Source organism: Rhineura floridana, chromosome 11 (assembly GCF_030035675.1).
Source record: "Rhineura floridana isolate rRhiFlo1 chromosome 11, rRhiFlo1.hap2, whole genome shotgun sequence".
Classification (NCBI taxonomy): domain Eukaryota; kingdom Metazoa; phylum Chordata; class Lepidosauria; order Squamata; family Rhineuridae; genus Rhineura; species Rhineura floridana.
The window spans coordinates 18,647,279-18,783,664 of NC_084490.1; the positions used below are offsets into that span (position 1 = coordinate 18,647,279).

Sequence of the window (136,386 nt, forward strand, 5' to 3'; positions counted from 1 at the left end):
CAGATTAATTGTACTGGATCCAAGTTTTACACAGAACAGAACTCTTGGAAAATTGAAGTTGTGGTGTGCATGTTTTTTCTCTTTCTGGGTTGTTGTCAACTACTTCCTACTCAAAGTAGACCCATTGAAATTCTGTTAACTTCAGTGGGTCTATTCTGAATAGTACTAACATTGAATACCACCCTCTGTCTCTTGCCGGGTGACTGATCCATGGGCCTAAAAAGGGTGGCAACACCTGTATAATGTTATTTTAACCGTTTTTTATCTGGTTATTAATAGGTGATCTTGATTTGTACATCACTGAGATTCTTTGGCATATAAAGCAATTAAGAAACGTGCTAAATAAATGAATAAACTTCCCACCTGGCTTAATTGTGCCTCTCTCACTCTCCTTCCCAAGCAACTATTTAAATTTCTAATTTTTTTACAAAATGCTTCAACTTAAGAGTCTTCATGGTAAAGCAGTTCTGCTAGTGGGGCATGGATGGTATTAAAATTGCATTCGAGATCTTGATGGGATATGGTGTAAGAGCGGAAGGGCTGTAATAGTTCAGAGGTTTTGCATTTAGAAGGTCCCCTTTTCAATCGTCATGTAGAGATTGGAATGTCCCATATGAAACCCAAGAGAGCTGCTGACAGTGTAGACAATACCAGTCTGAGTCTGACTCAGTACAGCTTCCTCTGTTCCTAGCTCTTCTCTAAATTCTGTTGGGCCTAAACTATTTAGCATCTTGAATTGTGGCTAGAGGCTAGTAAGGAACCACTACAGAATTTGAAAACTGGTGCATTCCATTTCTGGTGACTTACTCCTGTTAGCTAAACAGGAGTACTTATACACTGTGCTTGTTTTATCTTTTATGTACACCACCCAGAGAGCCTTCGGGCTTAGGGCGGTATATAAATTAAATAAAATAAAATAAATAAAATAAATAAACAGTCTTCAAAGGTAGGGCCACATCATTTATAACCACATCACACAGAAATGAATAATGGCTGCCGGTTCTGTATGTGATAATCTCATCAGAAAAATACTTCCTGGTGACTGAATCCAGGAGCTGAACTCCATTGTTGTATTCTCTCACTAAATTCTCAAAACCAGAGGCAACCATACTTGTGCTACACAAAATGACACTTTTTAACTTGGGGCTAATTGATCCAGGATGCCCTTTGGTTCTATACTTCCACTCAGAGAATTAAAACTCCATTTCTCCTGTAAGCACACAAGTAGGAGACATTCCTCCCTTCCTTAATGTATCCAGTCAGTATTTGATTATGTAGTCTGCTTTAAAACTTTGCTTATTTTTAGCTGCCATTGGTTGTGTATTTTTTTTTTAAGTTGCATTTTTGTTTCGTACTGTTGATTTTGAGTAGGCCACCTTGTGTACTTTGTTAAAAACAAAAAGTGGAGTATGAATTCATAAATAGTAGCAATAATAAAACTGAAAAATAATGGTGGCTGTGTTAAGTGATTATTCCATATTAATATTGAGAATGAGCCTAAAAGAGAGGGTGCTTGCTATTTTACAGCAGAATGTCCCATTTGGTCCAATTTGTTTTAATTCTCTTGAATTGATATTCTCACCGGAACAAAAGGAGCCAGTTTTGCTACGGAATTGACTTCTAATCTGGAACCATTTCACAAAGAATTATGTAAACGCAATCTTGTTAACAGTTTGGGATGCTAACCCTAGATTACTTCCGAGTATTGCAGGCTAGATGAACATACACGATGCACCAATTCAGACTATAGGTGAAAAATGACACCCACAGAAAACAAGACATAAGGCAGATGGTTTGACCTCTCTCCCTGATGTGTTCCGTTTTCTAGTTGCAGGGCGTTTTATGAGACAGGAGTATTCCAAAATGGCATCTCCTACCTATGATCTAAAGTGGTATAGTCCTCATTCTGTTGTATGTTTTGACCAGGCTGAATATAACATGTTACAGATGGTTATCAATGCAAAAGCAATTGCTCATACACCATTTGTAATCCCATCCTAAATAGCTTGTGATGCAAATACATTTTATAGTTTCCTAAGCTAAACAAACTTGTAATGGAAAGTTGTGGGATTGTTTTATTTTGAAAATGGACTGCCTTCAAGTCTATCCCGAGTTATGGTGACCCTATGAATAGGGTTTTCATGGTAAGCTGTATTCAGAGGTGGTTTACCATTGCCTTCCTCTGAGGCTGAGAGGCAGTGACTGGCCCAAGGTCACTCAGTGAGCTTCATGGCTGTGTGGGGATTTGAACCCTGGTCTCCCAGGTCGTAGTCTAACACTCAAACCCCTATCCCACACTGGCTCTCTGTTTTATTTTAGTATCTGTGAAAAGGCTGCACAGGAAGGCCGGGAGGAACCACAGAGGCCACGTATCACTGTGGGTTTGGTCTGGTCGGGGCAGACACCAGGGTTAGCATCATTAGGCACCTGCCGGGGCCCACTGTGACCTTTTGCTTCTTATTCCACTTGCCCAGAGCTCTGCTTCTGGAAAGTAGATTGGGCCCAGGAAAAAAAAAGAGGGTAAGCACATGGTTAGCAGTGACAGTAGCAAAGGGGGGGGAATCATTTAAGGGCATCTTTTCCAACCACTCCCCCCTCCCCCAAAAAACCCTATAGCCAGCACTGGGCCTGGTTCAGTATTATTAGTGACAGAGAGGCGAGACTCCAAGTGTGTACATACAACTGCACAAAATAAGACTTTTACTTTTTTCCTGTGGAATCCTGAAAATCAGACCTATAGTTCCTATTTTTAAAAAACAGGGTATGTCTAAAGGCTGGACTAAACTTTCCCTTAAATACATCTTTGCATTAATAGCAGCTTTTTTAAAAATGCAAATAGCATGAGTGGGGGAGCTTAATCCTTTCCTGACCCACTGTGATCCTGAGGAAATTCCCTCCTCTGAAGATGCCGTTTTGCACTATGAAGAAATTCCCCATTGCCACAATCAAGTGTGCCAAATAATTCTAAAGAAATTGGTGAATGGTACTACAGGACTTCTGGAGTGCAGAGGCCTAGATGCCACATTTGGAAATGCATCCCTGAGACGGAAGGGATTAACTTTGATGAGCCAATTTGCAGCCCTGAATTGTCTCATTCATTGGCCAAATACACTTTGAGATGAAAGCCCCAGCTCATAATTAACCCCTCTTAGACATTGCAGCAGTGTCATAAACTATAGGACTGGCAATGGATTAATCACATCTGCATAAATTCTCTTATAACTTAAGTAAGAATTTTGAAGGGGGGAAGGCACGATTTTAGATAGAGCAGGCACCATCTCTGAAGATCACTAGCCAAGGCTTTGCCTTGGGGAGGGTTGGGCTGTAAACCTAGAATTAAGAAAACTAGGTCTGTAAAGGAAACCAGGCAGATGTTTGCAAGGCAGAAATACTACAGCAGTCATGGGACAAGTAGCAGTTTAGGTCAGAGTTCAGTTTTGTAGAAGATAGAAACTGCTCTTGTTGGAATTCTGACTCCTGCAGCCCCTTGACATGCCAAACTACATCTGCCCACATCCTCCCTTCTAAACAACTATTAGAAGGACAGGAGCCATGTTCTTAATAGTCCTTCTCACCCAAACCATGAAGGAGTGGGATTGCAAACTGAGACCAAAGATGAGGTGGGATTAAGGGACAACATTAAGTTCTGATAAAGAGGGCAGCTGAGAAGAGCACTTAGTTGTGGGGCTGAGGTTTGGGGAAAGCAAATTGCTGAAATGTATGGCCAAGCTGGAAGAACCATACACAGGCATTAAGTTAAGATGGAAGTGTGGCCATATTCAGGGAGCCACTGTCTGCCTTTAATAAAAAAAATTCCATTTCCTTTTAGCTCGGAAATGGAACCTGCGGCCCTCCAAATGACATTGGACTCCAACTCCCATCAGCCCCAGCCAGCATGGCCAATGGTTAGGGATGATGGAGGTTGTAGTCCAACTACATTGGAGGGTCACAGGTTCCCCAATCCTGCCACAGGTTGCACTCCATAAACATGTAACCACCTTCTTTATTTCTTAATACAACAACTTTATTAACACTAAATATCAGAAGACAGGTAACAAAGCAACTAAAGAACCCCTGTTCAGAAATGGTTATCTAATTCAGCTTTCACAGATAGAACAAGATTGGGGGTGGTGGCGGTGGCTAGGATTGGTTGTAAGCAACAGCATCAATTTTCCAAACGGGGCCCCTTTCCATTTTAAAATGCTTGATCCCAAAAGTTTTAGCTACAAATATTGCTATATTTACATATAAAAGTTGTCTACCCAGGGCTTTAAACAAAAACCCTTAGCTCTCTTATTCCAGGCCAATCCACCTCTTCACTGTGTTGAGGATGTCCCCAGCTAACAGCAGCACATCCTGTTCCTTACATGCAAGGAAAGCCTCATTGGGAATGGTGGGCAAATTGTGATAGCAGGGATACTGTGTTGTCTTGTCATCCATGCCATGCTGCCGGAGCTCATCAATCTGATCAGGAAGTTTTTCCAATTCCTGTCCATAGGCTGCTACCTTAGCAGCCAGCATTGCAACAGTCAGGTTCTTGTCAAAGCGTCCTCCTTGGTAGTATTCAGCTGCTATCAGAGCTTTCTCGACTGCCCGGTAAGTCTTGTAAAGTAGCCATTCAGTGCTGCCAGTCCCTGCATTACTGGCTGCAGCTTTCAGATCACACTTGGCTTGCCTTAGCCAGCGGCTGGCCTCCTCTAAGAAGTGACGGTTTGACTGATACCTTGAATAGTTTGATCCACTCTTATGGAATGACCAGAAGTTGTAGTTGCAGTGCCCTCCTCCACCTCCTCCTCCTCGGCTGCTGAATTCTTTACGCCTCTGTTGATGCTGACGAGCTTGCTGATCCCATTCATCCCAAAACGGAGAGAAGTTCCTGTGATAGGAACTTCTGCTTTTAGGTCTCCCTCTATAGTCACTGAGCTTTCCATTGTTCTCCATCTCCTTGATCTTCTCTTTAAGATATTTGAAGATTTCATTGGCAGAATCCTCTTGACCTAGGTTTTTATCTGGGTGGTAGCACAAATAGAGTCTTCTTAGAGCCTTCCTCCTCTCTTCCCCTGACAGGGTCCAAATTTCAGGTAGGCAGGCATCCACTTCCTTCTTCGCTTCACTCAGTGGCTTGTGGTACCAATCTGTGCGTGCAGTGTTGCTAGCACCTGGAGAACTTTCTGCCAGGACCACAGCTTTACTCAGATCAGACAGCAAGTTGTTCCTCCGGAAGTGGTAAAGGTCATGGGCACTGACTTCTGCATGCCGCCCTCCTCCCAGGTTAACAAGATATGCCTGTACTTGGCCAGCACCACTCTGCTGTGGCCTAAGTGCTTCCAGGACTATGGCGTAGAGGTAACGCTCTCCGGGCTGGGAAGAGTCCAGGTAACCCACATAATCTCCTGGCCGAAATGTATGGAGGATGCTCATGTCCAGGCTGTCATACCATTCCTCAGGGACTTCCTCTCCAGGAGGAGGCAGGGCATAAGCGTTTAGGTTTGTGGGCTGGTGCAGGGGCACATCATTCTTCTTTAGCACTTCAGCAATTTTCTGAGGCCCTTGGCAAACCAAAATCTGCATAAAAACCATCATGGCAGGCTGATTAAGTTTTTCTTCAGAAAGCTTATTAACTTCTGTGGCTAAGATGCCAGAGAACTGCACAGCCTGTTGTAGATCCATGCTGTCCTGATGTTCAAGGTAAATCTGCCACTTGCCATCTGGCGTTGTTGCAACATACACTATCTTGACATGTTGAGTTCCCTCCAAGCTCTCTGAGTTGTGCATCCTAACTGTACAGACTTTTTCACAACAAACCACTTCTAGCCGCTCTGGTGAGAAGAGTCCTTCGAACAAGCGTTCCATTTCTTCTGCCTTTGTTCTGCCCTGCTGTTTAAGCAGTGCAACCAGGGCATACTGGAATTCGGAAGACACGAGAAGCTCTTTTACCCTGTTCTGGGACTCACAGTGTTCCCCATAGGCACAGAATTTCAGGGAGGACTTTTCCAGATGTTCTGCAGTGATGTCTGAGAAATTCTTGGGGCGCAAGGCTTCAGGCAGCAGACACAGAAGCCGAAGCGTCTCGTTTGGGGGCAAGGAGCATAATGACAGATCTATCAGAAACCGAAATTTGCTCTGCAAGGCTTGGGGTTCTTGGCCAGATGTGTACATACTGAAGACTAGGGTGTTTGATGGATATAGTTTGCCATCAATGCCAGGCAGGTACAGTTCTTTCAGCTCTGAGAAATCCACTGGCTCCTGTGCTTTATCGAGGAGCTGGAAGAGGAACTGAGTGGCCTTGAACACTGCTCTGGTGAGGTTGGGATGCAGTTTGACCCGCCCTGTAGTGTCCCCATGTATCCTGGCCAGAACGCTGGCATAGTGATGGATGCTTGGTTCATCTTCTACTCCCAATTTCTCCAGGACATCCATATAGACAGCTAGCTTTGGGAGCAGCTTGTAAAGGTATGGCCGGAAGTCATTTGGGCATTTTAAGGAGACCACCACATTTTGGGCCTCTGCTATCTCATCATCATCCACTAGTACCACAGGGAGTCCCTTTAAGCAGCCAGTCTCTAACTTTTCCTGTTTTGACAAGTAGTCATAAATCGACTTTAGGACTCGCCCCCGAGTTTTCCTGGCTTCATGAGTTTTGCATGGTGCCTGGCATACATTGCTTAGATTCTTCAAGACCAAGTGGGCTGGCAAGGCGCACAGCACTCCCAGTTGGGTTAGGATGGCTTTTTCCTGTTCTCCAACATGTGTAATGTAAGGAAGAATAACTGCTGAAGTCCATGACAGTTCTACTTTACGAGTTAACAAAGAACCTTGGAGTGCCACAGGAACATTGCACGGGACATATGGCAACTGAAGACAACATAGATCCTTGGGGATCTTCTGTGGCAATAGGAAATGGATTTTGGACACTTTTTCCAGGAAGGCATTCGAGAGGGTTTCACTTGACTTGGAAAGCAGGTATCCCAAGAGTGCTCTCCTTCTTTTACAGAGATCACTTGCATCATCCTTCGATGCGCCATCCCTTGATGTCTCTTTCGCAATTTCAGCAGCATACACCAGAAAATCTTCATCTGAGATCTCCTGTTGCAGGCCCACATCACATAAGAATGATTTCACCTCCCCTTTATTCTCTGACCACACCGAGTCATAGAATTTGCCTGGCACAAACTGAGAATCCAACCTCAACTCCTGAAAAAACGGCCTATGTTCATCATAGAAGTAGGACACACGACGCAGGACACCTTGCTTGTCCCGGATGAAGGCAAAAGACTGGAATGTGGACACCACCATCTCTTTCACAGCCTCATACTCGGTAAGATAATGCGCCTTGATGGTGAGGAGTAATTTCAAAGCCTCCAGTACACGAGCCTCGGGGAGACAGGGCAGCAGAGGCAAAAGGTGCTGTATGAACTGTTGCAAATCATTCATTACACCAATGTTCAAGCTCTTACTGAGATTCTGGTTCAGGTGTCTGTCCCTCAGCAGGACAGTCCTCTCATCAGTCTCATAAAGCTCCTTGAAGTTCTCAGACTCCTTTGGAAACTTGCACTTCAGGAGGTAGACATTCTTGTACGAAGTCAGTGCCACATGCTTCCCTTGGTGCGTTTCAAACACAGGCAAGGCTTTCAGCTTGCGTAGTAACCCACTGTCCCTCTTCAGCTCCTCCACATGGCTGGTTAGGAACCTGAAGAGTGTGATAATCTGCCACTTATTAAGCTTGTCCCAACACAGGCTCCGATGGGCAGCCAGTTGTTCCAGCACTACAGCAGGCTTCTCCACCTGCAACAAACGTGGCTGGATGCAATATGTTGCGAGCCTTGGAGGCAAAAGAGAGGAGTCTAGCTTGGCAAAGCCCAGCTTGCAGAGAATTTCAGTCACTGGGCCTGATGAACCTGGCATAATTGTGTTGAGGGATTGCAGGGGGGCCAAAGAATTAGGGCAGCCGCACACAGGAAGGATAGCAGAGTCTTTGAAGAGTGAAACTAGCTCTGCAAACATCTTGTCCATCGTGTCCTTATCCTTAGTCTTGCAGATCTGGTTCTCAAAGAACACCCATACTTCACTGAGCCACTTCTTGCGTTCATCACTACTGACCCAGTCGTCCAAAGACAGCATCTCCTGGATGTAGGCCACAGAATCATAGAGTGTAAAATCCTTTAGAAACCCCATCTTTACTAACAGCTGCCTCACCTCTGCATAAATTAGGCAGGCAGAGAAACAGTCCTGATGGTATGGGAAAAGATGATGAGCATCGCTGTGGTATGCAGGCTGTTGCCGAGTGAAGCACCTCAGCATGTCATCCCTGGTCACCAGTAAAGGGAGACCTTCTAGGCAGCTTGGGTCCTCAGAAAGAAGCCCACCGAGGCAGAAGTTCAGGAGCGCAGAGCAACTACAACGATCCTTCACAGGTGTCTGATGAAGCGGGTATGGCAAGCAGAAGTCGGGCAGGTCCCCGAGGAAGCAGCAGAGGGATGGAGAATCTAGGATTAGGACATCTACCCCTGCCTTAACAAAATGATTGTGGAGCTCCTGCAGATGTTGGAAAGCAGGGACTAAGTTCATGCCCAGATTCTGGAGAGTAAGCTCAAGGACCCCAGTTATCTCTGACTGCAGAAAATAGGGATCACTGGTTGTGTGGCCCAGTTTGGGTGCACTCCAGCACACACTCACTGTTTCCATCCTATGTGTATGCAAGTAATTAATCTGCTTCCGGTACACAGGCACCAAGGGAAGCTGCTTGGTGTACGCCAGTTCATACACACAGGTCACCAGCCATTGCCATAGTTGGGGGACATCCTCGGTCACTAATGGGAAATACTGCAAATAGTTTGAATCTAGCTGTGTCTGGCATGTCCTCAATGTGCAGAACTGCAGTGGTGCGTCCCCCAGTGCCCGGCGCAGCTCATCAAGCAGATGACAATACAATGGGGCCACGACAAACCGCAGCAGCAAGCTATTCCATGACATACTGGCGCTGCCTTTGCCACCATCCTTCCTCAAGCCATGGCGAGCCGAGTCCACAGCGAAGTTCCCATTGATGTGGATGGGCAGGCCTGTTTCTTCCGGAAGTGGCAGCGTGCAGAATCCCCTGCCACATGGTCGCCCATCAAGACAAGCAGCCACACCACCATAGGGCAACTGCATGCTTTGCATGGTATCTGTGCTCTCCACCCCAATCTGCCTGCCGACTAGCCAGTTGCTGGGAGCCTTGGAGGTGCTACTGTTCACCTTCATTCGGTAGAAGATTCTTACTGGCCTCCCCACTTCTATGCCACAGGCTGTAGCTGCCTGTTGAAGAGACTTCTGGTATTCCAGCCTTTCACGCTCACCACCTTCAGTCACTATTCGTAGCACTTCCCTTGGTGCCCCTCCCTTCTCACTTATGATTGAGAAGACCAGACAGCGAACATGATTGAGGAACATCACAAGGCAGTCAGCTTCTTCCTTCAGAGCCAACACGATTTTTTCCATGTCTTCCTCAGACACAGACCTCTGGCAGATACGGGACGAGGCTGCACCAGCAGGAGTACGTAGGGGTAACCGGAAAAGCGTGCCTGTTTCCAAGTTAAACACATCAGGTAAAAAAGCATTATAAACATCCCTGATGGTGTCTTTGACATCTTTAGCGAGACTGTACATTCCACCAGGTGAGATCTCATCAGAATCAGGGAGATAGCACAACATGGGATCGAAGATACACAGAGCACTGTCCCCCGTCACAAAGGCAGGGCAGTCAGTCAAGTGATAAACTGTACTGAAACCTAGCCCATATTTGCCAATAGCATCCCTCCTTCCACCTTTGCCACCAGAGCCTAAGGTCTGGATCCCTTTAATGTCACACATCTGGAAGGTCTGGTCATTATAGATGCAAAGTGCTGGGCCTTGAAGTTCATTCCACTCTTTGCTGAAGGTGCGATCGGTCGGGTGTTGACGCTGATCCCAGACAAAGTGGACAACATTTGCACCAGCATCGTCTGCATTCTGCAGCAACTCCTTTAGCACATCCTGTGAAGAGGAATAGTCACGGAGGATGTTGGCCAGACGGGTGCAGAGTTCCTCTTTGGGTCCAAAATCTGTGGCCCAGAAAGACAGACCCTGAATCCGCTGGCGTGACAAGACACGGTTCTTTGTGGTGGGGATGCCACAGCGTATCGCAATTTCCCGTGGGATCCTGTCATGGCAGAGCAGCATCCCATTCTCATGTGGCAGCCATGGTGTGTCATCAAAGAGGAGCTTGGGCAGTGGACGTAGGACATTATCTTTGTCTGGGAAAAAGATGCTCTGGGCTTCATAAGAACCCAGCTGTTGATCGTCTGGCAGGGCCTCGGTTAGCCCTACAGTGATCAGCCTTAAGACTAGATCCAGATGTTTTTTGGAAAGAGACTGTCCAGCTGCATTCTTGGCCAAAGTTTGCAACACGGTGGCATAATCCTGCACTTTAAAAGTCTCAGGCAACCCAATGCACTCCCATAACTTCTTTTGCTGCTGGTACTCTTCAGGCAGCTGGAAGAGGTATGGAGCAGCATTAAAGGCCAGGTGATGGGCCACCCTGCATGCTGACACAAAGCCTGTACCCACGAAGACAAAGGGGAATGTCCGTGCTTTTTGGGACACCTCATTCATACATGGAGGGTTCTTCTGCACCATTTTATCCAGGAAGTCATAGCAGCTTTGTGCCATGTTTGCCAGCTCCGTTCTGGACAAGGCGTTGGAGCTGCGCGATGCTTCCTCCAGTTGCCTTAGCACAGTAGAAAATGGTGGCTGGCGATTCAGTCCCAAGAACTCTTTTAGCTCCTTGGAGAGCTTCACGCCTTTACCAAGGGCTGCCTTGTCCAGGACAGGTTCAGACAAGCCCACCAGGAGGTGCAACTTATAGAAGTAAATCTCCCTGGGGCAGCAGAGTTTGCGTTGGTTAGCAGGAAGTACTGCCGGCAAAAAGGGAACATCTCTGAAAATGACCTGGGTAGTGTTACTGGGGTGTTCCTGGAAGGAGACATTCAGCAGATTTAAAACACAGCGGGCACGTTGGCTGGCCTCAAGTGGGTCATGATGCCATAAGGCTGCCACAGTTCTGGCTCGGGCTATCAGTTCCTCCATTTCCACCCAATCTTTGGTCATACCAAGACGCTCCAAGCACAGCAGCCTCTCTGGCTGTAGAAAATCTGCACCCATGGGGAAGCGGCCATCTTCAGGGGTGTAGAGAGGTGCAACACAGCCCCTTGGGTGGACAAGTTCTTTAATATTTTTCAGCAGTTTATTGGGAGTGGTGGGAATGCAAGGAAGAGATGTCAGGATCCTATTCACACCAGCATCATTCATGTCCAGGGCATGAAGAATCAGGACATCACGATCAGGCACTGCCAGCTGAGCAAGATTGGGCAAAACAAGCTCTCGGAGGAATCGGGCCCAATTGTAGGTATTTGGCAACAGGACATCCCCTTGGAGGCATGCCTTGAAATTCATCTTCACCCACGATGGAACAGACACTGCAATCTTCGGTTCTGGCAAAAGTAAAGAGAAGACCCTGGAAGCTATAGGTCTCAGCTGCTCCTCAGAGATAATGTCAGAATTCAGAATGCAGGCATGCTGGGCTGGGCACCATCGCTGTCCATCAGAGAATAAAACTGGCTGCTCCCCATCAATGCCATTGACTAAGGCTTGGTAGAAGGCCTTGACTGTTTCACTGAATGGATACTTGGCACTGTGCACATCAGGCCAGAAAGCATGGTACTCATAGTCCTCCAGCAATCCTTTTCTGTACATGTCCTGGAGATGAAACAGTGCTCCAAGCCAAGCACCCAGCACTGAATCCCGTAGGAGTGCTTTGTTCCACTCACCCTTCTCCGTGGCATCCCAGAGTCCTTTGCGATTACTCTCCACTGCAAAGGCTGCCGTAAGATGCAATGGGAGGCCAGATTCAATAGGGAGAGGTAGAAAGCAGAAGATGCGGCCCTTAAAACCATCTAAATCTGGGACCCATCGTCCAGCAGTGGTAGCAGGGTGGAGGGGCAAGGCCACACTAGCAACAGGAGATGAGAAGTGGACACCCTTTTCTTTTCCCCATTTGAACAACTTCAGAGCTTCTCCCTGAGCTGAGCATGAGTGCAGCAGGTAATGGCTGGTGACCACACGCGAGTTCCATGTTGCTGTCAATTGCACAATACTGGAAGCACCCATCCCGACAAGTGCTTGCCTGCTCACTGTGGCTAGCGGCTGGGTGGCTTCTGGGGAACTGGAACCAACAGGGAGGTGGGTCAGTGACACCTCCTGCACGCTGCACAGGAAGATCAGCAGGTATTGGTACATCTCCTGGAAACCAGTTTGCAATGCTTTGATTCGACTGGGTCCAAATGAATCACAACAGATCTGAGAGTCTTTTGCCTCTTGCTTAGTGCGGAAGGGCAGGCGGAGGAGTGTGCCTTGGTAATTCTCCCCAGCTTGATATCCAAAGATGCCCTTGAATAGTCGGAATTGCTCGGGGAATGAAGTGGTAACTGTTCGGGTCAAATTCAAACGGATGCCTGGTCGGGCTGGGTCACGGATATGCTTCTGGAGGTGGGTGATGTTTGGGTCAAATATGAGCAGAGTGTGTCCACTGAGAAGAGACGGCACATCAGTCATGTGGTAGACAGTGCAGAAACCCAGCCCAAAGCGGCCAATCTTGCCTTCTTGGTGTTCCTTGGTTGCTGCGCCTAGTCGGATGATGTTGGAAAAATCCGTCTCACTGAAGAGTGCATCATTCTGGGCCCAAAGTGCTGGGCCCTGGCAGACAGCCATGCCAGGGTCCAAGAGTCCTTCAACAGCAGCATTATGCTCACGGAGATCTACTAGAAAGCGGCAACTTTGGGCACCAGCATCCTCTGCGTTCTGCAGCAGTTCTAGGAACACATCTGCATCCTGGCTGTACTCACGAAGGTTGTTACGGATTCGGAGGGTGATTGGCTCCGAAGGGCCCCAAGCCTGAGCCTCAAACTGTTCCAAGCCTGACAGCCGTGTGCTCAGCATCTCCACACCAAGGAAGGCAGCAGTGGCAGAGGAAACAGATTCATGCACCAACTTAGGTGGGTCTCCATCCAGCTTAGCAAGACAGGCCCGGTCCATGTCGCAATACAACACCGAACTGGTAGGGCGTAAAGCAAAACCAGCCAATCCCTGAATCTGCACAGGCACTGACATTTCCCTTTCTCCATGGTGACCACGAGCATGCAGCCAATCCAGAGCAGCTATCACAAGGAATAGTTCAGCATGCGTCCCACCTTGCGGTCGGGCATTGATTTCATCTGCCAACTTGTGAAGGGCCTGGCACAATTCCTCCTCTTTTGGCAGCTTACGGACTCCCCATGCTGCAAAGAGCTGGCTGTAATGTTGGAAGTCCAGGGGCACTCGTGGTATCAGGGCGGTAAGGTCCAAGCCATCAGGGTAGGCCAGCACCACATCTGCAGGCAACAAGAAGCCAGTCCCATTCCACACCACAGGGCCCGCAGGTGGCTTCCGGAAGCTGCTCAGGTACTGTTGCATGTGCTGATAGATGCTATGCAACTTGGCAATTAACACTGGGGTCTTTTCAGGGCAATAGCCCCGTGCCATCCTAGCAAGATTCTCCATCACCTTCTCTGGTGGAGGCAAGCGCTGCAGACCCAGTTTTTCTGCAGCTTCTGGGCAAAAAGCGTTCGTCAGTCCCATGACCAACCCTACAAGGGCAGCATACTTCTCCGAACAAAGTGATTCAGGTGCCAAGAAGTGTTCTGCTGCCACAAGTGTGGAAGTGTTGGTGGCAGGCACCCAAGGCAGGGAGCGCAGCTGCTTCAGGTCCTGTGAAGAGAAGCGTGAGAGTAGAGGGGTCTTATTGCAGACCTGGATGAGTGCCTGTGATTTGGCATTAGCAACTGCAGCCTCCTGCAGTTGACTCACTTCAGTTGCAGCCATTAATGCATCAGTTGGACAGACAGCACTGAGATCAGATTTCAGTCCCAGAGCACGAAGGGTTCGTAATGCTGCTGGCTCCCGAAAGGGCCCTGTGGGGAAGTGGCAAGGTCTTAGTAAGTCCCGCAAAGTGTCATTCTCTGGGTCATAGAGATCACAGGGCCTGCTCAACTTTCCTGATCCACAATCCAGAAATGGCAGGTCACAGCACAAAGTTTGAAGTTCTCGGCTCTGGCTGAAGAGGGAGTCCCCATTGTGCAGCACCCACAGCATGAACCGCTTGGCTTCCTCTGCCCGGTTGGCATATGCCCCCTTCTTGATTGCTCTGACACACAACAGGCACAGATCCGGCGTCCCCAAGAGTCTCTCCCGGATTTGCAAGAGCAGACGGCGTTCAGCTTCATTAAGACATAACACCACGGGCTCTGGAGTCAGCAGATCTGAAGGCACTGGCGGGACCAGGTTCTTATCTAAAGCCAAGTGGCGCTGGGCTGGCACCAAGCCAGACATGAAGGGTGGAAGGAGAGAGGGCAACTTGAAGAACAGCGGCAACTCAGTTAGGACTTTAGCTTCTTTGGGGGAAAGCGATGCAACAGCAGAGAGAAAAGCACTCAGGCTCTCAACCTGACTGGTGGACAGAGATGCAATGTGGCCAGCCACGGATGCCACCCCCAAATGGGCAAAAGCCTGCAGGACACTCTGAGGTGTGGGTTCGAGGATGTATTCTCTTAGCTGGCGGTGGCACCAGTCTGGTTCCCAGTTCCGGATCACAGTACACCCTAGCCTCTCCAGAATGCCAGCTACTTCACCTGGTAAGCAATGCCCATCCCAGCTCTGGAACAGAAGAGCAGACTGAGGCAACAGCCGTGCCAGTTGGATGCTGTTGTGGGAATTGTGCAGAGGAGTCAGTGGTATCAGTGGGCACCCCTTGAAAGGTGCCAGGGAGGGAGCATGATGACTCAGGAAACTCCAGAAAGCAGAAAGCCACTCAAGGGGTGGCTGTTTGGGGTAGTTTTTAGGGCACCAAGATATGAGAGCCGTGTTGCTGCTGATCCAGTCCTTAGGGAGAGATCCAGAAAGGTTCTGCTCAATGACATTTCGATCCAAGGAGACCAAGTTCCTGAATAACCCTGAAGATGAGAAAAAATCAGCAACCAACATTTGCTGTTATTTATATGCTAATTCTATGCTCAGTGTGAGGCGTCCTTCCCTGGCTCTCCCTGTCAGGTTCCTACCTGCTCGTGGTTACTGCCTGTCTCTAGGCACCACCAAGGACTCCACCAGTCCGGACCGCTCTCTCTTATGATTTCTCTCCCCGCTCTAGCACAGATCTCAACAGATCCCCCTGCTAGGCAACCACCAGTAACGTCCCAATACTAGTATTCCCAGAGACTCTGAATACTGGTATTGTTATTCTCTTCACCGCTGCCACCATTTGTTACAGTTCCCCTTCAGCCTTGGTCATTACCTTACCCTCCCTTCTGGTCTGTGAAACCCCAGCCAAGGATCAGGCCTTTAGTAAACCAAATTAAGTATTTATTACAGATAACAAAGCTAACAAGATTAACAAGATTTCTTCTTAAGGCACATAAGCATATGATTTTACTCTATACTAATCCGAACTCCACCTCCCTCCTGGTAAACAACTCTCTAAACCCCACCAAGCAATCCACTCTTTCTCTTCTCCCCCCTGATTCCACAATTCACCACCTCACATTCACCCAGATTTACCTGTCATCCTTTCATTTATACTGTCAGCCATTTTAAACATTCAGCCAATCATCAAGCATTCTATTGCCCATTCACTCCCCCTCCTCTTTCACTACTTACCATGTATACTCTAAACAACCAGCACTTACCATATATACACTAATATATAGGAACATCACACTCAGCACCAATGACTACTTCACACACCACTAAGGGTCTTTCCCATGGGAGCATTACTTCGTATTAAAGACGCTGTTTTTACATTTTCTGTTTGCACTTCCACAGTAAGGGCTCAATGCAAGCTGCAAACACAGTGTTTTCTATTCACACTGAGGGGAAGGATCCCTCACACAGTTTCCTAATGACCACACCCTCTAACATTTCCACTCTCTCTGGTTGCTTGGCAACCAAGCATGGTCAGTTTTGTTGTAGCAGCTGTGGTAGGTTCCATTTAAAAAAATAACCAGAAGTGCAATTGTTTGTCTTTTCACTGGTAAAATACAGCTGAAATACAAATCTTTGAGCAGTATTATGCTTTTGCGCACAAGTTAGAGAGAAAAGAAAAATAATGGCACCATTTGCAGCAACATAAAAAAGGCTAGCAGAATGGAGAACCGGAAGTTGCTTGTCAGCCCATAGGAAACAAAATGAAAGGAAGGGAGAGGAGATAGTGGTCGTGGAGAGGGGAACAATTGACACACCCACCTAAAAGCATTGGCACAAAGTGTCTGCAAGCACTAGAGATACGGACTGAAGATTTCTTTCTTCCCTTTTCTTATTATCAGTGGATTGGGTTAGTTTGGATTTACAGGGGGAAAACTGTGTGATAGCTTCTGTTTGCCAGTAACATCATGTGAACCATGCAAATTAAAAGGAGATGTGAGTAGCACCAAACACACAGGAAACCACTGTGTACACGAGCCCCAAACTCCAATATGTATGGATCTGTGAATGGTTTGGAATCATGTGATGCTGCAACACTGCTGAAGTGATGCAAGTCTGGTGCTGATCTGTACACCAAGAACCAGTCTGGTACAGTGGTTAGACTAAGGCAAGGGAGGGCAACCTGCGGCCCTCTGCCTAATTTCATGCAGGTGGAGGAAGGGAACTCTGTAGGGAATAATGGAAAGAGGAGGGGAGGAACACCTCTGCAAGCGATCAGATCAGACCTCTGGCAAGAGCGATCTGTCTCTCTCCTTACAGCCCAGTGGGCAAGAAAAAGGAGAGAAAAGGGGGTGGTCCATCTACTTTTGGCTTTGGCCCTGCCCAGTGCCAGCTTGTAGCCCCTGATTGATCACCCTGGAGGAATTACAGCCCTCAATAGAAAAAAGGTTCCTCATCCCTGTACTAAGGGTTTAAATTCCCACTTAGCTATGAAGTTTACTTGTTGACTTTGAGTCAGTCACTGCCACTATTTTGTGCCTTTCTATCTGTCTCACAAGGTTGCTGGGAGGAGAAAAATTGTGTGTGTTTGTGTGGGTACAGGGAGAAACATGTATACCGGGGAAGCCAACATGGTGCCCTCCAGATATTGTGGATTACAACTCCCATCCTTGCTGACCATTGGCCATGGTATTTGAGGTTGATAGGAGTTGGAATCCAACAATGTCTGGAGGGTCCCATGTTAACTACCTCTGATGACACCATCCTGAGCTCTATGGCAGATGGACTAAGAATGCAATAAGTAAAAGAATGGACAAAATACAGGAAGCCCCATGGAAGCTGCTTGATCCTACTTTTATTTAGAAAGCCCAAAAATAATAAATACATATGGGGAAAAAACAAGTAGAAGTGTAGCATGTTGGGAACTACACGTGTTTAACTTGACACATGTTGGATCATTGCATCATATTATGACTTACACACAAAGGATTCACAAGGAAGAGACTTGGAATAATTTAGCCTTGTGTTGTGTGGCCTTGAGCTTCTGAGTTGGAACACACAGGTGTTTTATGTAGTAATATCTCAGAGGATGTAAGAACAAACGTAATCTGGGCTGCAGCATCCTCTTGGCTGCCTTCACCCCTTTCTTGGGGAAGTCTCTCTGTACTCCTCATAACTCTTAGCTCTTTTCTCCACCCTTTCTTTCCTGTTACCCCGTTTCATCCCTGGGCCAGCACAAACAACCCTTTTGCTTGTCTCAGTCCAATAATCTACATGAACCTTCCCCAACCGAGCGGCTTCCAGATGTTGTTGGGCTCCCAACTCCCATTATTCTCAGCCAGCATCGCCATTGTGGCCAGGGATGATGGGAGTTGTAGTGCAACAGCATCTGGAGGCCACTAGGTTGGGAAAGGATGCCCTACCCACAACTGATTGCGGCCCATCCAGGAAACTGAATGACTCACTCTTTTCTGCAATTGTTTGCAGATGCTTCAGCAGCTCAGGCTTTAGATCCTTGGGCAGGAACTGGTGAGCCAGGCCAGTCAAGAGGATCCTGCAGAACCAAGAGGAAGAAAGCACAAGTCAGTTAGGAAGGACAAGGAGGCAAGGCAACTAGGAAACAGGATGTGCTCCTTGTAAAGGCCACTGGCTCATTTATGGGGTTAACTATTTTAGGAAGGGAAAGGAATATGACAAGAGCCCCTTTAGCCTCTAGGGAAGTATCTCAAAGTGGGTCTCAAAGAAACTTAGGCTGATGTCAGGGGAGACATTGAGCCAAGCTACACATACGAAAAAAGTGTAAGAATGTGTCTCTGTCTCTCTAGCTTTCATTGCACCCATACATGGTGATTTTTGGGGGGGGGGAGAAAAACGGGAAGAGAAAGAGATCTGGGTCACGGTGCAAGGGAGAGGAATTAATGCTTATGCTATTTTCATGATGACAAATACACCTTTGCCATTATGTGAAAGACATTTAAAGAACCAGTTGTATTTATTTATACGTTACCTTCATAATGTGTAGTGTGGGTAGTGTGGCCCAATGGAGAACAGCAGAGCCTCTGACTTTAATTGTTTCATGAGCTGTGCCTAGCTATTGAAGGTGCTCAAGAAATAATGGTACATTCATTCACAGATCTCCTAATTCAGCCTTTGTCAACCTGGTGCCCTCCAGATGTTTTGTACTACAACTCCCCTTAGCCCCAGCCAGTATGGCTGATGGGAGTTGTAGTCCAAAAGATCTGGAAAGAGCACCTGGTTGGCTAAGACTATCCTAATTAACTACCTCTTTATGCATCTCTTTGAACTCACAGTCCAGACCTAGTCTACACCTGTAGCAGAATGGCATAGGGAAGTCCTGATATGGTAGAATGGGACCGTATCACTTCAGGCCTCATGTGAGAGGAACAACAGAAGTGCCTTCTGGATCAGGCTATCCAATCCAGCATCCTGCCTTCACAACAGACAACCAGATGCCTGTGGGAAGTTCACAAGCAGAACCTGAGTGCAAGAGCATTCTCCGTCTCTGCAGTTTTCAGCAACTGGTATTCAGAAGCATGCTGCCTCCGAACGCATTTTTGAATGCTTTCATATATTAAAAAGACTCAGTTTAGGTAGAAATGTAGGACAGCAGGGAGCAGACTAGGCCAGAATTTTTCTCCCTGCTATTATATAGGGTCATGTTGGTTTAAAAAGATATCCAGAGATTTTATGGAGGAAAGCACTCAAAAATGTGACCCACACACACACACCCTTCAGTTTGAAGTGGTACAGTCCATTTTACCTCAGGTTCAGCAGGCCTCACGATAGCTGAAGAGTAACAGAAGGATGGATGATTTCTCTTCTTTCACTGTGTACATATGGATGGATTGTAGGGGTCCTAGTGGCCTTGATTACACAACTACCGGGTGACAGAAGTTCTAAAGTAATTAGCATTACAAAGGTGCAGTGTAACACCAGGTACACATGCCCACTCAGCACTGTTCTACAAGCAATGGACTTGCTTGCCACATTGGGAGGCAGTGACCTTCCTGCTGCCCAAGAGCCCCCTCCAAGGTATCTTAAAGGGCATTGTAGGGCAGAATGAGCTGGCATAGGACTGGCCACAAAGTGGGGAACCAAATGTGGTCTCCAGGCCTCTCTAGGCCACTGCTCCAAACCTTCCTCAAGTGTTTGCATGTGGCCAGAATGTGTCTTTGGACTGTGATAATTAATCTTGCTTGTTGGAGAGATGTGCATACATGCAGAAACCGCTGCCTTTTGCATGGGTGGAATGAAGCCTACTGTGCATAAGTAAGAGTCACATCCATTGCTCCACCCATTTTTGCTTGCATTCCCTTATTCTCATACCCACATCTCCATCCAGGCAAGCAAGAGCCATTATTATTACAGTTAAAGGACACATTCCCGCCAGAGAAAAGTATTCAAGGGCACAGAGCAAGACCAGCGAGAGGCTTGGCCTGGGGAGAATCTTCAAAGCTGAGTGGAAAAGCTGGGAGGGGTGCAGTTAGCCCCCAGGCTTGAAGCTTCCCACCCCTGCTGTACAACCTGCCATAAATGTCTCACTTAGGATGGAAGGTTCCAACATAGGACTGCACATCTGCTCACAAATCATGGTTTGCAAGGGACTACCAGCTCAAGATACAAGATATCAAACTATGGATTTGACACTAGTATGAACACTACATGTTCACATCACACATAGAACACACAAACTGGTTGGTGTCCAAGTGATCAACGGGCAGCAGGGCCACACATGCTCACACACGCACCAGAGATCACATGCTTTCCCCCAGCCCCACATTAGGCGTGGCTATATGCAAGAGAATTTTTTTCCAACAACCTTTCCAGGAAAAAAAAAACTTCCTGGAAAACCCATGTAATTGATTTAACACAAAACCATGGTTTGGTGTGATGTCTGAAATAAGCCACAGTGAAAGCATTTTGTGAACCACTGCCTTGTTCTCTCTCTCCCTGTGTGTGTGGTGTGTGTGTGTTCACCATGATGCAAATCCATTATTTGGAACATCTAATAGGGAGGGACATTTCGCTTTGGTAGGAGAAAGAAAGTGACAATAGTGGCTCATGCTGGGGAGATTGCTCACCTGGGGAAGTTATGGTTCTCAACAAACACGGTCTCTCCAGAACCTCCAAAGCAGGTAAAGTACCCATTGGCTGTTGGCAGCAGTGACAGATCCTTCAGCTCCTGGTAACACCCATCTCCAACCAAGTACTCCAACAGCAACTGTTTCTCCAACAAGGATATCCCATGCCAGACATTGGCAGCCTGTCGCAGGGTCTCTCTAACAAACTTTGTGGTGGCTTCCTGCACCGCTGCCTTGTCTTTGGCACCCAACACCAAGGCTCGGCGCACATGAAGAGGGGCATCTGCCAATAGCGACCCTGCCAAAGTGAGAGCCTTCTGCAGTGCCAGGCCTACTGGTTTATCTATCACCTTCTCTGGTAAAATGACGGCTTCATGGGGATGGAGCATGCGAGGTTTCCCATCTCTGATCCACACCAAAAGTTTCATGTCTATCAGTCTTTGGCATATCTGAGCTACTAATGGCTTGTATCGGAGTTGTTGGCTTTGGTCTGGATCTGGCCATGCCCCATATGGGTCACCAGGACAGGCAGATGCCAGCAGTATCATTTGGCAGTAAGCAACAGGTAGCATCTCCTCCATAAGCAAGTGGTTCCAACAGCCATCGGCTCCCCGTGCCTGGGATCCCTCTTCAGACCACTGCACGTGTCTTCGGTCATCTGTCAGTTGGAAAGGGGCACTGATGTGCAGTGGCAATCCTGTGGTGTTTTCCTCTGTGGCAGGAAGTGGCAGGACGCAGCTGAGGCGCCCGGTGCACTTGTCTTGCAAACAGTAAGCCAAGGATAGCGCTGGCTTAGAGCTGACCTTAACTGCAAGATCCCAGAGTTCCGGGAAGGCATCCTTTTTAGCTTCAGCAGACAACACCAGCCAGTCGCAACTGTTGGCGTGTCCAATCCCAGTGCCACCTAAGGCAAGAGTTTTGATGACGGCAGCCATGTCTAGTTTGGTGCTTGTGACATCATCAAGAAAGTCTGACCCACAGAGAAGGAGGTTTCCATTTCCACTACCAGCCAGATGGCATTCTGCAACCTCTGGGGAACCTTGGCTTGTGCCCAACCCATTATATGGGTGAGTGGTGACCTCAGCCTTCAGCAGCTCATTGATGGCACCATCAAATCCAACAAGACCCAACGTCAGTCTCTTGATGTTCCTGAGGAACAACAGACTAATGGGGGCATCATTCAAGAATGTGAGCAGCAGCTGCCGCACTCGTTCTGGACTGTAGAGATTTTCCGAGATCTTTGAGGGACTCTGTCGTAGAGGGAAGCGAAACAGGGTTCCAGGGAAGTGGCCCTCAGCTGTTGGGCAAGGCTGGCCGAGTGACTTCAGTGCTGCCCAGAATGGTTGGAATTGGTCAGGTGCCTCTTCCCAGTCGCTCACATCCCAAAGCTGACCCCCTTCATCTAATGCAGTCTGCTGTGTGTCCAGCACCCCCAAACAAGTATCAGAAAGTATAGATGGGAAATCTAGATAGAGACAAGGGAAGGAATTTGGTCATAAAAATGTGAGCGCCTCAGTCTTGATTTCTTTTCCTCTTGATGTTCCTATTTCAGTTTTTCTTTCTCTCTCAGTTTCCCTCACCATGTGTACACAAACCAATGGGTTGGATCCATATCAAGTTAGCTGAACGTTGACCTCATTGAAATAAATGAGACAAGTTAGTTATAACTTATGTTGTCCAACTGATTTCAATGAAAACCAAGGGCAACAAACAACCTGGATTCATATCTAACTACCAGAAGATTGGGGAGGAGAGAGAGGCACACAGTAAACGTAGTTCTCATTTTAAAATCAAGATCTACCCCACAGAGACATTTTTATTTATTATTTGCTTTCCACAAGGGCCACTGATAACAACTGCAGGTCCAGGTAGGTTCACATGGGTAGATGTGGTCCTGAGGTGTTGGGTCCTGAATCGCATTTAGGCCTTATTTTCTATAATCACATCCCTTTCCCCAAAAAATATGTGCCCCCTGGTTTTGAAGTCTTACCATCTCCCAAAATGAGCCATATAGAACTTCTCACCTGTGATATGGTACACTGAATTGAAGCCCAAGCCGAATCGTCCAACTGCAGAGGGGTCATCCTCCTTGTGACTGATGCCTGGACTCTGAATCCCCTCCCAGTCAGCCTCAGAGAATAGACTATTATTGTAGGCAAGAAGCGCAGGGCCTAAAAGAAAGGAACATGGTCATGAGATTTTTATTCAGGTGCCCTAACAATGGCTCAGTTCAAACATTTCCAAACCAATTGTTGGACTACAACTCCTGCCACCCCTCACCATTGGCCATGCTGGCTGTGGCTAATGCGAGTTGAGAATCCAACAGTATCTGAAAGGCCACAGGTCTCCCATCTCGTTGCTAGATTATGGTTAGTCCCAACTATGACGTGCAGCAATACTGGAAATGAGCCAATATATTAAACTTACTGGAGGTACTCTCTCAGGTTGCATCCGCATCACATATTTAAAGCTTATGCATACCACTTAATAGTCATGGCTTCCCCCAAAGAATCCTGGGAATTGTAGTTTACCTCTCATAGAGCTACAATTTGCAGCACCCTTAGCAAACTACAGTTCCCAGGATTCTTTGGGGGCAAGCCATGACTGTTAAAGCGGTATTAAGTGCTTTAAATGTATGGTGTGGATATCACCCCAGTTCCTAGTACCTTCACATTCATCTACCATTCTGAAGAGTCAGCAGACATTGATGAGCAGCTCTGTAAGAGCACATACGACCATTGCTTTCTAAAATGGATATTGTAGCATAGAACTGAGAATGTGGGAAGCTACTATACAGGACAGCGGGGGCAGCCATGTTTTCCCCCCACCATGCACCGGTGGGATGAAATGACCCATGAGCAGAAGAAGATCACTGTTGCTGCCCCACAGAAACAAAAGCTGGCTTTAAAAAAAAAATATCCAACCAGCGAAAAAAATAAAGAGAATTTAGAGAAGCTTCTGCTAAGACAACTAAAAAGTAAGCACTAAGCCTGTGAAACAATGCCCCCAAAATTATTATGAATTTCTTCAGCCAGTGGAGAGCCACTTTCTGTGCTGCATCAGAATGTACCTCAAACAGGATCAGAAGAACAGTTCTTTAACATACCACAACAATGAATGTTCCCACTTTAAAACACCCAACTCTCCTTCTGCCAATTATAAGTTGCTTGGGGGCATGAGCTGAAGGATTTTGCATCACAAACCAGACCACAGAATCAGTAGCACCCTCCCTGAGTGTGTGTTAAGTGACTTCAAGTCTATTATAATTTATGGTGACCTGGTGAATCAACTACCTCCAATAGCATCTGTCATGAACCAACCACCCTGTTCAGACCTTGTAAGTTCAGGTCTGTGGCTTCCTTTATGGAATCAATCCATCTCTTGTTTGGCCTTCCTCTTTTTCTTTTTATTATTATTTAACTTTTTTTTTTGTAATACAGGATTACACATTAATTACAGCCTCCAAACACGAGTGTTGCTTGACATAAAAAGAAAAATTATATAACCAGAACAAACCTGAAACTCCCCCCTCCCATTTGCTGCAGAATATTGAATTTAAAGCCCATATATGAGATTTGAAAATTCTTAAGATAAAGTTAAAAAATACATACATATATCAATATGAGTTTTTAAAGCACCTTCTATTGTCTATCAACTTATAAATACTGAAACAAAAAAGACAAAATTAACTCACATACAATGTTAGGCATTCCAGATTCGAATGTAATGTGGTGGAGGTTCTCTACCACGTTCTTTTTGATTTACATAGACTATAAATGGATACAAAGTTTCATAGAAATTGTCTTTCTTGGTGATACCTTGGGATACCCTCAATTTGATCGTTAATTTTTCCATGAAAGCAAGATACCATGTTTTCCTATACCAATAATCTACTGTAACTCCTTGTAATGTTTTCCAATGCGTAGCTATAGTAATTCTGGTGGCCATCAGTAAATGGCCTAATAAGAGTTTTGTAGATTATACCTTTGTTTGCTCCTTCAAATAGATTCAGCACTGCCAATTGTGGTGCTCTGTCTATTTGTTTGGAGATGATTATTTCAATTTCATTAAAGATTAAAGTCCAAAATATTTGCACTGAGACACACTCCCACCACATGTGGTGGTAAGTTCCAGCCATTATACATCCTCTCCAACATCTGAGGGAGTGTATCCGGTTAATTTGAGATAGATGTATTGGTGTCAAATACCATCTGTGAGCTATTTTTAACATGGTTTCTCTTATTTGGTTGGAAAAGGTTTTCACAAGAGGTTTATTCCAAAACTTTTTCCATTCTTCCTCCTCAACTTCTACTCACCAATCACCATCCCATACTTTCTTTAATCCAGATAAGTACTCTCCTTCTAGGCCTTCCTCTTTTTCTACTCCCTTCTGTTTTTCCCAGCATTATTGACATGATTCACTAGAAAAGACTTCTCATTGTATGTCCAAAGTATGATAACCTCAGCACCCTCCCTATCTGAGACATATTAGGATTTCTCCGTTGGGACCCCACAGTTTCCATCTATCGGAGGAGTCTGATCCATACCTTGGGCACTCTCCAACCCCTCTGAGAAAAGTCTCCCAGTTTCAAAACTCCGTTCATCATAGAACAAGATCACCTCTTCGGCCCCCGCATCGTCTGCATTCTGGATCAGCTCCTTCAGGAAGAAGCAGGGAATTGGGTTGTGGTTGAGAGTAGGAATAGAATCCAAGAGTCAGCACTAACACACTTCATGGAAATAGTTCCATGGACGCCAGTCCCAGCTTCTAGACATTCGCAGGGGCCCTAGATACTACCCCTTTCAAACTTTTAACTGCTTAGGCCTCCATCCATAGATCGCAGGGACCCCACTAACCACTGCTTTCATAGAAATCCACGTGAGCACTTATGTCTGAGGTGGGGAGCCTTTTTCAGCCTGACGGCCACATTCCCTTCTGGGGGCCACAAGCCAGTGGTGGGTAGGGCAAGAGGCAGAAGTGGACAGAGCAATAAAAATGTGATTTTTGAAAAATGGCAATGGACTGCCTTCAAGTCGATCCCAACTTATGGCTACCCTATGAATAGGGATTTCATGGTAAGGGTCCGCAACTGCCAGCTGGGGGGAAACTGGGCTCCTTGGGACTATGCAGCTTGCCCACGGCTGCACAGGTGGCAGGGCACGTAACCCCTGAGACTGTGGGGGTAATCTTTAGCTGGCCCTTGACACCCAGGAGTCATGAGCAGGGATTTGAACTCACAGACTCTGGCCTCCCAGCCAGGCTCTCCTCCCCACTGTGCTATACCAGCTGTACCTTTGTACAAATAGGCTAGTTTCTACACACGCACACACTTCTTTAGCCTTCATCCAAGCATGAAAGAGGCACGATCAGAGTTCAAGGGCACATTGCAGCCAGGCAAAAACACTCCAGGAGAGTGTGGCTCAAGAGAGTACGTTGTTCGGAGAGAGTCCCAGTGTCCAGACAGAGGCCCAGGGGCCACAGTTGGCCCCCAGGCCTGAGATTTCCCACCCCCGTCCTCTATGATCAATTCTAACACCAGGAGTGTAGCCACAAGTCACTAGCCTCATTTAATAAGGAAGAAAGCACACGCAGCATTCTACACAAGTGCCCTCCTTCCAGTGTTCTGCCCAATGAATGTAAAGGCAGTAGGAAGATTGACAAACACTGGGGCACTTCGTTTTGAAAGTCGTTAAAATGTAATTTAAAGACTTTTAAAATTGACATGACTGTTTAAATTTAGGGTTGGGCTCTTTTGCACTAACTTATGATGACCCCCCCCCAAAATGTTTCCTTTGTTTCTTCCCTCCACACTTAATGGAAAGAAGTGTGGGGGAGGTCCAAGGCAACTCAAGAGCCTCAACACCCTGCTCTAACTTTGTCGCCTTACTTCCCTTCCTGAAAATCTAGGAGTTTGGCTGCCCCTTCCTCTGTGTACACTTGCGCTGCAGTCCTGCTTAAAATCCAACTTACCTACTTCTCTCTCAGAAACCTCAAATATAAAAAGCCCAGTGCCCAACAGTTACAAACTCACCTTTAAGATCTGACCCCCATCTGGGTATTTGCGGAGGATCCCCTGCAAGTATTTGAGGACAGGAGGTGATTTCTGCCGAAGGCCCTTCCTGAAAGAAAGAGATGGGCGGCAGGTACAGCAATTTAGAGTATGTGAATGGGAACAAGGAGATGTAGATCTAAACAGGAGCAGCTGATGGGAGGGGGCTTGATCTCACAGACACCATGCCGTGCCCTTGCACTGGCCAGGTAAGCTGCAGCAAGAGGCACTGTTCACAACACCTCCCTACCGCACCAGCCGTTCCTGGATTTCACTCAGGTGTAGGAAACTTTCTGCAGCCTGAGAGCCACATTTCCTCAGGAACCACATGCTGATAGTGTGTGCAGCCACACACGCACACAGCATGTATCCACTCATACACACAGAGAAAGAGAGCAACTGGGCTTGAAAAAAGCATGTTAGTTTTGATCGAGCCTAACTGTGTGCATGGGAGTTTTTGATCCTCCTGGAGACTGCATCTAGGCAGAGAAGGGCCATAGGTGGGGGAGAGGGCACCCCCTCCAAACATTTTCTGCCTCCCCCAGAAAGTTTACAAAAAATAAATTTATTACACACATTTGCTTTCTTCCCCCTCCCCTTTTTGGTGCCTCCCCGAACTTTTAGGCTAGCTATGGGTCTGCTCCCTAGCTGCAGTTTCCCAGAAGATTGCCCCTCCTAAGGAACAATTACATTTCATAGAATCATAGAAGAGTAGAGTTGGAAGGGGCCTATAAGACCATCAAGTCCAACCCCCTGCTCAATGCAGGAATCCAAATCAAAGCATTCCCGACAGGTGACTGTCCAGCTGCCTCTTGAAGGCCTCCAGTGTCGGAGAGCCCACTACCTCTCTAGGTAATTGGTTCCATTGTCGTATGGCTCTAACAGCTAGCACATTTTTCCTGATGTTCAGTCAAAATCTGGCTTCCTGCAACTTGAGGTCATTATTCCGTGTCCTGCACTCCGAGATGATCGAGAAGAGATCCCGGCCCTCCTCTGTGTGACAACCTTTCATGTACTTGAATGTATTTCATGTATTTATAGAAATAGAAGGCTTCTTTAAAGCAACTTTGGGGGGAGGGTACAACTGGGGAGGGAAGGATTGACTCTTCTGTTTTCATCCCTCCCCCAAAAAATCCACCTCCACAGTGCAATTTGACTTGAAAAAAGCTTTCTACTGGCTACAATAATTCTAGCCTAATTCTAGCAGGACAGGGGACACACTATGGGCTGGATAGGGAGGCATCAGGAGTGGCATCTAGCCAGGTTCCTCAGACCTGCTTTAAAGCTTTGCTCAGGTATTGGGTCTGTGCGCAGCTTCCCTTGTGTGGGCTCAGCTACCTAACAGCATTGTTGCAGCATCTGTCCAGGCAGTTTAGTATCCTTTGGCCTGGGCTGCCCCTGCTCATCCAGGATCCTCTTGGACAGGAACAACTGTAAACAAGCTTCCTGTTCCAGACAAGCCTTGCTCAAGCAACCAGGTGTTCCTAAGCTCTCTGGTGCATTCCGGTATCATTTTGTTTGTTCTGGCTTGCTTCTCGATCCTGCCTCCACATTTATCTTTTGGTTCTTCCTCTTCGGTTCTCATTACAGACTCATCCATAGCTCCTGCTTCACCACAGACCGCTATTCTCCCAATTCTCACAGCCACAGAGCACTCTGGGCGACCCCCGGGCCAGTTTCACACTCTCTCAGTTTTAACTCTGAGCTACTTGAAAGAAGAGTCCGCTCAAAATATAAGAAGGTGCCATCCCATCCCATATACTTTTGATCAGCCCATCTAGCACAGTCGCCCTGGTATTTTCTGTCATCCTTGTGGAATTTCATAGGCTCATATAGGACTCTCCCTCTCTCCCCCCCCCCCTCTCTCTCCCCCTCCCCCTCCCCCTCCCACACTCACAATATTCCTCACCTCTTCTTCTGCCCCTGAGACATTTGGAAACCTGCAAAAGTGGGAAGAAAAATACAGAGAATTTAAAGAAAAACTATATAATCTCACCAGTTTGCACACTGGCCCCCACTGAATAAAAAAAAGAGCTAAAAATGCTGTTACATCTAAGCCTGGAAACAGGCAGTTTTTAACAGAACAAAGTAGTTTGAGAGAAGGCATCATTTATTTTGTGCCACCAGTCATCTCTCATCAAAGGAGTTTTGAAACAATAGAAAACACTGCCAGACTATGGTTTGTTAAGGGTGTTGGGAATTGTAGTTCAGGGGGTGGGGACTACAGCTCCCAGGAGTCATTATGGGAAATCATGAGCTCTACATGTTCTTTAAATGTATGGTGTGGGTGTAACTTGTTACTAAAGGTAACCAAGACCAAACCTGCCACAAGCAGTGTGCCATCTTTCACTATCATCTGCTTCCCAGGGCACATAAGATAATAGGGCACTAATAAGTCCCTTAAAACGGGAGGAGGGGAGGGTCACTTCTGAGTCTCCACTTTTATAACTGATCTGGCATGTGCTTTCGTATGCAAAAGACTGGGCTCCATCAACTGCATGAAGCAGACAGAAAGATTAATTGGATAAAGATATTAACAAAAGGAAAAATGACAAAGACAAAAATAAACACTCCTCCAGGCAAAATTACAAAGGGACACATACATTCACACTGCTGCTCTCCTCCAAGTTGGATTTTAAAGAAGTTGACTGCATGACAATGATTGCAAAAATAAATAAAATAAAACCATTCTGCTGGGAAAATTACATAGAAACACATAAACAGCAGGATTCTATTTATGTTTATTCAGAAGCAAGTTTGAGTTCAGTGGGACAACTCCTAGGAATAGGTTGCATGGCTAAAAGCCTATGCCAACTCTCCCAAGAGTAAGCCCATGAAACTCAGTGGGTTTTACTTCTGAGTAGACATACATAGGTTTACCCTTACTAAACATGCATTATACAAAGTTACAATAGTTTCATGATACACACCCCTTCACTTCCCTGAACCATGAGATGTTCCTGGGAAGATGCTATTGGGCTTATAGCGCAAACCTCAGCATGTTTATTAGGAAGTCTAATCCACCGAGTTCAATGGGACTCACTCCCAGGTGTGTGTGTGTGCTGGATTGTAGCTTTCATTTCTTAAATTACTAAACAGCACTGTAGGCTTATGGTGTTTTTGTAATATGTGACTTATTGGATAGCATATTGCCAGCGTGGTGTAGTGGTTAGAGTGTTGGACTACGACCTGGGAGACCAGGGTTCGAATCCCCACACAGTCATGAAGCTCACTGGGTGACCTTGGGCCAGTCACTGCCTCTCAGCCTCAGAGGAAGGCAATGGTAAACCCCCTCTGAATACCGCTTACCATGAAAACCCTATCCATAGGGTCACCATAAGTCAGGATCGACTTGAAGGCAGTCAATTTCCATTGGAAACAAATACACACTCTTTTAGTAAACAACAAATCCACTAACTGCAACAGATGCTCAGAGAAAGACCTTGTACCCCACGTTGCTTCAATTCCAGCCAACTCCCAGTTCTTGTCCTGTGTCATTTCACGCTGTATCTCCAGCTGCAAACTTTTTATCCTCTGCTAACTCTTAAGGGGCTAACTCTTCACTTTCTGAAGGATGGGTTTCAAGCAAACGAGGGGTGGGGTGGGCAGAAAGACATCCCTTTGTCATTACAGGCCACTAAGGTTATTTTGCTAAAGTTCATTCATTTGAAGATAGGCAAACTCACAACAATATATTTGTAGAGGAGAATATAACAAAAGCACATAATCTGTACAACTATTACATAATCATTATTTCAAGAGGAAATTATGAGTTTCCAACCAAGGCGTGATAAATAGAGGATGTGGTGCGATAGCAAGGAGCTCTTTTTTCAGCCCAAGGACCACATAGCCTCACAGGCATAATTCCAGGTGTCAGATGCCAGTGGTGGGCATGGCTAAAAGCATAGAATGGATGGAGCAACAAATGTGACTGTTACCTTTGTAAAGCAGATTCCATAATGATTAGAGCAAATTAAGTCTGAGGTTTCTACACATGCATACATTTCTCCATCCATGCAAACAAGAGGGATTATCAAAGTTACATTCCAGCCAGCCAAAAGCAATTGAGGAGTGTGCAGAGCATGGCTGGTGTCAAAGTGTGACCTGGGGAAACTCTTGAAGGCCGGAGATTCCCTACCCCTGTTTCATAGGAATAGCTTTGGTAGCAGAATGAATGTTGGTCTGCTCCTTTGCCAGCTAATATTCTTCAGCCTTTCCTTTACTGCTGTGTGCCAGCAAACAAAAATAATTCAACTGATTAAGCCTTCCTCATCAGTGCATCCCTATGGCAGGGGAAGCTTCACCATTTGAATGCCTACCTACCAAGCCTATAACTGTTAAAAGACACGGGAGTCAGCAGAATGGAAAATGGGAGGAATTTCATACAGAACAATTAAGCAGAAACAAATTTGGACTCCCACTGCACAGGTCAAATCCCAAACCTAGTCTGCATAGCAGAATGAAGTATAGGAATCCTGGACTATACCATTTTAGTCTACAAGGCAGGGAACACTTTTTAATCCTCCCCCAACATTTAAAAAAGAAAGCTTCCCTGCAAGTAGAAACTAGGGCAATGGACACAAAGCTGAGCCATGCTTTTTCTCCCCCAAAGTGCTAGCTTTTTACTTGTACAGTGTTTCTTATGTGGCAAAAACATTTAAAAAGATGACTTATGGACAGCAACAGGAGCACTTAGTCCACATTAACTTTACAAACTTAACCTACTTCACACAGCTGTTTTGAGGATAAAACTGGGAAGGAGCCACCCAGTAATGTAGTGGCAAATTCCCTTCATGTTAATCACAGCCATGTTCCCACCCACCCCCTTTTTTTTTTGCTGCAGGATTGAGAATGAGATCCTTGTTAATACCTTCTCCCACAATGGACATCCCTAGGAGCCAATAATCATAAAAGATAGTGTTACCTACTGAGAAGAGTCATCTCACTGATTCACCTCCTTTCACTCCGATTTGCTCCAATCAACAGTAAATGACAAGTAAGCATGTTAGAAGACTCTGCTCAGAAGCTAACACACTCCCATTTCATGCTGATTGGCTTATAGGATGTTGGAGACAGAGGGAGACCCTCTGCCAAAAAAAGGAGTCTAAGACACACACCCTCCAACCCCAAACAACTACACCCCTCCAGACACCTTTAGTTCCTTTCAGGAAATGCCAGATATGCTATAAATGAATGAATGAATGAATAAATGCTTTTAGAATCGGAGCATCTCGCTCTCTTTGCAGAGAACATGACCCCCTTGAATCCCTCTCAAAGAACCCCGAAGTCCTAGCAATCGGTGCCGATCAGCTGTTTATTACTCACAGTCTTTCTGGGAAGATGCAAGTGTTACGATCCCAGCGCAGCTTCCTTGCTAATGACGGCTTGATTTTAAAACAAGTGCCCGCCCTAACCCTCCTCAAGGCAAGTAGCAGGGAGACTGTGTCAGGCTCTGCTTTTAAAGACCCCGGGCGGTTTCGATTCTTGGATGTCGGAGAAGCGGAAACTGAAAGCGATTTAGCTTCTTCTGGGAAGTGATGGTGAATGGCCCGGAGTCAGGCTAGGGAGGGGCGATGAGGGCTGGCGGGGGGAGAGAGCGCTTTTCGACGGTGATCTGGGACACAGAAGGTTTCGTTCAGTCCCAAAGGCAGGTGAAGATGTGCAAAGAGATTAAATTGAGACTGGAGTGAGCCAGTCAGGGCTGGCTGTAGGCATTTTGCTGTCTGAGGCGGATTTGAAAGTGCCCCCTGCCCCAAATAAAGGTGCATATGCCTGCAATCCTAACCATATCTACTCTGTCCCATTGGATCCAATATGGCTTACTCCCAGGTAAATGCGGTTAGGACTGCAGCTGAAGTCTAGTTATTTTGGCACCTGAGAGAAACAATCGGGCTAGCAGCCTCACTCTTCTGTGGTAGTGAAAATACAAAACAAAGGAAAGGATGACACAAGGCATGCAGATGCCTGCACTGAGTAGTGGGTTAGACTAGTTGACCTCAAAGATCCCTTCTGCATAAACATCATAGATTTAAAGTACTTCCCCCACCCGCCTCAAAGAATCCTGGGAACTGTAGTTTAAGGATGCTGGGAATTGTCGCTCTGTGAGGGGTAACCTACGCTTCACAAGATTCTTTGGGGAGTGAAAATATGCTTTAAATGTATGGTATGTATGTGTGACAACCTTTCAAGTTATTGAAAGAGAAAGAACAGTGGAGTTGTTACCAAGGTATACTCTGAAGCAAAGCAAACTTCCCATCCTGCCTACCCATCCTCAGGGCTTCACGCCACAAACAAAAGTTAGGACACCTCTTGGAAGAGTTTATTCAGGTGGGTACAGGAGAAAGCAAAGCCAGCTCAATCATGAGGAAAGGCTAAAGGCGTCATCCACAGCACCAAATTTTAAGATATAAAGTGAATATCCTAAATATGGATTACAAATATAGTACATTATAAGTGAAGAGTGACCAATTTTGGACACATTTTGCCTGCCTATAATGTCACTTAACCCCTTATCCAGCAGTGGAGATGAGGAACACCCCATTGTGGCTAGTGGGGCAGAAAGCATGAGGCCCAAACAATAGGTGGAGCCAGAGCCAAGGACAGGAAGAATCAACTAATTCTACTTTTGGCCCCCTTTTCCCCTCCCCTGCTGCATTCTACAAGGTCAATGCTGAGAGAGTGGGGAAGAGGAAGCTCACAGGCAGTGCCACCTCCTAAACTGGTGCTAAGAAAGAAGGCGGGCAGGTGGGGGCTGGCTGAGGGCAATCTGAGGTTGGTGGAGCAGTGCCCCGTTTGTCCTAATGGGATGGCCTCCACTGGGTACAAGGCATCTTGGGAGAGAGGGCTAGAGACACTGCTTGTCCAAGATGGTACTTTTCTAAGAAGAAAATGACTAGAATGGATGCGCTTGCACACAACACCCCTCCCCCCGCAATGTGCTTCCATGGCGTGGCCACTGCTAAGAGATTGGAGAGTAGGAGAAGGCTGACCAATTGCCTGGAGTGTGTGCAAGTGCCTGCACTTCCCCATTTTTTCCTCTTCTGTGTTTTGTTTTGCAACAGGCAGCAAAAAGGCCAACAGAGTGGTGGCTTGGTGTGGGGGTCACTTCACCATACAAGCCTCAAAGCAAGATAAAGTGCTTGTGGGGGTGGCTGTAAAGACGTTGCTGGTTGAGGCCGATTATCTGGATCAGAGATGGGTCATCTTTTGGGGGGGCTCCAAGAGCTGTATGTCAAACTGGGAGCGACTGAAAAGTGGGCATGGTGTTTTTTCTTTTTTTGACATGACATGGTTTGGGGGATTCTTGGGAAGTGCAAAAACTTTTTGGCCTATCAAAGTCATATCAAGGGGCCCACAGGAGTGGTCAGTAATATAAAAAACTTTTTTTAAAAATGGACAAATTCAGGGGAGGGGGACTTGAGGGCCACGATAAATCTTTTGGCATCACTTTATCAGGAGCACCTAGGGCAGCAGTCCATGGGCGGGGGCGGGGATGTTTAAAACAATAAAATAAAAATGTTGGGAGAGGCTTGAGCGCCCACAAAAAAACTTTTGGCATTGCAGTATCAAAGCAAGGAACCTATGAGAGATAGCGACAATAATTTAAATAAAATAAAATTGGGGAGCACAAAAAACTTTAGGAATCATGGCATCAAAAGAGGGGACCCATAGAAGCAGTTTTAAAAAGTGGCAAATTGGGAGACCCTCTTGAGGGGCTGTATGCAGGCTGTGTGATGCTACCCCTTATCTAGATCCTTTACAGTCTGGGTCCCACTCTAGGTTCCATGCTGAAAACACCTTGGTCACCCTGTTGAATGAGCAGCATCACACCTGAAGAAGGACAGACAAGTGTGATCTTGTCCATTTTCCTAGGCTTCTCTGCAGCTTTCAGGTTCACTAATAACCACAATAGCCTTCTCTAGATTGGCTGTTCAGGATGGGAACTGGAGCAACTTTGCAACAGTAGTTCTGTTCCTACCTAGGAGATGACTGTTTTCAGAAGGTGGTGCTGGAGGACTTCTATGTGTGCATTCTATGGGGTTCTGTAAGGGTGTTTCTTGTTCCCCACATTGTTTCAACATCTACATGAATCAACTGATTGAAGTCAACCAGGTGCTATCAGTTTGCAGATGACCCCCAGCTATATTGTCCATTCCATCAAATTCAGGTGAGGTGACAGATGTGCTGAAAAGGTGTCTGAATTCAACACTGACATGTACTGTATGAGATCCAATAAACTGAAGCTCAGTCACGATAAGATGGAGGTTCTGTAGGTAGGTAGTTAATCTGACCGGGGAGGTAGTATTCAAGATGCACAGGGTCATATTCTCCCTGAAGCATCAGTAGGCAACCTGCAGCCCCATCCTCATTGTATGCAGCCATCGACATCTGAAATTGCTGTTTACATCCATATCATCAAAGTTCCTTCCTTCCATTAGTTTTCTCCTTATTTTCTCTGGCTTGTGAAAGTGTTTTCCCTGTTTTCTATGTACTTTCAGAATAATTGGAAGGGGCAATTTTTTATTTGATAATTTAAAAATTATTATTTAATTTCAACAGGAGTACAAAAAACACAAGTACAAATACAAGCACCAAAAACAATAACCAATAAACAAAATCTCCATATGTAGTGTGAAAGGGTGGGTGACACTTGGGACATCAGGATATACAAGCTGTACAGTATAATCAGCAGGAAGAATGTGACACAAAATGCAAAGAAGCCTCCAATTATTAAAAATCAGTGTCTACAGAGATAGTCAGACCAAAATGGTAACTGAGCGTCTGGAGGTCATCTGGTGCAGCCAGCCCAATTAAGGAAAATCAAGAAAGGCCACCAGGTGTCTGCAAACTTATCCAACTTTATCAAGCCCCTGCAGAGTATATTCTGTTGAGTTATGTGTTCTAACAACAGCAAGTTCCATACTTTACTTCACCAACTTTTCAGAGGGAAAGAAAAAATTGATTAAAAAAAATTCCCCCCTCGTTATATGGCTTGGAGAAAATACATTTTTTTAAGGTGTTTGAAAACAAATAGGTAGGCTTTTGGCATATGTGTGAGTGCCTGTATAGCACAAGGATGGGGAACCTTTTGGATCTCTAGATGTTGCTGAACTACAACTTCCATCAGCCCCATCAAGCATGGCCAATGGCTAGGGATTGTGAGAATTCATCAACATCTAGAGGGGTGAACATTCCCCATACCTGGTACAGCACAATAAAGTCAGAAAGAAATTACTTCCCCTTGTTTTCCAAAACAGTACCTGTATTTAATGGTCTGTTGTACTTAAAAAAATATCTGTATACTTTATATGAGAGAAACCCCATCAAACCCATTAGTACCAGCATGCGGTCCCTGACAGATTATCCGTAAGGAAATGTGGCCTTCAATATAAAAAGGTTGCCTAAGGAATTACTCTGGCAACTTGGAGGTACTGTTAGATCCAGCCCTGACTCTTAGTGCCCAAGTGACATGTATAGCACAAAGCATCTTATAGCAGTTGAGGCTGATACATCAGCTGTACCACCACCACTCCTGGACAAGAGAGAGCCTGATCATTGTTATCCATTCTCTGGCAATATCCAGACTGGACTACTGCAATGTGTCCTATGCAGTGCTGTCTCTGAAGAGAAGACTACCTGAAAATATCAATTGGTACAAAATACAGCTGCTAGATTACTAGCCAGGATTGATCAGGAAGACCATATCTTTCCAGTGTTAAAACAAGTTCACTAGCTTCCTCTCCATTCTGGGTACAATTCAAAATCCTTGTTTTAACCTTTTAAAGAGAGATGGGGAAGCCATGGCCCTCCAGATGTTGTCAGACTAGATTATAACTTCCGTCAGCCCCAGACAGCACGGCCAATAGTCAGAGATGATGGGAGTTGTAGTCCAACAACATTTAGAAAGTTCTCCATTCCTGCTTCAAAGCTCTAAACAGTGTTGGACCCTGGTATCTAAAGAACTACATTGTTCCACCTGAGCCTGCCTGTTCTCTAAAATCGCTTTTTGTGCGCCCCTACCATCTAAAGATAGGTGGGGAGGGGCTAAGAAAGACAGACCTTTTTATGGCAACACCCCAGCTCTGTTCTCCCTCTCTTCAGGGAGACTTTCTTAGTGCCTACCTTGATGAGCATTAGGCATCACACCAGGCAATGCAATTGTATAGTTCAATCACAGAATCTCAAGAGCTGGAGGAGGTCTTGTAAGCAATCTCATCCAGCCCCCTCTCCTGTACAGTGCAAACATTTCTGAGCCAGAGCATCCCCAACAGATGGCTGTCCAGCCTCTGCTTGAAGATCTCTAGCAGTTATCCTCTAGGCGATTGGTTCCATTGTTGAACTGCTCTTACCATGAAGAATTCCTCCCCAATGTTCAACCATACTCACCCTTTAAACACATTAGATCTAGTTCTGACATCTGGCAGCAGCAACAAATAAGTATTTGTCCTCTTATATTCGACAGCCCTTCAAGTACTTGAAGAGAAATATCATCCTCCCCCTCTGTCTTCTCCAGCATAGGGATGGTGGAGAAATTCAATTTAAAGGCAAATCTATCTAATTTGCACTTCCCAAAACAATCAGAGAGCCCCAACATGGTCATCCTTCAAAACTCACATGTCTCCTCCAAGTTTTGCAGTGCAGTCATCCAGCCAAGTAATGTTCATGAAAGTGCACATATTGGGGTAAAGTGTCCATAAAAAAACATATATTTGTGAAAATGATATACAAAATGCATTATATTAGGGAAAATTGCTTTCCAAAAATGTTTCTATTAGGGAAAATTGCATGCAAATATGTGCATTAGGAGAAATTTGCGCTAGAGGACTTTCAAAAATAATTGCGAAATGATGTGGTAATGTGGAGGGCTGAATTTAAGACTGAGAAAAAGAGGAAGTGAGAGAAAATGAAATTGACAGATTTGTCCATCCCTGTCAATGTATAATCTAATACTGCTATGCAGGGATGTTTAGAGGGTGGCCCTGGGGGTCCAAGCCCCAGGTGTTCTGCATTCAGACACTGCTCCTTCCCCCACTCTCCTCTTTAAAAAACATTTTCTAAAACTTTGCTTGCAAGGCAATCAGGCATGCCATAAGGGTGGGGTGAAGCAATGAGCGGAGTGATCTTTGACTTTTTTTTAATGTCTTGAATTAGGAGGTGCAGGGAATGCTTATCAAATCTGAAGAGGATACAAAATTGGGCAGAATAGCTAATACCTTGGAAGACAGAAACAAAATTCAAAGTCATCTTGACAGGCTGATGTATTGAGCTGAAAACAACAGAATGAAATTTAACAGGGATAAGAGCAAAGTTCTACACCTTGGAAAAAGAAACCAAATACACAGCTTTAAGATGGGGACTATTTGGCTGAGCAAACTACATGCAAGAAGGATCTTGGAATTGTTGATGATCGCAAGCTGAATATGAGCCAACAGTGAGATAATTAAGCTAGGATATAAAGACTTAGGTGGTCCTTAAGATATCCTGGATCTAAGTTGTTCAGGCTTTGTATATTAATCAAAACACCTTGAACCTGGCCTGGTAGCATAAGGGCAGCGAGTGCAGATATTTTAGCAGAAGTGGCACATGCTATTGGCTGCCTGATCCCATCAGCAGTCTAGCCACTGCATTCTGCACTAGCTGTAGCTTTCAAACTAGGCCCAATTACAGCCTCGCATAGGGACATAGTAATACCTATGTTGGCGATTTAGAAAAATATCACTTAATGATTGATTGATCCAGTAAAATGGAATATCTGATCATCAAGTGTCAAAGGTTGGAATCCTATGCACACTTACATGGGGGCCAGTTGCCCCCTAGCTGGCAGTTGATGACAAGGAAAGGGCTGGCATGTACAACTGTGGCAAGCTGAGCAGGCCCTAGCCAGCTGGGGAGGCCTAGCCTCAGAGGGAGGCAACGGTAAACCCCCTCTGAATACCGCTTACCATGGAAACCCTATTCATAAGGTAGCCGTAAGTCGGGATCGACTTGAAGGCAGTCCATTTCCATTTCAACCTTCTGAGGGCCACATGCCGGTGTGGTGGGGCCAGAGGCAAAAGTGGGTGGAGCAACAAATTCAAATTTTACTTTTGTAGAGCAGGCTAGTTTCTACCCACACTCTCCCACCTCTCTGTACCTTCCTTCCAGGCAAGCACGAGGCATTATTAGAGTTCAAGAACACATTCTACCCAGGGAAAAACATTTGGGGGACAAAGCAGAGCCAGTCAAGGATATAGCCTGGAAAGGGTTCTGAGGGCCAGACGGAGAGGCCTGGAGGGCCATATTTGGCCCCTAGCTCTGAGGCTTCCCACCCTTGTTGCAAACAATAAGCCTAAAAAGTTACCACTTTCTAAATTTTTTTACAGATGTGTCTTGTTCCTGTAACAATTGCCCAGAAGACAGACATTAAGAATGTAGGAAGAGCTCTGCTGGATCAGACCAAAGGGCCTTCTAATCCAGCATCCTGTTCTCACAGTGGCCAACCACATGCCTATAGAACATGTGCACAACAGCCAGTCTCCCCACTTGTGCTCCCCAGCAACTGATATTCTGAGAAGCATACTAATCTAAGAAGAGCTTTGCTTATGCATCAGGCTAAAGACACATCTAAGTCCAGCATCCTGCGCTCACAGCGGACAACCAGGTATCTGTGGGAAGCCCACAAGGAGAACATAACCATCAAGGCTAGTAGCCTTTGGTAGCCATATTCTCCATGAATTTGTCTAGCCCTCTTTTAAAGCCACCCAAGTTGGTGGCCATCACTGCTTCTCGTGAGAGTGAGTTCCATAGTTTAAGTATGCCCTGCATGAAGAAGTACATTCTTTTGTCGGTCCTGAATCTTCCAACGTTCAGCTTCATTGGATGTCTCCGAGTTCTAGTGTTATGAGAGAGAAAAACTTATCTCTATCGTTTCATCACATCATGCATATGTTTATATACACATCTATCATGCCCCCCATACTTGTTTATTTTCTAAATTAAAAAGCCCCAAATGTTGTAACATTTCCTCATAGGGGAATCGCTGCAGTCCCTTGATCATTTTGGTTGCCCCTTTTTGAACCTTCTCCGACTCTGCAATATCCTTTTTGAGCTGTGGAGACCAGAACTGTTCACACAGCATTCCAAGTGTGGCCTTATCATAGCAGCGTCATTCAATAGGTGAAGCCTTTCCCAGCAACACCGATGAGGAGAAAGTTGTGAATTTCCACAGAATCCTGTGATACCAAAACGACTAACAGATTTATTGTGGCATAACTTTCATGAACTGAAGAGCCCACAAGTCATCAGATGCAGCCATTCCGGTTTAGCTTCAAGCAGGGAAAGTGGGTCCTGTTACAAAAGAGGGAAAAGAACTGATTTCTCTCTACTGTTCCAATGATTGATAAAATGGGAATTTGCATACAGTCCCTGTAACTTTGAATGGAAATGAACTGCCTTCAAGCGAGTTGCATAAAAGAGAACAGCCCGTCAGGTGCTGTTTCTCCCACCACTGCAGGGGCTGAGATGGGAAAAGCCACGTCGGGCGAAAATTTCCGTCCTACGCAACTCTTAAAGGTACAGGATGACGAAGATGACGACGCCCCTCAGAGCGCATAGCAGGCAACCCTGGTTTGGGCGACCCTGCGTCTTTTGCAGCTTTCCCGGGTGGGTTTCTTTGTGTGTGTTCGTCGGCGCTGGGACCCAGGAGCCGCTTCTGAATGGATGGATCGTCTTCTCCGCTGGGTCCGGCAGCTGCTGGGTCCGTGCGCCTCCCGGATGCCCGGCTCAGACCAGCTAGGCTCTTTTGTTCTGCAGCGGCCGGGAGGCGAGAGGTTTCCCACCGGACGCTCATCTCCCCACCCACCGCCGGCCCATTGAAACCTTCAGTTGCCGCAGATCACAATGCAAAACAGGTAATAGTTGTTGCCTATGTCTCATGGATTGGGTGGGTAGTTTTCTCTCCCCCCCCTCCACATACTGGATCAGAAATGTGGCTGGCAGGGAAGGCTTAAAGCTTTGGGCGCTTATCTGCAGGCTGGGGGCGCAGGGAGGAAGGGAGCAGTAGCCCTCGATATGAGATGGTTGCATTGCTACGGATCCGCTCCCTTTAGCAAGTCTGTTTGCGTTTAAGGGATAAGGATATTATTTTTAACACAAATTTTCTAACGCATTTCGCTCCTTTTAAAAGGTGCTAGGAATCCAGCTTGCCTAGAAGCCCATTATTTTCTTATTATTTGCTTTATTTTTTTAATTGCTTAAACCCTTCTGTTTTGGCTTCTAGTGGTAAATGCCTTTGGGCTGGCTTGTGATGATGCAAGTAGAGTGGGAAGAGGCACTCAGCACATGCTCAGAGGTGCTGTCTCTTCCCTGTGGTAGAGCAAAATCAGTTCCAATCTAAAAACAAAAGAGGGATACTCAGGATCGTTCTAGAATCTGTCACCAGATTCTGGAAGATTCATTGGCCCAAGGCTGCCAAAGTCTCTGTTCAGATTAAGCAGCGAAGCTGGTTCTTCTGTTACAGCTGTGACAAGGACTTGGTCACATGAATTTAGGTGGGAGGTTGTGCGTGACTCCCTTTTGCAGTGTTAAAAATTTGTAGGATTGATAGATTGTGGAATTGAAATGAAGTTGGTGCTGCTGCTGGGGATTCTCTTTTCCTAATTAAACTTGCCAGCGGCATTTTGAATTTATACTTTCCTCATTCATTTTCCCCCCTTAACATTTCCAGTAGTGGATGCTGTTGGACTTGGTGTGTTTTTGTTTGTTTGCTTGTTTAGAAAAGTGCAAAGACCTGGATTTGGCAACTTGATGCATAGCATGATAGCTTTAAAATGCATTAATCAGGTTTATGTTTGGTTTTTTTTAAAAGTGTTTCTCAAAGTTAAATTTCAAAAGTAAGATTAGAAAAGGTTCAGAATTCAAATGTAATCGTCTGAAACACTGGCAAGTTTCACATCTATGCAAAATGTAATTGCCATTCTAGTTGGTTCTATTTTGTATTTCAACATATTTCTGTAAAACTGGAATAGCAGCATCTAGAGACGGTGCTTGCAGAGGCGGGGAGACTGTCCTTTATCAAGAGATAACAGTTAAAATGCATTAACATTCTGCTTAGGCTGTTTTTTAGGGCTATCTGAAAATGGTTTCCAGAGCAGAACAGACTCAAATTTGAGCCCTACATTTTAGCCCTTGGTTGCTGCACCAAGAAGTGCCTGCTATGTTTGTCTCCTGGTAATGCAGATCTACATTTAAGTAATGATGAGAGGTAATTCCCAGCAGATAAGCAAGTGAGTTTTTGCAGCTGACATCTGCTGTATCTTGGGAATAGATGGCAACCCCCAAAGAGCTCTGGGAATGACAGTTTTGCGAGAACTATGTTTAGGGTACATATTCACATGTCCTAATTATTCCTCCTTAACATTTGCAACCCGTTCTGCTCTACTTGCAAAACTGTGATAAATGTTGCAGAATTGCGACATACATACTTGGTGTAAAGGGCACAAGGCAGGGTCACACATACACAGTTGGTATCTCTTTTCTTCTACCCTCACCTTAGAGTCAGTGCTCCATCTTCCATGCATGATCTAACTGATACTTCCTGTAAATTAATCTGGAATAACAACCAAATCTGCATCGTTATGCACAATTGCTAACGCAGTTTAGAACCCTCATGGCACTTGTAAGTGCATATTCAAAGCTGGAGGAAAACTGCCCTTTTGATCTATCCTGGTTTTGAGTATGGCAAGATGGTTAAAATTATCTAATAAGTATTAGCTAATTTTCAGTAGTTGTAATGTAGGCACAAACCTTCTTGTGGATATAGTGCATGTTCATTAACAGAGTTACGTGCAAATGTCATGAGTACATTGCACTCACAGTTGTTCCCAGACACGATAGGCATGTTTTCATATATATTTCTGCTCACAAATACCTTGCAGACATATGCATGTCTGCATTTCCGTCCACTAGGGAATATATTATTTGCAAGAATCTTTAAGACCAATTTAGACTGTGCATGTGCACACACACAAACACTGTGCAAAATAATAGCCACACTTCAATGCATAGTTACGCAGACTATTCCAGTGTATATCTTAAAATAACTGCACACACAATGAGAGATCCAGGTAAGTGTATGTTTGTGCACATATACGCTTAGGTATTTTAAAAAATTGTTTTAGATTTTAACCCGCTTTGGAGCAAGTATTAACTGGTGAAGAGGCTGAGGAACTGGAATCTCTTCCACAGTTCATATAAAGCGGCATTTATAGCCCCAACCCATGCATGTTAACTTGAAGGTTAACCCTACTGAATTCAACAGGAAATGCTGCTGTAAATGTGCTCTTGGTCTCTAGGGTGCCACAGTGCTTTTGGCTACTATAATATAAGGCTCCTAGGGTGATATCTAAGTTATACTCGCAGTAGATGGATTGAAATCAATGGACTTAAAAGTCAATTTATTTGAGCAGGTCTACTCCGAGTAGGATTTAGTTGGCTAATTTACCTAGTCTTCCGGAATGAATAATGTTTTCTCAGGTTTTGAAATGCAAAGATCATAGTGCTTCATGCTTTTAAAAGAAGGCCGAGTGCATTGCTGGGGTGGGGGGGCTTCCTGGTGGACTTCTCTGTGGTTCTCACTGTTCTCCCGTCTCCGCAGCGATGTCCCTGTAGCTGAACGTGCTTTTGTTCCTGGTGCCCAATGGAGCCATCTCACAGGTGGCATGTCGACAGGGGTGATGGGCATCCAGCGGAGCTGCAGGCAAAGGCTCGGGTGCTGGTGCCAGGCGGGAGTAGTTGGTCAAGAGCGGAAAACCATGGCAGCATCGGGCTTGAAAACCAGGTGATAGAAACCTGCCCCCCAGTTCCTTGGGCCCACTATATGCAGACCCCACTCAACAATGACAGCCCCCAGAACCATATGGATATAGAGGACAGGCCTTCCCACCCTGAGATCTACAGCATTGCCCTATGGGGGCCAAAACTGCATTCAGCACTGACCAGACACAGAGGGGGGCGGTCAAATGCACAGGCCACACCTCCTACCTCCAAACATCTGGGTCAGCCAGGAGAGGGAGACACAACAGAGGAAGGGTCCATGGTGTTGATTGATGCCGAAGGAGTGCCCCACACAGTATCACGGCAAGAGGTGGAGCTGGCTGGGCAGATGCAATCCTCGGAGCCTGAGTTGCTGGCGTCAGCCCCACCGCCACGGCAGCTGTACTTCTGCCCCATTTGCCTACGGACGTTCCTGTACCAGTCAGACCTGGAGCGCCATAGCATCACCCACTCGGAGAGCAAGCCGTATGTGTGCCGTGAGTGTGGCAAAGCTTTCAAACGTTCCTCGCACCTTCAGCGGCACAAGCACATCCACACCGGCGAACGGCCCTTCAGCTGCCCGGTCTGCCGCAAGGGATTCCGGGAATCCGGAGAGCTTTTGCGCCACCAGCGCGTCCACACGGGGGAGAAGCCCTACCAGTGCCAGATCTGCCGGTTGCGCTTCACGGAGCGCAACACCCTCCGCCGGCACGCCAAGCGCAAGCATGCCCGCGAAACCTACTATCAGCGCCCTGTCGAGGAGGGCGGTGGCAGTTGGACTACGGCGGGGGACTGGGAATCAGAAGTGGTGGCGGGCAGTGGCGACTGGGGGACAGAGGAACTTGGGAGTGGCTGGACCAATGAATCTGTGGAGGACTGGGTCGGGGATGGGAGCCACTGGGGAGAAGCTGCAGAAGGTGGGACAGGAAGCACTCCTGTAGCTGTGCCACGAATACCAGAGATGGAACTCATCAAGGACAAAGACAAACCTGGGATCCAACCCCCATAAATATGTAAAAACTGGGGGAGGGGCACCAGGGACTATGAAATGAACTCTGCTCTGCAGCTATCTATACAGACTTAAACTTCTGTAAGTGCATTGAGACTTTTCTTTTTCTCAAGCAAGGGCATTGAGACTGATAGGACTGCCTTCTAGAATTGCTCTAGAAAGTTATGGGCTTTGAAATATCAATGGGTGGGCATCGCCAAAGACTGGAGAATGCTATTGGTGTGGACAGGGAATCATGACTGTCCCCTTCTTCAAACAACTATATCACGATATCCAGAGCTGTTGAGGGATTGGAGTAACAGCATCATGTGTTACACTCTGTAACGGAGCAGAGCAAATGAAACTGGGAAATTCGCTTTGTCTTTGTGGTTTCCCAGAGGAATAGGTGCTGGGAGATGTCTTTTCCTCTCTTAGTCGCTCCAAACAAAATGATGATACATGGTGGTCCTCTGTAAGATTATTTGCCTCTTTCTGAGTTGCTTTCTTTGCTCCTCCATGCATTGGAGATTTTCAGTTTGCAAACATTTCAGTGAAATAACATATGCAAAAGACCAGTTGTCTCTTCCCCACCCCCTTCCTTTTCCCCTTCCTTCCTAGGAAGGGTGAGCTAAGATCTGGAGATACCCCGCCCCAGTCTATAATGCTTGTGCTTGTGTCTAGAGTTTGAGGGAATGGAAAAATTGTGTATCTTTTGTGCCTGTGGATGCTTCTTAAAAGGTGGGAGGCAAAATCCTAATGAGTAGGCAGAGATTCAATTTGGATACATGTCTGGGGGGAAGTGAAGGACTGAAAGGAAATAGAAGCTGAAGGACAGCCTGCTTCTTGCCATCCTTTCTTTGCTGTACAGACTTCTGTTTCTCCTTCTCAACAGCCAGGAACTGAGGTGAACTTAACACCTTAGTCCCAAGTACACAGACTTACAAGTAAATTCCATTTAAATCAGTCAGAATTACTTTTAAATAAATGTGCTTAGGGCTGAGGTGTTAGGCCATCATCTGATCCAGAGTGCCACGTGAGACAAGATCATGGCAAAGAACGAGCATGGCAGATGTGCCAACACTACAGCTGCCACACCAGATGTTCTGTCATGGTTTCTCCCAAGAAAATCTGGACACATACTGTTTTGGGAAAATTCTGTAAATTCTGTTAGCCTAATCCATTCACAGAACTACATTTCCCAGTATTCCTTGCAGTTTAGATGGGAACCATGTCAGTTAATCTCATTTATGTCTGCAGTGAAAGGCTGTCATTAGCTGAAGGGTTCTCTGAATTTGTAACAGTGAGCCTTCTCAAGCCGAGCAAGTAATGGTGCATTCCTCAGAGCCGCAGAAGTGGGAGGCAGAAGATTTACGTGGTCTCAGAGCGGTCTCCTTGGGAAAGAACATTGCTGTTTTGAATGGCTGCTGCAGATGCACAGTGATTGTTGCTCTGATTCCTGTCCTAATTTGGGCTGGCCCTACTATTAGACAGAGTGAAACAGCTGCCTCAGATGGCAGATGCTGAAGGACAGTGAGGTGTTGGTGGACAGAGCTGTGTGTGCCATACAACCTGCCCTGCACCCTCTAAGCTAGCTTGCTGACTTCAGGTAGGGTGGAGGATACTGTCCCATCAACTGCCAGTCCAGTTAGCTTCTATAGATGAAATGGGAGCAGGCATCATCTTGTCCTTTACCTGAAGCAGCAAAATGTCATGGGCTGGCCCTGGTCCCAATCAAAATATATTGGGAGGGAAGTGAAGGAGGGACTTGAGCTTTGCCAGCGCCTGTTTAAAGAGGTATGTTTCACCTTCTGAAGGCTACTTCCCTAACCAAACACAAGACACCCCTTACAACGCAGGGCCCATGAGAGGTAGAGTGCTTGTGTGGATGCTCTGGATGGAGAGAAATCAGCATTGTAATTCTCCATCTCTTTTCCAAAAAAATGTTTATGCTTTTGATACAAGAAATGGTTTGTCCAAAAAGGGCAATTTCTGCAGAATTGAGACCATACTTGAATATATTGTGACAAGAGTTCTATAATTAGTTTGCATACACCTGACATAATGAATATGATCTATGTGTGGGTTGGATGTGTTCTCCTGCTCTCTTTCTGCTGTTGCACTTGATAGGAACTTCTCCCAGGTACATGATTGCACAACAAACATCCAATGACCTGTTTACAAGGTCACACCCTTGTACTCCATGTTAGTCAGTGCAAAAATGGCTAATGTTCCCTTTCTTCCTTTCTCACAATCCTCATTGCATGATCTCAGTTTCATCTATGATCATGTTTTGAATATGCTCCTTAGTTGCAGTTTCTTTCCTAACCAAAGTTCTTGTCACATAAAGAACAAGCAATGTAGAAGCATCTTGGAAACTGAAACTGTTTGTTGGCTACTCACTGTTGCAACCCACTAATGCCCAGTGGCAGCCCACATGGCTCTGCCACTATCAAGTGGCTTTCTTCCGCAAAAAACTACTATCCATGGCTTACAACAGCTTAGAGACAAAACAAGAGCGATGGTCCAATCTGCTCACCACTAATGACATGGAACCAACTGCCTTATGGATTCACTTTCAAGTGGTTTGTCTGAAATGGCATCAGCCCAAGCTGACGCTAACGGAGAGCCTTATGAACGTTTTCATGGCAAGCAGGGTTGATTGCACTCATTCTGTGCTCCTGAAAATGATGTGGACCCCCACCCTTCTCAATGGCAGACTGACTCATTTAGGCTGCATGGGATAAGGAGGTATGAAAGCATTCAAAACCTCATTTTTGTAGGAACTGCTGCTTGCACTTCCAAAGTTGCTCTTGGAGTCTGTTTCTTGTATCAAAAGCCTAACAGGAAGTAGAGAAGGCTTGAATGCAAGGTTGCCTTGTGTGTGTGTGTGTGTGTGTGTGTGTGTGTGTGTGTGTGTGTGTGTGTGTGTGTGTGTGAGTGAGAGAAGAAACAAGTGAAAAAGGGTGTGAAAGTGAGAGAGTGCCTTTGTTTAGTAGACTGAAACTAAACTCAGCAATGTGATATCTACACACACACAAAGTCTCCCACCCCTAATATGTTAGTCATAAGAGCTTGAATCATGCCTTTTTGAGTTTTAAAAGGGAAGCCAAGATTTTAAGAGATCTGCTTATGTTAGCTATCCTGTTATCAAGGCCATTTCTATTCTTCTAGGTAGACAGCAGTAGAGATGAGGAAGAATGTGCAAACACCCCCTCTGGAAAAATTCACTCCCTTCCTCCCTTCCACTGATGGGAGTACTGTAGCTGACACTGGCAGGCAGCTCAAATTGCAGCTGGTGAATAAGCAAACAAACATTTTCCCCTTCAACAGCTGCTAGCACCTACAAGGCAGAGCATGCCCACTTCAAGCCCTCTCCCCAGCTGATTTTCTCCCCCTAGAGCCACCAGAGATGAAGACAGTGTGTTCCACTTCTGAAGCCTGACTAGCATTGTAAAATATGGTGCCTTGCTGTCCATCCAACGATATTGCCTCTCTTTCCATCAAAGGCCCAAGGCCCTCCGTCCCTCCCTCTCTGCACAAACTACATGTGAGTGGGAGGAATGGAGCCAGGCTTTTGCCTTGAACTACCTCCAGGGCTGTCTTGTATGCCCAGGCCTCCAAGTTATCTTTGTTGCCATGGAGACCACCTTGAGCGCACAGTTGGGTTGTTATAAGCAGAATCTTTGTTAAGAAGGGCCTCAAGGCCTTGGCTGTTGTCGTGAAGGCGGCAGAAGGATTAAATGAAAACACACTATCACATCACTGTTTTTATTTTTAGCCAAAGGGATATGAACCTCTAAAAATAAGGGAAACAAAATTATGGGAATTGTGTTCTGGAATTGTTTAATACTCCATTTAAGTGTGTGTGTGTTTTTTAGCAAGCTGCGTTTCCCCCCACCCCCCCCATGTGAGATGGCCCAACACATTTGTTAAACAACTGGTCCAGTCTACCCCACATTCTGAGTTATGGCTGCTAGACTGGGTTCTTTTGGGTTTTGTTTCAGGGGAGTGAATGCCACATTTAAAGATAGACAAATGTCCCTGTGGTGCTCCTGCAAGGTTGGAACTGACACCACAAAGGCTTTTTCACTTGAAGCAGCAGGCTGGGATGCTTACTGGAACAGCAGGCTGAAAGAGTAGTCTGCAGGAGGTTTGCTCACAAAGGAAATACCCCAGCGTATTATATGTTTCTTAATGGCATTGTGTTTGAGGCGAAGTGATATGAAAGTTCTGTCTCTGGTTCATTCCCACATGCACAGTGGTTGCTGCAGTCATCAAATGATAAATTTGCATGTATCAAGCAAACCTTCAAGAAACTGACTGAGCTGGAGGTGAGGTTATCTACCTTTAGTCCTATCTAACCCCCCCTTCTCCACTCACCCATACGTACGCACAACAAAACCCAAAGAGAAATAATCAGTTTAGATCTATTTAAAGCCTAACAGTTCTGGTCTGTCCCTTTATTATACATTTATTGTATTTATAACTGTATTTTTATTTATGAAGTTATGTAATCTGCCTTGAGGGCCCAATTTGGGGGACTGACTGGTGGTTAAACAAATAACTCAAAAATAAACTAAATAAAATCCCTCTCAGGTTTCCTGTGTTTCTGGATATGGAAGACTGAGTGCCAATAATATGCATAATTCATGTCTAAAAGAGAGAGAGGACAGCATGTCATGTCTGAAGGTCCCTTTGATTTACATTCAAGCAACCAGAATTTCATTGGGCCAGAATTACATCTTTGTGGTTAATTGCCATTAGAGCATGATGTAAAACTAGAATCTTCTGTTTTGTTTCCCTACTTTCTCTTTTTAGAAAGATATGTTTCAGAGAAGGGACAGTTGTCCTCACAAGCTCCAAAGCATTTTTTTCCTAAAGGAAGCTCCTATCAGTTTCCACATGCTCAAAGGCACCCTATCAGTGATACCAGAATTTTTTACCAGAAAAATTGGCATCGCACCTAATCCAAGGTACTGGTAACAATTCAAAGAGCAGTTCTGAGGTGTGTGTGTGTGTGTGTGTCTGTGTGTGTGAAAGAGTGCGAGATTACCTAGCTTGAAATGGGTAAGGTGGCCTATGTGAACATGCAGCACACTGTATCACACAAAAAGTGTGGCGTATAAGGCTCTAGAACTTACCAAGCCTTTAGAGTCTACAATGCAGGCCATGGCATATTCTATTTAATCACTTCCAGGCCAGGATGGCAGTAGGTTTTGTACAGTATAGCAAAGTGCATACCCCAGTAGCAGCCCTTCTCCTGTGCTAGCGCACAGTGGCAATTGTTAAGGTAAGGTGAGAGTAACGTAGAATTAAATTTGCTGTTATATGTGACTAAAGTTTGCTTTTTTGAGGAAGGGGAAACAGTTTGCCCCTTCTTAGTTCTGTGTTGTTCTTTGCATATTTGCAGTTCACACTTGGTAGTACATAGTGGGCATCAGGAATTGGTGCTTGGAGAATTAATGCTCATTGAACTGAGGTGGAGTTGGTATTTCAGAATGAAAAATCCCTACCCATCTATTGGGTGAAGAAATTAGCACTCCAGTTCACTTGTTTGAATGCTGATCAGTCATTGAGGGGCATGAGATCATTTTTAGAAGTAACTGAATATTACATTCCTGATATACATGTATTTTGCTGCATTGTGAGACATCCTGCATCTTTACTAGACACCATTAAGCACTATGTATCACACTGATTCATTGTGTCTGTTGTGTAATATTTCTCTTAGTTTATTGAAGCAAAAACTCTTTAAGGTGCAACAAGACTGTTGTTTTCAGAAGTGAGTCATATTGAATTCAACAGGATTTACCGCCAGGTAAATGGGTTGGGATTACAGCTTTAATAAGACTATGAAAGTGGCACTGTTAAGAAAGAAACATGACAGACAGGTACATGTATAGGCTGTCATTTACTTTAGAGCCATTGTATTCATTTATTTAAAATGTTCATTAACTTGTCATCAGAAGATTCCAGGATTGTGTACAGCTGCGTGAATAAAAAAAGAGTTCACATACCCCATATAAATACAACCCAACAAATAAAATTCGACTAGACAAAAACAAGTCAAAACCCTAACTCCCATATCTTTCCTTACTATCGCTCACCCCAGTTCTTGCGTCCTGAACAGTTGCCTGGCAGGCAGATATTCGGCAAATATATCGTTTCTCATCGCTTAATCTCCCTTTGAAAAGCTTTACCTGCTGAAGTTTTGCCTGTCAAGCAACCTGTTAAAGCCCTGCCAGAAAATACACACACACACACGTTGGCAATCCTATGTGAGCTGCAGTGCTTTGTGCTCCGCAAGCGTGGTCATGCCTTGCATGGCACTATTTTTGCATGGCATTGAATTGCAACAGGAAAGGGAGAGAACCGGAGAGGCGGCAGAGAAGGAGGAAGAATACCAGGCTCCCGGAACGAAGGGGGGAGGGCAAGCGAGCACGCGCAAAGGACTCTGGGACGCGAAGTGTGGGAGGGGGAGCTGAATGCGTAGAGGCTTGTGGGTACGAGGGGAGGGCAGGAAACGGCCTTCTTACTTGGGGAGGGAGGTTTCCGGTTCCGGCCGGGCCTGTGTGAGTTGCAGCCTGGCAGTACCCCCTCTATCCCCCACCCCACTGGGACCAGAAACGACCCCCGCATACGCTGGGGGTAAGGCAAAGGCCAGGGGGCTTTCCCCCGCACCAATCCTGCTACCAAAGGACCAGCCCCTGCCTGGGGCGCGGAGGAGGCTGGGGCAGCGCCACACACAGGTGAGTGCCATCCTAGAGCCAAACCTGGCCCATAAATTGCCCCCAACACCTTCTTGCGTGTCCAAGCCCCCCACCGCATCTTTTATTAACTTTCTTCCCGTCCCTTGAATAGCCCCACCCCGGCCACTCTGCGAACTCGGTTCACCGCCCCTCCACTCGCCAGCATGATTCACGTCTTCGGTCTCCTCCCTCTTCTCTACCCAGTATCCTAACAGGTGATCCCAGCCAGAAACCTGGATTATGTCATTTTCCTTCCTTCGCCTCCCCCCCCCAATTTCATATCTTCAATCCACCTTAAGCTTGAATTATCACCCCTATATTGACTTCCTTTATATTTAACCTTATATCCTAGCACACATCACTGTTGCCCCCAAATCGTTAGTCTGTGTATCCAGTGCCTCTCCCATAGTCCAACTGATCTTCCTCCCCCACAATTACACTCTTGTAGTCAAGACTACATCATTTTACTAAGCTAGATCAATCCCAGTCCAATCTATTTTTTACCCTCAAGCTAAGCTGTTATATTTCTCCACAAACTTGCAACCCTGCTGCCTGCTGCAAATTCCTTCCCCCTCCCTCCTGATTCTCCCTCATACAATTTTTTTAATGGCTAGGAACCTCAGAAGCTGCCTTATACCATTTCAGACTCTTGGTCTATCTAGGTCAGTACTGACTTGAAGCAACTGTCTGTCCGGGGATCCAGGCAGGTCTTGCCAAGCCCTCCCTGGAGAAGCTGTGGATTGAACCTGGGACATTTTGCACACAAAGCATGTTCTGTGCTACTGAGCTATGGTTCCTCTACACCCTTCTCTTCAAATGTTAATAACCTGCACCAAGAAAGCGTTACTCAAATCTGACTGATATCCACCTCTGCTACCAGATTTTGTTCTGGCTGTTCCTACAGATGCAGGGGTACATGCCTCACAGCCAGCCCATAAGATACTCTCTTGGAGCCAAATATCTGTTCATGGCCTTCATCACTCCTCTATCCTTACCAGTCACGGACTGTAGATGTATAACTCTCCCACCCTACAACAGGTTCCATCTGTGTCTTGTATCCCTCCTCATCAGTGTGAGGCATGTCCATGCGTCCACATTGGATCTGCTGCCTTGTCCCTCTGCTAATTCACCCTCAATTAGTCCCTTTCTCATGCATTCCATTGTTGCCCCACTCAGATTTCAGTTAAAGTCTATCCTCCCACTTTAAGCCCAGGGATTTGTACAGCTGCCTTATTCTCAGATCATTGGTTCATGTAGCTCAGTGTTCTTCCACCTTGGGTCCCCAGATGTTGACGGACTACAACTCTGACCATCCCTGATCACTGACCCTGCTGTCTGGGGATGATGGGAGTTGTAGTCCAACAACATCTGGGGACCCAAGGTGGAAGAACACTGATTCTAGCTCATTGTAAGCTGGCAGAAGCTCTCCAGGGTGAGAGGCAGAGGTCATTCTCAGGTCTGCTATGTGAGATGATGTAATTGAAATACCCACCCACCCTAACAGTAAAAAAAGAAAGAAATATCTTGCCCCACAAAGAGTTACATCTTGGATCCTGCAGGAATTAAGCAAAATTTCTTAAGCATGCATGTCCTATGGCTTATTCTGTTCTACCAGTGATGAGGTGGGATAACAATCTAAACAGTGCACCATAGAATTTATTATTGAAAAGTTTGCTTGGTCTCCCTCTTTGTCTCTAGCTGCTTCAGTGAGCATTACCCAAACATTGTCTTAGCTACATCAGTCCTCCCTGATTTGTATGTGTTTCATGCAGGGTGTAGTTTTCACCTGGGAATGTTGCCAGTTGGATTATTCTTCTACACACACCCGTTCCCTGCAAAACTTTCAGATGGTTCTATCCCTGCAACACAACTGTATTGCTTTGGTTATGCATGTTTGAATTGATCCTTTATGGAGAATTAGCAGGCAATTCCTGACTTGGAAAGTGTGCATTGAAGGGTGGGGGAATAAAAATGGGGAGTGTCTCTTGGCATTATGGTATTTCTTTAAAAAGCTGTCTGTGTGGGGGTTTAAATGGAAAAGCCTCCCCATGACAGAAAGAGAGATAGGTCCCTAACTTTTCCAGACATATGGGGAGGAACCAACAATGACAACTGGCTAAAAAGTATCTTAGCATGCTTGGGGATAGAACCCAGGAGTTCAGCCTCCTTGCGCTGTCTGTTCAAATTAATGCAGTAGACCCAATTTCCTGTCTCAAGAACGGAGGAGCCAGTTCACAGCCCTTCCACCCTCAATACTCTTTCATTCTCTCTGCTATTCGATTGTTCCCTGAATTTATCTTCATTGGCCCATTTTAATCAGGCAGGTACTGTACTGTTCCTAATATCTGTTTTTTATATGTATATAACTTCAGTGATAGGTATTGGGTCATGTCTGTAGTTGGAAGAGCTTCTGCACATGGCTGGCATTAAATAAAGGGGGCTGTAGTAGAGATGTGAAGGCCCAGGAAAAAAATGGGGGGACTCCCCCCAATTTTTTTCCCATTTTTTTTCTCGACCTTCACATCTCTAGGCTGTGGAAGAAGACACTGCACTCTTTCGCCTGGGACTAAGTTAGTTGAACTTATTTTCTGTTGAAAGCAATTTGGCTTGTCATGACTAATTTATCCCATTGATTTCAACTTTATACTCTACCATTCCTCCAAGGAGCTCAAGCTGGCATACAAACATGGTTCTCCCCTTCCCAATTTTATCCTCACAACAACTCTGTGAGGTGGGTTAGTCTGAGAGACTGACTGGTCCAAGTTCACCCAGTGAGCTTCATGGATGAGTGGAGATTTGAACCCTGATCTCTCAGGTCCCAGTTTGACACACTGGACCTAAGTTCAGTTAATTTAGTGTGGCTCCAACCCCTGATTCTGAAATCCTCCATCTGCTGCTTTGCAACACTGCAAATTGCCATTTGCTGAATTACGCCAATTTTCTTTTAAAGCTAAGGTAGTTTGTTTGTGGTGGGAGTTGGGGTGGAAGTGGGTGGTGATAGCAATGTTTTGTAGTACACAGCTTCTTATCTTTGTCTTGCATGGAATGTGGGGTGGGGGGAGATGATGATTTGAGAGTCTTATCTAAGCATTTCCTGGTACTTTAAAACATTCAGAATGAATGAAATTCTTTGTGTGTATGTGTAAATATATGTGCACATAGTTGGTGTACAAGAGGTGTTGAAAATAACTACAACAAATGAGGCAAACTGAAGAACTCACAAGAAGGGTTTTATTTTTGATTCCCTATCTTCACCAGGCTTGTCCTACTCAGCTGGCTGACTCCCTACCCCACTCCTTTTTCTTGCAGTGGTCTTCAGGCTACTTCACACATTAAGTTGTTCCTGTGTGGAAAGTGCTTATTTGTAAGAGAAACCATGAAACCCACATGCGGACAGTCACATGTGGCGATCTCGCATAACATGTTCATTGTTGGGTGTACACACCTTCAAAGGCCATAGTTTCTTTTTTTTTCTTGTTAAGCTGCTTTGATTGCTGTCCTGGGCTCCTTCAGGAGGAAGGGCAGGATATAAGTTCAATTCGTCATCATCAAATGCAGCATCCTGGTGTGTGTACATGGAACAATGTATGTGATCATTATACTGGAGGCTTTGCTTTCCCGGTGTGTGTACACAAAACAAAACACATGTGATTATCGCGTGTAATGATGATTTACATCAGGTTTCCCTGTTTCTTCCTAAACAGAAGCTTTCTAACTTAATGCATAAGGTAGCCCCAACACCCGTTCCAGAAGAAGAAAGTCAGCCAGTGCAGATGGGACCACTATAAAGCCCTACATGGCTTGGTCCCTACATCCTTCAGAGACGACATGCTTCTCCATATCCCATTGTGCTCCCCAGCATTGATAGAGGGTGGGCACATCCACACTATATTTAAAGCACTTTTAACACATTTAAAGCACATTTCTCTTCTAAAAGAATCCTGGGAACTGTAGTTTAAGGGTGCTGGTAATTCTGTGGGGGATAAAGTACAATTCCCTTGATACTTTGGGGGAAGCTATGTGTTTTAATTGTATGGTATGGATGTGACCAATGATGACAAAAATTTACCAAATGGTAACTTAACACAGTGGGATGGAGTTCATCTTTAGTGTCCACCCACATGTTGAGGAGAATCTTATAACACATTTATGTTGGATAAGAAATTTAAGGGAAGTGGTAAAATGCTCTTCTGTACGTGGATAGATGCTGCAGAAGAGCAATTGCCCATGTGTACCCCCCACACTATAGTAAGTAAAATGGTGACCTGTGTTCCCCAAAAGTGTGCTCACTTGAAGGTCATTTCTGTGCATCATCAAGCTGTACTTCTATGGAACTCCTTTTCCTTGGATTGTTGCCAGAGCCCTAACTGAGGCATATATTGAAAACTGTGCAAGGCTTTGGTTTATTTATTTATAGCATTTGTATCCTGCTTTTCAGCCGAAAAGGCTCCTAGAGTGGCTTATGTACAATCAATTAAAACAAAACAGTCTGTTTGGGGAGAGACGTGATGGCTGGAGTTAGGCAAATACGATGTTTTGTAGAGTTACTCAGACTGACTTTTTAATTACATTTTTCAATAAATGCTGTTACTGTCACAAAAGTCTAGTGTTTGGTAGGGAATATAAGGAGGCTATGTTTTGAAGACACACCATGCAGCAACTTTGCTGAAACTAAGAAGGTCTGTTCAGTGCTTGAATGGGAGACCACCATGAGCACCAAAAATTCTCTCATTTATTCCTTCATTAGGTTCTGTTGTAGCCTTTCATATTAAGAAGCCAGACAAATATAGTCATAAGACTTTGAGGACACAGCCAAATTCATATGTTGTTGGTACTTCTTAAATGTCCACTGCTGCCTACAGAAGGCTGAGGAGTCAACAAAGGAAAGCTGTTGAGCAGCAGAGCAACAATAAAGATGATGGGGACTGATTACAATTCTCAGTACATCCTTGGCTAGAAATCTAATCAGGACCTATAACTTCACTCTCTTCTGCCCTCTTTTCCTCTGTGCTTTTCCCATATGTTTCCAGCTGCCTTCACCAACATTGAAACTTCAGTTGGGGGTTTGATGTCTCCAAATTTGGTAACCTTGGGAAATGTTTGAAAAGGTGTGAACAGTGAGCCATTGGCTTACTGGAACAGACCAGAGTTCCATTTAGTCCAACACTCTCCCTCAGACTGTAGCCAACCTTGAAAGCAAGGCATGATGGGAGATGGCCAGCCTCTGTTGTTTCACTCCATTGTGTGTGAGTTGGAGGTATACCACCTCTGCGTACAGAGGTCCCATTTTTTTAGCTACCGTGGCTAGTAGCTATATAGAGATTAATCCTCTACTACTACAACAAGCAGGGCACCTTCACATGTTACAAGAAAGCAAGTGGGAGAAAGGTTGCAATCAGTTGCACTTCCTTTTGTTCTTGCACTCTAGTGTATGAAAAGGAACTGCATGGAGTTTTTTTTAATGCAGCAGGGCACTTCCTAGGAAGTATGGAAAGAACGAGCATAACACATGTAAGTGACCCAAAGGCAGTATGGATTGGAGAAATCTGTATGAATTCCAGTGAGTGGAGGCGCTTCAAGACTCTGCATAGGCCTTCCCCTTCCACCTGTCTAACAGAAAGATTTCAGTTATGAAAAATAAAATGTAAACAACTGGATGAATTTACATAAGTCATACAACTGGTTGCAGAATTCAGCATTTATGGGTGCAGAATTCTGGAGTATCTTGAATGCAGAATAGTTTGTATTTTATTGAAGCACATGTGATTCTAGCTAAGGTTGACAAGTAGGAAATCATGCAACCGAAAGGGATGAGAAGCACATTTCCTCAGGGTAAAATCTTTGATGACCAACCCTTCACACATTATTAGTCACATTTGTATCCTGCCCTCTTTGTTACCTGCAGCCGATCACTTTCCCTCAGCCTAACCTATTTTCCAGAGTTACTATAAAACAGGAGTGGGGAAGCTTCTCCAGCCAGTCACATTGCCTTTTGGGCAACCTTCCAGGGGGGTCATGCCAGGGGTAGGGCCTGAGGCAAAAGTGCAATTGGTGTCATTCTTACTTTTGTACAGTAGGTCATATGCCAGCCACACAAAAGCCAGTGGTTTTTCTGCACACCCCGACACATCTCTCCATTTAGGCAAGCAAGAGACATCAATTTCCAGAACACATTCCAGCCGAGCAAAAGCACTTGAGGAGGGTGCAGATAAGGGCTGGGGGCATGGCTTGAGCAGAGTTCCAAGGTTTGGACAGAGAGGACCAAAGAGCTGTACTTGGTCCCTGTGCCTGAGGTTCCCCATGCCTGTTATACAGAGGTGCATATATGGGGCTATGTAATAAGCCTCTGTAAGGTAGGTTAGACTGAAGGAGAGTGACTGCTTTCAGGCAACATGAGAAGCTTCATGGCTGAGCAGGAAGAGGAACCAGAGTTCTGCCTGTTCAAACCCAGCACCCCACTGGGTAACCTATATTGCATTGCCCACCTTGTGCCACAAGGAGTGCCACTTTGCAGACCAGATTATAGGAACAAAACCCAAGCTACAGGGGTGGGCATGGGCTGCTGAACTCCCCAGAATAAGCGGGGCCTTGAATGGTTTATACCCAAGACTTATAGTTCATAACTCATGTTTTTAACTTCTGTGTTATACCAGTTCCTACAACTCCATACATCTTCATACAACTAATGTTTTGGATATATCAGGGCCCAGCAAGTACTGAATGGATATGAACTTTCCTTTTAACACTAAAACAGGGAGATAGCAAGCATCCTTTTCAAGGAGAGTGAGTCACACACATTGAGAGGAGGGACTGTGGCTTAGAGGCAGAGCAGATGCTTTGGATCTATTTATTTATTTATTTATTATCATTATTTTTCCCCGCCCTTTTTCCAAAACTGGAACTCACGGCAGCTTCCAGATAAAAACACACATATAATTAAAAACATACAAAAGTCTAGATTAAAATCAAATTAAACTATTTACAGTATTAAAACCATTCATACATACAATTAAAATAATTCAAACTCAGTTTAAAATAATACAGTTAGACAATAGCAATGCAGCACCCTTCAAGTCCTGTCCTTAACAGCTTTCAGTTCCAAAGGCTTGTTGAAATAAAAAAGTCTTTGCTTGCCAATGGAAGGACTGCAAGGAGGAGGCCATTCTTGCTTCCCTAGGATGTAGGCTCCCAGGCTCAACCCGGGGATCTCTGATTTATTTAAAGTATATTGCAGAATTGGAAAAGGTGCAGAAAATGTCAACCAAAAGGTTCATGAGGTTGGAGAAACAGCTCTGTGAGAAAAGGTTACAGTGTTTGGGGCTATCTAGTTTGGGGGGGGGGAAGGCAATTAAGGACATAATAGAGGTATACAGTTATGCCTAGCATGGAGAAGGTGGATGGAGAGAAGGTTTTCTCTGTTTCTCATAATGTAACCCAGGCTCATCCAATAAAGCTGATTCAGGACAAGCGAAAGGACATATTTCTTCACACACCACGTAGCTTTAACCATGGAATTCACTTCTGCAAGATGTGGTGTTGGCTGTCAACTTGGGTGTCTTTAAATGGGGATTAGACAAATTCATACAAGTTGAGGCTATCAATGGGAAGTAGTCATGGTGGCTATATGCTACCTCCAGGATCAGTGATAACATTCCTCTGAATACTAGTCGTTCATGGACAACAGCAGGAGAGGGTTATTGCCATAATGTTCTGACTGTGGGCTTTCCATAGGCATCTAAACAGCCACTGTGAGGCCCATATGCTGAGCTACATAGGCCTTTGATCTGATCCAGCAGTGTGCTTGTTCTTATGCCAGAGACCCTCAAGAGCCACAGCCAGTCAAAAGCAGACACTACTGGGCTAGGTGAATGAGTAGTCTGACCCTAATATAAAGCAGCTTCATATGCTTAAGTCAAATCCTAGAGCTCTAAACTTGAGACATTTTGTGTACAGTTAATAGCAACAATTGACATCTTTTTCTTGTTCTTTTAGTTAGCCAATTTTTTCATCCATCCCATTTTATATATATGAGGCATAGTAGATTCTGCGGGTTCTTAAAAAACATGGGGCTTCCCGCAGCAGTTAGTGCTGATGCTCTTGATATGTGTGGTGTGTATACATTGCTATCCTGTTTCTCTCCTTTGTGTAGGCAGTGCCCCCTCCCGGGCGGAGATGGAAGCCAATGCAGCAAGCGACGAGGGTGTGCACTTCCAGAGCTACCCCTTCGACTTCTTGGAGTTTCTGAACCACCAACGCTTTGAACCTATGGAGGCCTACAACCACGAGCACACCAAAGCGGTCGCTGCCCTTCCCTGCCCACAGCCACAGTACGACTACGCCCAACCGCCCGCCGCTGCCCCGCCTGCCCACTTTGACCGTGTCCCTGCCACTGTTGGCACCTCTAAGCCCAAAGCTGAAGGCCCATCCTCCTCTTCTTCCTCATCTGCCTCTTCTGCTAACGTTCAAGTCAAGAAAGGTGAGCCGGGGGGCCCTGCACCACCCCCTCAGCAACAGCAACCACCCTACAGTGCTCCAGCAGTGGTACCAGCAGCAGGCCAGCCTCTGTTTGATAGTACAGCTGCTGCTGCTGCTGCAGCCGCCGCCTACAACACTCCTCAGTGGGGCATTGTGGACCTTTCTGGCCACCAGCACCTCTTCAGCAGCCTGAAACGTGGGCAGGCGCCACCACCGGCTGCTGCCACTGTAGCTGCTGACAGCCAGGCCGGCAAGGACGACAAGAACTACTTTAGGCGCTTGAAATATTTCATTGATCGGCGTTTCCCGTGTGGGGTGTGCCAGAAGTCATTCAAGCAGTCATCTCACCTCGTGCAACACATGTTGGTGCATACGGGCGAGCGGCCATACGAATGCACCACCTGTGGCCGCACCTACAACCACATTTCCAGCCTCATCCGGCACCGCCGCTGTCACAAAGACACCGAGGATGCCACAGCAGCTGCCAATGCAGCCGCTGCTAATGTGGCGGTGGCGGCGGCGGCAGCGGCAGCTGCTTCTGTTGCTACCAACACAGCCGCTGCTTCTGCTGCTGAGGGAGCAGCTCAGCCTCCTACTCAAAGTGGCAACCCTCAGGTGGTACCAGCATCAGCTGGGGCGACAGCTGCGTCTGCCCTCAGTGCTGCCATAGCTCAAGCTGAAGGCCCTTTCACCTGCTCTCTCTGCTGGAAGGTGTTCAAAAAGCCAAGCCACCTGCACCAGCATCAGATCATCCATACTGGTGAAAAGCCATTCTCATGCTCTGTCTGCCAGAAAAGCTTCAACCGCCGTGAGAGCCTGAAACGACATGTGCGGACCCACTCAGACCTGTTGCGAGTGCAGTGCGGGGTTTGTGGCAAGGAATTCCGGGATGCTTCCTACCTGCTTAAGCACCAGGCAACCCATGCGCCTCCTGGAACCTTACCACCACGCCCTGAGTACAAGTGTGACATCTGTGGCAAGGGCTACGTGGCTCCCCAGAACCTCCTGCGCCATCGGCAACTGCAACATGAAGGAGCCCAGCTACCCAAGGATGGGACCAGTGCCCTGTCCTACCTGCCACCAGGGGCTTATCTCCTCCCACAAGACGCACAGTCTACCAGTTCTGATGGAGACACCAAGCCAACATCATACGGGCTTTTGGGCCACCCACTGCTGGTGGGAACGGCAACGGGCAAGAACTTCTGTTGTGGGATCTGTGGCCGTGGCTTTGGGCGGCGGGAGACACTAAAACGTCATGAACGGATCCACACAGGGGAGAAGCCACACCAGTGTGCAGTTTGTGGGAAGCGCTTCCGCGAATCTTTCCACCTCAGCAAGCATCATGTGGTGCACACACGGGAGAGGCCCTACAAGTGTGAGATATGTGGAAAGGTTTTTGGTTACCCCCAGAGCTTAACCCGCCACAAACAGATCCACCGGCTTCAACTGCCTTGCTCCTTGCCACCCATGGGGCCCTCGCTGACGCCCATGGGGCCTTCTCTGCCACCGCCTCCCGAGGGGCTAACCTATGGGTGTTCTGACTGTGGAGAGCGCTTCCCTGATCTCTTTCACGTCATGAGCCACAAGGAGGTCCACGTGGCTGAGAAACCATACCCTTGTGATGTCTGTGGCAAGTGCTTTGGCTTCATTGAGAACCTTATGTGGCACAAACTAGTCCACCAGGCTGCTCCCGAGCGGCTCCTCCCACCAGATGAAACAGCAGCTGCAGTGGCACCTCTGGAGAATGGGCTGGCTAGTGGCGACAACATGACATCTTACGAAGATCACCACCCCACTCTGCCAAGTGGGGAACGTTTCTCCTGCTCCATCTGTGGCCAGACCTTCAAGCATTTCCTGGGGCTTGTGACCCACAAGTATGTACACCTGGTGCGTCGCACATTGGCCTGCTCGGTCTGTGGGCAGAGTTTTGCAGGGGCCTATGACCTGCTGCTCCATCGCCGCACCCATCTGCAGAAGCGGCATTTCTCTTGCCCAGTCTGTGGCAAGCGGTTCTGGGAAGCTGCCCTCCTGATGCGCCACCAGCGTTGCCATACAGAGGAGCGCCCTTACCGCTGTGCAGTGTGTGGGCGTGGCTTCCTGCGCTCATGGTATCTGCGTCAACACAAAGTGGTGCACACTGGCGAGCGCGCCTACAAATGCGCTCTCTGCAACAAGCGCTTTGCTCAATCATCCAGCCTGGCTGAACATCAGCGCCTTCACGTAGTCGCTCGTCCCCAGCGCTGCCCTACTTGTGGCAAGACCTTCCGCTACCGCAGCAACCTTCTGGAACACCAGCGGGTGCACCTTGGCGAGAAAGTCTACCGCTGTGACCGCTGCTCCAAGAGCTTCTTCTATCTGTCGTCCATTCTGCGTCACCAGCGCTCCCATGATGCTAAACGTGAGTTGCGATGTGGGGCCTGCCTCAAGCTCTTCAAAGACCCCAAGTATTTCAGCAAACACCTCCAGGCCCACCAGGGTGGGCGACCCTTCAAATGCAGCACCTGCGGAGAAGCCTTCTCTAACACCTACGGCCTCAAGAAGCACCGCCACATCCATAAGATGGAGCGCTTTGCTGCCATGGGGGGCCACAAGGAGCAACCCTAGTGTTGGGGTAGCAGAAGAAAACATTGGAGGTCCTTTATCCTGGTACTTTAGGGTGAGAAATGAGGCTAGTTCCTGTCTGATGTGACCCAAAAGGGCAGGAGTTTCCCTATAGTAAGTAACATGTGGCAGTAAAATGCTACACTTGGGGAAGGATTTGAGAGAATCCTCAAGTCACAAGTGCACGGGTGGGGCAATCCATGTAGAACCAGGGATGTAATGCAGGACAGGTTTAAGTAGATAGCTTCCTGGACCTTTCCTCCAAAAAACCAGTTTGTATTGTCCTGTCCATCCTAGATACCCTAGTCTAAATGTGATGGGAGAGGACAGCTGTCGTAGGTTACCCTTTCCTGCCAAGCATGGATGGACATTTCTTACCTTTTCCAAGAAGCGGGAACAGAACAATGGACTTGTTCTGGGAGAATGATAGTGTTTTTTAGAGCCTACCTGTTGAAAGAGAGCAAATGCCAACCTAGGGTCCCATTTGCAGGAAGAGCTGGTGCTTGTACTCCTCTTTAGTGTTAGAGCCAACTCATGTGTTTGGGAAGAGGGCAGGACATGGTACAGTCATCCAGGAGTTCTTGCCAAACTTTTCTGTGAACCCAGCTGCCTGATCTATGTTTTGTAGGTCTTGCTTCCTTTCTGGAGGAAAGACAGTGATTTGTGAGCTTTCTTCACATCTGTTAAGGCAGTAAGCTTGTGCTCTTTTAAAGACCTTGGTAACTTATATGACCTAGCTGCTGGCACAAGATACTTTAACCCGTGACTTGCATTGAAAATTAGAGGAGCCTACTTGTACTGTGAACATGCATATGGTACAGTATGGTTTAGATGCCACTGTGCCATAAACCTTCCTGCGTCCAGGAGAGTACCACTTCATGATGCAACTGAAGGATCACAAACATGAATGTGCCCTCACGTAAAAAACCCCTCCCTGCTCATAGAACACAAGCAAGTCTGGAAGAGGGGTTCTAGCCTAGCCTTCTTCCTCACATCTAGCTTTCCACATACGGGGAGTGTTGTATATGAAATAGCATTCAGATATGGCATTCCTCCTTGTGTGTCTTGAAGTGGTACAATCCCAGGAAGACCGTACCATGTGCTTCTTTTGAAAATTTGAATTGGCCCTCTGAAGAAAGACAGGAAGTAGAAAAGCTTGTTGACTGTCCCCCATTAAAACTATGGCATGGACCCTCCCCTCTTGGGTCAGTACACCATTGCATCTCATGTAGATGAGCCTCCATCATTAATGTGTAATACCTTCCTTGATCTAAGAGTGGAGCTGATCTGGGATGGGAGCTGTGATCACTCATAAGCAGGCCAGTTCCACTTGTTTGTGTTGCCTTCCTTCCCCTTCATCCTCATTGGGTTGGGTATGAAGCTGAGAGAGAGGAAAGCAAAACTTCTGGTGGCTCTGCATACCAGGGCATGGTTGTATGTTGCTTTGTTGCCCAGTACATCCAGCGCTTCACCCACGGTTCTCCCACTTCCTGGTCTGAGCCACAACCCCACCCTCTTCTTGACAACATGCTTTGCACCCCTCCATCCAACAAAGTGCAGGCTGAATAGTTTGGGGCTGCAATACCCTGTGGTAACCTTTTCATCCTCAGTCTTAATCATGGGCCCTATCCCCCACCAAAACAGGAATATTGATAAGGTATGGTCAAAAAGATTCTCCCAAATTCTCAAACTTCCTGATTGCCTCCCCAACTCCCTCTCTCAGTGCGCATCACCCTATGGCTCTGAACAGGCAGAAGGGGAAGCTGACTTATTATATGCAACCAAAGAGTTCTAAAAGCATGCCCCCCCTTGTGGATGGTGGACACCAGGTGATTCGCATCTCCTCTTCCTTTGTGATCCAAGCTCACCTTCCACATATAATAGACAGTTGTGATGGGGAGACATGACTGCTTTTCCATTCTGGAAAGTTCAGAGCATGCCAACTTTTTTCAGGTGGCAATACCATAGGTGCCTCCTTGCTGTTTCTGGTCTACATCCCTGTCTTCACATCCATGGTTCCTACTTTGGTGAGATTGACAGTCCAAGGATATGAGGACCGAAAGATGCATTATTATTCCAGTGTGGTTGTCTGGTGCCTGGAAGAAGAGACAAAGGGGGATGTTGCCAAAGTTGCAGGCTTCCTTGGGGATAGATAATTGTGATAGAAATGGACTCTGCTGGGTGACTCGGTGGGGACATTTCTTAAAGGAAACCTCACGTCATTTGGTGGTCCAATGTACAATTTGATGAAGAATGTGAAGAACAGAAAGGAGAAGGGAAGAGGGTTCAACATGTTTTCCAGCCTTGTTTCCACTACATTTCCCAAGTTGGGTCAACTCAAGGGGACCTCTTTTTGTCCATGATGAGTCAGGCACAGTTCGATTAATGCCTCTGATAGACTGAAATACTACTGACTAGTGTCCTGCCTCCAAAAGTGGTTGATATTGGATGTTCTTTTTCTTGTTTTATCTTTATACTAAAGTTTTAATGCCTGAACTCGTAGCTGAAATTCAGTGGATTCTCCCTATGGTGGTGGCTATATCTCTTCCTGCCTTACATGGAAACTTTTTCCATATAGAATTTTCCCTTCCTGACTTCGTAATTTGCCAATAGAGCTGAGTTTAATATTAGATTCCCCCCCATTATGAATACAGCGCAACTTGTTTATACAATACCTGCTTCGTAGGATCAGCTGCTTCTACATTTAGTTGAGCATTGTTTCCATGGAGATCCCACTGAAAGAAGTGGTAACCTCAAAACTGGTAACCTATTGTTACACTAAAGGCTGTTGTTTTGTACCATCCACTTTTTTTAACCAGGAAAACAATGCGTTCACAACAACTAATCCAGTAGATGATGTGTCTATTGAGTTGCTTAATTGTAGATTCCCAAATGGACAATGGAATACAGAGGGGAGAAGTAAGTTTTATGCTTTCCCAAATGACCTAAGACAAAAAATACCATGTTCGAAAACCACAACATGTCCACCATTGGCCAAACGTAACAGGATTTCCAAAGCATTCCCCCACCCCCAATAATTTACAGGCCTAAAATGTGAGAGACAAATTTCGTGATTGGTTACAACTGTGAAATTCCTGTTTCAGCCATGACATTTATCCTTATATATACAGCCAGGCCTGGCTTATCTAGCCAGAATGGTGACCTGTTTCCTACAGATGAGAAAATTTAGTCTGACTTTCATCCTAAATTTTTAAAGTTTTCTACAAAAAAAAAGTTTTTAAAGTTTTCTGACTTCACAAGAGCAAAAGCAATTACTTAACCTTAACACCCTTTAATCACCCTTCTGTACTTGCAATCTCTCCCTGCCTGTTTAGAAAGTGGCAGGTGGGGACACACAGACACACACACTTTCAGTGCATATTTACAGATGAAGAGCGGGAATTGAGAAAAATGGCTGCCTTTTCCTTTCTAGCCAAAATTCTAACAGCAGAGAGCCAGCACTCTGCTGGTTTGTTTGCTGACACTTTCAAGTTCAAAGCTGCTTGTACCCATTCTTCATTCAAAGAGTAGTTTGATTTTTTTCAAGTGTATTTTTCTGTTCTCTGTTGTGGTCTGGTCTTGATAGCTGGTGCAACGTGAAATTACATGAACACCCCATAAAACACGTCACTCACATGAAATATACTAAAAAAAACCCCAATAGGACCCCTAGTTTTTCTCTGGAAGAGTTGAGGGGTCTAGTAGATTGGAGAGTAAGGGGCCCAGGAGGCAGCATTCTTTGGCTTGAATTCTGTGGGAAAGGTCTGTAGGGATGGGCAATCTGGGTTTTAATTCTGATTGGGAAGTGGCAAACTGGATGAATTCTCAGCCCTGTTGCTGGCTGTCCTGCAGATTCTCATCAACCCTAACGCCTTGTCTGCTGTGTACTGGAATTGTGAAGCAGGCCACAGGAAAGATACTTCCATCTTTTCTTAGCATCAGACCTGACTTTTTAAGGCACCACGAGACACATAATCATCTGAACAACTTCAGTCCTCCTGGATTCTGTGGTTCTGACTGTGGGTGATGTTTTACCATGCTCCCCTGTTCATCCCAAACTGGGAGAAGGACATTTTTGAGACAGGACTTAAATATCCCCAGACCAGTGACTGTTGCAAACTCTGAAATAAGAGTCTGGCCATTGATAGGATCCAACCCATTGTGATCATGTTAGCAGATGGCTTTTTATATTAATACAGATATAGAAATACATACATTTATATATAAATACTTCTTTTTCTAATTACCCTTTTCTCCCATTGGCCACAGGAAGTGCAGTACTTTTGGTGCCAAGATTCAAGTCCCTTATGAGAACGTGTACTAAAGTATGATATGTATAGGATCCCTTCATTGTCCATGCAGCTGATGGGCCTGGACCTGTCCCCTCCTCCTTCGTTGTGCCCCTTGGGAATTGTACAGCGTGTGTTTTTCTCAGTCGGGGTTAGGGGAATGGGAGCGTGTGTTTGTGTTTTAAACCAAGCTATTGTTTTAAAAGCATCTGATTTACGATGTACAGACTAAACAAACATTAAAAAAAAAGAATTGGAAAATCTATGTCCTATGCATTGAAAGGGGTCCAGGTTTGCTGGTTTTGTTAAGTATTGATGTGAACGGAGCTTCCCTTTAAGAGTCCAAGCGGCTAGACCAATGGAGGGGGCTTCCTCGGGTGTTGGGACCGTGTACAGTATATTGTTAGGGCTGCAGCTGGGCATAAGAACATGAAGGTTTGTAGTTCCACAACAACTGAAGCAATAAAAGATGATGAAATAGCCACAGTGGGTAGTAAGGGGTTATCTGAGATGAAGCTTTGGGCAAGCTGGACTATGTAAATGGCAGGATCCTCCAACGCCCAGCCAGGAAGGACGGGGAGGTGGGTCTACCAGCAATCTTGAACAGCTTAGAGAGGCTTTTATTTCCCTCCTGAGGTCCTGCCTTCCCCTCCTCAGCCAATCGGTATAATGGGTAGGGCTGTCTGCTCCTAAATGAAACACCTGGAATATCTGGGCCTTTGTTGCCCAGTTCAGAAGTTTCTGGTGTGCATGGGCCCAGCTCCCTGACAAGTAGGTATGAAGAAGCAGAGGCACATTGGAATCTCATTACCACTTTTTAAACAAAAATGTTGAAGTCAGCCTTAGAAATGAAACATTCTGAAGGTGAACTGCAAGTCCCAGCAGTTCACCTTCTCTGCTAATTTGATCTCAACTATTGGAGCTAGAGGAGAAGCCTCAGACAATCAGTGGAAGCAAACTTTTACAGACATTAAAAATGCAGCAAAATTTAATTTTGTGGACATTCAAATGTTGCTGTTGAAACTAAAATTTGAAGTTTTTTAAAAAAGTTTTACCCTTAAAGCAATAACAAGCCGAGAATCTATTTATTTATATTAGATTTATATCCTCCCTTCCTCCTAATAGGAGCCCAGGGTGGCATTACCAAGTGGAATACTTTTTTTTTGCCCCTCAGGAAAAATACACTTAATCCAATAGTATATTAAGTGGGGTGAATTTAATGTAATTTAAATCAGAATATTAAATCTTTGCAAGCAAATGAGCTAAGATTTGTTTTTGAGAAATCTTTTCTCCTTAAGCTCAAAAAAGTTAACTAAAACCAGATCAGAGTATTTGTCCAGGTAGCCCATTTTGTCTTCTCTGATTGGCAGTAGTTCTCCCAAATCTCTGCTTAACAAAAAAAGAAGACTGCGTCTTTCCCACCACTTGATATCTCATCCCTTTAAATGAAAATGTCAGTAGCTGAACTTGGGACCTTCTTCCTTCAAAGTATATGCTCTACCACTGGAGCTAGGTTCATTTTGGCTCATACCTAGGAGGATGAGCAGTTAGAGAAGCTGGATGGCATCCTGCTCAGAAGAATATTGCATTTGGCTCGTTTGTTCATGTATGGGAGGCTTGGATTAACATCTGGCATATTTACATGATATGGTGAGAGAGTTCCCTTACAGCTCTCACACATCTCACTTGTTTAACCCTCATCCCACAGAAACTCATGAAAACCCTATTCATAGTGTCGCCATAAGTCGGAATCGACTTGAAGGCAGTACATTTACATTTTACCAGATGAAAACTTAAAAGTACTCAGAAAAATGTCAAAAACTGTAACTGGAGATACTGAGTAATGTTTTCATCTGGAACTGTTTTCACTTGTGAGACTGGTACAATACGCCCAGCTCTACCAATAAATTTGTGCTGCATATGGAAAATGGCCATGAGAGTCCACCCTTGGATAGACCACAGCAATGTTAAAAGGTTTACATTGTAAAATGCACAATGAGAAATGCAGAACTAAGAATGCTTAGTCTAAAAAAAATAGCAATTCACTACAGTTTTATTTATTATTTAATTTATATCCCACCCTTCCTCCCAGCAGGAGCCCAGTTGATGTAAAGGTACAAGACTAAGAGGTCTAAATGGGTAAAAAGATTGAGCTGGATATTTAGGGTTGTGTTCAACTAACATTTACTCCAGGTAAACCCACTGAAATTAATAGCCCTAAGTTAGTTATGGTAATTAAGTTCAATGGATCTCCTCTGAGTAAAAGTTAGTTGAATGTAACCCACAGGATAGATGTGTTGTGAAAGTATATTGGGTAACACAGCAAGTAGCCTCAGAGGCTTTTAAGCTTGGTTCATGCAATCTTCTTCATATTTAATTCCCCCCCATTAGTATTATATTAAAATTCACTAGTGTTTTATAAAACCTTTTAAACTGCTTTGTGTTTGCAAAGCAGAATGTGAGGAATCATTTTTTGCTTTTGAACATGATTGCAACAACTTACAGAAGATTTTATTTCTGCCTTTGGATTTTTACTGACGTTTAAAAGACTCTGAGAGACCTTTTTCCTAAAGACCTTTTCCCCAACTTGCATCATTGCAGGCATAACATGAACAAATCTTATTTTTACTTACAGCTTTTTCCAGTTGCATGTTTTTTTTAAAAAATCATTTAAAATTTGCCCTCTTGTAGGTAAGAACACACATAAAAATGTGTGTGTTGTGGTTGCTACGAGCAGGACCATGCATCTGCTTTAAAAACAAAAACAATACTGCATCAACATACCCCAGTTTTGGTGTCTAATAGCACAATCCCATGTCTCTTGAGGCTAATGAGTTCAGTGGTGCTTTCTCCCAAGTAAATGGATATAGGATTGCAGCCAAAACCACCTACACTCTAGCAATTATGTAGTTATGCAAATTAAGCAAATGGTAACGTGCTTATTTCACAGTGGGAAAGGGGCAGATACCTGTACAAGGCACTGATTGCTCAAATTTCTGCTCTGCTAGCAACCCTCCATCCCTTGCCCCCATTTCAGAAATTTTACCAAACGTTAGCCATGCGCGTTCAGACTTCTCTTCGTTGGTTTGGTTCAGATGTAATGCCAAACCAGAGTAAGATTTGGTTCACAAGTAATCATAAACAAAAACATCTGCAAGATCCCAGCCTTGGCTCCTTTTAGATGTAATGCCAAACATGCTTTGGAGTTACATGACTGAGCCTCAGACTTATTAATGCATCAGCTTTGTACCTCACCCTGCCTCCAGTAGGAGCACAGGATGGCCTAACACTAAAAATAAAACAGCAAAACAAATATACAGTTTTTTATCAAATACCATCAAGCTATCTCACAGCAGCAGAAGCAGACCACACCACAATTTGACCCAAAGGCCTGGGTAAATAAAAATGTTTTTAACTTATGTTTAAAGATTTCTCATGTGGAGGCCAAATGAATATCCCCTAGAAGGGAGTTCCACATATAGTGTCCAGAGTCACTGCCCTACTGATGGCCACCAAGGACAGAACAAGATGTAGGGCAGCCCCTGCAAATCACAATATCCAGTTGGGATAATATTTGGGAAGCCACTTCTTTAAGTACTTGGGTTTCAGGTTGATGTACGCTTCCTCCTCCCCCTATATGCTCAATTTCCTCCTGTACCTAGATCTTTGCAAACGTGGTCTACACAAGACACAGTTTACCTGCAAACCAGAATAAGAAACAAAATGATTTGATTTGACTGTAGTCTTTGGGTCTAGTTTGCAGGCAATGTGTTATTTGCCAAGAACCAGAAAGCACTAGAGGAAGGAGTGCTCAAGCCTGAGGCTTGCTTATGAAACAGAACCATAGTTTGGCATTATATCTGAAACATACCTGAAGGACTAGAAACTTGCTGTTTTCTGTAAAGTTAAAAATGAAATTCTCAAGACACTGGAACCAGCGTTCAATACTGCAGTGGTGCAGAAGTGCCCACAGCCCGGACTACAGCTATAGTGTTCCATCTCCCAATGGAGAACTTCCTAAAACATCACTGTGGCTTGGCACTCCATTGTTCTTTCTCTACCACTTTACCACCAAGTCCTGCACCCTCCTGCCCATGAAGCCGGCGATGTTTGGCAAAATTGGAAGAGTTATTGAAACGCCGGCAGCACACAGCACACTCAAAGGGCTTCTCCCCAGTGTGCAGTCTCCGGTGAGTGGCCAGGGCTGAGCTCTGCGTAAACCGTTTGCCACAGACAGTGCAGCCGAAGGGCCTTTCACCCGTGTGCACCCGTAGATGCTCCTTCAGATCTGTGGCACGACGGAACTGCTTGGGGCATGCAAAGCAGAGAAAGGGCTTGGAATCAAATGCTGACTGGGAGTGCTGATCATAGGGCCCGGGATCTTGGAAAGGAAAAGAAGGTGTAGAGCTACCTTCTTGCCAGTGCTGAGGGGAACTTCTGAACTCATCCTGTAAGGAGCAGCAACCAGGGGATACAGAATTATTGTAAGGCAAAGAACATGGCTCAGGACCCTCCTGTTCCCAGGGAGATATGCTAGCAGGCATGTCTAAGGAAGAGCATCCTTCAAATTCAGTCCTTTCTCTTATCCCCACATTGGTCTCTTCCCAGTCCATGACATTGCCCCTATCAGGGCAGGCCCAGGCAGACACTTTTGTTGTGAGAACATTACTCTTCCCCTGGGCACACACTTGAAATTCCACTTGTTTCTTTTTGTTGCTGCCACTGTCTTGTCTCAGCAATTGGAAGTGGCCAGTGTCGTTTTGTCTCAGGTCACTGGCAGCAACACCTTGGTGTCTATTTCGTCTTGGCTCCAAGGTGCTGATGGCCCTGCTTGGATTCAGTGCATTGGCATGGCTTCCACCTCTGCCATTCTGTTTTGTGTGTGCACTGATGCTCTCCCCACTGCTATGCTTCAGCCCTCTGAGGTAGCCTCCATTTGTTCTCCTTACTAAATAGCCCCCGACTCCACTCTCTTGACTCAGCTTGTGGATATAGGTCCTGTTGCTACCAACTTGCAAAAGGCCTTTTCCACAACTGCTGTCATCTAGCTGTAACTTACCATTGGGGGTGTCAAGATGAGGCTTCTGCTCGCCCTGAGTGTGGCTTTCACCTGCTCTATTTTGCCTCAGACCTAGAGTAGGATTTTCACCAGTAACATACTTCGGTCGTCTGAAGCCATGGCCATTTTGAGTCACCTCCTGGCCACAGTCACCATTTCCCCCCAGTACCCCAACATGTTCTTTTCTATCACTTGCCTGTCTTAGACCCTTAGAATGGCTACTTTGCTTCATGTCAAGGTTAGGACCACAATTAGCATTATCTTGCCTTAGTTTCGTACTCGTGAAATGGTCCACATCAACACCAGCTTGCCTCAGGTTGCTACTGCAGTTGCCATCTTGGCTTAAGCCTTTTCCATAAGGGCCGCTTTGCCTCCTTTTTGGGTCATGGCCCCTCTTGTTCTCACCTTCCCTCAGTTCTTTGATCATTTGGTAGCCATTTTGTCTTGGTGGGGGGCCATGGCTTATACTGCAGCCATCTTGTCCTTCAGCTAATTGGCTCCGTTTCTTCTCAAGAAGAAGGGCACAGTCTTTCCCATCGTCCCCCTTCTCACTATAACCAAAGGGTTGACTGTGGATGCGTTGGTGCTTGCGGAAGTTTGAGCCATTGTTAAAAGACTTAAAACAGACGCCGCAGCGGAAGGGCCGCTCGCCAGTATGAATGCGCATGTGGCCAGAGAGCACTGAGCTCTGAGTAAAGCGCTTGCCACAGATGCCACAGCCATATGGCCTTTCGCCCGTATGTACCCGTTCATGGTCGCGTCGGTCCGAGGCCCTCTTGAAGCGCTTGGGGCAAAAAGAGCAGCTGTAGGGCCTCTCAGCAGGGAGGGACAGGGTCTCTGGGTTGCCAGGCAACCATCTGTGGGGCTCTAACAAGAGGCTTTTGCAGCCCTGGCACTGTGGAACTTGCCCTTTGCACCCAGCAAGAATCGGCAGCTCCTGGCATAGGGGACAGATGGGGGGTGTTACCGGCGCTGTCTCTTCTTTCACTGTAACCAGCTGGACCTCCATCGGTGAGCCCACACCAGCAGAACACCAGCCTCATAGCATCTTCCTCTGGAAAAAGCAGGAAAGACAACATGTAAACAGGAGGGGTGGGGTGGGCAGGTCAAGTGGCCAGGGCTTGAATTACACAGAGGGCAGAGACCTGTTCTCCTTACTTACTGGTTTTAAAGAGCTAAAGGGGGAGGGGATGATTTGACTAAGGTTTGAAGGAATCATGGAATGGGCCTTGTGAATTTCTTCAAATCCCCGCTCCTCCCTGTCCCTCCTTAACACAAGCACAGGTGCTGGTTTTAGTTAAGTAAGTTTCTGTCCAGCCTTTCCATCTGAGAATGCCCAAGGAGGCTAACAGTAAAATATAAAAACAGTATCAATGTAACAAACCTAAGATGGTTAATCAAAAACGGTATGAGAAAACAGACAGCAAGGGCAATCAAAATCCTCCAAATTAAACAAATGTAGGGTGGTATTTATATGTCTTAAAATGATGGCAAAATATTATTATGAGAGAACATAAGAAAGATCTCCTGAGGCAGAGTTCCACAGACTATGCGGCCACAGAAAGGTTCCCTCTTGCGTGATTCCACTGAACATATTTCTGCCAAAAGTAAAATATTTAAAATATGTTTTATTATGCTGTAAACTGTCCTGAATGGGGTATACATATTTTTAATGAATGAACAAGCATGTCTGGTAGCCCAAGATTAAAACTCTACACCCAGGAATGTTGGGACCCTTGCTACCTCTGGTGCATGTCCTGAACTTTCTAGAGAACTTGTTCAGCTCCCAAATCTTTCCATGGAGGATTCAGGAGTTCTGGACCCAGCCCCACCGTTTCTCCAACTGAACACCTTCCGAAACCCCCAAACCAGCAACATCTAGCCCTCTTAATCTCTCTCAAGAACTCGGGGCCCGCTGGTCTTCAGTACTCCCAATGCCCATCCTAGGTATTCCAGCTCCATGTCTTCTGCTCCCCCTTTTCAATCAACAGCTCAACTCGGCTCACTCCCTTCCCAGACAATCCAGGATCGCTAAATGGAAACGCCACATGAAGAGGCAGTTTACCTCTTAACATAAGATGCTCGGCGCAAACAACAGGGGAGAAAGATCCTCCTTTTTATCAGGCCCTGCTTGTGAACGCTCTGATCCACCCGGCTAGCCACTGGGCTAGATGAGCTTTTGACCCAGCCCAGCAAAGCAATCCTTGGTCCAAGCACCCTACGCCCTCCCCCGATCTTGCTTTATAACCTACTAGGCCCCTTTCGAAGAAACCTCTTAACCAATCAAATAACCCAGCCAAGCGTCCCGTCTGCAAGTTCCCCTTCCCAGGCTCTTATCCCACCCCACCCGCTCAAAATCTAGGCATCGCAGTTCCCAGCCCTGCGTTCCTCAGTTTCACTAGAAAGCCCCCTCTCTCCCCAGTCACAAGCGTCCCAGCGCTGTATAGTTCTCCCACGCCAATCTCCAAAAGACCCACTTGCGTCCTCCCTGAACGAGTCCAGCTTCTTAGCAGAATCGGAGACCAGAGAACAATAGCCCCGAGCTGGGCGATCATTGCAAACGGCTCAAGGCAGGAGATCTGCTGGCGGGGCTGGAGGGGGCCGTGGGGAGCCCATACATTACGATCCTGCTGCAAGCCCGCCCCACTTCTCCTGGTTACTTTCGTCTCTTTGTCCCCCCATTGGCATGCTAGTCTCTACTCATCCTTGGGCATTGCACCCAGTCGCTTCTGGTCGGTTCCATTCCCTCCTCCTCCAGAAGCGATCCTCACATGTACCTGTTCCATCCAATCTGATACCGGGGAAATTCCCCACCACCGCCACCCGTGTACCTCTCCAACTTTCAGCCTCCTTCGGAGGGAAGAAACAGTTGGAAAAACTCCCCTCCCCCTTCTGTCCCTTCTCTTCCCTAATGTGCACGTCCCCTTTAAATGCAACCAAAAAGGAAAATAAAGGGAACTGGGCGACTGTTTCCTCTCTCTTTTTGTCCGCCGTCAAAAATACAAGCTTAAACTACCACTTTTTTTTATTTAAAGACACAGCAGCCACTTCTGCAAACGCGGGAGAATCGGATTAGGCACCATAGATGCTGATTCTGTAATTCAGTTTAGTTCAAATACGCTTTACCCGTGGCGCAGTAAACCTTAGAACACTACCGTAAAACACTTGGTGCAATTAAAAGTGCTGCAAGCCAGGTTATTGTTTTAAAATAGTAGTTCAGCTGCAACATTCCCAAAGATTTAAACCTCACCTGTCCTTGTTATGCAATGCTCCAATTAAAGATGCCATTTCTGTCTTTACACGACGGACAAAAACTCAATCCCTCTCACTGCCAGCAGCTTAGGAAATATCAGCATAGTTGGGGAAGCGACAATTGCCAATCTGGGACAGAAGTGTAGCTTGCTAAAGTATGGAAAACAACCAATAATTCATCATGACAGTATGACAATCATCAATTTTTATGTCCCATATGGCTTTCATTCCTTGATAAGGCAGAATAAAACTGCAAATTTTGTACCTGCAAAATCTAAGTGGGAAAAATATATATGGTAAAAATAGGAACATATGCTCCTAAAGAGCCTCCTAAAATAAATAGCGAGTTTGAAGATATTAAAACATCACATGCCACATCACATGTACTCAGAATGGGAAAATGCAGCCCAAACCTATTCATGTTTATTCAGAAATAAGTCCCACTGTGTTCACTAAGGGTTATTTCCAGGTAAATTTGTTGAGGAATGCAGTCTACATTTACCATTTCAGCAAAATGGGAAAACACATGAAAACAGTCAGATTTCATTATGCATCTTTTAAAATTTTCTGAGGAGGAAAATGATTTCCCCACATTTTATCTGAAAATTCAGTGCGGGGGATAGGGGAGAGAGATCTGAAATATGCCATCCACTTGCCTTGTTTTAAATATTACTATTCCAAAACTGATATATTTTGTTCTGTAAATTAAAAAAAAAACAGCTAGAAACACACATGTAGTAATAATAAAATTGGGGGGAAAATGGACTGCCTTCAAGTCAGTTCTGAGTTATGGTGACCCTATAGGGTTTTCATGATAAGTGGTATTCAGAGGTGGTTTACCATTGCCTTCCTCTGAGGCTGAGAGGCAGTAGTCACCCAGTGAGCTTCATGGCTGTGTGGGCATTCGAACTCTAGTCCATCACTCTAACCACTAAACCACACTGGCTCTCAATAATAAAATTAAAGGCTGATAAATGAAATTAACAGTTTTGAAACAAATGTGGGCTTTAAAAACAACAGTATCACACATAATTTGACCAGCAGCACTCCCTTGCACAAGAAATAGCAATAGCTGGAGCTTAAATGATGAGAGGTGCAGTTGCTGAGGTGCTCACCTTCCTGCAATATGTTCCCCCTAAACACCAGATGCATAAGGCATAAGAACTGTTAGTGATAAGGGAGAAAGCCTTTTGCATGTTTGCCGAGGGTCTTATGTCAGCCAGTTTACAGATGGAGTGTCAACTAATACTTGATACAGGACACTCCGGACAGGTCCTGCAACAAACACTAACTTTGAATGACAGCTACCCATCCTTAAACACCCATGTACATGTCATGGGCTAATCTAGCTAATTTTCACCATGAGAACATAAGAAAACCCCTATTGGATCAGGCCAGTGGCTCATCTAGTCCAGCATCCTGTTCACACAGAGGCCAAACAGATGCCCATGGGAAACCCACAAGGACCTAAGTCCAAAAATGCTTTCCCCATTTGTGATTCCCAGCAACTGGTATTCCGAGGCATACTACCTCTGACAATGGACAGAACATAGCCGTGTCCAGTAACCACCGACAGCTTCATCCTCCATGAATTTGACTCTCCAAGTTGGTGGCCATGACTACATCCCGTCAGAGTGAATCCCACAGTTCAACCATACTGTGTGAAGTCCCTTCTCTTGCCCATCCAGACTCCTCCAGCCTTTAGCTACATTGAAGGACCTAAAGTTCTAGTATTATGAGAGGTTCTTCTCCCTTTCCACTTTCTCCACACCATCCACAATTCTATATACCTTCATCAGGAAAGGACAGGTTTAAAAACCTCTTTCTAATATATACTATTAAGCCAGAATCTCAACTCTTAATGTCTTATCTTTCCTTTCTGGGCTGGGAACTATGGTATCTTTTGATCAGCTAAAGCTAATAAATTTACCCAGTTATTTTGCATTGTTGTCTGTCTGCTTTGTGCAATTCTGTATGTAGTTTTTCAAAGTTGGATATCCAAGCATGCTAGGCCAGCCTTCATCCCATCTCACTGCCCCCAAAAGGAAGATTCTGGCTGCCTTGCAAGTGTATAGGCCAGGTTTGGAAAATAAGCATTTTCTAAGTTCCAATCTACATCTTGTATGGCATCCTTAAATGCATTATGTGTATTCATGTTCCTGTACCTCTACATCCTAGTGGGCTAACATATCCTACTTTTAAAAATTAAATAATCATTCAAAATTTACTGGAAATACATATGTTGGGGTCAGAATAAAGCATGTGACTGAGAAAGCTTATGTACAACAAGCACTGTACATACATACATACATTTTATTGATTTGCATATTTTGAGTACTCAGCTAGCAGATCCTTGACATATATTTGGTTTTTTAAAATTTTGGTTCATAAGATGATGAGTTCAGTGTATATCCCAAACCTTCTTATAGGAATCCACCTTATTCCAGGCAAGAGCTTTGGTCCTTCTCATTGTTGTTCAATCCACACTGCCTGGCAGCAGCTCTCTAAGACAGGAGTTTTCCCAGGCCCTACCTGGCGATGCAATTGGGGACTGAACCTGGGACTTTTTGCATGCAAAGCACATGCTCTACCGCTCAGCTACAGCCCCCGTCCCCTCCTCTCTATGGTCAAGGCAATCACTCCCACATCTTGAGAAAAGCCCTTTTGCATTTTTAGAAGTCTTATACCTAAAAGGCATTCTTCTCAATCCCAACAAAGGGCTCACTTCCTGTCAATGGATCTACAAGATGGAACTAACACGGCATCATTTTATTTGTTTAGCACACAAAGATGAACCAAAACCCCAGAGGATTATTTTTAATAATAAAAAGAAGACACACAGTTCAAAAATTCCACACTAAATATGAAGTAGAGGAAACACGATCCAGGGATCTCCCTGGCAAGCTTTGGATGTACCAGTCTAGCCGGCACCTTGGAACACATGCCTATATATTGATGTCTTCTGCATGTTCCCTGCTCTGTCAAACAGAGATTCTATGTTTGTTAATTATTGTAGGAAACCATAGCAGTCTTATCACATACACCCCACAGGCTGAATGTTTGGGATGAAACCCAAAGTTTTCTTATGCTGCAAAACTGAGGTTTTAACCGCCACCACCCCCGTAAGTATATAGACCTTAGCCTGCAGCTGTTTGGGAAACTGGCTGAAATGGCTCTAATTAGAAGGAAACAAGGTTTGACCAGAATAGATGGGTCCTGGCGACTACACTAGCAGTAGCAGCATCTTTTGGAAGGAATGCAGAATCACCAGCAGATTCTCTGGAAGTCTGGAGGTTTAGAAATACAAAACTGTTAAGGCTGGCAAGTGGAGGAATATCTCATACTTCATCCTTCAGCACCCCCACTCCTCACTTTTTAAAAAATTGAATCTGAATCAATTAAAGCAGTGCTTGAATTACTGGAAAGTTAGGCAGAGCTTTAATGAAATCTAAAAACCCCAACCTGTCTCCTTTCAATTTTAGCCAAATCATGGTCCCCTGTAACCTTCAAAAAGTAGTAGCCAAGGGGGTGTTGCAAAAGGTAGGGGGACCAGGTCCACTCTGGCTCCTGTGTAATTTGAGCACTGCCTTAAAGAATTAAAGTGACTTTTTCTCCTTGTGCTATGGAGTTCAGCTGATGTCCCACCCAGCCTTTTCTAGCCTCCTACTACCACTCATTCAAAAGGCTCTTTGTTAAAGGAGAAGCAGAGGCAGAAATTCCGGCACAAGTGTTCTTGAGATGGAATGTCAAGATTCAAATCCAGAGGCTCTGTTGTATGCCAGGCAGCCACTTAGCTGCAACCTATGAGACACTTGCAAGGGACTAAAAAAAAAGAATCAAAATTTGCCAAAATTGATTTGAACCTCTTGCTAAATTCAGCTTGAAACCCTGTACATTTATTGTACAGGGAGGAGACATATTTTCATGGCTGTCCCTATCTGGTTCCTCTGCTCCCAACTGGAGCCAACTTTTGCATTATATGTAAAGCCAACCTTCCAAAAATGGGTATGCCCTAGTTTTTCTGAGAGGTCGAGATCTTCATGCTGATTCTGTGGGTCATAATGTGTAAATGAAAGAGCTAACTCCTGGTAGATTTCAAGGCCAAGTCTACAAATGAGTGGGAGGTTATTAACAGGCATGCATTGTCATTCTGCATGGTAGCATATCCTTCAGGCATACAGAGAGGAGACAGTGTCTGTGCCATAAGTGCAGGGTATAGGCAGTATCTGCTGGATTCTTCCTGCCACATATCCCTGATGTGAGACAAGGACTCTTCCCCAAGACATTGTGACAGAATTAGATGCTAGCAGGCTATGGTCTGGATTGCCGAGTTCGGCCAGTGTATCCATGCTAAATGTGTGTGACCTACAGGGGTAGTGGTAACTAGGGTGGAGACAAAGCAGGAGGCAAAGAATCTCCCTGCCTGGTTATAAGGAGCACAAACAGACATGATAGACAAGGTTCTATAAAAGGTGGCAGACCAATGTGCCCATACCAAGTCCTTGTGGCATGAGAAGGCAGGAAGGGTCCAAGATAAGACTTTGCAAGCTGGCTTTCGCATGCCGGAGAGTTTGTGGCATAGGTGCGTGAGGTTCTCCATTCCAAATTTTTCCATGGAACAGCTAGTCATTGGACTGACTGAGAAGTATCAGGTCATAAGATATGGGCAGATATTTGCAGGCCAGGGTTACCATAGCATGGGTGGATGTTAGCTGTGCCTGGATGGCAAATTTCTAAGGCCTGGGTAGGCAGTGAGGTCTTCATGCCAATTCCCTGTGGCACAACTTAAAAGTCTCAGAAAGGCCGTCTCTAAGGCGTGGGGAGGAGCTGCAGGCGGTGCTTCCGGCGGATGTGCCTCTGGAGGGTGTTGCGCTCACCGAAGCGCATGTGGCATGCTTCACACTGGTAGGGCCGCTCGCCTGTGTGTACTCGCTGGTGATGCGAGAGCTCCCCAGAGTCACGGAAACTACGCTGACAGATGGGGCACTGATGGGGCTTCCGGCCCGAGTGGGTATACTTGTGGCGCTCCAAGTGGGATGTGCGCTTGAAGGCTTTGCCGCACGCTCGACAGATGTGAGGCTTGCTTTCAGAGTGGGTGATGCTGTGGCGCTGCAGGTAAGACAGGTACTCAAATGTCCGTGAGCACACAGGGCAGCTGTACACCTTGCGCAAGGACCCTCCACTCCCACCACCTTCAGTGTCCCCCGCCGTCCCCACCCCCTCTTCCACCAGCACAGTGTATGGCAGCCCCTGACTGTCAATCAACAAGTAGCGCCCCAATCGAGAGGGTTCTCCTTGTTCTGTGCCTCCTGCCCCTCCAGGAACATGTCCCCGTCTACCAGCTCCTGGCAGCCCATTCAAACCCTGAAGGAGGGCACCACCAGGGGAAGGCACTGGTGGGCGAGAGAGTTTAGGAGGTGATGTTTGGACATCCCTTCCCTCATCCCCCAGCTCCAGTTTGATGTGCTGTCCCACGTCGCTTGCAGGCTCTTGAAGACAGGGATGTTCCAAGGTTTCTGGTGGTCTATGGGGATCTCCTATAGACTTGGAATGTCTTTGCAGCTCCATAAGTATCTCCTTATGTGAATACCCTTGGGTTGGAATGCCAGGTCTGCAATAAGAAAGAAGGCACATGAATTGCTCAAAGAAAAAAAAATAGCTGTGTATTCACACAACTTTTAGAGCTGCAGTTAGTAGGGCTACCAACCATTTAAAAGAGCTGCAACACCTTAATCACCCACCTGACTACAGTCCAGTTAATCAGTTCAAATAAAATTAGCACATTACCAACCCTCAATATAAATGTCTTTTATTATTTATTTATTATTTTATTATATATTAAATTCATATCTCGCCCCTCCTTCCAGAAGGAACCAAGACAGCTTGTAGTTTTATGGAGAATGGCAACCACTCGTTAGAGGAAAAGGCATTTTGAATATTTTCTTATTCACTTTCTTGTTACGCTAACATCAGAAACAAAAGGAAACAGCACCAAACAAAGGGCAGGAAAGAGAGACAAGCTCTGGTGCTAGATGAAATTTATTGTGAGCTCGACGCGTTTCGGAACTTGTCCTTCCTCAGGAGCTACAAACATTAAAACAGACTCAAATCAATATAGTGGAGACAACACTGTGGTCTTAAACATAAACATAATATAATATTTTAGAGACCACACTCCATATGACTCATTTTACAAACATTTAGAAGACATAATAAAAAATTTAAAATGTTGTCATATTATATCCTTCAACTTTGACATAATACTGACACCTTAAAAGACTGTACTGTGTGACTCAAAAGGGATTGAATCTTGTGCTAGCCATCGCAAAACAGCTTCAACATAACACTCTCAACCCCTCCCCAGGAAAACAGAAGGGAATGGCCCTGTACTGACCTGTGAAGATCTGTTTTTCTCTTTACTCTGTCAGGCAATGCACATTCTCTGAACAGGCCCACACTAAACACAAACTGAACTCAAATGCTGATAGTATCCATAGGGTATGTGTAAATCAGCTCAGCTGTGCAATCACTGTGCTTGCAGATTGTACTGTCCGGCTGATACTTGCAGTGACTGACTGGCAAGCACAATGGTTACAGAGAGTCAGCCAAGTTTCATAACGACCCTTGGTTTTGATATTATTTAAACTCAGAGAAATCCAACTCCTCATTTAACCCTAAAGGCACCAGACTTTTCAAGGAGATGATCCAAAATAACTCCCTCCTGCTGAGTAGTCTGTTATTACCCACAACTCTTTCAATGGCCCAAAATGTTATATCGTTTGCCTTGTGTTGTTTCTCAACAAAATGTCTAACCAACGGAGCACCCATTCTTTGCTGTCTTAAATTGCACAGATGTTCCCCAATTCTAAGTTTTAATGGTCTCGATGTCTTCCCAACATAAATCCGATTGCAGGGGTAGGAAATGAGGTAAATGACTCCTGCAGAGTTACAGGTCACGAAATCTTGGATATAAATGTGCTTTCCAGTGTTGGGATTGGCACAGAATTTTTTCTTTTGAGTAAATCTGCAGTATGAACAGTGACCACATGGATGGTGTCCTGTTGGATTAGATGTGTGAAAAATCGTTGGTTGACGCTTGTTAACACTGCTCCTTGCATGCTCTGTGTGGATCAACCAGTCCTTAAGATTTCTTGTTCTTTTAAATGCTACCATAGGCCATGTTGTCAGACCTGGCAGATCCTGGACCAAATGCCAATTGGAGCAAATGTATGTTTGGAGTCTCTTAGTAATCGGACTGAACGGAAGGATGCATGCTGTACGGTTCTGCACTGTTCTTTTTTGAGGACATAACAAAATGTCACGTTTACAGGCATGAGCTCTGTTCATGGCTGTTCTAACCACCTTTGCAGGATATCCTCTGTCACAGAAACGTTGTGTTAGAGATTGAGATTCCTGGAGGTAATCCTGATTTCTTGAGCAGTTACACTTTACTCTTAAGAATTGGCTGTATGGTAGGTTATGTTTAAGATGAGCAGGATGATAACTGTCATACTTGAGAAAAGTATTCCTATCAGTGGGTTTGTGATAAATGGAGGTAATTAGACTCTTTGAAGAATTTTTGACTATAGTGTCCAAAAAATTGACCTGTTCTGTACTGCAAGTTGTCTCAAAACTGAGATTGGGATCTTGGACATCAATCCATGGAAAAAAATCTTCCAACCCTCATGTGTGCCTCGCCAAATCAAAAATATGTCATCTATATATCATAGCCATGGAATTATATTTCTAACCATGTGGGTAGTTGGCAAAAATGAATTGTTGTTCAAACTGTTGCATATATAGATTGGCAACCTCTGGAGCCATGGGGCATCCCATGGCCACCCCCTTGGTCTGCCAAAAGAACTTTTTGTTGAATGCAAAATAATTTTTTCGTAAAGCTACGTCGGCCAGGGAGATCAAAAAATGAGTTGGTGGATTCCATACTTCACATTTCTGTAAACGTCAAAAATTATGTCCAATGCCTGATCTCGTGGAATACTTGTATATAAAGATTTGACATCCATGGTGACCAGGATGTCTTCTGGTTGAATCTTGATAGGCCCTATTTTTTGTAGAAAATGTGTGGAATCCCGCACATACGATCTCATGGAAGGAATGAAAGGTTTTAAAAAATAATCAACTGGGACAGTGGTTCCAGTATAGAGTCATTGCCTGAAACTATAGGATGACCAGGTGGAGGATTGACACCCTTGTGGATCTTTGGCAACACATAAAATAAGGGTACCCTTGGATTTTTCTTGGCCAAAAATTCAAACTCAGAAGTGCTAATCCACCCCATAACACAACCCTCCTCCAGAATATCTTTGATGTGTGCACTGATTTCTTTGGTAGGGTCAGATGCGATTGGCGCATACGAGATATGGTCCTGTAGTTGCCGAAAGACCTCAGCCTCATAATCCTTTCAATTTTGGATTGCAATTGCACCCCCCTTATCTGCTTCCTTGATGACTACATCAGTGTTCTTTGACAGTTTTTGCAATGCATCCATTTCTACTTTGGTCATGTTGTACCATGGTGTATGTTCAGTTGCTTCAAGGGTCTCAAGTTGTTGCAGAATTCATCGTTCATATATCTGGATGGCTGGATCTGTAGGTCCAGGTGGCATGAATGTGGAAGTTCTAAATTTTGATTGTGCACTCGGGTGTGTATTACCTTGTTTTTGAAAATAATATTTCAATTTCATGTTTCGAAAAAATTGGAATAAATCAAAATGTCTTTACTAGATCGTGTTTTGGCATAGGAACAAATGACAAACCTTTTTCTAGAACTCTCATTTCTGTTTCTGATAATTCTTTATCCGATAAATTGACCACTATGGTTTCCTTCTCCTTAGCTGTCTGGGAGAATGTTGTTCCAAGTATCTTTTTTGACCCCTTCATTGTGTATCTGTGTGTTCTCCTGGGAGGATCCTGAAAAGAATGATTTCGTACTGAACTGGTGGAGGTATCACTATTTTCTCTCATTGACGACTCCCAGTCTGACAAATAGTCATGTTGTCATGTGAAGGTGACTCTCTTTGTGGACCTCTGTAGCCACAAATATACACGATCATTGTCATAATCCTCTTTGTCTCTGTTGAATTTCTTATGTTTGAAATCTTTGAGTTCCTCATGACTTTTCGAGGTCTTGATCCATGGACGCCAATTTGCGATCAAAATCTTTGGAGCTGTATGATGTTTTAAGAGCATGGACTTCTGCATCTATGCTGGCTTGTATAGGCTCATTCATTTGGAGAGAAGTTTCTATCAATAAAATCATTGTTGGGAGGGAGTTATTTTGGATCATCTCCTTGAAAAGTCTGGTACCTTTAGGGTTAAATGAGGAGTCGGATTATATATAACGATATAACATTTGGGGCCATTGAAAGAGTTGTGGGTAATAACAGACTACTCAGCAGGAGGGAGTTATTTTGAATCATCTCCTTGAAAAGTCTGGTGCCTTTAGGGTCAAATGAGGAGTTGGATTTCTCTGAGTTTAAATAATATCAAAACCAAGGGTCGTTATGAAACTTGGCTGACTCTCTGTAACCATTGTGCTTGCCAGTCAGTCACTGCAAGTATCAGCCGGACAGTACAATCTGCAAGCACAGTGATTGCACAGCTGAGCTGATTTACACATACCCTATGGATACTATCAGCATTTGAGTTCAGTTTGTGTTTAGTGTGGGCCTGTTCAGAGAATGTGCATTGCCTGACAGAGTAAAGAGAAAAACAGATCTTCACAGGTCAGTACAGGGCCATTCCCTTCTGTTTTCCTGGGGAGGGGTTGAGAGTGTTATGTTGAAGCTGTTTTGCGATGGCTAGCACAAGATTCAATCCCTTTTGTCACACAGTACAGTCTTTTAAGGTGTCAGTATTATGTCAAAGTTGAAGGATATAATATAATGACAACATTTTAAATTTTTTATTATGTCTTCTAAATGTTTGTAAAATGAGTCATATGGAGTGTGGTCTCTAAAATATTATATTCTGTTTATGTTTAAGACCACAGTGTTGTCTCCACTATATTGATTTGAGTCTGTTTTAATGTTTGTAGCTCCTGAGGAAGGACAAGTTCCGAAACGCGTCGAGCTCACAATAAATTTCATCTAGCACCAGAGCTTGTCTTTCTTTCCTGTCCTACGCTAATATCAGAACCACAATACCTTCACAACATAAGCAACTGCATGCTTCTCTTATAGTCCTACCAATTAACTTTGGCCTCCACTGATTACTCAAGGGACAGCCCAATCCTATGCATGTTTACATGGAAAGAAGTACACACAACATTTTATTCTAGAATCAATGGAGACTATTTGTTTTTTTCTACTTATTCCACACACAACCTATACCTATTGCATATTTTTTGCCCCTGAAAAGCGCTTCTTGGGAAACTGGTTTCATTTTGAAAACAAAAGCTCATTACAGATTGATTCTGTGTTACCCTGCAGTGTGTCCATTTGAAAACAGATGTAGGTGGTCCTGGCAATGGGGGGATGTATCCACACCTGCAGCTGCCCCAATGATATTGTGGGTGGGGATATACCACTTCCTTCTTCCTTCATCTGTGGCATGTGCAGAGAGGAAAAGGCATGGGTTACCTAACCATGGGGAAGTCTTTCAAATGTGTGTCAAGTAACCACATCCAGCCTTGTGGATGGCAGGATCTGGAATCAATCTAGATTGAAAGCAGCATGCTGAGGACAAAAGCATGAACTATTCCAGACTGAAGGAAACTACATTTTCCTGCTACAAACAAGGTTAGTTTGTACGCAGTCTATGACTGCAATCCTAAGCCTACTTAAATGACAGTAAATATACTTGAATTTGGTTGGGCTTATCTCTGAGTAAACAAGCACAAGACTGGACTGCAGAATTTTAGTTAGTTAATTTACAAAGCTTACAACCCCATGCTTAATTAAGAGTAGCTCCTACTGGATGACATCCAAGAAAACACAAAGTTGTTTGGGCTGCACCTTCCCTAGACTTGGAGAGTTCATACATGTTGAGTTCCAAGTAAGAACAAAGTATTCCACCTAGTGACAAAAATGTTCTCCTTCCCTTTCTGTTTAATTCAGCAGAACTCTAAAAAATTAGTGCAAGCATTACCCACAGGGAGGAGCAAAAAAATTATGAGTTAATATAAGTTAAGCCTTCTGGCAAACCCCCTCAAGACATATACAAACTATTAGCTGAATACAATCTCAGTCTTTGCCATCTGTAGGAATAACTAGATTTTACTGGCAGAAACTCCCAACCCCATTTTATGAAGTTCCCAGCATGCCCTGAAGCTATCCCACCCCCAGTTCCTTCCTGTTTGCTTATTTCTTATTTTTCCTGGCTTTTTAAAGTGGAAGGGGAAATATTTTGTTTGATAGATATAGATTGATTTTAGTTTCCCCCCCTGGTTGTAAGGTTTGGAGGGAAAGGGAGATTTCCCCCAGCTGACTGAAAGCAAATTGGTAGGGGTGTGTGTGTAAAGCACACTAAAGTCAGAAAGGTATTACTTTCACCTGCATTCCAGAACAACAGATGTTTAAGTTTTTAGAACTTTTTAAAATATCCTTTGAAAATAACCCCATCAAACCCAGTGATGCTTACTTCTGAGTATACCTGTATAAGATTGGTAATTCTAATCTAAGGTAGTCATGGTGAAAATTGAAGCAGATTCCAGATTAATTAATGCAGAACAAATTTGTCTCTGACTCAGCCGATTGACTCTGTCCATCATTGACATTGACTCTGACAGATTACCCCTGAAGGAATGTGGCCCTTGACAGAAAAAATGCCACCTACTGCTGTAGGCTATAGCAGGTATATAGAACACAAGCCATCAATAGTAGCAGAGTTTGAAGGGAGAGAATCTGAAGAAATTTTAGCTAAAAGGCCAGAGCAGGAAGATATGGTAAAATTTCATCCTCTAGGACAGGGAATGAGGCAAGAGAGATTACATGGACCATGAACCTCTAAAAATGGGATGGGAAGAACTGAGAAAATGTAAAAATGTAGAGCTAGCATCTAGGAATATAGAAGCTAGTCCCCAGAATCCCTGACTTTGTGAGATATGTGAGAATCCCTGACTTTAAGGCTACTTTGGGTGGAAAAGGGGGATTGCTTGATATTTCACCCTAGCTATACCCAAGTATCGCAAACTATTTGTGTTGCAGCAGCAAATGTGGGGTCAAAGATGAGGTTGGGGCTCAAATGTCTCCTCTGTCTTATTCTCAATTTCTGGCTTTGCCTCTGTCTAGTCCAACATTCTGTTTAAAACAACAGCCAACTAAATGCCTCTGAGAAACTTACAAAGCAGGGCATGACTGTAACAGTGTCCCCCTGTTGTTTATTCCCAGCATTTGGTATTTAGAGGTAGATTGACTCTGAACATGGAAGATCAATTTAGCTACCATGGTCAATAGGAGGGGTTGCATGGCCAAAGCTGGGGTGCAACAAATGGGAATGGCTTTGGGTGGTGGAGCTAAGGTGTGATGGGAGTGTTTTGGTGGGGTAGGTGGGCCTCAGAGCAACCCCACTTTTTGTATGCACCAGCTGCCCCCCCAACCCTATGGCTCTCACATCAACATGCTAACAGAGATAATTTCTCATTAGATTCTGCAACAGCTTCCTAAACTCCTACTCTTGGATACTTACACACAGACTGAGGACTGGAATCAAAATCCCAAAAGATCTTTCTTGGCAGATGTCCATGTTACTTTTTCTCTCAGTTAGCCCCATCCTCCATATGCAGAACTGACCCCAAACTTACCCTGCTTGGGTGGTGTTCCAAAGTCTCAGTCTCAACTCTCATTTCGGCACCAAAGCCTCATGCCAACAAGAGGCTGACACCAGAATGTGCCTTTTGCTTCCATCCTGGAGAGAACAAGTAAACTGTCATGTCCAGATGGAAAAGAAAAAAGTCCTCTAGTTGGCCATGGATGGCAGGTATCCAAGCAAAACAGTTAACGGTACCAGTCCAGGTCCCATGTTGAGGTGTGACTAGCAGAACATGGCCCCAGTCCAAAGTTACCATGAAGAAAGAGGAAGGGGTTGAGCAATGCCACTTTAGCCCCTGAGGCACAGCAGGCGGCAGCAGGCTGATCTAGAAGTACCAATCCAAGAAGCGGCAAAGTTGCCCAGCAGGAGTGATCATGAAGAAGCAGTATGCGATAGGTGGCACCTATCCAGCAGGCACAGCTGGCAGCAAGCAATGCCAAAACATTATGGCAAAGGTAAAAGGATCCAAGCTGGTTATCTGCCTTAAGATTTGGTGGAGTTGGCATCAGGCTCCAAACGTCAGTTTAGAAGCAGCCACCTTCCCCTCTACCCACCAACTCACCCCCTTTAATAGCAAAAGGAATCTTATGATAAGTGGAAGAAGCCCTTCCAAAGGTGCCAGATGCCACTTCGCTCTCCAAAACAGATTCAGATCAAGGTGTCTACCTCCCTACCTCCCCCTTCAGCTCCTCATCCGCAGCTCCAGTGTCCTACAGGAAGAGAGGGGAAAACTGAAGATGAGGCGGGGGGAGAGGGGGGTACATTGACGAGGGGAAGGAAGACTCCTGTAAGGGTGGCTTTGGGGATGTGTGTTCTACCTAGCTCTTCCTGGGGGAGGTTGGAGGTGGTGGAGGAGGAGGAGTGGGTGTCACAGCGAAAATAGCCCTGACGGAAACACAGCGGCTTCTGCCATCGGCTCATGCTAAAGAGGTTCCCAGATAAACATTCCTTCTCTAGAGATGGAAAGGTGATGGTGAGAGTTTCTCCAACACCCTCCAGAGAACCAAGGAATCCTGGATCTCAGCCGACGACGCCCGCTTCATAACCCACTTAGAGCCTCCTTTACTCTGCTCCTCCACCACCTCCCCCCTCAACGCTAGGGCTTCATTTTTGCGCAGCCCGGGAATCTATTTTCACTGTTTGTGAAACATTATAGGAAGCGATGTAATGGGAGACCCAAAACTGCATCTGAGTCACTATCTCCCTTTCGCCATTGGGACATCGCAGGGTGTAAACCATCCGCTCTGGGATTAAGGGGGAAGAGTGAGGTACTTTCTATGCCAGGAAGGTGGGATTGTGTGACACACACACACACCGCTCTCTGCCAAGCCTGAGTTACCGGGGACTCTCTCTGTAGGCTGAAATCCTTCACATGCTTTATCTGGAACTAAGAGGTGCCTCCCGTCGACTTCAGTGGAACTCAGCTTCGATGAAAATAAACCGAAGAACAAACTGCAACAAGAAGTTAAACTCGGCCAAGAACCCAGGTGACCTGACTGCTAGCCCCGCCCTGTCCAGGGAACCTAGGAATCTTCTTCCTGCTCTCTACCACCGCCGCCGCCGCCGCCGCCACCCAAATTGAATGTTAGACCCTACTTTGGCCTCTCCCACCACACAGAAAACCCTGGAGTTCTGGATTCTTCTCCTGCTAATCCACACTTGACTCAACTCCCCAGCCCTCTGCCACCTCCAATGCAGACACTTTTGCTTCATGTTCTAATCGCCCCTTCAACCTTTGGTGTCGCCAGCCTAAAATGTAGCTAGAATGGCAAGTCCTGGAGTTGTGGAACAATGATTTGACATAGACCTAACAATTCTGTTACACGGACATACATGATCAACAGATGAAGCTTCTCCCAGAATGGAGAGGCCCTGAGCAAAAAGATGAAATTCAATAAGCAATGCCATTCCCATCACTGCGTCTTTAGGCTGCATATTTATTTATTTCAATATTTCTATACTGCCTTTTACCATATGGTCACATGGCAGTGTACCATGCATTAAAACACACCAATATATATACTTCTAAAGCTCATTAAAACATCAATACAAAGTAAACTTTGCATAAACTATAATAACAAGAAATAACATAAATAACAATGGGTGCAATAGGAAACAGACAGCAAACAAATTACACCTCATCTCATCATGCCTATGTTCTACTTTCACTGTCGGAGGAGGCAGTACACATCTGGACACAACTTGCTGGGAACTGCAAGTGGGAAGAGTGCCGTTGCATCCAGGTCTTGCTTGTGGACTTCCCACAGGCATCTAGCCCCTGTGAGAACAGGATGGTGGAGTAGATAGGCCTTTAGCCCTGACCTAGCAGCAGGGCTCTAGAGGAACGTCTTCACATTCCTCCTAAAAGAGTTTAATGTTAAGGCAAGAAGCTCAGTGGGAAGATCATTCTACAGTTTTGGAGCTGCCACTGAAAAGCTCTATTACAAATCCCTACACTGCTGAACTTTGCCCTTGCAGGGACCCACAAATAAGACAAAACTCCACAATCTACAGTTGGGCAATAATTTTATTAGGACTAACCAAGATGTTATGAAAAAATGGCAAGCCAACATTTATTATTTGCAACATGTTCTGTACTACCAACATTAAGAATAAATATTGTGGCGCACAGTATAAAATCAGCAATAACATATTCATAAAACAAATACATCACAAATCAGTAAATCAAATTAATACATCAACATAGCTGGATCACACCTTAGGGAAAGCCTGGGTGAACAGATGAAGTTTAAGCAGGTGCCTAAAAGCCAATACTGTAGGGTACCTTCCTGATGTTCATTGGAAGTGCATTCCAAAGGGCAGGTGCCACCACACTAAAGGCCCTGGTCTAAGTGGCCATACAATGAACTTCAGGAGCATATGGCATTACTAGGAATGTCTCTTCCATAGCTACCTTTGCTTTCTATATTGCAGACTTAAGTTACTGCTAGGTGTTATAAATATAAAGATCCACACATTGAATTTATACTTGCTGTACAGCTGATAAAGGCACAGTAGTCATGCTTGTGAACTGGGTAGAGTTTAGAGAAAAGGGTAGGGCTTGCAGATCTAAGTGGGCAAAGCAAAGACTCCAAAACCTGAGGGTTTTCTACTGGGTAGCTTTTCTAGCTGCTCTCTTTGTACTGGTGAATGGAGGGTGGGTGGGACAGGCACAAAGGTGGGGTCAGGGCCCCCAGTATTGGGTATCCAGAAAGCAATGCAGGGAGTGGGACACCAGCTTGACTGATTGATTTTGCTAAGTGTCATGATTTTGGATGGGTTGCAAAGGAGAGATAAGTTGCACAGCCATTCCTTTGATTTCTCAACCCAAGTCGCCTGTTTTGTTGTGCTGTTTTAATGGGATTGTTTTATTGTGTGTTTTAATGATGTATGTTTATATTTTAATGTTGTTGTCACATGGTTTTATACATTGTAAACTGCTTAGAAGCCTGTTTTGGCATTAAGCAGTATTATAAATAAATAAATGTAAACTGATTTGTCCCACCTCCTGACACGAACAATGCCAGATCCCCTTGATGAGATAGCTAATGTGAATTGTGAATTTAGAGGACTCCTGAATGAATTCTTTGCCAGGATGGGGTGACTTATTGGTGAAGCCAGGAAGACTTATGCCAGCTTTGCCTCGCAGCAATCTAATGGGAAGAAAGGGGAGCTAGAAGGACTTCTGGGTCCTGTGGCGAGATAGTGAGATCTCTAAGCCGGAATAAATGTTGCCACTTTTTTATCTTTCATATTATTTTATTGGGCTGAGCGTTTTTAATGGTTGATGCTGATTCTGACATCTACTATATATTTTGGAATGTTGTTTGTTCACTATGCATTTAGACACCTCTTAAGATACCGTAACCAAATTTTGCGTGATGGTTCCTGAGATCGAGGAGCAGGTTTCTGTGTGTTTTGGATACAATTGGATGCCATTTTGAATCAAGAAGGCAGACTGAGCCTTTCAAAACTGCACTGATTTTAATCACCAATTTCAAAATTGCACTGAATTTTTTGTCAGTTCATTTATTAGAATTTCTGAGCAACACTGGGTGTGAGACAGCAAGTTTGCTAATTTTTGTGTGTTTGAAGTTTATAATGTTTTATATGTTTTTTTAGAAACAACCTTGGAAGGGCGTTGCTTCCAGTCTTGTTAGAGCTCACCTAGGTCCATCACATCCAGCGTTCTTGGAAAGAACCTCATCAACTGGTAGGCACAAGCCAATCCATTGGCCAGTGGCCCACTGGCAAACCATAGTTCTTTGGGAGGGAGGGTGGGATATAAATAAATAAATATGCCCACACATTGCCTTGCAAAGGGGTCATGAGTCTGGGCTTCTGTATTCTTTCTGCCCCACTAGATAGACCCTCCATTCCCCATCCAGAGAACCCCAAATTGTCTACACTGCAAAACTCAAACTACACATCTGCAAAAAAAGATCCTTTCCCCAGTACTGTCTTGATGAATCCTTCTATCATCTTTGAGAGCAGCGGTGTCTGTCAACATATATTAAGTGTAATCGCTAAGAACGAAACCTTCATAGTCAAAGGCAGCATATCTTTGGTCACTAGGGACAAACAATTGGGGTGATGGCTATCCTCATCATACTCGGTTTCACAAGGGTCCCAGAGACATCTAGCTGATATGAAAGTGGTAACATCACAGTGTGATCATATCCTAAAAAACATTTTTGTAACATTTTTCAGCTAAAGAGGATCCTTTCATGAAACCATTTTTCCACTTGAATGTTGATGGGGGGAAGGGAAGCCAGCTTGTACTAACTCTTCCACTGCATAAATTTCATGTGAATTCTACACACACACACACAACTATTCTTAACGCATTCACACATATATAGAGGAAAACAGCCATTCTTCTCCAACATCCATCCAAACAAAGGAGACAATAGGTGAATGATAAGTGATACGTTTAGGATGAGGCCTTTTTCTGCCAAATGGTTTCTCCCACCCACTAGGATAATGACCAGGCACTGGGATCCTATTTTTAACCTTAATTATTGGTTTTGGTGCTAAAATCATGTCTGTTCCTGCACATTCAAGGCTCTGTACTGGCATGTTCTGGCATCCTTCCCCCACCTCAGACTTCCTAGCATCCTTCCACAGTAGGGTTGCCAAGTTCAATCCCTGAGCCTGTATCTTTAGGAGAAAAGAAAGTCAGCCAAGTGCAGGTGCTCTTGCAACCCTGTAATGGGAAAAACCACAAGGTGGAATTCTCCCTTCCCCCTCCACAACTTTTAAAGATACAGAAGATCTCTTGGAGGCTGGGCCTGGCAACCAAGAGGTCTTTTGTATCTTTAAAAATTGTGCAGGGGGGAGGGAGAATTCCACCTTGTGGTTTTTCCTATTACAGGGTTGCAAGAACATCTGCACTTGGCTGACTTTCTCTTCTAAAGATAAAGGATCAGTCTCAGGGATTGAACATGGCAACCCTATTCCACAGCCATGTAAGCTGTCAGTTATGGCAGGGTTCCTCTTCCTCCACCCAAATCTCTCTTTATCAGGCCAGGCCATGTTAGAAACCCCCTTTTATGTGGAAAATGAAAATCCACCATACCTTGTAATGTACCCAGCCCACCCAACCAGTTGGCTCTCCCCCGCCCCCCCGTCCCCCCCGTACCCCATCCCCCATTCTTCTGGATGTTGGGAAAGGTGCATTTGTGCCCTGGACAGTTTCTTTTGTAGGGGAGAGCAGATAGATTATAGTTAAAGTCTAACCACTGGTCATGTTGTTCGGCAGGAAAGGAATTCTGCCCAGGTGATATTTGCTAGTAACATTGGAGACACCTCCCCCTGCTCCACAGTTTTCAGGGTCAGCTGAGAATGCCATTATTATAGTTCCATCTGGGGTTGCAACATGATGCCTGCAAAGCCTCTGTGCCTTCCCTCTTTTCCCTCCTTGAAAAGAACATAGAGGTAAAGGAGGAAGTTGGAAGAGTGGTGCTCTTTTCCACTTCCTGTTTTACCTCTATATGCTTCTCTAAGGCTCATATTGGCAGCTGAACAGAAAGCAGAGTGACCAAGAGGGAAACGAGAGTAGGAAGGAAAGTGGAGCAATGAGGAAGAATGGGTGGAGGAAAGAGGGGGGGGAAGAAGACAGTGGGATACCAGGAGAGAGAAAATGCACTTAAGTCAATAGCTTAATGACTAGCTTTGATTCAGTAATTTCACTGGGTTTACTCTGAGTAGGACTTCATTGAATATCAGCCAGAAAGATAATTTGGATTCAGGAAAGCAGAACTTCCACTCGTAATCGCATATTTTCCCCATAGACACTCCCCAGTCATCATCAAATCAAAGTTCCTATCTGTCTCCATTGACTGAAGCATAAAAATCACAGATTTGGTGCTTTCCAGCACTGTTATGGTACAAAAAATAAATAAAAAAGATATGAGCTATGGATTTAAATCATTTTTACAGGGCATCCCCTCAAATCACAGGTTACCTCTGTGTCCACAGATGTGTTCCATTATTTGTTGGTGGTTTTGTCATCCTATGTAAAAATCATGGGAATCTGTGCCTTGGATCAATGTTTTTTGTGGTGCTTGTAACCTTGGATCTGTGGTTTTTATAGATCACAGGAAAACAGTCACCAGACAAGAAGAACTGACATGGATGTTGAAGATCATTTATTTAGTTCATGATATCCCAACTTCCTTTCATAATGGAACTCATGGCACACGCACACACCCGACCTGCTTTGATTGAGCTACGATGAAGGGATGGGTTGTTAACAGGTGCTTGTTGAGGAACGGGGAAGGAGCGAAGGCTCATAGAAAGTGGAATGGGTAGCCCTACAGAGATTTGTCAACTTGTGACCCAGGACTGGCTTAAAAACTTTTAATCAAAGTTGTAGTAAAATACCTGCTTATAATTTCACTCATAAAAAGGGGTATTTCTAATTATAAGAGATATGTACGTATGTACTGCCTTCAAGTCGATTCCGACTTATGGCGACCCTGTGAATAGGGTTTTCATGAGGCTGAGAGGCAGTGACTGGCCCAAGGTCACCCAGTGAGCTTCATGGCTGTGTGGGGCTTCGAACCCTGGTCTCCCAGGTTGTAGTCCAACACCTTAACCACTACTTTAATGTTCTGTCTCTTTAATTACTTAGTGCCCCTCAATGTCCATTGAGCTTTGCCACGATGCATTAGATACCATCTCATCTAATCTGGCCCTATCAAGTACCATTAGGTCCCAGTCCCACCAGGCTTCAGCCTCTGATTTGACAGACATCACTCTCTAGCTCCTACTCAGGTCCTACCTCCTGTTGCAGGCCTCAAGCCAAGCAGCTCTGCCTACACGTCATATCTTTTGCCTTGAAAATCCTGTTCCCAAATGCCAATTATGAATGTGAGATAAAGCAGGGTAACAGTGACAGCAGGGAGGGGAAGGCACTTGGCACATTCTCAGAGGTCCTCTCGTCCTTATTACTTAACATGTTCAGAAGCTGAGCCATGGCAGCCTCTCAAATAAACATATTCGGCAGAGCCTTCCCCTGCTTATAGGAAGAACTGTATGTGGGAAATCAGTTAAAATGCTGGATTTGTAGGAGTGGCAAACTGCATTTTGTATGGATAGCTGGTTGATTGCTTTATTACGGTCAAAGACCAGCAGAGACCAAAGTACAGAATATAAAACATCCTAAGAAGTTAACAGTGCAAAAAAACTGTATAAAAAGTTAACAGTACAATAGACTGTATACTGACACATGGTCAGTCTAAAAATAATCTATAAGCTATAACAGTTGTTGGGTTGGCATGTTTTTTGGTATTTAATGGCTGCGTCACAAAAGATCGTGACCTTAGTTGTAACTAAAGGATTTTTATCAGCTAGAAGATATTGTACGTAGAAAACGGCATCTCTACCTGGGAATTTCTGCAGTATGGGGGTAATTAATCGGCATTGGAGGTCATGATAGAACATTCTAATAAAACATGGCTCACGGTCTCTACTGTGCCAACATCGCATGGGAAGTAACGTTCTGCGAATGGGATATTTTGGTATCTGCCCTCTAAAAGTGCCGATGGTAGGGCATTGTGCTTGGCCAGTGTGAAGGCTTTCCTAAGTCTGGGGATGTATAGGAAGGCCAGATAATGCGCAGGAGTAAAGGTTTTTGTAGAAAGGCAAGAGTCAGAGATGGAGCCAGCAAGAGGCAAATGGTTTTGCAATTCTATATCGAATATTCTCTGGGTGATAGCTGATTTCGCTTTGAAAAAACCACCCAACAGGACACTAGCAGGAGAAAAGCCTAAAGCTGAGAGTTTGTTGAGTAGTGATTTCTTCCATTTTGACTGAAACGCATCAGATAACACTAGTGGAGCCAAACCAACTGGTAGAAAGATCAATTTAAGCCAGTACTTAAACTTGAGCACCCACATACGAGCCTCTATCATAGGCAGCCTGACTTCAAGATGTAAGTTGGCATTCGATACACATAGGGGGGTGCCCAGTATGTTCCTTAGAAACTTAGTTTGGATAGTTTCGAAGGAGGTGTGTTTGGCATACACACTTATCTGGGCACCATAAAGTAATTGAGAGATGACTTTGGCGCTAAATACCTGTAGAGCAGATGGAATGTGTTGCCCACCCTTTGTATAAAAAAAGCAGAGAAGTGCCTTTGTGCTCCTCATAGCGTTTGCCCTGGCATTTTTTGCCTGTAGATGCCATGCTCCCGAGGAGTGAAGGTTTATCCCAAGGTACCTATATGATGATAGTTGGTCTATAGGGGTACCGTTTAATTGCCGTCGATGTTTCACTCTCTTCCTAGTAAATATTACAACCTTTGATTTGTTGTGGTCAATAACCAACTGTTCTCTATTACAGTAACTGGTGAGGGCTCTGAGCAGGCGTTGGAGGCCAGTACTTGTGAGGGACAAAAGAACTGCATCATCTGCATATAATAAGGATAGAAAGAGGCCTGTTTGGGAGCTTAAAGAAATAGGGGTCCCTGTGAGAGAGGAGACCCTGGAGACTGGAACAAACGTGGAACAGGAAAAAGATTTGAAGCTTATGGATTTTAGAAATAAAATCTATTGTTTGGAATTTAATGTTATCTCTGAAGAAACTAAGGAAGATTCTAGAGAGAAAGTTATCAATGGCATGGATAATCTTCTGGACTGGAATGATGTGATGGATGGAATTAACTGCAGCCATGTGACAATGGAAAAACTTTCAAGAGATGAGCCAGTGCATTTTGAAAAAAAGAACAGAGATATGATCTTACAGCAGTATTTCAGCAACTTATTCAGAATGGTTGGCAAGATAATATCTGGGATAGAGGTAATTCCCATCAGACTCTTATTGTATGACTATGGTTATGACAGCAAGATTATTATGGAATACTGATAATGGAAGATTGGACACTGAAATTACTGGATTTAACAGGACTATCGGAAGATTGGACACTGAAATTACTGGATTTAACAGGACTATCGAAGATGGAAGATGGAAGATGGAACTAATAGGGATAATAGAATAATGGCTATTGAAATTATTGAACCTAACAGATTCTGATGAGACGGATTGTTTGAAATGTTTATTTTGACTATGGTTATGACAATAAGATTATTATAATTAGTAATGAGATGGATTAATTAATATGCTTATTTGGAAAAAAATTGATAGATATATTTCTTAAAGAACTGAAACCTCTCTTTGACTTTTTGTGGAAAGAACAAAGTAATGTTTATGAGATCTGATGATTAAGTAAGATAACTATTGGAGGAAAGTGATTTTATAATATGATTTAAGAGACAGGATTGTTATATATTATAGACTTATAACTGATTTGATATGTGACAAATGGGAAGTCAATATTTTATTCTTTATTTTTTTTTTCTTTTTGTTCAATTATTTTTGATTTTGTTTTTTGTCTTTGAATGTTTAGTTTTGTATGTTGTATGAAAATTTGAATAAAAATTATTAAAAAAAAAAAAGAAAGAGGCCTGTTTGACAGGGTAGGATAATGTGAGGGGCACAACGCCAAGCTTTTAATTAGGGAGTTGATATATAGGTTGAACAATGTAGGGTCTAAAATACAGCCCTGTTTAACTCCCTTCTGGGTGGCAATGGGCTTAGACAGGTTGCCAGCATTGTTACATCTTATGCGAACCTGGGTATTCTGGTATAACCCACGAATCAATGCTAATAGGCGTCTATCAATATTGATGGATTCGAGTTTTGCCCAAAGTCTATCTCTTGGAATGAGATCGAATGCTGACTTAAAGTCGATGGAAGCAGCATAAAGGGCGCCGCCCGGCTTGGAAGTGTATTTTTCAACAAGATGTTGGAGGACGAATCCATGATCCAATGGGGAGCGACTCGCCTTGAAGCCGGCTTGCTCCTATAGCTGGTTAGATAACCAGAACAGTGCAGGGGGCCTAAATGGCAGTTCCTCTTGCGAAGACAATGTGCTCTGTTTGACATTTTCTCCTTGCGGCTGTTTCAACATATGCACGTGCTTCTTTCGATTTCTCACAAGCTGACTGTACGAGACGATAACAGCGCAAAGCAGTGCGCTTGAGGCGACGTCTAGGGGGCGCCGTAAAAACCGTATCTGTGCTGTTATTCCCGTGATGGCTCATCCACACATGCAAGTCGAGTTACACGCGTGCCCTCTAGTAGTAAACAGGCTGCTGTAAAGCAGGCCCTAAAATTTTGCATCCATCCGGCGACGTGCCCGGTTTTTGCTCAGATTCTGCCACCTTCTCTTCCCACCTCAAGGCAGTCTCGCTCCTCCTCCTCTCCCGCCCCGCCTTCTCCCGCTGCACTTTACAGACGGTCCACAACCCAGCTCGTTCGGTTGCAGCCCGGAGCGACTGTTTGGGACGCTCAGCTGTGGATGCGGTCACAGGAACAAGGTAAGAACGGCGTGTCCTGGCAGGAGCGGGGGATGACAGCCTCCGCCCCCCCCTCACGCACCTTTACTTGGATTTTGCTTATAGCTGCCCCCTCACTTCGAGGGAGGGGTGCCACTTCTCTTGAGATCGGACCCCAAACATCCCATGCTCTCGAAGTCACGAGGCGCAGCGCCAAAGGCACACTAGGTCCCTTTAACGTTTCCAAAGTCATGGAGTGGGCGTCGACACCGAAATTTGGGAAGGGAGAGGGAGGAATCCTTCATGACAGGGCAGGAGCCGGGGCCATTTTGGAGAGGTGGTGATGGGATCTGGTTTTCTTTGCCAAAGGCCCGATTTGATCGAGGGTGGAGTAAAGAAAGGGAGGGTTACAGACCCCCCCCCCGATCCCGGGCAATTCATTGACGTCGACTACAGCTGGTCTGGTGTAAGGAGTTTGCGTGGGAGACGCTTCTATCTAGCGGAGAGAGCGGAGGTGCGTCTTAGGAGGAGGAAGGGGGGGCTGGAGGGAGATAGGCCTTAGCTGTGGCCGCGTTGGTTTTGAGTTGCAGAGAAGGTGAGGGAGTCTGTGCATCATTTGAGAATAATGAGGAGAGGAAACAGGCTGCTAATTAAGGATAAAGGATTTGCGAAGAAGGAAGATAAGTGCAGGGTTGATGTTAACAGTGGGGCCTGGATATGCGAGGAAGTCACCTGCAGAGCTGGAAGAGGTGGCCTCGACCAAGATATTTTGCTGCTTCTCAGGTTCTCAGAGGTATACCCCAAAATCCATCGCAGTGACCCAGAGGATGCTGAGAAAGGGTGAGAGCTGTCTGGCTGTGCTGTGCTTCCTTGGCAGGCCTAAAAACGTTGTGACCCCCCCCCATCTGTTGGTTGGGTTACTTGTTAGTAACCACAGGTTAGTTTCCATAGGCTGAGGTAGTTGCTTTGCGGTTTCGGTAGGCATATTGGAGTGGGGGGGTGTAAAGAAGGGGTGGCTAGGGAATGGAGACCAGGGGTCTATAAATAGCAATGCATTTATTTTATTTATTAAATGTAGTTATGCCACTCCTTTCCATTAAATTCCAACATTCAAGACAGATCATGACATTAAAAAAATAGCAATTGGTTATATCACCAGTTACACATTTCAACCATTTTAATCCATTTTGGAAAATGCTGTACCAGATGTAATCATATATCCATATATGAACACTTACTGTATTCAGTTTCTAGATTAGTAAATTGTTATCTAATTGCCTTTTAAATATTGAAGGCTGCATCAGTGCAATACATAGAGAATTCATTCTGTAGTGCTATCTAGCCACTGAAAGATTGGGGCTTGGATCTTATAGATTAGATCCCACCTCTTTGCTTTGAGCAAGCAGTAGCTGAGTGCAGACTGTAAATGGGTCTCAAGCAAGTGGCTGTTCTTTTGTGTATGTGATGGGTGGGTAGTGAGCTGGTATTGCACTGCACTTCTAGGACTTTCCAAGCCCAATTTAGTGTGTCCCCCTCTTAAAGACGCATCTCCCCTTCCCTCTTTGAAGATAGTTGCATGTGAGAGAGCTGTTCTCTTTGAACCTAAAATACAAGCACGTAATGGCTAAGGGAGTTTGAGCAGGGTCTCTTCTAACAACATTAGAAATTGAAATGGGGGGGGGGAACTATGACCTGCAGTTGGTTATTCTGCTCTGGTTCTAGAGAATTTGGGAACTTTTGAGACTGTGTGTGCTCATCACTCAGTGACTGAAACATCAAGTGGTAACTTGCATATATGAATTGAGCCATCACAGATAAAGCGCTATCACAGATTGAATTTTCAGACACTGCAGCTTTTAAACAGTTTGCTCTAGAGATGTAAAGACTGAGAAAATATCGGGGGGGGGCAGTGTTTTTCCCATTTCTCTCCCCCCCCAATATTCAAGGGGGGCAGAAAAATGGTGGGGAAACAGACACACACCTGAATTTTTCCATTCCCACCCTAGGCCTTCATATCTCTAGTTGGTTCACACATTCAGCTGTGAGTGAGTGGTACTTGAGGAATCAAGGGATGTGATGCACATGCATGTGAAAGCGGAATCCCTGACCTCCATCTGTGTTGAGAAAAAAAAGGTTATCTGAGGAAGAGAGCTATCCCCACAACTCCTGTTCCCTTTGCAGGACTACTGGAAACAGAAGCACTCCTCATAGATCACTATTTTGGACGATCACCCTCTGTGTCATAGCTGGCAGCGTGAGAACCTTGAGGAGATAGTTTGGCTGTGCTTTGGCCCCCTGCCTGCCTCTGTTGCTTTGGGATCCCCTACCAGACAGAATTCCCCTTCTTGCCTTTCTCCAGATGCTTGCAGCTATTTCCCAAAGGGGCAGGTAGCTGTGTGGAAGATGCTGGATTCCTGAGTGTCACCCTGGCTCAGGTAGATATCTGCTTGGAGGTAGGAGGAGGAGGAGCTAGAGCAAGAGTAGGAAATTTATTTGGCCCAGCAGGTGGGCTGCCCACTTATCAATCAGCTGATGTCATGATCAGTCCTGCCTACCTGTTAAAGCTGACCTCTGCAATGGGGGGAGGAGTCTGTGCTGGTGAAGCAGCATCGAGCAGGATTAAACCCTTCCCCTCGTCCATCATAGCATGAACCCTGTTATTTTCAGGGAGTCAAATATGTAATTCCCTGCTTTTCTCATATAGGGCTGCACCATATGATTCCTCCTTCACGTGCAGTACTGGTAATACAAACTTACAGAATGGGAGAACAGATCTGAAAGCCAGTAATTCTGTGTTTCTGAAAGGACCACAGAATTTTACAAGAGGGGGTTCATTGGCTAGGGATTCTTGTTGTGGGGCTGTGGGGAAGGCTGCTTTGGCGTTTACTCGTTGGGAAAAATCTAGATGAGAAGATGGAATATAAGGCGGATTTACAATCCATCTGCCTAGTTAGAGTCTTTCTCCTGTTCTCCAGGTTAGTAGTATCCGTCCCACCCAGGGAGGGAGGATGATGACGGAAAGTAACCACCACCAACGGGCAGCTATGGGTAGAGGACGTCGTGGATCTGGAGCAAAGCAAGGTTAGTATATGTCTGATGGGAGGAGTATATTACACAGGGCCTGGGTGAAGCTGTCCTAGGTTGGAGCCAGGCTAAATTAATTGAATTTAGGTCCCATTGAAATCAGTGTGAAAAGTTTATAATAACCTATGCCCAACTGATTTCACTGGGAACTTAGCATAACTAACCTAGGCTGCAATCCAATACACACTTACCTGGGAGTAAGTCCCACTGAACCCAATGGAGCTTACTTCTGAGTAGGCATGTGCTGGCTTGCAGCCTTAGTCTAGTGCTATGTGACTTGCCAAGAGCTTCAAAATAGTATCTATTGAGGAAAATTCCTAAGCCTTACAAATCCCATGAATGGCTATTGGTATTCTACACAGTCAAATGCCAACTCTGCCAATGCAGTAGAACCTCAAGACTACAATTACACCTAAGCTCTATTCAGTTGCTCTCTGGGGGAGAGCGAGGCCATGTTCATTGGCCCCACATCCTTGGTTAACCCTCCCTTGCCATCCACATGGTGGGGAGGGGAAATATGAAGTGGGGAACTTGTTGCATTCGTTCCCCATGTGTTTTAGAACCTGAATTGCACAGGCTTCTAAATCATGTGGACTGTTGATCTTACCAAAACAAGGATATTCTTAGGCTCTTATATTTCTTCTCCCACTTCCCTGATATTGATATTTACAGTGAAGGAAGACAATGAAGCTTATAAAATATCCATACCTTTGGACGAGCCACACCAGATGGAATCACAGACTCAAACTCAGCAACAGTTATATTATGGTGTGAGCCCCCCTCAGAATCTTGATGGTGAGAAACAACACCCTCCTTCCCATCAGTAATAGATGAAAGAACATCCTTTAATTGGGTAGTGGATCTCTTAAATGAATGACATCCAAGCCACCCCTGGGGTGAACATGCTCCTGTTGTCATTCCCATGATCATGGCACTTCTAGAATGTGATGCTACAGTTGCAGAAATCATAGCAGAAAGTGACATTTGTGGAATATAAGTGTGTGCAGCCTCCACAGCGCAATCTTTTGCTGTAGATGCCACTTGTCTTTCCAGTTCCCATTGCAAATGTCAGCGGTGCTAGTGTTTTCTGTAATTAAATATTTTGACTTGTGCAAAGAAGAGGAAACTTAAATGAGTCCGCATGGAGAAGTTTAGCAAGAAAGCTCAACCATAGAATGATTGGGGTGGGGTGGGGTGGGGTGGGGTGGGGAGAGAAACCCATCCCGTGTTCATTTGCTGCTGCTCAAAATGAAAGTGTATATTGACCCTTAGATACAACAAAGACAATGACTTGGGACAGGCCAGGTGCAAACCTCTTATTTCTTACAGGGATTTGTTAGGAAGAGTTTTGGGGCAAGGTGGGAGTGGGACCTTAGGGTGTTTGAGGAAAAGTAGGTGATGCTGAGGAAATCAACTTCTACTGTGACACAACTGTTTCCCTCCTGTTGAATCTCAGAGGCTCCGGAGATGCCAGCTCCCTCATTGACTCTGGTGACCAGCATGAGGACCCAGCTACATATGGCCCTGGAGAGGAACTCCTGGCTGCAGAAGCGAATCGAGGACCTGGAGGAAGAGCGGGACTTCCTGCGCTGCCAGTTAGACAAGTTCATCTCCTGTGCCCGCCTGGATGCTGGTAACAGGAGGGCTCTAGAGTTCTCTGGAAGCTGAGTGGGTGGGTTGAGCTTGGTTAGAGGGGAACCTTCTGGATTCTTTTGGAAGGAAGAACATTCTAGAGGGGAGGCTGGAGGAATGTCAGTCAAGAACCAAGCCAAGAGACCTTGGTTCTTAAGGGAGAAAGTGGGGTGCAGGAGACACGGATGCCTGGCTTCTACAGAGAGAAGAGCACAGCTGAAATGGATTTGATTCAGGAAGAGGCTGGAATGGGTGGGGAAGAAAATGGGACTTATGTATTAGAGCAGAGGTGGGTCATCTTTCTCAGCCCAATGGCCCTATTCCCTTGTGGGCGGTCTTCTGAGGTCCATGTGCCATGGTGGGTGGAGCCAAATGCAAAAGTGGGTGGAGCAAGAAATGTGTTATCTTTGTATAGAAGCTACTTTCTGCATGCACTCTTCTATATCCTCCACCCAGGAAAGCAAGAGGCATTATCAGAGTTCAGGGAAACATTCCAGCCAGCCAAAACCACCCAGGGTGTAAAGCAGGCCTCTGAGGTGCGTGGTCTGGAGAGAATTCCAAGGGCCAGATAAAGAGGGCTGGAGGGCCGCATTTGACACCCAGGCCTGAGGTTTGTCCCTCCCGTGTTAGAAAGTAAAGGGCCATCTCTCTTTTGAGTTCTCTGATTTGGGGCAGTTGAGACTACTTGTTGGGCAGACTGTGCTATGGTAGGGCTCCGTCTCCTCCTCCATCTGATGTGCCCTGCCCTTTCTCCTCCACCCTAGACGATCACTGCCGCAGCAAGCAGCCCCCACGGCGGTCAGAGGTATCTGATAGCCGGAACGGGGATGTGACAGATGATGACAGTATGGGCTCCTGGCTGAGTGCAAGTCCAGAAGAAGGGGGCTCTGCAGAGCATAAGAAGCAGAAAGGGGGGCTGAACAGACGGCGCTTTGTCAAGCCCAAAGTCCGCGAGAGGCAGAGAGGTGAGTAGCAAGGATTCCAAAGCAAGGGCCTGCCGTTGCAGCCTCCAAAGCCTACAGAGTTTGTCAACGGTCCCTTTAGTGGCAGGAACAGCGAGGCTCTTAACTCCCTTTTATGAGCAGAGATTGGTGATCTCAAGACTTGGATGTCTGTCTTTCTAAAAAAAATATGTTTAAATATTAAAATAATATTAAAATAATACATCACCATACAGAAAAGCGAGGCTCTGCCATTTGACAACTGTTTCAGTGTTTATATCCAGTCTGTTAGAAGCAGCACCCATCTCTCTGTCAGCTCATTCCCATTTCAATTTCATATATGCACAAAATGATCTTATACTCTCGTTATGCTGGCAGGGTGGGGGAAGACGTACGCTGCTGGTGTGCCAGTAGGATGGCTGTCGAATGCAACACAGGCTCAGCTCACTAGGGAAGGGGACAGCATTGGGAGGAAAATGCTGGCAAAACAGCAGACACACCCAAAGGATCCCCTGGAAACTCTGCTGCTGCCCACCAGTCGGGGCCTGTGCCGCTGCCCGTATGCCACCCACTCACAGAGGCAGCTAACAAGCTCACGACAACGGGGGAACACACACACACACCCTTCCATCGACACAGAGATTGGGAAGGTGGTCAGTGGTAGAGCATCTGCCCTGCATGCAGAAGGCCCCAAGTTCAACCCCTGGCATCTCCAGATAGGGCTGGGAGAGACTCCTGCTGAAACTGTGGAGAACTGCTGCCAGTCAGCGCAGACAGTACTGAGCTAGATGGACTGTTGTTCTGATTCGGTATAAGGCAGCTTCCTCTGTTTCGGAGAGCACACAAAATGGTGCCACAGTGCCCCCACTTCCGCGGCCCCAGTGGCCCAGCTAGCAATTGCCATGCTTACAGGCAGGAATACAAATCCCCTTACATTCCTCCCAGCCCGTTTTGGAGCTCAATGGACAAAGGGGAGGAAGGAGAGCCCACCCAACACAATGCCCACGTAGCTCCCTGGGCAGGGGGTTTGCACAGAGCATGCACAGCACATCTGGGATAAAGGTGCCGGCCAGAAAATATCCCCACCCACCCCGTTTTACATTGTAGAGATTCCCTGTTTCAAATTCAGGTCACAGCCCCACACTAGGAAAGGTGGGGGGGGAGAGCACTCTACCCCTAAGCACACCCAATCCAATCAGGAGAATCACTGCATGGACCGACAGCCTGGCTTCTGTATGGGTCAACCAGCCCTTCTGGCCCATCCCTCCCCCTCTGGCAGCCCAAAGAAGGTGGGGAGAAGAATCCTGACTCTTAGAAACAGGAATACCTCTTGAAAAGCTGGAATGTGATTCACCCACCCTTCCAGGTTTTCCTTCGCAAAAGCATCAAATCTTGATAAATTGCTGCAGTAAAATGCTCTCCTTCCCCCTCCCCCTGTCCAATTCTCACTTTTTTCCCCCTGTTCTAAACCTTCCCCTCTTTCTTTTCTTGCCGTTGCAAACCACTGGCCTTGTCTACCATGACAATATTTTGCTTGACTTTCATTTTTCTCTGCCTCTTCTCGCTCTGGTGTTCTATACTTTCTTTCTGCATATCCTTCCTTTCGTATTTACCCTTATTGTGGCTGAATCTTTGACATCTGAATTACCTGCTTGCTTGCTTATGGTTTCTTTGTTTGGCCCCTGGGCTATTTGCTTTCCCTCACCCTTCCCCCAGTGCTGGTATATACGGCTCCTTTTTATTGTGTCCTTATTATACGTTTCCCAAAATACGGCTCCTATCTTGTCATTGCCTCATCCTGTTGGCCCTTCTTGTTTTCTGCGGTTCCTGCCCCTCACATCCTTTGGGTGTCTGTGAGTTGCCCCCTTTCTCCTCCTTGATCTTTTGTTTTGTTCTTTTACCCACGACCCTCGGTGTATGTTGGGGTATTCTCATCTGAACCCGAACCTGCTCTACAGTCAAAGACGTGGATGGGGTGCTCTGCCGCTACAAGAAGATCCTGTACACTTTTCAAAAGCTGCAAAGCATGAGCCGGGCCTTTGAGCACCACCGAGTGGACCGTAACACTGTGGCCCTGACCACGCCCATAGCTGAGCTCCTCATTGTGGCCCCTGAAAAGCTGGCTGAGGTGGGTGAATTTGACCCGTCCAAGGAGCGCCTGCTGGAGTATTCCCGCCGATGCTTCATGGCATTGGATGATGAGACACTCAAGAAAGTCCAGGCACTCAAGAAGAGTAAACTCCTACTGCCCATCACCTATCGCTTCAAACGGAAAACAGACTCCCCTGGCCCTGCAGCCAGCAACCCCCTACCCTTGCCCACAACTCCCCCCAAGCCACCTCCCCCCATTGCCGACTGCTTCAAGTGATGATTCCCTCTCCTCAGTTTGCTCAAACCCACTTTGACAACCCTTCAATCTCTATCCTTGACTGGTTATTGACTAAGCTCCTGCTGTGGTCCCCAGTGCTCTTCTCCTCTTCTCGTGGGCACCTCCACCTTTTCCTGCAGTTCAAATGCTAAATGCAGATTGTGCTTCACAGGCAGGACTAACTCGCCAATAAGGCAAGTGGGATCCTTTTATCCTGGAGTGTCTGCTCTTGAGGGAGCATCAGCTGACCAGATACTTGCACCTACATGTCAGCTGGTTAAAGGCTGCGTAGCAATGACTGGATTCATTTCATTCTCTTCACTTCCATCTAAGAACTGGCAAAACAACCAGAAACGTGGGAGTAGGGGGGAGCAAGTTGGTGGTTAGTGTCCCATCCAAAAGTAAGGTGAAGTGATGGATAAGTTGTTTAAGAGTGGCTGCAAAAGTAGACTCGCACTGGTAGGATTGCCAAGGCATTCATTGGAGATGGTACTTGCAGCCTTGCTAATAAGCTACTGGCACACTTTTTTATTACACCATCTTCTTATACATACCATTCATTTGTGGCACATCAACAGCTTGAAAGGACTAAAATGTCTGCAGAAATTACCCTGCCTTGTTGGTTGGAGGCCATCTTATTTGCCATAGGCGTGTGTGTGTTGGCAAGGTCATTGTAATAGCTCCAGAGCTTTGAGCAAGGATGCAGTCACCATGTTTTCATCCTGCTGTTCAAGGTGGCTAGGCCTTCACCTGAAGGTGACACCTGTCTCCTTAAACAGTTATTGTAGACCCAAGATTCACCCACTTCACATGTCATCCCACTGCTCCACTCTCCAGCCTGCTGTGGGGCAAGAGTAGAACTGGAAGGGCAGATTGAATTGCTGAATGGACTGCAGTGGTCTCATCTCTGATCACTTCGCCACATTCTTTCTGCATTCTGAGTTTTTATTGAATGCTGCTGGTACCTTAAGTTTTTCTCTTCCAATTGCCTTTTCACTATAATCGCCCTTAGTTTTGGGGAACAAACTGCAGCATTCAGCTGCCTCCAAATACTTTCCTGTTGTTTCCCAAAGATATTCCCACATCCCATGGTCCCACTGCATCTCTTTACCTCATGGTTGTCCCGAGAGGCATCCATTGATACCACCTGCCCTTTCCTGTTTTCCTATTCAAGGCTCCAAAGCTGGGCTGTTTAGTGGCAAACCATTTACACTTTCTTTTTTGCTCCCTGAGACAGTGTGAGTGTGTATGTATGTGTTCCCTTAACACCTTTTGTGGCTTCAGGCTGCTACTGTGTGTGTGTGTGTGGGCAGGGGTTTTGTTTTGTCCTCTGCTCCTCTGGGATGCCTCCTTTTTATTCAGTGTAATTAATGGACTGTTTCCACCGTGCCTGTAATTTCTCACCCAGTTTTTTCTGTGTTTAAAAAAATTAAAAAAGGAAAATGTTTTAAAAAAATCAATTTACTAAGGACTTAAATTAAACAAAGCATTTTGAATAAAACTCAGCAATGTGTGGTTTTAATGTTTATATAAGCTTGTGTTTTCATTGGTATAGTTGCTGCAAAAAAGTATATTTATTTCATGGGAGTGAACAAGGGGATGAAGTGATGGGTGCGGGAGACCCGGATTCAAATCCTCAGCTATATATTATCTGGGAGTCCCTGAGTTAAGTTGGGTCTTACTCAGTATAAAATGAGTAACATATCCTCAGTTTTGGTGTGAGGATAAATGAGATTATTGTGAAATGTACACTAAAAGGCACAATAGCATTTGCTATAGAAATGGATAGTCCCTGGGTATGGTCTAAAAAAGGCACAAGGTCCCAACTTTGCTAAAGCTAAGCAGGTCTGTGTTTGGTCGACTGCCTGAGAACTACATGTACATTGCCTTGGATTCCATGATGGAAAAAAATATGCCAGTGAGTTGGAGAATTGGCATGATATACCCTTGCTTCAGTATCATTTTATTATTTTATTGCAATAAAACCTCTAAGTGGCTTACCATAAATAATAAAATTACCAGTAAAAAGTTTTTTGAAGTAATTAAAACATTTAAAAGATAATTAATGTTAACAGTAAATGAAAAGCTTAAAACACATCAACATCTATGTAAGTGGACAAATGTTTCAAGTTGGCACCAAATAGTACAGAAAAGGTGCCTGCCTGATGTCAATAGGCAGGGAGTTCCAACATTTCTGCCATACTGATTTCTTAGACGTGAGGAGTATCATGTGGTGCCTGTAGCAGTGCCAGTGCAAATTGAAGCGGGCAGATATGGGATAAGGTGATCTTTCCCAAGTTGTTAAGGTCTTTATATACCAATAGTAATGCCTTGAATTTGGCCTGGTAACAAATTGGCAACCTGAGAGACTATAGGCTGATGGAATATGCTGCTCATGGAAAGTTATCATGAAGCTTGGGTGCTACACTCTGGAAAATGAAAAAAAGTACAATGGAAATTAAGTGGGAGGGAAACACTGGCTTCTATTTTAGAAAAGGGATTTCCTTCGCGTTTGGTGAACTTGCTTTTTTATAGGTGGTTTTTTAAAAAATATAAGAGCACTAATAAGCGTTCACCTGAGCAATCCCAGTGAAATTAGCGGGGGGAAAGCTGCCCTGTGGAACTCAAATTCACTCAAGGGTGTCTGAAAAGGAACCGCATTCTAGAATCTAGATCATGTCCTACAATAAGGCATAAGCATATCTACACTCCAGCAAAAGTCGCACCCAGGTGGTTGTTTTTTTAAATGAAAGTACAGTAGTTACATTCCGGCCGTTGTGGGGAGATATCGGTCACAATTTAGGCCCCGAGTATTGTAGTCACTGAGACGCTGTGAACCACGTTTTAAAAAAATCCTGTGAGCCAATTTCTCCTACAGAGCGCTAGAAATAGGGAAGTCTTATGAATAGAAACGAATAAATATTAACTTCTGCCTTTTGGAGGATCAGGGCTAGAATAATTTCTTTTATATAAAAACAATTTCTTGTCCCCTTTTACGTTACATCCTCCATGTGACTGATGGGCGCTTCCGGGGAAAGTGCTGTTGCGCTCACTGGACCTTTGGCTTGATCCCAGCAGGGCTCTTAAAATTTAACTCATCTGAGGCTTCATTTTTTATACAGAGGGGTCGCCGCATGGTCGAAGTGTAAGAGCTGTGCCGGAAGAAACTGAAGAACGTCCAACGGAAATACTCGACAGTCCCGGAAACGATTGTGAAAGCCCCGGGAGAAGCCATATCTTGCCCCCTCTTTTCCTTTTAAGCGGGAGTACGAACGGAGGAGCCAAACTCATGCGCCGCTTTGGAGCCGTGAAACTGACGTTGACGGAAGTACTCGAGCCTGTCCGGAAAAACCCGAAGACGGGGCCGACGCTTCCCGAGCGTTTCTGGGTAGACTTTCAAAAGAAAAGAAAAGAAAAGTGAGAGAGACATTGTCCTAGAGAGGTTAAGGAGGCTACCGAGCACATTTCGAAAGCGCCTTGCGGAGATAGCCGAGTGTTTCCGTTAACACCCGAAGTTGCAGCCGGAAGTTGCCGAACTCAAGGGAAGGCGCTGCCGCGGCCTACTGCGTGAGGAGACGCTGGTTAGGAAGACCTACTCTACCAGCAGCGAGGCCGCACTCAGGCCGTCCTCCTTACCTCCCTCCCTTCTCCGTTACCATGTCCGACTTCGACGAGTTCGAGCGGCAGCTCAATGAAAACAAACAGGGTGAGCGGGCAAGGGGGTGGGCCGAAGCGGGGGGGTGGAGGACGAAGAAAGACAGAGAGGCAGGGAGCCCCGTTCGACATTGATGGCTCTTCTACGCCCGCCACACGCTCTTGAGAGCCGGCCTTTTAGCTGCCCTGGAGGGGTGTGTTTAAATGATCCACCTAGCAGCGGTGACTGTGTCAGGCCAAGGAGCGTCCATATGTGCGTGTTGGGGGGGGGGCTCTCGTGTGTCCGGCAACTTCCTTCCCTCTCTTCCTTCGCTGCTTTATTTGGAGGGAGTCTGAAGGGGGGTGGAGAGACGGTTGAGAGGGGAGGCCGAGAAGAGAGCAGAACCGTTGGTACTTCTGCGCGCGCCCTTAACGGACTGCCTCGAGGCGCGCGGGGAGGGGAGGAGCGGTTATGGAGTACATGCATGGCGGGTCCCGTTTCCCTCGAGCCTGTTTCTACCCACTGAGGCAGCCCGTCATGGGGAGCAATGAAGAAGACCCTGAGTCGCTTCTAATTGCTCCCACCTCCGCTCACACTTCTTGGACCAAGAGGAAGCTGCTTAGTTCTTTCTCCTCGCTTTCCCTCTCTCTCTCCCCCCCCCGGAAAACTTTCCTGCCTTGCCTTAGCGGTCTCTCCTACGAAGGCGCAACAATGCAGCCTTTTCCCTTGCTTGAAACTAAGGAAGTCGCCGTGCCTGGCTGGGTTACCGTCTTGCCTTACATGGTAGTACCCACGGGGTTCCACCGTGGAAGAAAGGCGGGATATAAAACCTGCTAAGTCAATTAATCATTAGTTCCTTTTCAGAAGCCTTCCCAGGTAGGTTGTGTTGCAGTACCTTGAAGGAGAAAAGGAAGGTGGGTGGGTTGTAAAGCTGAGAAATGGGGGAAAGGTGGTTTCCTTTGGAACATAAGAGTTTACCTTATACCTACTCAGAATATTTGTTTGTTTGTTTATTTATTTATTACATTTATATACCGCCCCATAGCCAAAGCTCTCTGGGCGGTTTACAGCAATTATAAATATTAAAAACAAATATACAAATTTTAAAACACAAAAAACAATTTAAAAACACAATTTAATTTTTTTAAAAAAACAATTTAAAAACACATGCTAAAATGCCTGGGAGAAGAGGAAAATCTTGACCTGGCGCCGAAAAGATAACCAGATTGGTGCCAGGTGCACCTTGTCAGGGAGATCATTCCATAATTTGGGGGCCACCACTGCGAAGGTCCTTTCCCTTGTTGCAATCTTCCCAGCTTCCCTCGGAGTAGGCACCCAGAGGAGGGCCTTGGATGTTGAGCGTAGTGTACGGGTTGGTTCATGTCGGGAGAGGCATTCCATCAAGTATTGTGGTCCCAAGCCATGTTTGTTCCATGTAGCTCAGTGTTGTCCGTGCCGATAGAGATATGAAGGCCTGGGGGGGAAATGAAAAAAAGTTTGTTTTCTCCCAATTTTTTTTAAATAACTGGAAAATTTAAAAAATACCAGTTTCCCCTCATCACATCTCTGATAGGCAGCAGCTGTCTAGAATTTCAGAGACCAGGCTTTCCCAATGGTACTTGGGGATGCCAAGAACCTTCCTGGGACCCATATGCATGCAAAACATGTTCTCTGTTACTGAGCTACACCCTTCTTCCCTTCCTCTCAAAACTGTAGCTTTTGTGAATTTTCTTACTATTATTTTTATCCTGTCCATATCTCATAACATGCAGCTTCCCACACACCCTTCTTTGTCCTCTTAACAGCCCAGTGGGATAGGGCACATCCATTCCATGCATTTAAAGCACATTTATATACTATAACAGTCATGGCTTCCCCCAAAGAATCCTGGAAACTGTAGTTTACTCCTCACGGAGCTACAATTCCCAGCACCCTTATGAGGCTACAGCTCCCAGGTGTCTTTGGGGAGAAACAATATGCTTTAAATGTATGGTGTGGATGTGACTGTAGATTAGGCTGAAATGGCAAAATATTGTATCAACAGAACTTGTTGGCATTTCCCTTTTCTTTGGGGGGGGGGAGCCCTGGCTCTGAACATGGACACTAATCAAAGTATGGTCTTTCCTCAGGCTAATTTCTCAACCTCTCCTGCAGAACACCTTACCCAATTTCTCTTCACTCTCTGCTTTCTTCTCCACCCCTGTACAAATCTTAGGTCAAGGCCTACAAATCAGGTTTGCAGAAAGTCCACCTCTTTCATGGGTGGGATCATTTCACGTGAATCAGTACCTTAAGCACACGTCCACTTCTTTATATTGGGGCCCTGCAGTTAGGATCCAACCTTCCTCCATTTGGTATACCTTTCTTGGTGGTACCACTTTACTCTTGCATATTTTTGGTGCTCTTGTACTCTTTCTATGATGCATTGACACAAATGCAACATAAAATGAATCCCTTAGGGCAAGGCACTCCTCACCCCCATCAGTCCCAGCCCACTTAGCTAATGGTCAGGGGTGGTGGGAGTTGTAGTCCAGCAACATCTGAAGGGCCATCCTGCCTTAATTTTTTATCTGCATCACCATAACTAAGTGTTCACATGACTAAAGGCAGACTGCAGCCTTTAAACACATCCACAGAAATTGCCTGCCCATATATACAGAAGACATCTCCACTATTGAAAGTTTTTAAGAATCTGATTTGTCAAGACTTCTAAAGGTCTGCACATTATGTTAATATAGTTCTAATTTTCATATTAAGCATGCAAGTACACACTATCTAGTGTAAGAAATAGTTGGTTACAAGTAATAGCTGATTACTGCTGTCTGTGGCAACCTTTTCCAGCATAAGCAACTGTTGTAAGTATGTACAAATAAAGTGTATGCCAGGTACGTCCACAAATTCCCTTGCAGTGGCAAGGGTTCCACTGCCCTCTGAAAGGTACAAGCCCCAGGCTTCCTTCCAACCTTGCAACTATAGAGTGGGGTGGGGATTATCCCTGCAGATGCTCTTATGGTGGAGCAATCCCTGTTTATTTCCCATTCTCAGCCCCAAGCTTGGAAAAAACTCGGGTTTGTTTTTGTGCTGCGCTTCTTAAGTGCTTCAAAATAACAAGCTCCAGTTGGAGTATAGTTTGTACTCCAACAAGCTTGGAGCAGGCAGTTGTCCCTGACTTCACACTTCATTTCAGAACAGACATTTCAATGCAATGTCAGAGACAAGACCCTGATCCTTGAGGAAGGGGCATAGAATCATAGAATAGTAGAGTTGGAAGGGGCCTATAAGACCATCAAGTCCAACCCCCTGCTCAATGCAAGAATCCAAACCAAAGCATTCCCGACAGACAGCTGTCCAGCTGCCTCTTGAATGCCTCCAGTGTCGGAGAGCCCACTACCTCTCTAGGTAATTGGTTCCATTGTCATAGGGCTCTAACAGGAAGTTTTTCCTGATGTTCAGTCGAAATCTGGCGTCCTGCAACTTGAGCCCATTATTCTGTATCCTGCACTCTGGGACGATCGAGAAGAGATTGTGGCCCTCCTCTGTGTGGCAACCTTTCATGTACTTGAAGAGTGCTAGTCTTCTCTTCTCCAGGCTAAACATGCCCAGTTCTTTCAGTCTCTCCTCATAGGGCTTTGTTTCTAGTCCCCTGATCATCCTTGTTGCCCTCCTGTGAACCTGTTCCAGTTTGTCTGCATCACAAACGTTTGGTTGGTTATTGATATCAGTCAAACATTTTGGGCCCCAGGCAGTGGTTCCCAGTGGTGAGACAGGCCTCCCTTGGCCTGTGAGGGAATAGGAACTTGAGTCAGGTGGGGTCTTCCTCCCACTACTGGGTTAAACCTGAATAGGTTGAGTGCTATCTAGTAGAGGACACAGTGATCTGTACTGAATATGGGGGTGGTTGGAGGAGGTATGATGGTATCCTTGGAACCCAGTCATCTCAGTGGTATTTGTGACGGAGAAATAAAAAAATTGCTGCTGATTATGTGTGTCTTCAGGAGGCGATCAGAGAACATTTTCTATTCATTTTCTAATGCTAGTGCAGGATTACTATGAGAATCCATAGATACTTAATGCAGCAGCAGGCTATTTGCTTGCGATTGTGCAAGAATATTTGCAGATTAGTCTAAAAATAGATTATTGATGCTGGGCTGGCGTCTCCAGAAGATTGCATAAATTTAGCAAGGGATTTCTAGGGGAAAGAAATAATTCAAAGAGTTTGAAAAAAGCTGCAGTATAGTGAACAGTGCTGCATGGAATTGTCTATCTGTATTTTCCTTGGGTTATAGACTACACTAGCAAAGACTCGTAGGACAGAAACCAGGAGAGGCATGAACCATACGTAGGCCACTGAGGCCAGAGGAATATTTATGGCTCATAAAGGCCTTTTAAAGAAAAGTTAGCACTGCAGGGTTAGTTATTACTTTGGAACAGCCTGAGGCAGGAGTGGGTTCCTGGATCAAACAAAGATATATGATTTTGATCAAACATTCTGTGGGAACAGGTGAAAAAGTAGGGTGTTCCCCATGGAACTTCAATAATATTTATATTTATTTATTTATTTTGTTCGATTTATATACTATATATATATGTATCAATACCATATTTTGCTTTCTTGTTTGTGTTACTTCCTAGCACAGAATAAACCAGAAACATCACAACTTTTGCCTCCGTTATGTACCTCTGCTTTGAGTGAGTTCTTCCAAGCCAGAAACCTACACATGCCCCTGTTACCAGAGAGCCTTAATACCCCCATGCCTTGCATGGTATAGCAACAGATGTACCATCACAAATACTGCTTTGTGTTGGTCATTCTCCAACATTGCTGTTTATTGTTCCTTTCCAGTGCAGCTGCATGTGTCCTCTCTAGTGTCCAAAACAGTTCTTCTTTGTCTCACAGTCTGGTCTTCTCTGAATTCCGTTGCTTGATGTTAGCGTGTGAATTCTGACCTGCTTCACTCCAAATAAGAAGACAGTTCAAATTCCTGGGAAGAAACATACTATTTGTAGGAGCCAGCCTTGCACAGAACCACAATTATCTTTATTTATTTTTGTATATCTAGGAGGCAGTATGAGAGCCAGTGTTGTACAGTGGTTAGAGTGTTGGACTACGACCTGGGAGACCAGGGTTCGGATCCCCACATAGCCATGAAGCTCACTGGGTGACCTTGGGCCAGTCACTGCCTTTCAGCCTCAGAGGAAGGCAACGGTAAACCACCTCTGAATACCGCTTACCATGAAAACCCTATTCATGGGGTCACCATAAGTCGGAATCGACTTGAAGGCAGTCCCAGGAGACAGTATATCTTGGAAACTGAGGTGGCTAGGCACATGACTTGTGACTTGTCATAATGCTGTTTATCCTGTTTCTGTTGTCTCACGCTATAGATGGCAGGGGTATACAATTCTGGGATTTTAAGTAGAAACCCAGATTCTGCAATTGACATAATTTATTTTACTTGTAATAAAATTTGTAGAATTATGAACCGTTTCAAAAGGAGTGAAGGTAATGACTAGAAAATTCAGAAAGCAATAGAGAGACGTGGGAACTTTCGAGATGGAGAGAAGTAACAAAGGCAAGCACCTGGACCAAATGATCTTTGTTTTTCAGTTCCTGGATAAGTGATAGATGATGGCCCCTGCTCCTTCAGTTGGTTTTTTTTAAAAAAAAGAATAGGAAGCAGGGATTCCTGGGATTTCAACAACAAAAACATCTTACAGCATTTTCTGCCAGGTGCTGTTAGATCAATGTATCCTTCTCGATCACTAGATTATTTCTTCCTTAGAAGATGTTGCAGACTCTGATTTTATGCATTTCCCTCAGCAGACCCAGGAAGAATGGTGTTAAGTTTCCACAAATTGGGCCATGTTAATTCATTGAGCATCAGGATTTTTGTTTCCTCTAAAAGAGCACCAGCTTGTTAGATTTTGGGGGTAAAAGCTGATCTTGAGATATTCATTCCTTGCTAAAAATCTTGTCACTCATGTTAACAATGAGAAACTGCAAAGAATATAATCTCCTGCCTCTCTTTTATAGGTATTAGCTGACTCATTTTTCCACGGGCAGTTAAAATATCACCCACTGCCATGTGCATTGTGATGTGTGGACTTTTTAATGATGGCCTTTGGTGGAGAATGGTCTGTGCTGTATTTTATTTGGGGGATTACTTGTGACCCTCCAGACATTGGATTTCAATTGCTACCTGCCCTAGCCAGCATGGCAAGGGATGATATAGTAGTCCAGCAACATCTGGAGTACCACAGCTTACCCACCCCTGATCAAGGGGATGGACAGCCATAAAATACCATATCCCAAATCCTTGTTAAGCATAGGTGCAACGTACAGTGCCTTGCAAAAGTAGTCAGACCCCTGATCAATGCTCTCACATTACTGAATTACAAATGGTACATTTTAATTTCGTTCTGTATGATATTTTGAAACACTGAAACTCAAAATCAATTATTGTAAGATGACATTGATTTTATGTTGGGAAATGTTTGTAAGAAAAAAAAACTGAACCGTGTTGCTTGCATAAGTATTCAACCCCTGTGATGTGGAAGCTCCCAGTTTACGCAGATGAAAGTGCCCTATCAAGGACACAATTACCTTACCATTGGCTTCCATCTGTGAACCATTAAAGTTGCTGTCACACTGTCGGGATAAAACCCCCACTGTTGAAGGATCATTGGTCAGGCTGTGGATTTGAAGGAAAATGAAGACCAAAGAGCGTTCTACAGAAGTGAGAGATAATGTAATACAGATGCATAGATTAGGAAAAGGGTACAAAATAATATCCAAGTGTTTGGATTTCCCAGTGAGCACAGTTGGATCAATAATTGGGAAGTGGAAGCTGTATCACACCACCTAGGCACTGCTAAGAAAAGGCGGTCCCTATAAACTCAGCACTCAGACAAGGAGACTTGTGAGAGAAGCCACAGAGAGGCCAACAATCGCTTTGAAGGAGCTATAGAGTTCAGTGCCTGGGAGTGGAGTAATGGTTTGCCAGAAAGCATGAGAGTGCCCCAGCTGTGATGTGGGGAAAGGTTTTGTGGTCAGATGAGACCAAGATAGAGCTTTTTGGCCAAAACGCAAAGTGCTATGTGTGGCGCAAGCCTAACACTGCTCATGCTTCAAGACACACCATTCCTACAGTGAAGTATGGTGGTGGCAGCATCATGCTGTGGGGATGCTTCTCATCAGCAGGGACTGGGCATCTTGTTAAAATTGAAGGAAGAATGGATGGAGCCAGATACAGGCAAATACTGCAAGAGAACTTGCTTCAGTCCACTAAAAAAACTGAAGCTTGGGAGGAAATTCACTTTTCAGCAGGACGATGATCCCAAGCACAAGGCCAAAGCAACATTGGAGTGGCTCAAGAACAAAAAAGTGAATGACCTACAGTGGCCCAGTCAAAGTCCTGATCTCAATCCCATTGAGAATCTGTGGCGGTATTTGAAAATTGCGGCCCACAAGCGACGCCAACCAACCTGAACAACCTGGAGTGAATCTGCCAAGAAAAAATGGGCCAAACTCCCTCCAATGCTGTCTGCAAGCTGGTACATACCCACCCCAAAAGAGTTAAAGCTGTTATTGCAGCGAAAGGTGGCTCTACCAAATATTAATGTGTGGGGGTTGAATACTTACACAAGCAACATGTTTCCGTTTTTTATGTTTCTTAGAAACACTTCCCAACATAAAACCAATGTCACCTTCATAGTAATTGATTTTGAGTGTCAGTGTTTCAAAATAAAATATCATACAGAATGAAATTACAATGTACCATTTGTAATTAAGAACATAAGAAGAGCCTGCTGGATCAGGCCAGTGGCCCATCTAGTCCAGCATCCTGTTCTCACAGTGGCCAACCAGGTGCCTGGGGGAAGCCCGCAAGCAGGACCCGGGTGCAAGAACACTCTCCCCTCCTGAGGCTTCCGGCAACTGGTTTTCAGAAGCATGCTGCCTCTGACTAGGGTGGCACAGCACAGCCATCACGGCTAGTAGCCATTGATAGCCCTGTCCTCCATGAATTTGTCTAATCTTCTTTTAAAGCCATCCAAGCTGGTGGCCATTACTGCATCTTGTGGGAGCAAATTCCATAGTTTAACTATGCGCTGAGTAAAGAAGTACTTCCTTTTGTCTGTCCTGAATCTTCCAACATTCAGCTTCTTTGAAAGTCCACGAGTTCTAGTATTATGAGAGAGGGAGAAGAACTTTTCTCTATCCACTTTCTCAATGCCATGCATAATTTTATACACTTCTATCATGTCTCCTCTGACCCGCCTTTTCTCTAAACTAAAAAGCCCCAAGTGCTGCAACCTTTCCTCGTAAGGGAGTCGCTCCATCCCCTTGATCATTCTGGTTGCCCTCTTCTGAACCTTTTCCAACTCTAGAATATCCTTTTTGAGATGAGGCAACCAGAATTGTACACAGTATTCCAAATGCGGCCGCACCATAGATTTATACAATGGCATTATGATATCGGCTGTTTTATTTTCAATACCTTTCCTAATTATTGCTAGCATGGAATTTGCCTTTTTCACAGCTGCTGCACACTGGGTCGACATTTTCATCGTGCTGTCCACTACAACCCCGAGGTCTCTCTCCTGGTCGGTCACCGCCAGTTCAGACCCCATGAGCGTATATGTGAAATTCAGATTTTTTGCTCCAATATGCATAATTTTACACTTGTTTATATTGAATTGCATTTGCCATTTTTCTGCCCATTCACTCAGTTTGGAGAGGTCTTTTTGGAGCTCTTCGCAATCCCTTTTTGTTTTAACAACCCTGAACAATTTAGTGTCATCAGCAAACTTGGCCACTTCACTGCTCACTCCTAATTCTAGGTCATTAATGAACAAGTTGAAAAGTACAGGTCCCAATACCGATCCTTGAGGGACTCCACTTTCTACAGCCCTCCATTGGGAGAACTGTCCATTGATTCCTACTCTCTGCTTTCTGCTTCTTAACCAATTCCTTATCCACAAGAGGACCTCTCCTCTTATTCCATGACTGCTAATTCAGTAATATGAGAGCATTGGTCAGCTGTCTCATTGCTTTTGCAAGGCACTGTATCTTCAATAGGTACAACCTAACCAGTTCTTCCCACTTCTAATTGGCAGCTGCTAGATGAGAACCTGCTCACAAGGTGCTTCCTATTGTCATTTGGCATTTGTGGGTTTGATCATTTACTACCAGACAAGACTGGGGCTGAGAAATAGGGCTACTGAGTTGCAGCATTTAAAGCATTTGCCTCTTGGAGCAGTGAATGCTGAGAGTAACCTGGGGAAATGCAGTCATGGCTTCTAAATAGCACATCTTTCCAATATTATGAGAAAATCTAGTTGACTGTCCCAGGGGGATTGATAAGAGTTTGTGACAACTAGAAGTGTAGCCATTCCTATGCTGCAACCAGTGGCATACCATGTTTTTCCTTCTGGTCTTTAGAACGCGACAAAGAGAACCGTCACCGGAAACGCAGCCACAGTCGCTCACGAAGTCGTGACAGGAAACGTCGCAGCCGTAGCCGTGACAGGCGCAACAGGGATCAGCGCAGTGTTTCACGGGATCGCAGGAGACGCAGGTAGGAGCTGCATAATGAAGGGCTTGGTTTTGCTTGTGTCTCCATTTTTGAGGGGGTCCAGCAACATGCCCATACTGAGTAGAGCACAAAACCTAGATGCATGAGATACATTGACATTCAGAGAAGGATGTAGATGGTACAATAAGGACTTCTCTGGGTGCAATGAGTTAGATCATGCTTCCCCAACCTGGTGCCCTCCAGATGTTTTGGATTACAACCCATCAGTCCCAGCCACCATGTCCAGTGGTCAGAAGTGATGGGGTTGGAGCACACCAGGTTGGGGAAGCTTGAGCTAAGAGTGTGTATTATTGGGATTCAGAGCTCATGGGTTCTTTTGAAATAATAGTGGTGTCCAGTGAGGATGGAGAGCCAAGAACTGTTGTAACTGAAAAGGTATGATTGGATGCCAGAGTCAGGCAGGTGATGGAAGGCAAGGGAGTTGCCTTCTGAAATGGCTTACTGCTTAAGATGTTAAGCTGAGGCCTGAAGAATCTGTTCAACCAACTGAATCTAGGTTGAGCAGAAGAAGGAAAGTTTGGATGAACTTACTCCTGTATCACTCCTGTTCTCCATGAAGTTATCTCCTTAAGTGAGCAGATCTGTCGAGACAATCTCTCTGACCCTTAGAACGAAACATAGAAATTCAGACTTTTTGCTGGGAGAAGCTTCTTATGAACATCAAAGTGCTTTTTAACCTTTGCATCCAAAGTTCCCATGGAGCATCTCTCTTCTCTCAGGTTGTTGATTTATAAAGGGCCTAACAAGTGATTTCGGTTCTGTACATAAAAAATAAACTGCCTCTGCATGGAAATTTACAATTTATTCTCTGATGTCTATTGTGCATATTTTAAAATCATTTGAAACTGAGTGAGTAAAGCAGCAAGATGGTGGAGGTTTATGTTGAAAAAAAAGTTAAGGACATCTCTCTTTCTGGATACAAGTCTAGAACCACTTAGGGGCGTTTTGCAAAGCAAAAAGAAAGGAAATTAGAAAGTGGCAGAGAGGGTTATAATGTGTAGCCAGCAAGGGTAAACTTGAAATTCAGTTTAAGGGAACTAGTGATCATTCTGCTCAAGCTAAATTGGGCTGATAATGTATACTATTTCCTACAAAAGTGTTATCCTCAAGTGTCACTGGAATGAAAGGAAGCTGTGCCCAGCAGTGATGTCTCCAATGAATTGTTCTTACTGTGCATTGTAGTATTGACATGTGTTCAGCTTGGGGGGGGGGGACTGCAGAACTTGGCAAAGCCTTGGAGCAAGAAAGGAAGGCAGGCTGCACTCTCTGGGTTACATATGAGAGTGGTGCCGAAGAACTTTAGGGCCAAAAACAGGCCCCCCAAGCAATGTATGCCATACAAAATGTCTGTTGGGTTCTGAGACTAGCATTGGGGGTGTGTGTGGCTGTGAGGTTGGAAAGTATAATGAACTACGATGCAAATAAAAGTTCTGTTACTTTAGTGGTGCTGAAATCTGTTAATCAGGTTGGATACTATAAATTAATTTGAGTGTATACTGTGATTTTTTTTTAAAGGGACTGTTTGTTTTTGTCATTATTTGCTAGTCACTTTGAGCTTCGTTGGAAAAAACAGAGGGAATAGAAATAATAATCTGTGCCCCCACTAGCCAACATATTTCTGTTTCTTTGGCGGGAATTAGTTTTGCAGGCCTGTCACTGCTATTTGTACATAATGCAAAGTAACTTTGCAACTATGAGAGCTGGAGAACTTCTTGCTTAAGTTCTTTGAAAAGCCCAGAATCTTGTTATGGGCTGATGGTAATAAAACACTGATTTATTTCTGCTGTCCAACATCTTCTTTGGACAGATGTGCAGTCCAACGTAAGTTTATCTAGTCTCTTAAATAATTTACCTGTTGCTGCAACAATAGATGAATGGTGGTCTCTGCAGACCCCCCCCCCAGCTATCTGCAGTTGCTTCTTTGACCACAGTCTCAGGACAGATGGGGCCCTGCTGCTGTTGTTGGATCTTTCTGAGTAGGCTGTCTGGGCCTACTTTGTCCACCAGGAAAGGGCACAAACCCATTTTGTTTTTTCCTTTTCAGATCACCCCTAAACATAACGGGTCCCCTGAGGTGAGTATTGCTAGTTCTCCTTTGTGCCGACAGGGAAGTTGCAAGCACAGGGAAGTGGAACTAAGGAAGCCAAAGTTAAGGGAGGCAACAGTGAATTAGACAATTATCACATTATAGCACGGGTGTTCAGTGGGATTTTTCTTGGGGGTTACTGTTAAAAGGGATTGCTATTGGTATTGTACATGATGTCCCAAACTGAAACAAGCACAGAGTTGACATGACTGATACGTTAATCTTCATATGACATTCAGCTAAAGTCAAAATCCTCTTGCTAGTTCTCAGTGATCTTTTATCCCTTTCTTCCCTTCACAGCCGTTCTCCCCGGCATGAAAAGAAGAAGAAGGTTCGCAAGTACTGGGATGTTCCGCCCCCGGGCTTTGAACACATCACACCCATGCAGTATAAAGCCATGCAAGGTAGAGCTGCCTCTGCTTTAGTCACCTTTCCTTATATACTGTAAAAGAGTGTTATGTGTTGCAGCTTCTTGAGCATGCCCCCTCTACTATGCAAAGCTATGGAAATAGAACTTCTTGAAGGTTCTCATTTTATTTCTGAAATGTTCTCCCTCTCTGTAATTTCATGCATGTATCTTCTTCCATTCCTGGAGAAATCAAACTGAGGACAAATATTTTTCCTTTGTTGGAGGAAGGACTTCTCTGGTATTGTTTTTCTCTCTGCGTAGCTGAGCCAATAAGTGGACTTAACCCGGTTCTCCTTTTTCATGTTTTATATTATTTGAAATATATGGTTGCAGTCCTGTACTAGCTTTAACTGGGCATAAATCTATGAATATTGCCAATTTGCAGATGAATAAAAAAATTGCCAACTTGTCTATCTTCTATCTGAATCTATTTTTAAGTTTCCCCGATTCCTGTAAATGAGGTGGTGGTTTTGCCATTATACTTACAAAGACTATCTCTACAACTGTGAGTGCTAAAAGCTTATAATTGGGGTTACTGGCCTTTTTAGAAGAGCTCCCATGTGCTTGGAAGCTCTTTAAAGACTTCATATTGCCTTGTCTGTTTTTCTAACTAATTGATATTTTTTACCCTTGCAGCAATAGAGATAGAATTGGCCTTTTTGGGTTTCCAGAAAATGGTTGGGTTGTTAGTTCCCGTCTCTTCCCCCCCCCCAATGGCATCCTAATAATTATTTGCTTGTGTCGGGTTTTTTTAAAAAAGAATGCTGTGTATCTCATACACCTTTTAATATTTCAAGCCACTTAGTATGACAGATGATCCCAGCACAGTGTCTCTTCAATTTGTAACCTTTGGTGCTGTTTTTTTCTTGCCTAGCTGCTGGGCAAATCCCAGCTACAGCCCTCCTGCCGACCATGACCCCTGATGGACTGGCGGTGACACCCACTCCTGTGCCAGTGGTAGGCAGCCAGATGACACGGCAAGCCCGGCGCCTCTATGTGGGAAACATCCCCTTCGGAATCACTGAGGTACCTGCTTGTTTTGTCAGATGTGTCTCTGAACCCGCTGGTGCATTTTCCTCTCTAGAGTTGGGGGTGGTGAAAGGAATATTCAGTTGGAAGCTTTGGTGAGAAATTTGGGGGAATAATTCATAGTGAAAACATAAACCAGGTTAAATGGAGCAGTGAAGACTACCCAGAGAGGTTGGCCAGCCAGAGCTGAATTCAGTATTCACATCTTTTCATCCTAACAGGACTCCAGAACGGAGCAAGGAAAAAGCAGCAAGTGCTGGAATTATGTTGGATTGTGGCACTTATTGGCGTCAGATAATGATAGGCTCTTGGAGTAGTTTCTCCAATGCTTCTAAGTTCACCTTCTAACTAGTTCTTCAATATTCCTTCCTGTGAGATTGTGTTTTAGACTAGACTATCTTGGCTTTGGTCTTTTGAAATGCAAGCTAGCAAGTGCTTGGAGTTAATTGCAATCCACATTTGTCTTTGTTTTGGATTTGGGGGCAGTTCAAATGCTTCAGTCCTTAATGGTGGAGGGAAGATACCTCAAGATGGCAAAGAGTGGTTCAAGAAAGCTTGTTGGAGTTCTAGGTGCTGTAGGGAAGAAGTTTTATGTTTTTCCTCAAGTAAGCTATAGATGCTTACATGTGTGTACTCAAAATGGTGGGGGGCTATAGGGGCTATGGCTGGCAATCTTCTGGCAGCAAAGGCTAATATTGCCAGTTCTGCTTTTTGGTGCCCAGATTCTCTTCCCCCACGTATATGACTTATTCCTTCATGTAGAAGGGTTTAGCAAGTATTGGACTAGGAAGGAATTGTTCCAATAATGGAATGGCATATTACTGTGGGCTGGGATATTAGTTTTCCGTGGTAAAGCTTGAGCCACTACAATGGTTTAGCTAAGCTAGAACTTGAAGAATTTGAACAATGCAGTATCTCCAGCATTGTGCACTGCTTCCAGTCCTCCTTTTTCTCCCTGTGTGGCATATCATCCAAATCTGTCAAGGGGCATTACTGTGTGATACACATGAGGGGTTCTTCTTTGCAAAAAAAACTATACATAATCTGCCTACTGAAGTCTTGACAGACGCCTTACATAGGAGGGTAATGGCACAGGCTCCCATGGCCCCCTCCACCTCTGCTTCTGTTTCCCCCTCCACTGCTCCTACTGCCACTATCCACAGCTCGCTCAGAAGAGCAGAGGCAGGCCATACAAAATGTTCACGATGGAATGATCATGAACATCTTGTATGGCCTGCCTCTGGTCTTCTGAGCGAAGCTGGATAGTGGCAGTAGGAGCAGTGGAGGGGGAAACAGAAGCGGAGGTGGAGGGGGCCATGGGAGCCTAAGGCTTCTGTCAAGACTTCAGTAGGTTGCTTGTGGAATTGATCCATATTTTCTCCCAAATTTCTAAGCACCATCATCTGTCTAGTCTAAACATTCCTTCCCAGAGCTCTTAATCCAGATCCTCCTCCTGTACGCATGGTATGCCTCAGGCAGAAAAGACCAAATATCTGGAACAGAGGTGGATTCAGATTAAAGAAAAGCAGAAGTTGGGGTAGAAACTGGAAATAATATATTTGGGCTGCAATCCTATACACGCTTACCTGGGAGTATGCCCTACTGAATTCAGTGGTGCCTGTTTCTGGGTAGACTTTGTATAGAAGAGCACTGTTAGTGTCTAAATGACAGGTAATTAAATATGGGGTGGTCATTATTTAAATATCTCTACCAAAAAAAAAAAAAAGACCAAAGAGTTGTTTCCATTTCTCTTTAAAGTGAATAATGTGTGGGACTGCAATCCCCCTCGTAGCCCCAAAGTTTGCTACCATCGCTGCAGGCAAGTAGGCAGTTTCGCTTTGTAATCCATTTGTGATCCTGACAGCTATTCTAGCCTGTGTCATCAAATCTACCCTTTCGATCTCTCTCTGTGACCTCAACAGGAGGCTATGATGGATTTCTTCAATGCTCAGATGCGCCTTGGTGGCCTTACGCAGGCTCCTGGAAACCCTGTCTTGGCAGTGCAGATCAACCAGGACAAGAACTTTGCGTTTTTGGAGGTGAGTGGCAGTGATATGTAGAGGGCACCTCAGATGGTCCTGATGCAGAGAATAATAATGTTTAGAATTCCACATAAGCTATTGGCTTCTTCTGAAGGCTTTCTTTAAAGAGCAAATTGCTAGTCCTCAATGAATGTGTGGAACCCAAAGGGCCCTTACATAAAAAAAAGTAAGGTTTCAAATGCAAGAGTAGTTGTGTGAAGCTTCCAATAGGATTGGTGTGTAGAAGAAAGTAGATGTGGAGTTGGCAGCCATCAGTCCACATTTCTCTTTCCTGCTGTGAGCCCAACCTTCATAATCCCACGCTTTCTTTCTGTTATGATCTCAGAAGAGAGGCCATGTTTTGGAGACTGATGATTCAAAGGTTAGCAAAATGGCTGCAAGGTTACTAACCATTGCAGGATTTTGATGTTTTCGTTTTAAAAATGGGAATTCTAAGGAAAAGAATCCTAGACTTGTAGTGAAATGATTGGTTTCAGTTTCAAAAAGGAAGTTGTATAGAAATCAGTGTAAAGCTACCTCCTTACGAAAAGAATACCAAGCTTGCATGAGGAAGGGCTTCAGTCTAGAAAATCCTGCCTTAGTGAAAAGCACTGGGCCAGATTACCTAAATATGAGCCAGGGAGACAGGATTGAAAGAGCCCAGGTTGGTGAAAGGGTTAGAAAGCTGTGAATTACAAGGGCAAAGTACAAATTGGGCATACTGAATTTGCAACGAGCAGTTTTTTTTGTTGGTGCAAGGGAAAGCTCATAAGAGCAATCTTTCATGGAAGTGCCGGAAAACAATGGGACAAGGTCAATTCTCTTCACTGGAAAGTGAGAGAGGTCAGAGAATGGCTTTTTCTGGATGCAGGAGATTTTGAGGTAGTAACGCTCTCCTTATTTGTACAGTTAACATAGTTTCTGTTGTGGAATTCACTCTTGTGGTCTAGAATGTGGAACTCCCTTGGTGGAAATTCATTCTGTACATGCAGGGCGTGTGACTTGGATAACGACTTGATTCTATCACTTCCACCATTTATATTCTGACTATTGAACCTGTTCTACCATTGTTCTAGAATTGTTAAGAAACCCCAAGCCAGCATCTCATAATCTGGCCCTTGAGGCAGGATGTCTGACCGCCCCACTTCTGTAAGCCATAACACACATCCTTCATTTTTCACCTTCTATGGTTTTTTTGTTTGCTTGTTTTTGCTGCTGCAGTTTCGGTCTGTGGATGAAACTACCCAGGCTATGGCTTTTGATGGGATCATTTTCCAGGGACAGTCGTTGAAGATAAGACGCCCCCATGATTACCAGCCACTCCCTGGCATGTCTGAAAACCCTTCAGTCTATGTGCCAGGTGAGTGCAGCAGAAAAATCCTGATAAATAAGGAAGGTGTGGCTTTCACAGGAGATGAAAGGGAATGGGTGGAGTTCTGTGTAATACGAACCACCTTGCTAGATTGGGCCAGATGCCCATCTGGTCCATGATGCCTATGGGAAGTTCTCCTAGTCTTCTCGTAAGCATTTGATCTGAAAATGTGACTGATACAAAACACTTCCTGTCACACCATGTTGACCCTCTCTCTTCTCACAGGTGTGGTGTCCACAGTGGTTCCAGATTCTGCCCACAAGCTGTTCATTGGGGGTCTGCCAAACTATCTTAATGATGATCAGGTGAGAGGCAGTTTAGGAACTTTTGAATAGTCATGTATTTCTTCCCTTCTCTCTCTCACCCCCCCCCCCCCGGTAAATGTTGGTTTTGGTCTGCAATTTGTGGTGAGCCATTCTCTTTTGCAATGCACAATGCACCACTGTGGGAGGCACACAAGCATGCACGCACACACATGCACAGTTGAAGCCCTTGTAGCCTAGTCTTCTTTATTTCATAGAGAAGCAATATGTAGCTTAATGTCTCTTATATTAATCGTATGTCTTGTGTTTTGCATCCCCCAGGAGATTTGAGGACCTCAGTAAACCACATCACAAACATTTATTTGACTTTTTTTTTGTATGTTGAGAATTGCTCAAGTCTGTTTTTTCCTTGTCTCTCAGGTCAAGGAGTTGCTCACTTCTTTTGGACCCCTGAAGGCTTTCAATTTGGTGAAGGACAGTGCCACTGGCCTGTCAAAAGGTTATGCCTTTTGTGAATATGTGGACATCAATGTTACAGACCAGGTAGAGCCAGCCTCTCTTGTTAGTTCTCTCTTTTTATTTTTGCTCCGCAGCGGCCCGCCGACCTGCCCGTGGGATAAGGGGGGTTCTTTGTCCTTTGAGCAGGTGGGGTGTTTTTTTCTCTCCTCCCCTCTAGGGGGTGCCAGCTTTTCTCTCCTTACAGCACAGCTGCTGACTTAGCGGCAGACACCATCGAGTTAGTGTTCTGATCACTTCTGCTTTTTGTTCCCCCCAAAAAAACCAACAACTCTCCCCGAATGTTAGTCGGAGAAGGCTTCGGCCTTTTTGCGAAGACCCCGGCCGCCGTGCCCGACCGAGAGCCGGTAAGAAGCCCTCCCCTCACCAGCCAGGGAAGAGCCGGGTCCGTAGCTCATTTCACCTGTCCCACTTCCCCACCCTACCCCCTAAGTGAATTCTCCATCCCACACTCTTAATAACTGTTTCCTTTCTCCCGCTGCGCTTTGTGTTACAGTGGGAGGAGGTGGAACAGGCCCTTGACCTGCAGACATGTTCTGCTTGCTGACTCCAGTAGGAGTTGTAAAGTGCAAGTATTGACATATGTAGTTATAAACCAAAGGAAAAGCACCCCAGTTTCCCCTTGCCCCTGTTGGAGAAGGGGGACCTGTCGTGGAGAAGAAACACCCCACAAATCCCTGTAGGGTTCGGAGAGTGTCGGTGGTAACTTTGCATGCTGAGCGCAAGCTCTCATTTCTGGGTTGATCTCATAAGGGTTATGCATGGTGGGTTGTGGGGTTTTTTTTGGTAATTGAGTGTTAGCGTGTATGGATATGTGTCTATATATACTCCCCATGCCTGCTTCCCGTCCTGTGCAATCGTTCTTCCCATATGCTACTTGGGAAGTGTGTGTGTTCCCTATGCTCCACCCCTCTTCTGGTCTCTCTGCATTAAGGAGAAAGGTATGAGTTTTTAGCAAGAGCTAAAATCTTGGTTCAGACATACAGGATAGAACTGTACCCCTTTGGAAAAAAAATTAAGGGGGTAGTTTGATGATTTGCGTATATTTAAAAAGACATTGGAGAAAGAGGAGAATTCACCATGTTTACTGAGAGTAGGATAGCGAGCTGCTCATTTAAACTACGGGTAGGTAGATTTTGGTTAGACAGTATTAAGATAAGTATCCTGTGAAAACAACTTGGCAAAGAAGCAGGGTGCCTAGGGAGACAGGTGTGTTTGCTTTCAGATACTTTTTAAGACTTCAAGAGGTCCAGGGCCTGAATACGTTCATTAGAGGTTCCCCTTCCCTCATTGCACTCTCCATATCATTCCCCACATATCAGTGTGATCTCTCCATGCATGGTGCCCAGAGGAATTGCCCCATTCTCCTCCCCCCCCCGGCCCTGGCCTCAGGACAGTGTGTCTGAGTAAATGGCTTCCTTCAAGTATGATTTTGCATGCAGGATGGTGTGAATTCTGTGCTGTTGGACTGCACAACTACAGAATTCAGAAGGTATTCTAGAATTTTGCATCCTAAATAAACTTGGCTTTTGTGTTTGTTTAAAAAAGATAAGTTCTAGTCTGGAGTTGCAAAGAGAAGCTTGAAATGGTAGTGGGAGAGGGATTAGCTGAGTTAGAGCCTGGTGTCGTCAAGAATGGAAAAGGTTTGTTTTACCCATTGCAAATATTTCTAGAAGTTGTATAAATTGGCTTTAGGTGATACTGATAGCACAGTCCATTGACTGTTTACTTAGCCCCATTGAAGACAATGAGATTTTTTACTCCGTAATTATGTTTTAAGATTGCAGCCTGTGAGTGCTGATCAGGAGTAACTGTTACCATACTGTTCTTCCAGGCAAGGGAAAGTTAATACTCAGTGCCCTTGAGAACATCTTCTGAGAGTATGCCCTTTCCCTGACTAAACAAAAGGTAGTCTACAGCAAGGTGATGCATCTCTCCAACTGCTGTTGTAACACATACACAAAACTGGGGGCTTGGTAAGAAATAGAGCTATTGAAGATTATGTAAACCAATCAAAGGTTAACTTCAGGAGAGAGGATCCACCTCCCCATGAGATTAAACACCAGACATTTTTCACCACTTTCGTATGTGAGAAGAAAAATTAAATACAGCCTAGCAAATAAAAGATTAAGACTGTAACAGGATCTGGAGCATGACATCACTGGGATTTCCTAAAGCTAGGATCTTTTTGTACTCCACATATCTTTAGTGCTTAATAATTCAGTTCACAATGTAGTCAAAATGACTTCATTTTACTTGCACAACTATTCTGAAAGGTGGTGGTCTATTCCCCCCCCCCCGGATGGGATTTGAGCTCTTCTCTTCTGCATCCAAACTGAAAACTGCAACATCATCCTATCTCCTGGTGCCATTTGCTTGGGCTTATAATTTATACCCATGTTACATATGGGATGATGACAGGCTGATTTTCTGAGCCTCAGTAGACTCAAAGTTTTAAACTTTGCAGAAATTTTATCTGCATATTAACTTTGTGCAATCCTGTTTCCTAAATTCAGATTTTTCAGACAACTTGTTTTGCCAAGATCTTGGGTGGCAAACTGCATTGGGGCAGGGGGAGGGAAGTGTAGGCCATCTGAGGAAGACAAACAGCAGGGATGGGTGTGCAAGTTACTTGCAGGACACTGGTGTCTTGCTATATTTAGTACTGGACACTGTGCCTAGTGATTACTCTGGCTTCTAATAGCAGCCCACATTCTTCCCAGCTAGGAGAGACAGATCTATTTGTGCCCTTTTAAAACAAAAGTTGAGATTCTGCAGATGTCTGACCCTTATGTATGTTTGGAATTCATGCAAAGATGGGTAATGAGTCTCTGATCATGACTTTACCAGGTGAGCTAGTGAGTCTCTGGCCAAGTTTGGATTTGATTTGAATCCTATTTGCATAAACAAGACCAGCCCTTCATCCACTGAACTGTTCCAGGTGGAAGTGGGTGGTTGGATACCTTACAGCCTGGACTACTCAGTTTGCCTGCCAGTTTTCACTGTATGCATGAAGCAGGTATCTGTGGCCCCCGTGAATGCAGAGAAAGAGTTGTTCAGGCTTGTGCTTGCCTGTAGAGATATAAAGGCCCAGGAAAAATTGGAAAAAACATTTTTCTGAATTTTTGTGGGGGGGAGGCAGGGTTCTGGAAAAATGGGGGGGCCATTTCCCGCCAAATTCTTTTTTTTCCAGTCCTTCACATGTCAATTTGCCTATGAGACAAGTCTGGGCGGAAAACATTTTCTTGAAACTGTGAAACCTGGTAGTTAGTTCTTTGCTGGAGTTGGCTTGGTGAGGGGATGTGAACTTCAGAAGCATAGTGGTGGTCACAGAGCAACATAACTTGCATTCTGGGAAGAGTAAGGTCTTTCTCCTTTGTTATGGTCTGTCTATGCTAATGACATTTAGCTGAAGCTGAAACCTCACCTCTGCTCTTTTCTCCTTCATGCAGACAGTCCTTGTTGACCCACCTTAACTCCTTTCAACATTGTGTTGTTTTTTTAAACTTCTTGCTACTATGCCCATTTTGGGCCCCGGCAGGTAACTAAGCTAAATATGGTATTAACACCATGGCAGTGCAGTTCAGGTAGGAGTCTGAGGGGAGGGGGCAAGGAAGAAGCCACCTTTTTGTGTATGACTGTGTTGATGTTTTGGAAGTGGGGCCAGAGGGTGGAGGGGTGTGTGGCTGGCGGCCTTGGAGGTACAAGTTTTGAAGTGTCTGGATTCACTTTTTTCTGCCCTCACAGGCCATCGCGGGCTTGAATGGCATGCAGCTGGGTGACAAGAAACTATTGGTGCAGAGAGCCAGTGTCGGAGCCAAGAATGCTACTCTGGTGAGGAAGAAAGGGAATTGGGAGGTGGGCAGGGATAGAACCAGTGCTGAACGTGGTGTAGGAGGAGGATAGGTCTTACCAGTGGCTACAGTAGGGGAGGACTGTTGCCTTTGTGCTCTGCTTGTGGATTTCTTGGAGGCATCTGGTTGGCTACTGTGAGAAGCAGGATGCTGAACTAAACCTACCTTTGATCAGATGACCAAGGCTCCTCTTCTTTTTGTAAGGGTCAGTGCAGACACCAGATTTCTCAGTCTTGAATGCAAACAGCTGCCCTGTGTCAATCGGTGTTGTCTGTCCCAAACAACATAGGAAGCAGGCCTTTAGTGTAATGGTGCCTACCCTTTGGAATTCTCTCCCTTTCAATATTAGACAGGCACCATCTCTGTTATGTTCTCAGCACCTACTGAAGACCTTCCTCTTTCAACAAGCCTTTTAAGTAGAGACCTTATCCCAGTCTGTATCTGTGTTGGAATTGCTGTTTTTAAAGCTTTTTTTAAAAGGTGTTTTTAAAGATGCTTTGTTATATTTTTAAATCTGTTTTTAAGTTGTTTTAAAGTGCTTTTAGTGTTTTTGTTTGCTGCCCTACTGGGAGGAAGGGTGGGATATAAATTTAATAAATAAAAACAAATGCTCAGATCTCCCTCAGTGAAATCAAGTCAGAAGACTTGTTTGATCCATCATTGCCCAGCCCTATTCTTTTTCTGGTGTCAAGCATATCTGAATGTGTGGCATGTGAACATATTACATGTTAAAGAACCCTAGTCCTTGAAAATCAAGGGTGGGCTTCTTGCTCTTCCTCCAGTGACACAACCACCTGTATTGGTTTGATTAAAAGAACATGGGATGGCACTCTTGTCACCTGACATACTTAAGGCCATTTATTGGGGGAGAGGCCATCTTGCACTGAGAGCCAGGGCTTTAGAACAAGAGAGACTAAAGTTTGAAAGCCCCCAAGAACCACATGCCAAAATCTTCATATAACTGGGAATACAAAATATGATTCCTGCTGCTCCTCCTCCCTTTTATGCCTGTTGTTAGAAACCTGAGCTGTTTTCTGTGGTCTGCTGACCAAGAAGAAGGAATCTGCAAACTCTGAAGACTAAGGGAATTGGTATATACTACTTGTCTAATGGATTTTAGTGCATTGGAGACTGAAGAGGCAGGGAGAAAAAATGATGTGGGGATTCAGAGGATAGATCTTTATGTAGAAATGTTATATGAGAAGATGGGGTTTAGGCAGCAGTGGCACTGAACTCATGTCTGCTTCTTTCCTCTTCTTCCCAACCCCACAGAGCACAATAAACCAGACCCCAGTGACCCTGCAAGTACCGGGCCTGATGAGCTCACAGGTGCAGATGGGTGGCCACCCCACTGAGGTGCTGTGCCTCATGAATATGGTGCTGCCCGAGGAGCTGCTGGATGATGAGGAATATGAGGAGATCGTCGAGGATGTGCGTGATGAGTGTAGCAAGTATGGTGTTGTCAAGTCCATTGAGATCCCCCGGCCTGTTGACGGTGTTGAGGTGCCTGGCTGTGGCAAGGTACTTGACAGTTGTGCACCATGTGTGGGAGTGGGGTGTGCTGAAATAAGTTTAGAAGAGCAAAGTGGATAGAAGCCAAGGAAGTTGCAATCATGTCAGATAAAATAGTGCTGTTTAAACATTGACTTAGCGGTAGGTAGAAGAGGAGTATGTATTATTGAAATAACGTGATTTGCAGCCAGAAATCTCCCCTCTTTTAAGTGAAAAGGCATACTTCTACAAAAGAATGTTGAGGCTGGATCACAAGAGTGCAGCTTGGCAGTTCATAAAAAAAAGTGAGGCCTTGGGTCATTTGGAAAAGACTTTGTGGCTACCAAATACTGTCACTGACCCCTGCCACTGCTGATAGTTCATCCCGTCCCTAAAGCAGAATTACTTGTGTTGATTCTCAAAAGGGTGAAAGAAACTGGGGCAGGTGTCATATTTATTCTTCTCCTCCCTCTTGTAGATATTCGTGGAGTTCACATCTGTCTTCGACTGTCAGAAGGCCATGCAAGGCCTGACTGGGCGCAAGTTTGCTAACCGGGTCGTGGTGACCAAGTATTGCGACCCTGACTCCTATCATCGCCGAGACTTCTGGTAGTCCAGCCCTGAGCCACGCATGGGGGATGTTTTGAAGAGGCAGGGGCAGCTCGCTGGCCGGAGAGGCTCCTTTAGCAGCATAGCCTGTTTATATTTTATGGCCAAAATCTCCTGTATTTTTTTCTTCCAGTTGTCCCAATCCCTTCCTTTTCTATCCCTGCCGCCGCCACCAACACCACCCACGGTTTCCCAGTGATGGTTACTCTGTAGTAGAAATGTTGTCTCTTACCCCATATTCCCTCACCCCACTGTGATGTTTCTGATTTTTGCTAAGAGGAGTTTTGCTCTTAAAAAAAAGATGGGCCCGTTTTGTTGTATTTTCCTTTCCTCTGCGCTGTGTGTATGGACAACTATTTCTCTAGCATTGTCTCTCATAATTAAACATTTTTTTCCAATTCCCTGGTGTCATTTGGGCATCTTTCTCTTTTTTGTTTTTAAACCCTAATCAAAGGTTAACAAAGGGTGTGAGAATGCCCAGCCCTTTAGGCCATAGGAAAGCTGTCGACTTAGGTGCTAGCAATAACAGAACAGAAGTTACTAATTAAGTAGAGATATGATGGTAGATTAGTCCTAGGAACAGAAGACAGCAAAATGATAAATCTAAAATTTGGATAATTCCTTTTAAGTCAGTTAGTTATTTTGTAAGGATATCCAGCATCTGATAGATTGTGAAGGATTGTGGCCATATCTCTGCTTTTGTAATTCAGAAGCTGGCAAAATCTATCACTACTTAAAGCAAGTGTGGGGAACTTTTGGCCTTCTGGATGTTGCTGAACTGCAACTCCCATCAGCCCCAGAAAGCATATACAATTGCCAGGATTAATGGGAGTTGCAGTTCAGCAACATCTGGAGGGCCAAAGGTTCCCCACCAGGTTAATATACTGAATGTCTAAGGTGGCATCTCTGTTGGGCCCTGTGCCCTTTGACTAATAACTTACATGTGTTCACTTCTGTAGCTCACGTGCAAACAACCACAACCCTATCTCACAGTGCAGTACTGTTTTAGTGGAAGATGTTGCATACCTTAACCGTGTCACTGTTGTGCTACTGTTTATAAAGTACAGGAGATCAGCCGTTAGTGGTCCTTGACTGGCTAGAATGCCAGTATATACAATTTCTCAGAAGCATAGAATTCCCTAAAATCTCAGGTTTTCTCTGACACAAGCACACACATTTACTAGCCTTCCAAGACATACTTGAAAGTGTTCGGGTGATCCATGGTAGTAGACAAATTACTAAGACCTTGGTAGTAGACAAATTGCTGGAAAAAATTCTGGTATTTTATGGTATTTTACTGCTCACTGTAGCTGCTTCCTCTTGCCCATCATTAGCAGCAGAATGTGGCGACATTGCATGATCTCTTATTGTGTATAATTTATACTGGTTACAGAACTTGGCTGTTGAAGAATTTGGGGGTCTTTCACTGTTGAATTTTGTTATCTTTAGCAAAGCACCTGGTACCCTGCCTGTATAATTTTTGTAGGGGGCTATGATAAAAAAAATGCATCGTGGTTAGAATTATATTGTGAGTTTAATTGATGCAAGCCACCTTCTATAATATTGCATTGGATAGGTGCAGTACACATGTTTATATAAATAAAAATAAAGCTAATGAGCGTAGATATTACTCTTTAAGCCCAATGCTGTGCATAGTCACTTGGAATCAAGTCTTATTCTGATCAGTGGGGTATAATGCCAAGTGGGTGCAGGATTTCGCCTAAATCTTGCAAGTTAGTCGAGCAGGAACTGGTTTAAAAGCTTTTATCTGCCCTGTCACAAGAAAACCCAAAGGAAGATTGCTCATGGAAAAATGTATTAACAATCAATTAATTCAAAAACTTGGGGGGGGGGGAGTTCAGTAAAAAGCAAGCTTGCATTAAGTTTAGTTTGTTTAGGGGGACACCATGAATGCTATGGATAGTCCTTTAGTTATGACTGAAGTAAATTGGTATAGACCGATTTTTTGCAGATGTGTTCTGTGCAAGTTTGTGAGAAATTTCAGACCTGCTATAAAACTCCAGATGCTTAGATTAACAATTCCAAACTGGATGGCTGGGCTGAAGAGAGGATAAGTGGGCTATAGCTGTTACAGCAGACTCATTAAAAACAAATCCAAAGCAGTTTGGGGGGACTGGACTCTAAAGCAACACTGCACTGAAGTTACGAATGTTCCTGGAGCAACAGAACTGAAAACGTTGAGTTACATGTTAACACATTTTTTATCTTCCTCCATTGGCATTATGAGATATATCCCAATGTTGTATGAGTGGAAGGCATGCTTTCACAACTTTGCCCCTTGCCCCCTGTACCTCTGCTAAGCCTCTTCAGAGGGATGGAACTTACCAAAAAATTGTGAACTGTTTCTGGGGCTGCAGCTGGGGATGGGGGATCAGAATCGCTTGAAATCAGGCAGAGGAATTTTGTCCACCAGTGGTGCAAGATTTTGGATGATTTTACCCCCACCCTTTTCACTGCAGCCCTGAGCAATGCAGTTTGGTCGGTCACCTTAACCTTCTGGGGAAACTTTGCAGATGTGATGGTGTAAGAGGGGAAGGCCAATAAGATGGTTGAGTGAGCTTGCCTTCCATTCAACTGTAGAGAGAACCGTACATTTTTATCCTGTACAACCTTCTAGAAACTCTCCTTCCTCTTGTCTCCCTCCCACCCCCTGGCATCATGAGGTACATAAAGTAGAGAGATTGTGATATATCTAAGCCCACTAGTGAGCTTCATGCCTGAACATGGATTTGAATCTGGGTCAAAAACCTTATTCATAGGGTAGCCATAAGTCAGGATTGACTTGAAGGCTGTCACATTTCTCCAAGTCTAATCCTTTGAGTACATGCAACAGTGACTGAAATTACATTATTAGATTTTTTTCAGTTTTATATATTCATGCAAAAGGAGTCCTGAAACAAATTATAGGGACAAGTGACATAATAAAAATCCATTAAAATAAATATTCCAAAAGTGTTCACAAAAAACGCCC

At 45.0% G+C, this 136,386-nt stretch overlaps 7 protein-coding genes and 1 long non-coding RNA gene across 25 annotated transcripts; 5 read left to right on the plus strand and 3 right to left on the minus strand.

Annotated features, from left to right (window-relative positions):
- Window positions 1–3,999: 3,999 nt before the first annotated feature.
- On the minus strand, window positions 4,000–32,332 carry LOC133367079 (sacsin-like). Its single transcript, XM_061590799.1, has 8 exons — window positions 32,000–32,332; window positions 28,584–28,614; window positions 26,657–26,744; window positions 25,172–25,283; window positions 22,649–22,795; window positions 20,625–22,089; window positions 17,988–18,076; window positions 4,000–15,059 (listed from the first exon to the last, which is right to left on the minus strand). The coding sequence occupies exons 2-8, from the start codon at window positions 28,604–28,606 to the stop codon at window positions 4,294–4,296; spliced, it is 12,690 nt and encodes a 4,229-aa protein (XP_061446783.1). The 5' UTR covers window positions 28,607–28,614; window positions 32,000–32,332; the 3' UTR covers window positions 4,000–4,293.
- Window positions 32,333–40,471: 8,139 nt separating this feature from the next.
- Window positions 40,472–48,791, plus strand: LOC133367106 (zinc finger protein 524-like). 3 transcript variants are annotated; one of them, XM_061590863.1, is made up of 2 exons: window positions 40,472–40,563; window positions 43,308–48,791. In XM_061590863.1, exon 2 carries the CDS (start codon window positions 43,350–43,352, stop codon window positions 44,472–44,474), a length of 1,125 nt encoding a protein of 374 aa, XP_061446847.1. In that variant the 5' UTR covers window positions 40,472–40,563; window positions 43,308–43,349; the 3' UTR covers window positions 44,475–48,791. The 3 variants fall into 3 exon arrangements, with proteins under 3 accessions (XP_061446847.1, XP_061446849.1, XP_061446848.1); XM_061590865.1 differs by lacking the exon at window positions 40,472–40,563 and adding an exon at window positions 40,574–40,595; XM_061590864.1 differs by lacking the exon at window positions 40,472–40,563 and adding an exon at window positions 41,801–41,915.
- ZNF865 (zinc finger protein 865) lies at window positions 40,482–67,370 on the plus strand. 2 transcript variants are annotated; one of them, XM_061590855.1, is made up of 2 exons: window positions 40,482–40,563; window positions 59,352–67,370. In XM_061590855.1, exon 2 carries the CDS (start codon window positions 59,375–59,377, stop codon window positions 62,279–62,281), a length of 2,907 nt encoding a protein of 968 aa, XP_061446839.1. In that variant the 5' UTR covers window positions 40,482–40,563; window positions 59,352–59,374; the 3' UTR covers window positions 62,282–67,370. The 2 variants fall into 2 exon arrangements, with proteins under 2 accessions (XP_061446839.1, XP_061446840.1); XM_061590856.1 differs by lacking the exon at window positions 40,482–40,563 and adding an exon at window positions 51,110–51,202.
- Window positions 67,371–69,053: 1,683 nt separating this feature from the next.
- Window positions 69,054–74,898, minus strand: LOC133367105 (zinc finger protein 135-like). 5 transcript variants are annotated; one of them, XM_061590862.1, is made up of 2 exons: window positions 74,877–74,898; window positions 69,054–72,680 (listed from the first exon to the last, which is right to left on the minus strand). In XM_061590862.1, the coding sequence occupies exon 2, from the start codon at window positions 72,633–72,635 to the stop codon at window positions 70,593–70,595; it is 2,043 nt and encodes a 680-aa protein (XP_061446846.1). In that variant the 5' UTR covers window positions 72,636–72,680; window positions 74,877–74,898; the 3' UTR covers window positions 69,054–70,592. The 5 variants fall into 5 exon arrangements, with proteins under 5 accessions (XP_061446846.1, XP_061446843.1, XP_061446844.1 ...); XM_061590859.1 differs by lacking the exon at window positions 74,877–74,898 and adding an exon at window positions 74,404–74,539; XM_061590860.1 differs by lacking the exon at window positions 74,877–74,898 and adding an exon at window positions 74,104–74,396.
- A 2,215-nt stretch (window positions 74,899–77,113) lies between these two features.
- LOC133366516 (zinc finger protein 581-like) lies at window positions 77,114–89,223 on the minus strand. 3 transcript variants are annotated; one of them, XM_061589707.1, is made up of 3 exons: window positions 85,854–86,093; window positions 85,322–85,442; window positions 77,114–80,489 (listed from the first exon to the last, which is right to left on the minus strand). In XM_061589707.1, the coding sequence occupies exons 1-3, from the start codon at window positions 85,879–85,881 to the stop codon at window positions 79,688–79,690; spliced, it is 951 nt and encodes a 316-aa protein (XP_061445691.1). In that variant the 5' UTR covers window positions 85,882–86,093; the 3' UTR covers window positions 77,114–79,687. The 3 variants fall into 3 exon arrangements, 2 of the variants coding, with proteins under 2 accessions (XP_061445691.1, XP_061445692.1); XR_009758421.1 differs by lacking the exons at window positions 77,114–80,489; window positions 85,854–86,093 and adding exons at window positions 82,350–84,141; window positions 87,641–89,223; XM_061589708.1 differs by lacking the exons at window positions 85,322–85,442; window positions 85,854–86,093 and adding an exon at window positions 81,273–81,347 and having other exon boundaries at window positions 77,115–80,489.
- On the plus strand, window positions 88,529–97,476 carry LOC133366517 (uncharacterized). The gene is made up of 3 exons (XR_009758422.1): window positions 88,529–89,135; window positions 91,771–91,861; window positions 96,496–97,476. It is a non-coding gene; the product is annotated as an uncharacterized LOC133366517 (long non-coding RNA).
- Window positions 97,477–98,320: 844 nt separating this feature from the next.
- On the plus strand, window positions 98,321–108,019 carry CCDC106 (coiled-coil domain containing 106). Of its 9 annotated transcripts, none has more exons than XM_061591287.1 (8): window positions 98,321–98,531; window positions 99,273–99,329; window positions 100,671–100,924; window positions 101,465–101,570; window positions 102,246–102,368; window positions 103,030–103,206; window positions 103,970–104,170; window positions 106,105–108,019. In XM_061591287.1, the coding sequence occupies exons 4-8, from the start codon at window positions 101,498–101,500 to the stop codon at window positions 106,512–106,514; spliced, it is 984 nt and encodes a 327-aa protein (XP_061447271.1). In that variant the 5' UTR covers window positions 98,321–98,531; window positions 99,273–99,329; window positions 100,671–100,924; window positions 101,465–101,497; the 3' UTR covers window positions 106,515–108,019. The 9 variants fall into 9 exon arrangements, with proteins under 9 accessions (XP_061447271.1, XP_061447269.1, XP_061447267.1 ...); XM_061591288.1 differs by lacking the exon at window positions 98,321–98,531 and adding an exon at window positions 98,958–99,003; XM_061591285.1 differs by lacking the exon at window positions 99,273–99,329.
- Window positions 108,020–109,636: 1,617 nt separating this feature from the next.
- On the plus strand, window positions 109,637–133,792 carry U2AF2 (U2 small nuclear RNA auxiliary factor 2). The gene is made up of 12 exons (XM_061591279.1): window positions 109,637–110,220; window positions 119,591–119,726; window positions 121,789–121,818; window positions 122,131–122,234; window positions 123,114–123,265; window positions 125,191–125,307; window positions 126,511–126,649; window positions 126,887–126,966; window positions 127,345–127,467; window positions 131,188–131,274; window positions 132,567–132,815; window positions 133,264–133,792. The coding sequence occupies exons 1-12, from the start codon at window positions 110,172–110,174 to the stop codon at window positions 133,396–133,398; spliced, it is 1,401 nt and encodes a 466-aa protein (XP_061447263.1). The 5' UTR covers window positions 109,637–110,171; the 3' UTR covers window positions 133,399–133,792.
- Window positions 133,793–136,386: the final 2,594 nt, after the last annotated feature.

What these genes read in the sequence shown, in the direction of transcription:
- LOC133367079 (XM_061590799.1), bottom strand. Translation starts at nt 28,606, where the DNA reads ATGTCTCAGGGGCAGAAGAAGAG. An exon ending in TCTCAGGGGCAGAAGAAGAG is followed by an intron (nt 26,745 to 28,583) that starts GTGAGGAATATT and finishes TCTTTCTTTCAG; the next exon opens with GAAGGGCCTTCGGCAGAAAT. An exon ending in ATGGGGGTCAGATCTTAAAG is followed by an intron (nt 25,284 to 26,656) that starts GTGAGTTTGTAA and finishes TTCTTCCTGAAG; the next exon opens with GAGCTGATCCAGAATGCAGA.
- LOC133367106 (XM_061590863.1), top strand. Translation starts at nt 43,350, where the DNA reads ATGGAGCCATCTCACAGGTGGCATGTCGACAGGGGTGATGGGCATCCA.
- ZNF865 (XM_061590855.1), top strand. Translation starts at nt 59,375, where the DNA reads ATGGAAGCCAATGCAGCAAGCGACGAGGGTGTGCACTTCCAGAGCTAC.
- LOC133367105 (XM_061590862.1), bottom strand. Translation starts at nt 72,635, where the DNA reads ATGGAGGTCCAGCTGGTTACAGTGAAAGAAGAGACAGCGCCGGTAACA.
- LOC133366516 (XM_061589707.1), bottom strand. Translation starts at nt 85,881, where the DNA reads ATGTATGAACTCTCCAAGTCTAGGGAAG. An exon ending in ACTCTCCAAGTCTAGGGAAG is followed by an intron (nt 85,443 to 85,853) that starts GTGCAGCCCAAA and finishes CACATGCCACAG; the next exon opens with ATGAAGGAAGAAGGAAGTGG. An exon ending in TCAAATGGACACACTGCAGG is followed by an intron (nt 80,490 to 85,321) that starts GTAACACAGAAT and finishes TTCTTATTGCAG; the next exon opens with ACCTGGCATTCCAACCCAAG.
- CCDC106 (XM_061591280.1), top strand. Translation starts at nt 98,833, where the DNA reads ATGGGATCTGGTTTTCTTTGCCAAAGGCCCGATTTGATCGAGGGTGGA. An exon ending in ATCTAGCGGAGAGAGCGGAG is followed by an intron (nt 99,004 to 101,464) that starts GTGCGTCTTAGG and finishes CCTGTTCTCCAG; the next exon opens with GTTAGTAGTATCCGTCCCAC. An exon ending in CCCCCCTCAGAATCTTGATG is followed by an intron (nt 102,369 to 103,029) that starts GTGAGAAACAAC and finishes GTTGAATCTCAG; the next exon opens with AGGCTCCGGAGATGCCAGCT.
- U2AF2 (XM_061591279.1), top strand. Translation starts at nt 110,172, where the DNA reads ATGTCCGACTTCGACGAGTTCGAGCGGCAGCTCAATGAAAACAAACAG. An exon ending in CGGGATCGCAGGAGACGCAG is followed by an intron (nt 119,727 to 121,788) that starts GTAGGAGCTGCA and finishes TTTCCTTTTCAG; the next exon opens with ATCACCCCTAAACATAACGG. An exon ending in AGAACTTTGCGTTTTTGGAG is followed by an intron (nt 125,308 to 126,510) that starts GTGAGTGGCAGT and finishes TTGCTGCTGCAG; the next exon opens with TTTCGGTCTGTGGATGAAAC.